We start from the raw sequence: 132,994 nt of genomic DNA, 5'->3' as shown, positions 1-132,994 counted from the left end.
GGGTTATTGAATGTTATAGTTTGAAATACTTGCTTTGACAGAAACTGACATAAATAAGTGGCATTTGCAATGTCTTTTTCTTTAGCTGTCCTCATAGTAATTTACGAAAAAAGTAGTTTAATCAGGAGAGCATGAAAGATTGATTTGATATGCGAGTCACGTAATGTTAATTTATTCAGATTGAGAACACTTGCTCGTCACATCTCTTTAACGTGTTAGTAAATGGTTGCAATATTTTTTTGTTTGTTTACAGTGGCCTCAATTAGCACAGCAGTGCTAAATACATTGACACTATTTAATGGGGAACGACGTTGCACACTTTTGTGTTGTCTGCAAATGAACAACGAAAAAGTGATGACCAATTTCTGCGTGGTATGGATAACTTTAGCACGGCACAACGACAATTCTTTTATGTTTCTAGATTGGGTTAGTTCGATAGATTGAATAAATTTATCCAGTTGCATATTTTAATTGACGTTAGCGTCGTCGTTGTCGTTACGTAAGATACCTTTTATAATAATCTTTCGGCGTGAACAAAAATTCTACTGAAGGAAGCTCTTAGCCACCTTAAATTTTCGAAGCTTTTGGAAATTATTTTGTTTAAATCGCAAACCTCTTTCCGAGGATCTCTTTTCTTGCTGTTGTTTCGCGTCAGATAAATCTAATATTCAGTTTTTATGTGAGAACCTTGCGTGTTTTCTTTGACTAGTTTCACAAGAATACAAATAATTTCGTCAAAAGTACTAAGTAATTTTTTTCTTAAGAATTGAAACGGATTAACTGGATTAGCGGCAAAGAGTCTTTCGAAACTGAGAGGGTTTTGTTTAAGAAACCCTTCAAGCGGAGACACCACTTATTTTTAAAACCCAAGGCTTCACCGCAACACGAGTTTCTGAGTTGAAGAGCCTACCGAAACCATCTGATAAGAACAGATTTATTTAATTTAACTGATTTGACGAATCCTTCACTGAAAAGCGCATGCAGATAACACACACACAGGTGATTCCGTGACTTTTATAATTTGCAATGATTTATCACGTCAAAAGTTAGTCACCTCAGGCAATTAACTTCAGCAACGTGTCCACAAAATTGGTCTTTCCTGATACAATGTAATCAATTTCCTTTTTTCGCTGTCATTCAGACGCGCTTCTGGTATAACCAGAAGCCGGAGTGACCGATACCGACTCACTATTAACAGGGTCCGCCATTTTGTTTGTTGATGTGAAAAAATTATTGACGTGCCTGTCTACGTGATGCTCACGTGATTTATTTCGGGCTTTCCGTGGTGCATTCTGGTACGATGTTGCGTTAAAATACAAAGGCGAGGATGTTACACAAACCAAATCCAACAAAATTCGTGCAACAATGTTGCCAGTTTTTCAATAGCTTTTAAATTCCTGCAGCATGTTGCCGCAACAAAATGCTGCGTTAAGAATCGTCCGGCGCGCCATGTTACACGACGACGATTTTTAACGCAACAATGTTAAACATCGTCCCGTGTAAAATCACCCTTAGTCTATTCATGTTCAAATTTGCATGTTCGCTGGTTCTGCGATATTTTCCGAGTTCGTTTCTGTACTGAGGGAGGGATCTTTTTCCTGTCGGGTTACAAGCTTCAGCAACACCTCCTCTGCAATTTGAATATTTTTTTTTGTCTTCTGAAGCCTGGTATTTTTCTTCAGATGCGACGTTGCCTCCGTTAATGGGAACGACATGGGTTTCAGTTGTATAAAGACCTATCAAGCTATTGGGTATGACCGCACTGATCGGTTTCGTTGAGTCACGTCAGTGGTCGTGTTGTGGTGAGTGTGGTCGTGTTGTGGTGAGAGTGCGTGTAAAGGCAGGAAAAACGTTTTATTTCCTTAAATAATTACGTTAACGGTCACGTTGGGAGGTATATTTTATCAACAGAGTGGGTGGAGGAGTAGGAAAGTGGATAACAAAAGGATTGAAAGATGTTAGTTTAGTTATGCCATGAAAGTGGACACGCAAGGGTAACCGGCCGGATCTTATCCGCCCCTCTTTCAAGGTTGTAAGTAAAGCTCGATCACGATATTTCTGGTGTTATTGAATAATATAGTTTGAAATACTTGCTTTGACAGAAACTGACATAAATAAGTGGCATTTGCAATTTATTTTTCTTTAGCTGTCCTCATAGTAATTTACGAAAATTGTAGTTTAATCAGCAGAGTATGAAAGATTGATTTGATATGCGAGTCACGTAATGTTAGTTTATCTCAGGTTGAGAAAAAAATTGCTCATCGCATCTTTTTAACGTGTTAGTAAATGGCTGAAATATTTGTTTGTTTATTTACAGTTTCTTCAATTAGCACAGCAGTGCTAAATATATTGACACTTCACTACAGTGATTTTTTTTTAACTACGGTATGTTGGTATGCTTTTATGCTGTACTGGCTTCCTTTTCCTACATTTCTCTCGCGTCTCTTGTCATAACGGGGACCCCACGCAAGCGTAACGGCAACGTGAACGGAAAGATTGCTAAACAAATAATATAATGAGCAATAAAACAACGATGCACACTTTTGTGTTGTCCATCTTGGTACATTTCTTAACCGTCCTCTGCAAATCAACAACGTGAAATGACCAATTTCTGCGTAGTCTGGAGAACATGAACACGACACAACGGCAATTCTTTTATGTTTCTAGATTGGGTTTGTTCAGATTCACGATATATGAAATTAATTTAGCCAGTTGTATATTTTAATCGACGTTGTCGCAAGTGTCGCCGTGGTCAATACGTAAGATACCTTTATAATGATCTTTCGGCGTACTGAGATACAACTTTTTGCAAAGTTGAAAAAACTCTACGGAAGGAAGTTCCAGGCCACCTTAAATTTTCGAAAGTTTTGGAGAGTATTTTGTTTAAGTCGTAACTTGTATCTTATGATCTCTTTTCTTGCAGTTGTTTCTCGTCAGATAAATCTAATATTCAGTTTTATATGTGAGAACCGTGCGCCTTTTCTTTGCCTAGTTTCACAAGAATACAAATAATTTCGTCAAAAGTACTAAGTAATTTTTTTCTTAAGAATTGAAACGGATTAACTGGATTAGCGGCAAAGAGTCTTTCGAAACTGAGAGGGTTTTGTTTAAGAAACCCTTCAAGCGGAGACACCACTTATTTTTAAAACCCAAGGCTTCACCGCAACACGAGTTTCTGAGTTGAAGAGCCTACCGAAACCATCTGATAAGAACAGATTTATTTAATTTAACTGATTTGACGAATCCTTCACTGAAAAGCGCATGCAGATAACACACACACAGGTGATTCCGTGACTTTTATAATTTGCAATGATTTATCACGTCAAAAGTTAGTCACCTCAGGCAATTAACTTCAGCAACGTGTCCACAAAATTGGTCTTTCCTGATACAATGTAATCAATTTCCTTTTTTCGCTGTCATTCAGACGCGCTTCTGGTATAACCAGAAGCCGGAGTGACCGATACCGACTCACTATTAACAGGGTCCGCCATTTTGTTTGTTGATGTGAAAAAATTATTGACGTGCCTGTCTACGTGATGCTCACGTGATTTATTTCGGGCTTTCCGTGGTGCATTCTGGTACGATGTTGCGTTAAAATACAAAGGCGAGGATGTTACACAAACCAAATCCAACAAAATTCGTGCAACAATGTTGCCAGTTTTTCAATAGCTTTTAAATTCCTGCAGCATGTTGCCGCAACAAAATGCTGCGTTAAGAATCGTCCGGCGCGCCATGTTACACGACGACGATTTTTAACGCAACAATGTTAAACATCGTCCCGTGTAAAATCACCCTTAGTCTATTCATGTTCAAATTTGCATGTTCGCTGGTTCTGCGATATTTTCCGAGTTCGTTTCTGTACTGAGGGAGGGATCTTTTTCCTGTCGGGTTACAAGCTTCAGCAACACCTCCTCTGCAATTTGAATATTTTTTTTTGTCTTCTGAAGCCTGGTATTTTTCTTCAGATGCGACGTTGCCTCCGTTAATGGGAACGACATGGGTTTCAGTTGTATAAAGACCTATCAAGCTATTGGGTATGACCGCACTGATCGGTTTCGTTGAGTCACGTCAGTGGTCGTGTTGTGGTGAGTGTGGTCGTGTTGTGGTGAGAGTGCGTGTAAAGGCAGGAAAAACGTTTTATTTCCTTAAAATAATAATAATAATAATAATAATAATAATAATAATAATAATAATAATAAATATATAATAATAAACTGTTTCTGTCATGTAGAGAAACTTAACTGATTACTTTGCTGCTGTGGAGCCATCAAATATGATTTTTATTTTTGCCAGGTAAGATTATTCACATAATGTAAGTTGACACTTGGTCTTTAATGCCCCTGGGCCTAATTGCTTGAAAGCCACTTTTAGTGGTTCACACAGGATTAAAAGTTAACTGTAAGGTTTAGAACTGTGTTTCCTGCTAATTTTAAGTTGTAGTTTAATGAAAATTGAAGTTGAGGTTTATGCTTCTTAATGGACTAGCTAGCCTAAAATATCAGGCCATTCTAAACAAAACAGGCAGTTCTCATGACAGACATTTGAGAAGCAATTACATGACTGTTAATTATCAGCAAACCTGCATTTTAAATAAGCTTGTTTATTTAAACAAAACCAGCTGCATATGTGGAGGCATTAAGTGACTAGTCAGGGTCATAACAAGGTATATTTTTTCCTAACTGATCCCATTTTTGATCCCAAAATTGATGGGAATTTTGATCATAGCATTTTGTAAAAATTTGTCAATCACATGAGATTCCCTAAAACATAAAACTAAGAATTCTCAGTATACAAATTTAATATTTTTTGAATCTTCTAAAATGCAAAATCTTACTTTTTGTACTAGTGTAACATGATAACTTAAAAAATGCTTTGTTTCATTGTCTTTTACAGTATGTTCTTTGAGAGGAGAATAATAGTGACGTCAAAGAAGTTAAACTTGGTAAGTTCACTTTTAGCTATAAATAAGATATTAAACAGTTAATTTAATGACAGTGATTCTACACTGTGCAGCATTTGATTTACGAGCTGCTAGTCATCTTATTTTCGTAATGAATCTTGAACAGTATAGAAATAATGTTGCCTGTAGGTGTTTATTTTTATGGAAAATCCTTTTTATGTTACAGCTCACTGCATGTACTTATGGAGCAGCATCCCTATTGTACCCAATGCATTGGTAAGTTTAATTGTTGTTGTTGTTGTTCCTAACTGAATTCTTCGAACCCTCCAATTAAGATCATTTTAGTCGCCATGGCGACTAAATTTTGGAGCTGGTGACTAATTGGAACTGAAGTCGCCAGCCTATAGCAACTAAAATTGAGAAGAAAGATTGAAAGTGTGAGCTAATTTACGACTTAAATTTTTCACTGGCGACCAAACTTGAGCAGCCGGTGGCCAAATGGCTACAACTTAAAGGGAAAAAATTAACTTGGAGAGTTGTTGTGGTGGCTGAAAAAAATGCAGAACTCATGAAAGTGTTGTAATGAAAAAAAGAAAGATTTAAAAAAAATTACATGTATTTTGACTTAAAGGTTGTAAATTTAATGTTGCTTTGCCAAAGCTTTGGGGGAAAAACATTTGTACTAAGGTTGGATAGTACTATCCACCAGATAAATCACTATCCGGTGTATAGTTTTTTTTTTGTTAACACTCATCCACTGGATAGTGATTTATACAGTGGATAGCCTTATTCACCCTTTGAACAAATGGGTCATGTTGGCTTGTCAATAGTTTTTGTGAGAAATTTCTAGCTATTAGGCTCTGTTGTCAAAATCTTCAAGAATGCAACAAAACATGCATGTATATCTATGGAATAAGAGAAAGCCTTATGTCATAGAGGGAAACTCTTCATTTAATTTGGTTTACAATATTTACAGCTGTGTTAAAAGTGAGTTGTTTTTGTTTGTTATCTCCAGGCAACACATGTTTGTTCCCATTGTGCCGCCACATCTCTTAGACTACTGCTGGTAAGTGCAACTCTACTCCAGCTGCTATTTTTGCCATAATTTGTCAATTTGCATTGCATTGCACTGCATCATAAAGTAAAGCAACTACTTTGTGGTAACTAGAAAATCTAAAAATAATAATTTTTAAAATGAAGGGGGTGCTCATTAAGAGTCTCATTTTGTGGGCGTGGCCAAGTCCATTTTCACCCCTAAGAGGTACTAATTCTAAAGTAAGAAATTAACTGGCACTGGCAATTTGATGACTGGATGGCTTTTTTCAAGTAAATAATTTAAAAATAGATGTTACTTCAGAAACAAATGCATTACCATTCACATCATTTTTCCACTCAATAGCCTTAAAGGCCCCTAGAAGGTACCGGAAGAACTCTAGCGGCGGTCATCATGCTTATAGGAGAGTCTCCCCCCCCCCTCGGGTATGAAACAGTGAAAATGAAGGTTTTTCTTGGTTTATTGTAAGAAGGATTTTTGCCTTAAGGAGCTGTTGGTCTTATTCTTCAGGGGTGCTCTTCTTTTTCGGGGAGGTGGTACAATGTAGGAGTTATTACAAAATTAACTGCTCAAATACAATTTTCTGTTTCCTTTATATAGTGCACCAATGCCTTTTTTAGTTGGAGTACATGCATCATTAATGCCGGTACGTACAGAAATGGTTCTAAAATCATCATTACTTGCATTTATTTATTTTAATTTCCCAGACTGTTTTAATTTTACATCAGTAACACAACCTTCCGGCTTCTGTGAATATCATACAGATTTGTCCACAAATATACATATTGTGTATTTATTTTCTTTAATAACACACATGGCATTTAGAGGTTGTAAGACCCGAGTTCAAAATCTTAATTCTCCTTTCTAGTTGCTATTACAATTATTTTAATGTTGGTTCTCAGAATTTGGCATTCTCGTTCCCATAGCCCTTTCGTTTCTCTAAGCCGACTTGGCACGAGAAAAGGGAGGGCTCTGGGGACATAGGATTTTTGAATAAATTCAAATTGTTTTGATTGGCTGTTTGGAACAAAGAATTCCTAAAGGGAAGTCGAAAACGTAACGACTCTCTCATACATTCTTTTGAAACGTCGTGACTGCATACATGAAGACCGGAAGTCCTAGAATCTGGGACTGGAATCCTGTGTCCCCAGAGCCCTTTGTTTCCTTGTGCCAAGGCCCAGCCGGCTAAGAGAAACGAAAGGGCTATGGGGACGAGAATGAGAATTTGGTTGTATATCAAGACAATATTCAAATTTCCATTTTTGTCACTTGTTTGAATGGTAAAAAAAAGTCTGTGTGCAAGCCAAGTGGCCCATACAGCCGGAGGAGTTTCCCAGTTTCCATAGCATCAAGTGACTAGGAGTATTGCTACTCCCCCCCCCCCCTGGATGGGATGCTGGTCCATCGCACTCGGCAGGGTTTCCCCCCAGCATTAAATTCGCTGGTACCCATTTATACACCTGGGTGGAGAGAGGCACCGTGAGAGTAAAGTGTCTTGGCCAGGAATACAACACAGCGCCCTGGCCAAGGCTCCAACCTGGGCTGTTCGACTCAGAGTCGAGCACGCTAACTATTAGGACACCATGCTTCCCTATGGCATTACATGCCTTTATTGAAAACCGTAAATTGTTGATTGATTCTGGGAATTAAAATAAGCTTAATTTTTATTTGTTAATTTTTATTTTTTTCTGTTTGTGTTTAGAAAGTACGTCAAATGCCACTTGATGAAGTTGTAATTTTTGATGCTGATACAAACATAGTGGAGAGTCCATTTGATGATGTGTCACAGCTTCCCCCCGAAGCCGTAAGTTGTTGAAGTTGTACCTTAATAAGGCATCAGCTCAAAGTGCAAAAAGTAAAAGGGCTGTTTACATGATTATAATACCAGAATGACTTCAGTCTCATTTCGGAAGGAATTTCATTCTGGAGTGAAGTTCGTTCTGCATCCACATGACCGTCAAAATAGACCAGCTCACCCCGTGCGGTTTTTGGGTGAGAGCAGTGATTTCAAAAACAAAGATGACGCAAGTTTCGTGCAAAATGTTATTGCATGTGCCTACTTATGGCCATACTTGCAATTTTAATGAGCAATTTGACCATAATTATAGTACTGCTCTTTGGGCTCAACAGGAAGGACAATTATGTTTTTGCTCTGAGTTCAAACTTTGGCCTCCGTATGCGGTTTCATCTCGGAACAAAGTTTGTCTTCAGTTTACATGATTCCAGAATGAGATGTAATTCCAGAACAAAAATTTTATTCTACAATGAAAACCAGAATTAAGTCATGTTAGCAGATCCAGAGAAATATATGGGGATGGAATGAACTCATTTTGGAATAAAAGTCATCCTGGTATCATGTAAACAGTTCTTAACATAAATCTATTTAACCTCAATAAGCATGTTGGCTTACTATAAAAGTCAAGCTTATGTTTTTAAGCTCATTTATGACAATTTATACAAAAAACCTGTTGTTTTGGCATTTTAGGTGTATACCCTCAAAAACACTCTCAAGAAACCTGTTTATCCAATTGACGACAATGTTTCCAGAGCATTTTTATGTGCTATGGTGTCACTTATAGGAGGCTACAGAGATGCCTTGCGACTCAAACCTGTAAGTGTATGCTATAACAACTGTTCTTCTCCTGGTGAGCTTTGCTCATTCAGGCCTTTAGGCAGGTATACACTAGCCTGCTTTCCAGCTGGGCGTGTCACAGACCATGTAAGACTGTCTGCAGCGCAGGCTAGGTTTACACGGACAATTTTTATGTGTCAATTTTTATGTGATAAAAATTATTTGATCATGTTGATGACACAAAAATTTGTCAGCAGTCCAAAGTTAGATGCGCCAGTAATGACCTTAGACAGCAGAGATGCGCACAGAGATATATGGGTGCACAGTGCTCAGTGGGAGTTTGGGAGATTGAGGACTCGTTTGACAGACAGGTCATCACGATCCGTGTCGTATTGTTACGATGTTGGCGACCCGATACAGTTCGGGTGTAATGGACAACCCTTCATTTTATGTGACGAGTCTACACGAGCAATTTTCCTATGTGAAACCTTTTTTTTTTCATAGAAGATAACTTGCCAGCTTGTTAACAAATATATTGTCGCATAAAAATTTACCAGTTTTTCTCATCAACAAGAAAAATGAAAATTGTCACAAAAATTGTCTGTGTAAACCCGGCTTAAGAGATACATGCTTTAGACCTTTTTGTTACATTTTTCAACATATTTTAATCTTTTCAAAGTTTTGCCTGACATGCAGTTGACCTGCTGCACACGCATGCACAACACCGGAAAACCACACTAAACCTATCAAAATGTAATCAAAATTACATTTCTGAAAATTTCAGTTGCCAGTGTTGATGAAATATCATTCATCTTCTGCGTGCTATATACTGATTTACTTGTACTAATGTCGGTTTTTATACTTATTTTTTAACTTTAGGGCGAGAAGATCTTCTTTGACAGAGAAGTGTAAGTGTTACTAGTAGTCTGTATTTTACAAGAATGACCTCTGTAGTGCAGTTCACTTTCTTGTTAAATACATGCGAATTGCTCCAACAAAAGGCTAACGCTCGAAGCGTCAATATTTTAAGTTCTGGGTACGGCGGTTTATTTACATCAATAACTATAGGTTTAAAACTGTGTGACTTCAATTGCCCGACATTATGTCTGACATTAAAAAAAACCTTTATTGTCAAGAACATATAGAAATACTGTAAATAAATTTCAAATTTACTAGACAATAGGGCTTAAATAATCGTGGTCAAAATACAGGCTCATAACCAGAATGCTTTCTGTAGTGAAATACTGGTATACGAAGTCCAGTCCCTGAACTCTTTCTTCAGCTCGCCCTTTATAGGGAATTACGTACCATTGTTTTAGTCTTCTTAATGTTATTTCTGTTTGTTGTTGTAGATTTGTTCAGTCGAAATCAAACAGTACAAGGCAATTGTTGGAGTTCATTCTTCAGTTACAGCTCTTTGAGCAGGTAATGATTCAACCATTCATATCATCAGTAGTTTTCAACTTGCATCATTCCCTTGAATATTTCTGAAGCTCAACGGAATGCGACTTTTCCAACGGAAAGGTTTCACTAAAAAATGCACGAAGGCACTCCATAAAGCAGCAAGTACCCAAAACGCCATGTACGTAATACAGTGGAACCTCGATTTAACGAACCTCTATATAACGAAGTCCTCGGTATAACGAACGATATTCTTCAGCCCGTCCAAAGTTACAGTAAAATGTATGGAACAGGACCTCGATATAACGAACCTCGATGTAACGAAATCCTCGTTATAACGAACACAATCCAGAAGCCCAAACGTAAAATGTACCTCGATATAACGAAAAAAAATGTCATCACGCGAAAAAATATGAATGCAAAAAGACCAACAAGGCGATGATGAAAATCCTTTAATCCTGTAACAAGGGAACAAGTTCAAATACATATGTCCAAATCTATGTGCACGTATTATGCATTATAAGCCCCGGCTAAACGATCAAACATTTTCGTCCAACATCATGTTGGAAGAGCATGTTTGACCGTTTAGCCGCCTCTCTCAACATTGCATTTAAATGGTTTCCCATGTTTGATCTAGATCAAACATTTTCATCCAACATTTTGCTTCACTCGCAAATGTTCGATCGTTTAGTCGTTTAGCCACCTCTGCAAACAAAGCAAACCAAAGCGGGGAAAAGCAACCAATCTGAAACCGAATCTATGTGACGTCCCTGCATAATCGCGGTAATACGCACAAAGCGTTATGTGGGTTCACTTTGGTAGATGTTTGATCAAACATTGTTTGCTCGTTTAGCCACTCCATGTTGTGTGTGACAAACACGATGTTGGACGAAAATGTTTGATCGTTTAGCCGAGGCTTAAATGTTATTTTCAGAAATCGATAACATCCGGCAATGCTGGGTACGTAGTGCAACGTAACAGCGTTAAAAACTGATTGACTACACCTCGATATAACGAACATTTTGGTTGTTTTTCCGCAAATTCGTTATATCGAGATTTTCGATATAACGAACCCTCGATATAACGAACAAATTTCATCAGTCCGTTGGTACTTCGCTAAATCGAGGTTCCACTGTACTTGATTTCACTACACTCTGTGTTACGACCCGTCTGCTTCTGGGAACAAGTTGAAATCCTTGTGCATCTTCAAAAACTGACGAGCCTTAAAGTAGGATTAAGCTGTATAAATACATCTTGAAGTGCAATGTAGGAAAAACGAATCGTTGTTATTTGCAGTTCATAGCAGAAAGGCTGGACATGTTAAATGATGGAAGAGGATTTAATGATGCTTTTGAAGAACAAATCGGTCTACAGGCTGAAAGTAAGTTGTTTTTTATTGAACTATTTCTTTTCTGACCGATATATTAACTCCCGCTCTCTTTTTTAGTTGATAGCAGAGTGCATAGTATGAATTCCCTTGTCTGCTGAACTAATACAGCCATTGGGGAAATTATTTTTTAACGTATACAGAGAAACAATGTGTAATTTCTTTTCGTTTTTTTTTTCTGTTCAGATAAAGGCAGCTGGAAGACACAGTATCAACTTTGGATGAAAGGGACGATGGTAAGAAATTTATTTCACACTATAGTGAGAATGTTTTGCATTTTGTCCGCCTGCCATTAGGGATGACTTAATAACTGGCGAAAAAGACAGTAGTTGGCTTCACACTAGAAGCTAGTTAGTTTCAAGTAAGCACTTGACTCAAGTGCACTTGAAAATCTCAAGTCGCATTTTACAAAATCTGGCTTGTATATTACTTGAGGTACAAGCTGTCAATCATCTTCAGAATTGCGACAATGACAATGCTGCACGCCACCTTCATTTGGCTTCCATTTCCTATTAGTCAGCCGAGGCGTTCTCTAGTGTGGTGTAGACCATACTTGGTGGCTTACTTCGGCTTCTTTGAACTACGACTACGAAGTTTCCATGGTCACAAGTAAAGTTCAAGTAAGTACGTTTTACCCCTTTACACTCAAAGTAGGTTCCAAGTGCACTAAGATTATACTTACGAGCTCTAGTGTGAAGCCAAGTAGTATTCGCGATTATGCGTACAGGAATCCAAAAGAGCGGTTTTCAATTTAGAGGAATTCGGATTGCTTTGATTTTGCTAAATACGCTCTTTGATTGGTTTAAATCACTTGATTTCAGTGTCGGTGTATTTAGCACAGCTGTGCTAATTAGTTGAGGACACTGTAAATCAGTAATCAACTCTCGCCTTGCGGACACCCCGCTATTACGGACGCTCGATATTACGGACAAAATTCAGATCCCCGGCGAAAGTTATAGAGGTTTGACTGGAAATGACTCCCGCTATAACGGACTCTCGCTATTACGGAATTACGGACACTTTCGTGGTACAAAAGAAAATTTTATTGTTTTGACTCTCGATAAAGCGGACACCATGAACTTCTCACATAACATTATTGCAGAAAATTGCAGTGTGTTAAATACTATTTGTCGAAACACACTTCAGAAGTCTTCTGCAATAATTATTTTTGCATCAATTGCGTCAGTAGCTGTACAAACTTTGCTTTTTCGCTTCAGCTTGCGCCTTTTTCTTTCAGACGACTCCTTTTGAGAGATCAAACCTCAAACCCTCGACCATTGTCATTCTCCATACCTAACGACTACTGAGTCTTTTCACGACTGTTGATAGCTCGTCTGCCCATACTATTTAACCTATGTTAACGCCATTTTTTTTTTTCTCACACCCCGCTTTACGGACTCTCGCTATTACGGACACTAAACGAGTCCCGAGCGTGTCCGCTATAACGAGAGTTGACTGTAAATGGATAAACAAATATTATCAATCAAACAGAAACTTGTTAAAAACCCAACTGGCAGGAGGCTGACCAGTTGACTTTTTACAAAGCGTGGATGAGTTAAATTCGGGATGACTAAAGACAAATCCATCTAGTGGCGGGGAAGAGGATTTGAACCCGGGGCCTCCGAATTCTTGCAAAAGCGAAATCAATCGTTTTCGCGGACGTGTTGTTGGTCACGTGTATTTGCTTCGAGTGTTGATTGGTTCACTAATTGCTTACGTTCGCTGTGATTGGCACTTTCTGATTGCTTAAGTTTTACAACACCGCTCTATTTCATTTCAAACATATTCACAGTCTGTTAGAAAATTGAAACACCCGACAGCAGTAAGTGTCGTTAATTAAAGTAAATTGATCGTTCTTTTTTATTTATATTGAAACTCTTTTTGTGTTTTATTTGCAGAAATCCGGCGGCGCATTCCTTGACAAGGTAAAATAATAGTTGTCCAGTCTTTCACAAGAAATGTTTAATATGATTCTACCGGCGCTGTAAGGTTCTGTTTTCTTTCCAAGTACCGAAATCTTCCCGGATAATTATGCGTGGGAATTTTTTAGCCCCTTCCGTAACGTGCGTGGGTGTTGCGCATGCTTAATCCATTCTTGCATCTACGCGTGTATTTTTGAAATAGAGAGAACCTGGACATTCGGTACAAGCTGTTTTTGCTAAGCTAACTGGTCAAAAATAAAATAATCGTAAAATAATGATTTTTTGATGTTTCTTTTTTGCAGACGGAAGAAATGGTCAAGAAACAGTGCAAGAGCGGTTGGAAAAATGTGAAAAGTGGAATTAAGTCAGTAAAGCTGATTTGAAGGACAAGCTGAAAGGAAAGGTATACACACTAGTTACGCTACGAGTGTTCGAAAGAAATAAACTGCGACTATTTTTGGGTCGAAGAATATTTTGTGGAAAGAGGCCTTGCTTGTCTTCATATACAACATATGGATGTTAAGCCTTTCCCAATCGAGTGGTCAACTTGAAGTTCACCAAATTATTATTTATATTCTGATATTTTTCATGTAATATATCAAACACGAGAGGCAGTGTTTCATCGGGATAACCAAACTCCGAGAAGAGTTGGAAATACGATGGCAGCGTAGTATTTTTGACGAAATTCGAGGTGTTTGGATAGCCGATGAAACACTGTCTCGAGTGTTTGATATATCTTCTCAATCGAAAAAAAACTAAAATAAACGGAGAAATGAAAAAAGGAATAAAAATTAAGACCGGGTATCTAAACCTCCTTCACGGTTATGAATTTCTTTGCTTTAACTTGATGATATTATGAGTTTAGAAAATATTTATAATTCAACTTTTACAAGAAATATAACCCTCGTCTAGCCAAGAGTTGTCGCGATATTTTTTAAAATATCAGAAAAACAACTTAAAATCATTTTTCTGATGTACATTTGAAATTGTACAAATTGAAGAAAACCTCGAAATAGGAGCTTCCTCTAAGATAATAAACATCAACAATGTTACTATAAACCGAAATAAAAAAGAAGGTTACAGAATAGAACGAAAACTTGAAAATTTTAAAGTGTGCCGGCCTTGAATTTATCAAACAAACTAATTAATTAATTTTGTAGGAAGACGAGGAATTTGGAGGAGAGCAGAAGAGAGCGAACACCAACCCGGATGTAAAGCCGTTCTCAATGCACAAACTTTCACCTTTCAACAAGAGAAGAACTATTTCACCCTCTGAGGTAGGGAATCGATGGTTGATTTCCGATTGTAGAGTGCTTTATTGTTTTCGAACTAAATTTGCAACTAGATAGGGTAACCATTGTTAAAATAAATATATACGTTGTTTACGTTTGTCAAGGAAGTGTAATTTGAAAAGTTGTCCCATCATTAATATTCAGTCATTTTTGTCAAACATACGGTCGGTTCTGAATTTACTTTGAATTGAGGAAAGAACGGAGAAATCATACTTTGTTGATTGGTTGATTGAATGATTGATTTAATTAATTGATTCTTTTGCGACTCGAGGTTTTTTTTTTCCTTCGTGGACATGTCTCTCAATCAACACGAAAAAGCTTAAGAAGGGTTGAACGTTTGTTCGTAAATAGCCATTACACCTGGTATCTATCTTGTTCGATAGAATATAACATGTGTAAGTACTTTTGAAACAATTAGATAAGCTTTGTGAATCGTAGAGAACTCACACCAAAACCTGTTCGTTGCAATCAATCAATCAATCAATCAACGTCATGATGCGGGATGAGGTTACCCCCCACATCCGAGCCAGAGGCTCATGTATTAAACGCATGACACAAGGGGAACTGATGTAATAAATAATTAATAAAAATATTAATATATAAATCTTTTGTATATTCAGTTTGCCAAACTCAAACTCGAAAGTGGTGCAAAGATCGTCCGCCCAGGCCACCTCCACCAAAGCTTTACAGCTCTGACAGGCGTCCTCGTGCTTCCGCCATGTCAACAGCTGAAGGCAAATCGTCCCCTAAGCTAGTGAGTCGACGCAGTGCCCCGCATCTAGCGGTGGAGCCTCTTGTGGGCGAACTAATCTCATTGGACGAGAAACCAAATACGTTACATGAGACTGAGAATGTTCAACGTTCAACAGATTCCAAGGTAAGCACAGAAACACCAAGCACATAACCATGACATGTCACCAACCTAAAGAAATCTTTTGCGAGGTCTGTGTTTGGGAGTCTGTGGTTGATACCGCTGGCACTTGTTCAGGTTTTCTTGAATGGTATTTGTTCTTATTATACCCCAGTGAGGGAGGTAGTTCTCGATGCCTTGCTACTAACGGATTTGAACCCGTGCGTTTTTAATTAATCACTCTGAAACGATGCCTGCACCAATGTAAAATGGTTTTTCTGTAGTTTCCATCTTCATTTTCGGTATATTATTTCCAAAACTCCCTTCCTTGCGCATTTTTTCTGCTAAAAACTTGGATATGGGACGTAAACGATGTTCGACTATATGACTGTATTGATTGTCTTTTTGCCCTGCATGAAATTCAGGGGAAATTGTTAAAAGATTTAAGGACTTGATACGTGCCATTGTTACTTTGTTTGAACAACAAACAAACAAACAAACAAACTTCAGCTGTACTTGTCTTGCACTTTTTAACATGATGTGTTTCTTGTTGCAGGAACTAGGCCCGTTAAATGTATCTAATGATGATTCAAATACAACGCAACAACTGAAACACCTCAAGACTCCATAGGTGACGTCACGCCGTCAGGAACTTTTAACGTTGAGGAGATGGACATTAACTTACGGCGCACAAACTCGGCGAGGCGATCATGGGAAGGAGGCGAAGTCTCAATAGAAAGGAGTAAGTCATCACCTTCACGGGCGAAACCTCCAGTTCCAAAGAGACCAGCATCTATTAAGAAAAAGCCTCAAACGTCAGTCGACGCAATATTAGAAAGCGCGCAGACTGGGGACAATATTTCTCCATTGAGACCTGTGTCGTTGTCATTATTACGGGACACGATGGCGTCACTTCCTGTTGACGCGCAAGAGTTTTTGTTTTCCGAGGCGGAGATTAACTCGCTTTCACTCAGTTCTGGTGGACAGACTGAAATAAGAACAAACTTGAATTCAGACTCTAATGAAAAGGAGCCTAAACTTCAAGAAAGTTTAGCCGCGCAAAATCATATAGGAGCTGTGGATTTATCTCGGCTGGAAATAAGAAGAGACAGCGGACCTTATGATAATGTACCAAGAAACAATCAAGTGTTGGCTACACGCAACTTAGATTTTAATCGCGACGAAAAAAATGTGAAAATCAAATATTCCAGAAAGTTGGGTTAGCTTTGACTAGTGTAAATAATATATTAAGGAGTAGAATTTGCCGTGGTGGATTTTGATCGGTAAATTTGATTTTAAAATCAACGTGGAGCGCGTGTAGTGATCTTCTAATATTTATGTGACAGAAATGAAGAATATTCTTATTTTAGAACGGAATTTCTACTAAAAAGTTTGATATTCCATGATGGTCAACTAGGATACGTCATTGACAAACTCAATTTAACATATTGTAGTTACTTTATAAGCGAATTTTATTGGGAATATATATCTTAAAGGTAGGTAATTTACCTTCGGTTCTATTTTCATTAAAATAGCGCAGGTTCTTCAAAAGTTTCCTTTATCATTTTAATGTAAAATTCAGTTGTCGGAGCAGGTGATTTATAGAATAAAAAAATAATTTTTTAAGATGGCCACTGTAGTTTTTAAGTAATTTATAATGCGATCTGGTATTGATTCATGGCGTTAGTTGTATTAGGGTCGTCGTGTTTGACGTACAAATACTGTTATAGAAGCATGTATAACTTTCTAGAAATTTTTTAAAATAATAAATAAAAGTCCGCGAAGTCTGCTTCTCAAACTCATTAATAATTCATAAGGCTAACAAATAAAAATCATAACCGTGACGGTGGTTTGGATACCCGATCTTAATTAGCATAGATTTTTACGATTTTATTTCTCCGTTTACTCCGTAGTTTTTGTTTTGATTGAGAGATATATGCACTCGAGACAGTGTTTCATCGGCTATCAACCTAAACTCTCTTCTCTGTGTTTATCCTATGAACGCCTCTCGTGTTTGAAATATGAACGGTGTATTATATGCGAAATCTTTATACCCAAATCGAGCAACATGTTATTTCTTCTAACTATTTAAATATAAGGAAACTATTAGATTTAAAATATCGAAGACCAATATGACGCCTTTTAAGGTTCTTTTCTATTTGGATGTTAGTTTATCGTTGGTTTGCACAAAAAATTTTTCACCTGCAGAGAAAAATAGCTTTGGGCTCTGTGGATCTCTAATAGCATTGAAGGATCGATATATTATCATATGACCCGTACGGACCCGCGCGCATTTCCTTGAAAAATATGAAAAAGTCCCGTATGAAGGCCGTACGCCTCGCTCTAGCAGGGCGTCTGAATCGACGAAAGGAAAACAAAAAAAAAAAAAGAGTGGTCATATGATAAAATGCTTATTGACTGAGTAGTCGGGCCGGACGGGAAAATATTTGTTCTCGGTCAGGACGCACGGACCTCGCTGCGCTCCTGTACGTCCTGACCTCGAGCCAATATTTTCCCGTCCGGCCCTCCCACTCAGTCAATAAGTACATAGTATTTGCATTCCAAATGAAGTAATCTTTTGCCATTTCCCTTGTGTTTTCCTTTTTTTTAATCCCAAGCGAAAAGAACAGCAATTTTATGTTAAAGACTATCTTGTCCCCAGGCGCCTTTGCGTTTCGTTGTTGAATGGCGGGAAACAGGGAGCGCAGGGCGTGATGGTAAGGCAGCGAAACGCAGACTTTCCGTGTGCAAGAGGCCCAGAACACCACGCACACCGCGTGACAACCAAGGAGAGACTCCTTGGGATGGGGCACGTAGAGCTAAAGACGCTGTTCCCAAAGCTGAGATATGCGTTTGGTCAGCCTTAATCTTCTAAAAGAGAACCTGACAGGGTTTATTAGTTATTAACATAATTCGGATAGACACACGGGGGAAAGATGATGAATAAGCGACCAAAGACTACTTAATTGCCCTTTGACTCCTAATTTATTTTGTATAAAATTAAAAAATAATAATAATAACCGGAAAATCTGAAGTACCAATCAATAACTCAGTCTTATACACCAGAACCTCATCCACAGACGTGAAAATTAGATAGTGATTTACTGACTCGAGATTGACTCTGGGAGTGAAAGGGTTAAGTAAACATTAAATTTATTGAACAGTCAGGTGTTACTGAGATCCACGTCTCCCATAACCCAAAGAACACACCAGTAAATAAACAGGTAGAAAATCTTTCCTAAATTTATAACAACAGTATTTACTGCCGTAGAAATTATTAGAAAATAATAATTGTTTCATCGGGGATAATTGAATTGCCATAATTTTAACGCCCCACAAATGACCTCGTCCTAATATTAGAATGTTAATAAAAGGTCGGTGGGAAAAAGATATTTTTAAAAAGTACGTTATCTATACAGCCGTATTATCAATTAGGAATGATGCGAAATAAAGACGATTTCCTTGGCTGTTGGGTTTATTTACTTCAATATTTACATTTGACAGAACAACCAAAACAGTTTTCGCCATAAAAATTAAGTCCAACACATTTACTACCTACAGACGAGCGATGTTCAAGACATGAAAGAACATTGGACCACCTCACAAACAACAAAAGATAATGATGTGTAAGGGAGTGGACAGTGGACAGCTTCGCGAGGATGAATTTTCCATATTTTCATTTGTAGCGGCGCAAGAAACGGCGAGCGAAAAAATGGGGAGGGGACTAAGGCGAGGGGGCCCGCCCCCCTCCCCTTATTTTTTTTTTCGCTCGCCGTTTTTCGCTTCCTAACTAACCGAACGCCTGGAACAGGCTAGAGAAAACTGGGTTAATAAAATGTTTTTTGTCTTTACTATGGCTCTCGCTCTGAATACAAAAGGAAACATTTCAAGTTTTAACTGGCGCGGGAAGCAGACCGTACGGTATGATACGGCCCGTAAATTGCCCAATCAGAACGCGAGTAATCAAATCTGAATAAAAAATAAAACGAAATAAGTTGCATTACTGCGTCACGTTCTACATCCAAAATACGAAGATTTGTTTTGCACGAAATATGTGGTGACTGACCGCCTGCCTGTGCCATAAATGCAAAATTATTTAATAGACAGTGATTAGAGACTTTTCTTCGATGAGAAATCCTATTTTTGAACGATGTGAGAAGTGTTAACTTGTTTGCTCCTCCATTATAAAAATTTCCATATGAGAAAACGACTCTTATACCTATTTCGCAAGGGAAATAGATCACCCCCTGGTGGCTGTGTGTCGCTAGTTTCTAACAGTACATTCAAGGACAGGGTGGGGGCGTTACTCATGGAAAGCGGGGGAATACTTTCGGAAAATCTCGTAATTTTATGGCGAACTGATCAAAGGTATAAAAGACAGCAGACTTTCTGCGGTTCCTTTGAGGAATTATTCACAAGCCAGGATAACACACACGACGATTGATAGCAAGAGACCTGGGATCGACCCAAAATTACAGACAAAGTCGTGACTACATCCAATTATGCGATTATGGAGAAAATTTATGAGTTTCTAGGCCCGACAGATCGACTGGCAGAAAAGAAAAATCAAAGATGGCAATCAACGTTGGAACAAAGAAAAATAAACTGTCAACTAAAAACGATGTGTTATTAGTTCTGATTGCGCGGCTTGTAAAAGTAGCAGTAGTGATTGGAACTGATCTGAAAAAACAACAGAGAAACAGACTGCTTCAGAGAGTTCGGGAATGGATGAGGACAAGGACCGCTGGCTGACGGTGAGGTTTTTATCCTGTTAGTCCTTGATAGGCTTATCCTGAAATCTGGCAAAGGAAAGTCTGTAATCGCTAAGATAAATAAAATAGCGATTTGACATTTAAAAAAATCTGGAATGTGAATATAACGACAGTTTTGCGTTCTGGGACAGGCTGTCGTACTACTTTTCAATTTCCTTGAGTAGTCTCAGTTTATGGAAATTCGACAAGTTATAATCAAATGTGTAAATGGTACATGATTGTACAAGTTTCTAGGCAGAGAATACAAAGAAAACACCACTTTAACATTTGCAGTCGTTTTCCGTCCGACAGCGGGGGAGGCGTATGAAAGCTTGAGGCGCGAGATTTCCGTTTTTTTCTAGCCTCCCCTCTTTAGCTACGTACCCCGGGCAGTTCAGCTGTATCGCTTGCGCAGGATTCAAAAACTAACGATTAGTAGGATATTGACCAAGATTTCTATTAATAAAAGAGTGTATTCTCAGTCAGAAAGCACATACTAAGTTGTTTTTACTTATGTATTAAGGGCAGCTTAAGTTGTATCATGCAAAATGAAAGAATCAGGATTACACAGAACACTGATCGTTATCACACAAAGAAAAACACAGACGGATAGAAGATAAATCTAAAAAAATGCAAATCTTCTACAAAGGTTTAAATTACACGGAAAAATGGATGAAATGAGATTGAGAGAGTCCACGAGTGTCGTGGGACGAGATTTTCTAAGGAGGGAGCGTTGTCGAGTGGTTACATAAGGATCCGGGTTCAATCCCCGCTCTGACCACTCGGTGGAGTTGTTTCTAGGCAGACCAGAGTTCAACTTCTCGGTATGTTTGCTATCTGTCTCCCGCCAATTGGGTCTTTTAAGCTTATTATGTTTATTTGTGTTTAGTTTCACTTTAAGTGGCAGATCTAAGAGGTGTAGCTTGGAAAATAGTGACAACTATAATCAACATTTACCTTTTTACATTTTTTTTTTATCAATTTTCATCGACTATATTTCATCTCGCCTCAATGCTTAGTCTCATCATCTTCTGCAGGTCATATTTCTCCTGTTGACTCCCATGTGATCTTATACTTCTCCCTCTACATCTTCGGTCTTCCCACCCTTATCCTCCCTTTCATGTTGGATAGCACATGTCCCCAAACTCCTTGTGCACTGCGTTTCATTGTGAGCAAATAGGCAGCAATTGAGGCATATTTTTTGCATCTACGCAACTGGCAAAGGGGGAGAGGGGAAATTACTTATTTTTTTCATGTTTCAAGGAAGAAGCATACGCATCTATGCTTGTTTGAACGCGCGGGAACTTCTCTTTCTGCTATTCAACAATGCCGTCGACTGGAACTTGTTATCTTTTTATCCATTTATTTGGTTTCCTCCTTTACGTACTCTTCATGGCGCTTTCTGGCCGAAAATCCTACACGTCGATTAGTCAGTGAATACACCCATACTTTCAACTGCAAAGACAAACAAAAATTAGATATTTTTGCTTCTTTTACATTTGCATAATTACGTTAACGGTCACGTTGGGAGGTATATTTTATCAACAGAGTGGGTGGAGGAGTAGGAAAGTGGGTAACAAAAGGATTGGAAGATGTTAGGTTTAGTTATGCCATGAAAGTGGACACGCAAGGGTAACCGGCCGGATCTTATCCGCCCCTCTTTCAAGGTTGTAAGTAAAGCTCGATCACGATATTTCTGGTGTTATTGAATAATATAGTTTGAAATACTTGCTTTGACAGAAACTGACATAAATAAGTGGCATTTGCAATTTCTTTTTCTTTAGCTGTCCTCATAGTAATTTACGAAAAATGTAGTTTAATCAGCAGAGCATGAAAGATTGATTTGATATGCGAGTCACGTAATGTTAGTTTATCTCAGGTTGAGAACAAATTGCTCATCGCATCTCTTTAACGTGTTAGTAAATGGCTGCAATATTTTTTTGTTTATTTACAGTTTCTTCAATTAGCACAGCAGTGCTAAATATATTGACACTTCACTACAGTGATTTTTTTTTCTACGGTATGTTGGTATGCTTTTATCTGTCTGGCTTCCTTTTCCTCATTTCTCTCGCGTCTCTTGTCTCGGGGACCCCACGCAAGCGTAACGGCACGTGAACGGAAAGATGCTAAACAAATAATATAATGGGGAATAAAACAACGATGCACACTTTTGTGTTGTCCATCTTGGTACATTTCTTAACCGTCCTCTGCAAATCAACAACGTGAAAAAGTGATGACCAATTTCTGCGTGGTCTGGAGAACATTAGCACGGCACAACGGCAATTCTTTTATGTTTCTAGATTGGGTTAGTTCAGATAGATTGAATATTAATTTATCCAGTTGCATATTTTAATTAACAATTAGACTACGGCGTTTCTTCAATAGAACGGTCGTCGCGGGGCGAGTTCTATTTGTAGTTGTGGTCCACAATTTCACTTGAGAAAATCGCTTGAGCTCTGCGGCACACTTTTCTTCGACGTAGATCGTGGGAGAACCAATCAGATCCGTGGATTTCCAATAGAACGTAAGATAGCTTCTATAATGATCTTCGTCGTCGTTGTCGTTACGTAAGATACAACTTTTTGCAAAGTCTTTCGGCGTGAACAAAAATCTACGGAAGGAAGTTCTTAGGCCACCTTAAATTTTCGAAAGCTTTTGGAAAGTATTTTGTTTAAGTCGTAAACCTCTATCTGATGATCTCTTTTCTTGCAGTTGTTTCTCGTCAGATAAATCTAATATTCAGTTTTATATGTGAGAACCTTGCGCCTTTTCTTTGCCTAGTTTCACAAGAAGACAAATAATTTCGTCAAAAGTACTAAGTAATTTTTTTCTTAAGAATTGAAACGGATTAACTGGATTAGCGGCAAAGAGTCTTTCGAAACTGAGAGGGTTTTGTTTAAGAAACCCTTCAAGCGGAGACACCACTTATTTTTAAAACCCAAGGCTTCACCGCAACACGAGTTTCTGAGTTGAAGAGCCTACCGAAACCATCTGATAAGAACAGATTTATTTAATTTAACTGATTTGACGAATCCTTCACTGAAAAGCGCATGCAGATAACACACACACAGGTGATTCCGTGACTTTTATAATTTGCAATGATTTATCACGTCAAAAGTTAGTCACCTCAGGCAATTAACTTCAGCAACGTGTCCACAAAATTGGTCTTTCCTGATACAATGTAATCAATTTCCTTTTTTCGCTGTCATTCAGACGCGCTTCTGGTATAACCAGAAGCCGGAGTGACCGATACCGACTCACTATTAACAGGGTCCGCCATTTTGTTTGTTGATGTGAAAAAATTATTGACGTGCCTGTCTACGTGATGCTCACGTGATTTATTTCGGGCTTTCCGTGGTGCATTCTGGTACGATGTTGCGTTAAAATACAAAGGCGAGGATGTTACACAAACCAAATCCAACAAAATTCGTGCAACAATGTTGCCAGTTTTTCAATAGCTTTTAAATTCCTGCAGCATGTTGCCGCAACAAAATGCTGCGTTAAGAATCGTCCGGCGCGCCATGTTACACGACGACGATTTTTAACGCAACAATGTTAAACATCGTCCCGTGTAAAATCACCCTTAGTCTATTCATGTTCAAATTTGCATGTTCGCTGGTTCTGCGATATTTTCCGAGTTCGTTTCTGTACTGAGGGAGGGATCTTTTTCCTGTCGGGTTACAAGCTTCAGCAACACCTCCTCTGCAATTTGAATATTTTTTTTTGTCTTCTGAAGCCTGGTATTTTTCTTCAGATGCGACGTTGCCTCCGTTAATGGGAACGACATGGGTTTCAGTTGTATAAAGACCTATCAAGCTATTGGGTATGACCGCACTGATCGGTTTCGTTGAGTCACGTCAGTGGTCGTGTTGTGGTGAGTGTGGTCGTGTTGTGGTGAGAGTGCGTGTAAAGGCAGGAAAAACGTTTTATTTCCTTAAATAATTACGTTAACGGTCACGTTGGGAGGTATATTTTATCAACAGAGTGGGTGGAGGAGTAGGAAAGTGGATAACAAAAGGATTGAAAGATGTTAGTTTAGTTATGCCATGAAAGTGGACACGCAAGGGTAACCGGCCGGATCTTATCCGCCCCTCTTTCAAGGTTGTAAGTAAAGCTCGATCACGATATTTCTGGTGTTATTGAATAATATAGTTTGAAATACTTGCTTTGACAGAAACTGACATAAATAAGTGGCATTTGCAATTTATTTTTCTTTAGCTGTCCTCATAGTAATTTACGAAAATTGTAGTTTAATCAGCAGAGTATGAAAGATTGATTTGATATGCGAGTCACGTAATGTTAGTTTATCTCAGGTTGAGAAAAAAATTGCTCATCGCATCTTTTTAACGTGTTAGTAAATGGCTGAAATATTTGTTTGTTTATTTACAGTTTCTTCAATTAGCACAGCAGTGCTAAATATATTGGCACTTTACTACAGTGATTTTTTTTTAACTACGGTATGTTGGTATGCTTTTATGCTGTACTGGCTTCCTTTTCCTACATTTCTCTCGCGTCTCTTGTCATAACGGGGACCCCACGCAAGCGTAACGGCAACGTGAACGGAAAGATTGCTAAACAAATAATATAATGAGCAATAAAACAACGATGCACACTTTTGTGTTGTCCATCTTGGTACATTTCTTAACCGTCCTCTGCAAATCAACAACGTGAAATGACCAATTTCTGCGTAGTCTGGAGAACATGAACACGACACAACGGCAATTCTTTTATGTTTCTAGATTGGGTTTGTTCAGATTCACGATATATGAAATTAATTTAGCCAGTTGTATATTTTAATCGACGTTGTCGCAAGTGTCGCCGTGGTCAATACGTAAGATACCTTTATAATGATCTTTCGGCGTACTGAGATACAACTTTTTGCAAAGTTGAAAAAACTCTACGGAAGGAAGTTCCAGGCCACCTTAAATTTTCGAAAGTTTTGGAGAGTATTTTGTTTAAGTCGTAACTTGTATCTTATGATCTCTTTTCTTGCAGTTGTTTCTCGTCAGATAAATCTAATATTCAGTTTTATATGTGAGAACCGTGCGCCTTTTCTTTGCCTAGTTTCACAAGAAGACAAATAATTTCGTCAAAAGTACTAAGTAATGTTGTTGTTTTTTTCTTTAAGATTGAAACGGATTAACTGGATTAGCGGCGAAGAGTCTTTCGAAACTGAGGAGGTTCTGTTTAAGAAACCCTTCAAGCGGAGATACCACTTATTTATTAACCAAATGCCACACTGCAACACGAGTTTTTCAGTTGAAGAGCTTACCCAAACCCACTGATAAGAATAGATTTGTTTGCTGAATTAAACTGATTTGACGGATCCATCACTGATAAGCACAGGCAGATAACTCACACAGAGAGATGATTCCGTGACATTTTTAATTAATAATAATAATAATAATTACGAATTTGTTTTGCGCAAATTCCATACGTAAATGTTCAAATGCGCATTACAAAAAAAAAAATGAACGTTACACGCTAAAAGTAGAATTACAGCTTTAAAACTAAAATTCTTAAAAACTAAGTTATAGGTTAAAGCGTTAAAGTACAATTTATACCTAACTAAAATCTTAAATCTAATATTCTAATTGGCAATGATTTATCACGTCGAGTAAGTCACCTTAGGCAATTTACTAAGGAAATTATTCGCGTAAATAGCGGTGTCGGCATTTTGACTGTGACGTCACTTTTTTTTAGCCCTTGGTCATTTTCCGGTACTTATAAAATATATTGTGCATATTACAAACACAAAACTCACTTCATCAACAACGACGTATTTGCGAGGCTGATCTTGTGTAGAAACGATGCTTTAGTCGTTGATATAGCGTCTTTTCTCAGAACCCCCGGTCAGAAAAATGAAATCAAGCAATGAAGAACAATTCGTACTATCAAAGAACAATGCAAGACATTTTCTTGTACCGAATGCAATTGATGCTGCGAAGCTGGAAAAGGAGGTACGCCTACTGCAGACAGAGATGAAGTCAGAGGAAAGTCATTTTACAACGGCAGTCGAGAATTTTCGAAAGTCAAAAGTCTTTGTTGTCCTCTTCCGCTTCGTTGCCTGATACACAATCAAACTTTTCTCCAAGCAAGGGAAAGATTTCGTCTTTGAGGCGCAGTCAGTCCATGATCGTTCTCCGTGATATACATGCCACTCAAAGAAAAATGGAAAGGATTTCAAGAAACCACAGTGACACGGACCTCTGGCGATGGCAAGTCAACAAGGACAAGACTTGTGCCATCGAAGACTGGACAGAGTTGCGAAAGTGTAGATATTTGCGGACTTGTTCAACGAAGAAAGAATTGCTAGATATAGAGTATACACACTTCTCTGACCGTTTATGCCTTTAATGATAATGTCATGTCGATAAACTAAGAATCCTAGTCGTAGAAATGAGGATAAGAGTTTAGAATAGAGTTTACAAACAGGCAACAAAAAATTACCTGTAAACTGGCTGAAAGGGTCTCTTATTAAACTTGCGGCTATATAACCGTGTTCCTTCTTGTTCTTTATTCCACCTCACCCAATTGCGATTTGCAAACCCAAAAATGTTTTTATCTGCGTGGTTCCCATAACCTGCCTCATACCCATGTACCGGTTTTTAAGGGACGTTTCCCACAAAAATTGGTCTTTCCTGATACAATGTAATCAATTACCTTTTTCGCTGTCTTCCAGACGCGCTTCTGGTAGAACCAGAAGCTGGAGTGACCGATGCAGACTAACTATCAACAGGGTCCGCCATTTTGTTTGTTGATGTGAAAAAAATTGACGTGCCTGTCTACGTGATGTTCACGTGATTTATTTCGGGTTTTCCGTTGTGCATTCTGGTACGATGTTGTGTTAAAATACAAAGGCGAGGATGTTACACGAACCAACTCCAACAAAATTCGGGCAACAATGCTGCCAGTTTATGATTCGCTTTCAAATTCCTGCAGCATGTTGCTGCAACAAAATGCTGCGTTAAAAATCGTTCTGCGCGCCATGTTACACGACGACGATTTTTAACGCAACAGCAAGTTCGCTGGTTGTGCGGTATTTTCTGGGTTTGTTTCCTGTACTTAGATAGGGATCTACTTCCTGTCGGGTTACAAGCTTCAGCAACACCTCCGCTGCAATTTGAAATATTTTTTTGTCTTGTGAAGCCTGGTATTTTTCTTCAGATGCGACGTTGCCTCCGTTAATGGAAAGGACAGTGGGTTTCATTTGTATAAAGACCTATAAAGCTATCGGGTATGACTGCATTGATCGGTTTTCATTGAGTCACGTCAGTGGTCGTGTGGTGTTATTTTATTTTATTGAGTGCGTGTAAAGGCAGGAAAAACGTTCCATTTCCTTAAATGATTACGTTAACGGTCACGTTGGGAGGTATATTTTATCAACAGAGTGGGTGGAGGAGTAGGAAAGTGGATAACAAAAGGATTGAAAGATGTTAGTTTAGTTATGCCGTACAATGAACACGCAAGGGTAACCGGCCGGATCTTAACCACCCCTCTTTTAAGGTTGTACATAAATTTCGATCACGATATTTCTAGTGTGATTGAATATGGTTTGAAATACTTAATTTGACAGGAAAATTGAGTCATTTGTAATTTATTGCTCTTAAGGCGTCTTCATAGTATTTAACCAAAATTGAAATTTTGTAATCAGGAGAGTATGAAAAGTTGATTTGATATGCGTGTCACGTAATGTTAATTTATTCAGATTAAGAACACTTGCTCTTAACATCACAGTTAAATTGGAACCGTAAAGAAATATATGTTATTTAATTGACGTGTCAATATATAGTTTGAGATGCAGTGTGGTGTTATACTTTCTTGCTGTTCTGGCTTTCTTTTACAACAATTTCTCTCGCATCTCTTGGCATGACAGGGACCTTACGTTCCAACGGGAACGAAAACGTCTCTAAACAAATGATTACAACAACTTTGCACCCTTGTGTGTTGTCTTTCTTGGTACATTTCTTAACCATCCTCTGCAATCAACAACGTGATATGACCAGTTTCTGCGTTGTCTGGAGAACATCAACCACGACAGCAAATATTTTATCAGCATTTTATCGTTCCAGTTTGGATTAACAATGCGTTTACATGATCAGCTAGAGGTTAGTTTGGATTCGCGACAGACATTGGAAATTTGCATATATTAATTGACGTCGTCGCCAGCCAAGTCCCTGATAATGATTTTTCAGCGTGCTAAGATAAATTTTTTTGCAAAGTTGAAAAAGCTCAAGAAAGGGGGTTAAGAGCCACCTTAAATTTTCGAAAAAAAAATTGGAAAGTAAACTTCTAAACATTGATCCTTTTTCTTACAGCTGCGTCTCGTCAGACATCTAATATTCAGTTTTTATCAGAGAATCTTCGGCCTTTTTTCAAAGGAAAACAACCTCTGTCAAAATTACTAAGTAGTGTTGTTTTCTGTCTTAAGAATTGAAACAGATTAACTGCATGTGACGTATGAGAAACGGAATGGCTGAAGGACATGACGAAAATTGCGGCGGTAAAGAGCTCCTGCAAACTGAACAAGTTTTGTTAAGGAACCCTTCAACGGAGACACCACTTATTTATTAACCAAAGGCCACATTGCCACACGAGTTTCTCAGTTGAAAAGCCTACCCAAACCCACTGATAAGAAAAGATTTATTTAATTTAACTGATTTGAAGAATTCTTCGCCTAAAAGCACAGGCAGATAACTCACAAACAGAGACGATTCCGTGGTACAGCGTGGCTTTTATAATTTGTAATGATTTATTACGACTTAAAAGTTAGTCACCTGAGGCAATTCACTTAGGAAATTATTCACGTAAATAGCGGAGTGTCGGCATTTGAACTGTGACGTCACATTGCGAAATTTGTTTATAGCCCTTAGCTATTTTCCGTCTTATAAAATATATTGTGCATGTTACGAACCACAAAACGCACTAGGCGATATACAATATGAAACGTATTTGCGAGGCTGATCTTGTGTAGAAACGCTGCTTTACTCGTTGATTTAGCGTCTTTTCAAAGAACCCCCGGTCAGAAAAATGAAATCAAGCAACGAAGAACAGTTGGTACTATCAAAGAACAATGCAAGAAATTTTCTTGTACGGAATGCAATTGATGCGGCGACGTTAGAGAAAGAGGCACGACTGCTGCAGTCAGAGAGGAAATCAGAAGAAAGGATATTTCGCAAGAAAAGGGAACTCATTTTACAACGGCAGTCGAGAATTTTCGAAAGTCAAAGGTCTTTGTTGTCCTCCCCGTCTTCATTGCCTGATACACAATCAAACTCTTCTCCAAGCAAGGGAAAGATTTCGTCTTTGAGGCGCAGTCAGTCCATGATTGTACTCCCTGATATACATGCTACTCAAAGAAAAACAGAAAGGAATTCAAAGAAACACAGTGACTCGGGCATGAGGCGATTGCAAGTCAACAAGTGCAAGACTGAAGAAGGGTTTTCGACGGAGACTTGTTCCATCGAAGACTGGACGGAGTTGCGAAAGTGTAGATATTTGCGCACTTGTTCCACGAAGAAAGAATTGTTAGATGTGGAGAATACACGATTTTCCGGCGACCGTTTATCCTTTCCATGACAACATCACGTGGATCAACTGAAAATCCTATTCGTAGAATCGAGGAAAGCAGGGCAAAATGATAATAACTGGGAAGATTGAATAACATGATTTAAAATTGGTAACTGATGTATGTAGACAAGTCTTCTCTGGGGTAACTTTAACAACTTCTACTTGTTCCATACTGTACTCTTGGAGCTTTTCTTACTTCGAAAAAAATATATATTTATTTTCAGTTGTTTAGAGTTATCTTACCAGAGTTATAAACTAGACAAATAGTTTTAGTGGACAGCAATGTCATCGCATTTTTAGTTTCTTGATTCTGTCTCGTAATTGATTGTTTCACTTTGTGACTACTCAACTAATTTTCTTACTATTATTCATTTTTACTGTCGTTAAATAAAGTTGCTACTTAAATTTTATTTTATGAATAATACTTGTAATGCGATGCCATTTTGCAGAGATGAATTAAAATTTTATTTATGCATACCGGTATGTACTGACTCTGTTTAACAGAAACACAAAGGGGTTTTTGTTGAAAAGTTGCCGTGGGCAAAGCAGTTTTTACGGCAATCATTAATCTTGCGATTCGTATTTTCAATTGTTACATCGTTTTTATGTAACCACAACGATATTAGCTGACCAGTATGCCGGGCCAGTATGGCATCAGCGGACCTCCAGCGTTGATTTTCTGTTGATTTTCTGTCAGTTTGTGATACTTATTTTTCAGTTGTTTCGGTTTTTGTTTGTTCTTTTCTGGTGAATGTATTCAATAATCGCTGTTAATTACTAACTGTCTGGAAAACTGGGGGGCAGCTTTGATTGTAGAATGGAAGGGCGGAGCTGAAAACAATGGCTGATAACAATGAAAAAAATTATGGACTATATTTCCCTCGTCGTATTCCCCTCTTGACATTCACCTTGGCCTGTCCCGATTGTGCTCGTTAAATGCTGGAAAGGTGCTAAAAAATTGCCAAAAAAAAAAAAACTGCTACCTAAATTTTCTTGATATTTTTATATAGATGTTAATTAAAAGCTTAGATAGTCAGCTTTATTTTTCGTTCTTCACAATACAGTAGAACCCAGGTAACTCGAACTCGGATAATTCGAACAACCCCGCTAACTCGAACTAAATTTTGTTTCCCTTGATCCAAATTTGGGTCAAGTTTACCCCGATAACTCGAATTCCGGGTCTTGCAACTCGCCACGGATGCCCATTGATTAGAGCAACGAACAGATCACGTATTTGACAGCCTTTTTCCACTCTTATCATACGAATTTATGATCGTGTTAGTGTTTCTGACGAGATAAGTTTAATTTGCACTGTACTGTATACTGAATTGCTGAAAAATCAGTAAGCTATCAATTATTAACTTGGCTTATTAAATATTCAATCGACCCTGATAACTCGAAACCACGTTAACTCGAACTGTTTTTCGTTTTCCTTCAGAGTTCGAGTTACCGGGGTTCTACTGTAATTACATCGGTCAAGAAAAATAGCTTGAAACGTAGCTTTAAAGAGTTGCTCGCAAATATAGGCAAAATTTAAGGATATATATTCTTAAGTCTAACGAAACGAAAGAGCGCGTCAATTGACAGGTTATGTGTTCAAAAGGTTGATAAACATTCAAGAAATTCGCATAAATTGACGTTTTCTATGAAATAGTTGACTTTTTTGTGCTTGATATGTGCTCTAAACCTATATTTTGCTTAAGTCAAAACTCGCTCCAGGCTGCTAGAACCGCAAAAAGTTGCTCCGAATGCCAAAAGTTGCTCAAAACGGCAAGTTTTGAGCAACTTTTGACGAGGTGAATGTAGGCCTGTCCCGATTGTGCTCTGCAAGAGCACAATCGGGACAGGCCTACATTCACCTCGTCATATCCCCCGGCCCCCTAGCCCCAGTCTCGTCCCCATAGCCCTTTCGTTTCTCTTAGCCGGCTGGGCCTTGACACGAGAAAACGAAGGACTCTGGGGACACCGGATTTCCAGTCCTAGATCCTAGGACTTCCGGTCTTTGCTTGTTCCAAACAGCTAATCAAAAAAATCGAATTAATTCAAAAATCCTACGTTCCCAGAGCCCTTTGTTTTCTCGTGCCAAGCCGGTTAATAGAAACGAAAGGGCTATGGGGACGAGAATGCCCCTAGCCTTATTGTCCATTCTCCACCCAAGAGCTCTTTCGATTCACGCATCTCACGTGCGAAAGACAAGAGCTCTGGAGTCAAGAATGCCTCATTGTCGTGGTAATAAAATAGCACGAACGGAAAGACAACATCAAAGGCTCGACATGGAAAACATTAACATTAACCATTATAATAATAATAATAATAATAATAATAATAATAATAATAATAATAATAATAATTACGAATTTGTTGTGCGCAAATTCCATACGTAAATGTTCAAATGCGCATTACAAAAAAACAAAAATGAAATGAACGTTACACGCTAAACGTTAAAATTACAGCTTAAAAACTAAAATTCTAAAAAACTAAGTTATAGGTTAAAAATTACAGGCGTTAAAGTACAATTTATACCTAACTAAAATCTAAAATTCTAAGAAATTACAATTCTATTCGGATTTTAATAAAAACGCTAGTTTTGAGGCAGCATATGTAAAGGAGCGATCACCCAGTGTTGCCTTGGATAACGGCTTTGGATAACTAAGGAGGAGGCTGTCATTAGAGCTTCTAAGGTCATACCGTGAAGTTGATTTGATACTAATTAATGAATCTATATAGGTAGGTGCCAAACCCTTAAGAGCCTTAAATGTAATTAAAAGAATTTTGAACTCAATACGAAACTTCACTGGGAGCCAATGTAAATCAAAAAGGAGCGGTGTAATATGGCAAAATCTGCTTTGCTGGCAGATCAGTCTAGCGGCAGCATTCTGTATTCTTTGTAGCTTGTTTATACGGTAGTCGGGAAGTCCATACAAAAGGCTGTTACAATAATCAATACTAGCAGTAATAAACGCATGCACAAGAGTCTCGGTACACCACCTTGAGAGATATTTCCGTATACGCCGAATATTGTAGAAATAATAAAAGGAAGAACTGGACAACTTTGTGATATGAGTAGACATCGAAAGCTTGGAGTCAAACCAAGAGCCGAGGTTTCTAGCAGAGTTTACTGTAGAGACGTTGCAATCACCAACTCGTATGCTGCCAAAAGTGATTCAGTGAAATAACGCTTTTAAAGGTCTCCGCACACGTGGTATCAAGATGCAGGGACATGTCGCAGCGACATGAAGCAGCGAAAAAATTATGTGTTGTTCTCCCTGAGAGGACATGTAGCAGGAACGTGTAGCGGCGACATGTGGCAGCGACAAAATCACAATGTGTACACACGCAAAAAAATGTAGCGGGGACATGTCCCCTCGTGTGTGCTGATAATTTTTGGCGCGTGTAAAACGAATTCTTGCAACATTTTGTCCCTGCAACATATTGCACGCAGTCCAACGAGTTGAAATCCGTGCAACATGTCGCAGGGACAAAACTGCCGCAAAATCGTCCCTGCTACAGGTCCCCTCAGTGTGAACAACACGTGATTTTGTCGCAGCTACATGTTGCTGTAACATGTCCCTGCGACATGTCCCCTCGTGTGCGGAGACCTTAAAAGCGCACAAACACGGATTAAACGTCACACACGAGTCAACTAACATTTCATCTAACTTAGGGCCTGTTTATATGCAGGAGAGTTGTCCCTGGTAGGAGGGCTACCCTCTCCCCCGAGCTATCTTTTGCCGAGCGTTTATATGAAAAAGTTGTCCCTGTTGACCGAGCCAAAACTTGGCCTTCTCGGTTCAAAAGACTGGCGAGGGTTGTTTTGAAACATCTATTATGTCTGCCTTTTTAAAATCAGGAACACTGAAACATCGACCACGACCATTTTTTGGACAAATTTACCGCTGACTTCGATTTCAATGTATCGTGTAAAATGTAAAACAATGTTTTGTTTTGGTCGACTGCAGCGTTTGCGCATGCTCTGTATGTGTCAACTTGTCCCTGTTAAGCGAGGCGAAAATAACCAAACTGTTTATATGAAAAAAAGTTGGCTCGCTCCCCAGGGTCACCCTACCTTCAAAGCGAGTGACCCTCCACCCAGGGTCACCCTGCCCCCTGAGCCAACTTTGCAATTTCTCATATAAACAGTTCACAGCTATTTATAAAGGAACGTATGAAAAGCTCTCTCGCCCGGGGTGGCTCGGTATGGAGGGTAACCTTCCTACCAGGGACAACTCTCCTCCATATAAACAGGCCCTAAACTGAAGTATTCGGATCGAAATGAGCCTAAATATGCATTGTTGAGTGCTTTATTTATAACTGCCATAGATTTGTTTAAATTTCTGAAGTTCATTGATCTCGTATGTCAACAGAGATTTAACTGATTTAAATTGGTCTGCCTGTGCTTGCATGATAGAGAAAGAATGAACATCTAAAATGTCTTACGAAAACGCTTGCACGCAGAAGCGATTCAAGCTGTTGAAACCACAATTTGTTACCATTGAACAATGACTAAACAAGTAATTCAACTTGTGATGTAAAAAATGTTCCTTTGAGCGATGTTAAGATTTTCGTGACTCTTCATATCTATTGTGTAAATCGTTCATTCGGCCGCATTGTCGTTTATCCAATGTTTGTTTAAGTCAAATTACGTACAACGCGACATGATACGTGCGCCCATGATCCAATAGTGGCAACCCTTTTCCAAAAGCTGATAACAGAAGAGAAAATTTAGCCCCGAGTTCTGCTTTTCAATTTCCCTGGCAGCAAAAAAAGGATGATTTTTCATGATTTGAGTGCCGGTGAGCCTGAAAGGATTTCGGGTTCGTCGGCTATTCACAAAAGTACTGGAGACAAGAGCAATTAAACCATCTCGGGCTGTTATAGCTAATCTACAATAAGTAAAATCGATTGAATCTTGAAGTCTGGTACAGCAGATTACTTCACAGCCATGGTGACATTCCAAAAGGGGCAAAACTTTTCCCTAAGGTCATAACGGAAATGAAATTCAATTCCGTGTTTTGCTTTAAATTTTCCCAGAAAAGCGAAGAGGACGAGTTTTAATTACCGTTTTAAGATAAATGTGTTTTCAAAAATTTAAGGAAGCGTGCGGGAGAGAGGCACTCAGGGAAGCCGGGATATTTTAATACAAAGGTACTAGAAACGACTTGAGCAATAATAACATTCCGGGCTGTTACAGATAAACTACAAAGATTTAGTTGAAACTGAAAGTGTGATACAACAGATAACTTCACAAGGAAGATTCCAAAAATGGCAACCTTTTTCCTTAAGGTGTGAGCGGATAATGAAATTCAACTCCGAGTTTCGCTTTTATAAATTTTCCCTGAGAAGCGAAAAGGACAAGTTCCAAGTCTTGTTTTAAGATGGATGTGTTTTCAAAAATTTAACGTAGCGCACGGGAGAGAGATGAACTCGAGGCCGCCGGCTATTTACAAAGGTACTAGAAACGACTTGAGCAATAAAAACATTCCGGGCTGTTACAGATAAACTACAATAAAAAAATTGGTTGAAACTGAAAGTAAGATACAACAGATTACTTCACAGGGAAGATTCCAAAAGTGGCAACCTTTTTCCAAAAGGTGAGAGCGGATAATGAAATTCAACTCCGAGTTTCGGTTTAAAATTTTCCCTGAGTAGCGAAATGAACGGGGGGGGGGGGGGGGGGGGGTAGTTCCAATTTTCGGTTTTGAGATATGAGATAAATGTGTTTTGAAAAATTTGAGGAAGCGAAAGGGAGAGAGAAACTCGGGCCTGCCGGCTATTTACAAAGTTACTGGAAACAAGAGCAATTAAAACATCCCGGGCTGTTATAGATAAACTACAGTAAACAAAATCGAATCTAAAAGTCTGGTACAACAGATTTCTTCGTAGAGAAGACATGTCTAACTACATTGTCACTGGCACATGGCCCGAGTAAACACACGTTTTTTTTCTACGTGCCTCGAGTGACGTCACCCAGCTAAATCAGGTAAATATGCGGTCTCGTGGATGGATCAAGGACTTTCCATTACAAGTAATTAATCACAACTTGTCTTTTTCGCTTTATTTCTTATCCAAGGGTAACTTACTAAAGCAACCCAAAGTTCTTAAAACAAACCACAAAGTTATGATAAAACTATTTAAAAATGGAAAACAAATGAAACAACAGAGTTCAGGTTTTCTCTTGCTACTAGCTATTACTCCCTCCTGTTTTATATAGCAGTATTACACGCTAAGAAATTTAATTAACGTACTAAAACGTTTAAATCTTGTTAGGAATTTTTATTTATACACATTCCTTCCCGATAAATAGGTGATTAAATCTGCTTTTGTTTCCTAGAATAGAAAACTATTTATAATACGTGGGAAGACATTGACGTCATAGCAGAGGCCGAGGGCACGTTCCCCTAACGTGACCTTTCAAATCCGGCGGATGCTGTTTTGACAGAAGCCTTTAGGATATAAACACTTTCATTTCGAATTTTTCTCAGTGCGACAAAACAGTTTCTGCATCTATTGTCTAATTATTCTTTCAAGATGTCCGCTTTCAATGCTTTACCCGAACTTATTTTGTCCAAGAACTGTGCAAAATATCTCATGACAAGAAACGCCGGTGAGAAAGCTTTATTTAAGAAGCAGTGCTGGTTGATGGACAAAGCCAAAACGAAGGAAGAGAAAGCATTTGTCAGAGAAAGGGAGCGGCTTTTACAACGCCGTCAGACAATAATGAAAGAGGTTACTCAAACTCCACAGCCTTGTGATAGAGTGAGCGTGGTCAAAAAGATTTCACAAACTGAAGCCGCGGAGAGTGATAAATGGGAGATACAGAGTGACACACCATGCTACACGAAACAACGAAGAAAACAAGGAGTTTCCTTAGGAAGCAAGCCATTGTGGTCCTCTCATGAGTCCTTGCTTTCTGTGGCTTCGTCTAATCAAAGCGATACAGTCCGAGAAACAGCCGTGTCACAGCAGAGCAGTCCAAGAAGCCTGCGATCCTGGAGTTGTGTTCTTCCACCCATCTCAATTCAACGTACAAACTCTGCAAGAAAGTACACCACATAGGACAGAACTGTACGGACAAGAAAATAGGTGTAAATAATTTGACGAACCTTGAATTACATTGCAAGTGAAATAAAAAAATGTAAGATATATACATGTAAATAGGCTCGAATCAGGAATCAAAACGGGTGATTGTATGGAGTTAAGATGTTTAGATGTTAAGATGTGTTAAATCTCGTCTACGTGATGTAAAACATCGAAAACAAGCGATTATCAGATAGAATGTAATTTACAACGGACGTGTATTTATTAGTGGCAAACAATGACTTTTGTTGACCCAAGTAAGCGCTTGTAGGATATGAATCATTGACGTCAAGCTCACCGATTTTAAAGAGCGCGTGAGTTTGTAAACATTAACTTGAATTTAAGCTGGATATAGCTTAAAATTGTTAATTATATACTCGAATGGCATTATAAAATGTTTAAAAATTTCTTAAAGAAAACATTAAAATACTTGATCACGCAGAATTTTGTCTGAGGGTCAATCGTATTTTATTATTCATAGTCGAGTAAAGATTATGCAATCTGTGCAATGGGAGTCTTCATTCCTTAAATTCATAAATTGCTGAGCAATGGATGTATAAGTTTGAACAAAGCACTTGACATGACCCTTTTAATCATCACCGGACCAAGAAAAACCACAGAACCGCCTACTAACTCACTCCTCAGGCTGTTTACTGATGTTATTGACTGAGTAGGAGTACCGGACGATATTTTACGCCGGAACGTTCTACGACATTCCGAGTGTTTCTCGTGTGTAGGAATGACGTCATCTCCGTCATGTCCAGTCCGACCCAGTCTAACTCTGTCAATAAATAATTCCGTAACTATCCTGGGTACATGGGGGCGCAAATAAACGTTTTCCTCCGTCGACTTTTATTCTCTGTAAGAAAAAAAAACGATGAAAATTAATCAAAAGAAACTACGGAATGCCATTTATGGGCAAAAAGCTTAACCCTGAAATTGTGCCAAGAGCTTTTCGTCCCTCTTTCGCTTTCAGGTCTTTTATCCCCGCGACGGCTTTTTCTTGTCATTAGAAAAAAAGAAAAATATACCTTCTGGGACAAGGGAGGGCGGTCGCTACTTTCAGAGTGCGAAAGCAACGACCGCCTGAAAGTGAGGAAGAAATTTTGGCAGGGTCGTAACCAGGTATATTTTTTCATCGCTGATCCCAAATTTTAGCTCTAAATTTTGATTCCTGATCCCTAAAACGTGGCAACATTTGATCCCTGATTCCATTCTGATCCGATCTGATTGGCCGATCCGGATCCCATGACTTGTGACCCGGGATCCCGGGTCCATGATCCCGATCCCGAGGCTGTGATCCCGATCCCAAGGCTGTGATCCCTGATCCCAAGGCTGTGATCCCTGATCCCATATACCTGGTTACGACCCTGTTTTGGGGTTGCTAGTAAATCCCGAAAATAAATGTTAATCGCGTCACGTTAATAAAAGGCGAGCACAACATAGCGAGTTTACCGACTGAGAAAAATCACATTTCAATTCACACCGCGTGCTCGATTACACTTCCCAAAACGATAAAAACATGCATTCCTTGCGTGACGCGTTACTCGGAATAATTGTCTTTTGTCCATTTTATCATTTGTTTATCGACACTTCCATTTAAAATGACGCACTCTCGTACCAGTACCTTTTCTAAGTGCGTCAAGGCCCGCACTTTCTAACCTGTGGTTACCACTAGTTTAAAAAAATAAAATAGTTCTTGCTTATCGCAGAAGAGGTTTGCAAATTTACAAACAGAAAATATAGACGGCAAACCGATCCTGACGGCTAAAGCGGTCAAAAATAAACAAAGTGGATAAAAAGAAAAAAACTAGAATATATAGAAAAAACTTTGCCCTATATTTCGGTTTGCAAAACAAACCTTCCTCAGCAGTCCAGATTTATTCCAATTTTGGAAATGTGGAAAACAATAGCGTGACGTAACAACATGGCGGTTGTCTTCTTCCCGGTGGACTCCACTAGATTTTATTTCCTTTTTCAAGTTCCGTGGGCGTTTCCTCCAGATTGTAACACAACACAAAGAAAGCATTGAAGAAGCGCCATTGTGTATCGCGTCCGAGGTTAGACTACTTCGATGCGTTTTGTTTTGGTTCCGTCGTTTCTTCACTTCCATTTCTCTTCCTCTCTCTCTCTCCCGGGGGGCCGCGATTCTGAGCCATCGTCTCGCTGCTCACCTTCTGTGGCTTCTGTCCTTCTCGTACTTGTGGTTTGTCACATCTTATTTCAGGTCGCCACATCTCTGACGTGTTTAAGACAAAAGGTCAACAAGGACAACAGGATGCTGGCTTTTTTTCTTTCTGGTTTCTTTGACCGAAGGTCGACGCGCGGCTGAAAAGCGCAAGTCATATGTATTGAAGGGTTCTGGCAAGAAACAAGCACGGACTCGCCTGAGCGGATTATTTTCTCGATTAGATCATTCTTTCTTGATACCTGGAGTTGACATGGAAGGAATGGAACCCTAGCGAGCTGCGTGTTTGCGCCGTGCCGGGGGCGGCTCGAGGGACAGTCGTTGTCGCTCTCGTGGTCCTTCGCTGAGTTCCGGTCTGTTATGTTTGCGGCTCCATCTGTGTTCTGGGCTGCCTTCGGGGGTGGTCCCGCCGCTTTTGCGGCGGTTGAACCTCGCCTATTTTGTGGTTTGTTGGGCTCATTTTCGGTGCTTTTTTCTTCGCGGGCGCGGGATTTCTTTTTTTTTTTTGTGTCCGGCTGTTTGGGCATGTTCACTGTTGTTCGCTTCTGTCTCGTCGCACTTCCGGCTCTTTGTTTCGTGCGGTCGGCTTCCCTTCGACTTCTTTTTGCGTGTCTGCCGTCAACTATTGTTTTCATGTCAGTGGTCGCTTTTCGGGCCGCCTTCCGAGTGGTGGAGTATCTCTGTTGGAGTTCTCTCCTGTATCACAGTCAGTGTGTCACTGATTGTACATAGCGCGGACGGAAAACGTTCGTTTCCCTACTCTCGGCAGAGAGATAACAGCATATTTTTTTCTTTCTGCAAGCCGTGAATAAGTTAGGCCCAGGATGCTTATCCTTGCATGATGTGGCGTCTGCGAGAGTATCTATTTTAAAGCGGAGTTCATGCTCAGTTATTTTATTTACCACTGAAACCAAGTGCATAGTGTGGGCATAGCGCGCAAAACAAGGCATTAAAATGCAAGCGCTCGTCTCTGCTTTATTTATTCCTGTCCAAGAGAGGTCATGGCATATTTTCTTCTTTCTCTGCTGTGATTTTCGCTTAGTTAATAGACGAAGCTTGTTTCATCGATTCGAGTTCCGTACACTTCGCTGTTCTAGATTTCGATCGCCACGGACAGAGCAGGAATATTTTATGTCCCCTCGCGTCATGTGACTCCAAATTCGAGCATGATTGGATAACTGTTTGTTTTGATCTGCGGATCAAAACATTTCAATTGGACATATTGAACTGCTCAGGGGCTGGGCGGAGAAAAAAAATGATGAGAAAAATAAAAGGATCGTTACAAATTTTCTCATCATTTTTTTTCTCCGCCCAGCCCCTGAGGAAGGTTTGTTTTGCAAACCGAAATATAGGGCAAAGTTTTTTCTATATATTCTAGTTTTTTTCTTTTTATCCACTTTGTTTATTTTTGACCGCTTTAGCCGTCAGGATCAGTTTGCCGTCTATATTTTCCGTTTTAACTAAGTTACTGATCCAGGTCTTCAATAGATCCGGCACCACTCATCGGTTTGTCGCTGTGATATTGCAGTATCTTTTTATATTAATTTACAAACAGGTCAGACAGGCCACGCATCCATACGAGACGAGACAGTTCAATTAGCTTTAAATGACGTAGCTATGACAATCATGTAACCGCTGACCGCGGCGTCTCTCCGTGTGCCCGCGTGCCAAGCAACAAGCAAGAAGCAAGAGAGCAAGCGGCCTAAAAACGTCGATTATTCCCTAATTTTTTAACAAGCTTTAAAGATTATGGTTCGAAATGTGGTTGACAAAACACCTAAAGATAAAAGAAAGTCTAAAGGTCCACAGAAGCGCAGAACGCCTTCGTCTGAGGTGATATACAGTAACTCAAACAGACCAGGATCGGCAGCCGACAAGAGCTCTGCAAAAAGTAAGCTAAGCTTAACCAAAAGTTTTTTAATTCTGTTAGATGCGCGTTTCATCTGTTAAATCGAAAGTATTCGTAGCCTGCTTCTTGATGTAGGTCTTGGTAATCGTTGAAGATAACCGGGACTCAGTATACAAGCTTATACAAACGTCAGGAAAATTTATGCTTACCGGACGTAAACAAGTTGAGTTAGCTTGCGCTGGCAAAATTTAAATTTAGCCATTATCATTATTATCGATTTGTCCTCGCTGTTTAAATGTAGGCTTTAATAAAAGCCTTGATTTATTTATGACAAAAATAGTTGTTTTAGGTTACAACATTCACTAATTTGATTACATGCAATAACAATGGCTTTGTTTTGGCGCGAAATTGTGCATATAGTATTAAGTTGTGATCTTGTAGTATGTTGTTGTGGTTATTTTGGGTTAATAAGAGCTTGTATTTTTGTGAAGTATTTGTGAACATTGCATGCGATCATTCAAGATTGACTTACAAAATCATGTGTGTAAGATGTGCAAGGAATTATGGATCCTACAATTTTTCAGATTGAGTTTGTATCTTTGTCGTTTTTTTACAAAAAAGAATGTGGTTTTTCATTTTTTTATTTAAGAATTAGATTAGGAGCTCTAGATTTGCATGGGGTGTTTGTTGATGAGGCCAAAGGGCAAATCAGCTACAGCAGAACCCTGGTAACTCGATAAAACTTCTATTTCCCTTGGATTTGACCCCACTTTTCAGTCATTTTTACTCTGGCTTATATGTGGTGGAATTTGCATCATGAAAAGCTGTAAGAATCTGTTAGTAGAAAGCATTCCTAGTGAAAACAAGAATATTACCCGATAAAAAATTATTGTGATACTTTGTCATACTTCTAATCATATAAAATTAATGTCGTCTCAAAATATCAGTTGACAGCTTCTAATTTTTTTCTTAGAAAAGAGAAGATTTCGACCAGGAACCAGAGCTCTAATGGAGATTAGACATTACCAAAAGACAACTCATCTGTTGCTTAGAAAGGCTCCTTTCATGCGAGTGGTAAGTTTGATTTTTTTCCTGAAAACTATGTTATAATTAATGATTATTGTTATTCATGCAATAGTTAACAACTATTCACCAAAGTGGAGGTGGCTAGTGGTGGATATTTACCGAGCTGCAAAGCGGTGAGGTGAATATTCACCACAAGCCACTGACACTGAGGTGAATGTTTTAATATATACTAAAACAGTGAGATAATTAAGCCTGAAAAAATTATTTTTGACTAGTTTTTCCCTACAAAGATAACAATTTTCTCGTGCGCGTTGCTTGGAGGTGAATAGCAAAGGATATTCCGAATTTGAGTAGCCAACCAGCATGCGCCAAAAACACTATCCACTGTTTTAGTACAGTTGTGTATATACTAATACCAAATAACAGAGCTCTCCCACATTCCCATTAACTGACTGTAAAAATATTGCTATTTTATCATGTGTGTTTACTTTCAATTCTTTGCTTGCCACTGATAATCCAACTTCCAAGTTAGTGAATTTAGTTTTATAATATAGATAGGAGTCTACGCGCGCTCTGATTGGCTAAAAACCTATGTTTTATCAGAGTATAAAACATAGAAAAATCATGTTTTATTGTTTTTTGTCAGCTTTCCTTGAGTGCTTCGCGCGTCGTTGACTGTTCGTTGGCTATAACCACTCGTATCCAACAAGGGCGAATGGAAAAATATATTGTTTTATTTTGATGTAAACGAAGTGAAATTATGAGGAGGCGGGAAAAATTGTGGTGCAGTGTTCACTTCTTGAGTTGAATGAAACTCGCAAGGAAAGCGAGCGAGAGAGTTTTCTTTCGAAGTTTTTTTTCGACAATCTCCTTTTAAATCATCTATTCATGCTGGAAAATTGTGACAACAATTAAGGTTTACGGGAGGATCCGAAGCAATAGCTTTTCTGGAAATTATACGCCTTGTTCAAGTCGAACAAGCAAGGGACGGCTGTCATCGAGACTACTATATTATGCTGAGACGAAATTGCACTCAGAGTCGGTGAAGTTTATTGAAATTCAAAAAGACAAGATCAAAATTGAAAGTTAACAAACTTACCTGACATGCTTAGCTTTATTTTACATCGAACACTGAATAAAATTGTGTTAGTTTTCTGGTTTTCCCGTAAACTAATTGCTGATTTTCATCTTTGATCGGTCGCTCTTGTTGTACATTTACAAGACCTTATTTTTAATTAAAATTTTTACTCACGGCATCTAAAATCTATATCATAAAGCAAAGAAAGAAGCCTAAGCCATGTTTTATTCTGTCATAAAACACTCTGGGCATTTGAGAACACTCGATAAAATTTGAAAACTACATTTTCTACATTTCAGATTCTCGAGTGTTCTCAAATGCCCGTCGTGTTTTATGACAGTATAAAACATGGCTTAGGCTTCTTTATTTGTTAAATACAAGTAGCAATGGATGATAAACTCATTAGTGATGTTAATTTAAGCTGTCAGTCCCCATTGCAAACCATCTTCAACATCCAGATAATACAGTATGAGGGAGCTGATCCCACTTCAAATCCCTCCATACAGCCACTTGTACGTCTTACTAGTGGTGCTCCATTGCATTAAACCAATGGCACTAACCTGCTCAATAATTATTTTCTCCTTAAGCACACACAAGGAAAAAAGACCAACAAGTTGTGTGTTGACTGTTCTGACCTCAATTTTGAGAGACAAAAACGTGCATTAATTCAAACCAGTTTGAAATAATGGGAAGTCCTATTTGCAGGGACAAAATTTTGGTGCCAGTGACTTCCAGGAACTTGTCTGCTCATGTCTGCCAACCTTTACACTTGATCCAAAGTAGTTATTGCACATGACTTTTAGGTATATCACAGATCTTGTCGTGTCTTGTAGGTGAGAGAAATAGCTGACAGGTTTTACCATCGGGAAGAATTAAGGTGGCAAGTCCCAGCATTATTAGCTCTCCAAGAGGTTAGGTGTTTTTGAAGAAGTTACTTTATAATATAGCATGGTTATTATAGTGTTCTGTGCAGACGTTGAGTGTAATGTATCAGTCAATTCCAACCGAAATCATGGCTTCCCCGGCAAACCCCTGGGCATTTGAATTTTTTCAAAATTATGTCTGATTAAATTCCCCACTATGTGGGCCAGTTGCACGGTCAAATGCCCCACTGATCAGGGCTGAAATGTCATTGTGATTTGGTTTTCTTATTAACACTTGGTTTAAACGGACACTCATACTCTATTAATCAGCTAATTTTAATAGGAAAAGATACACTAACCTAACCAAAAACTATCTTCACACGCTTGATTCGCTAGCGTTTAATAGTTTATGACATATTTTGTCGACGGGCAAATGCGGTTCATCCAGGATTCTGTTTGATCAAATTCCCCACTATCTGGGTCTCAGTAGTGGTCAAATGCCCAGGGGTTGCCTGGAGGAAATGATCTCGCTTGGAATTGACTGATTCAACTGTACATAAAAAGCATACAAGGCTACCAGGGCTCGAGACTAACTTTTTTGCTAGCTAGCCTATTGGTTAGCGACAGCTTTGATTTCACTAGCCAAAACCAATTTTTTTATCAGCCAGAGTTCTCAAGCTAACTTAGGTTTGGGCAGAGGCACTTTGCTGTCTTCACTCGATCTTTTATCATTATGTATAGTGTTATTAATAGGTCACTCTTTGGTAATTTCAGCTTGTTCACAGTCTTTGATAATTTTATATGTGACGACAGTGTTCTTGTGAGTACTGTTCTTTTGGAGTCGATTTCGATGCATGGTTTTCTTCCAATTTAAGTCCTGAAATTTTAACTAGCCATTTTGGGTATTTAAAGCCCAGAACCTACTAGCCAAAACTGCATTTCCACTAGCCTGTGGCTAGTTGGCTACCGTTAGTCTCGAGTGAATGGTAGATGACATGTAAATTAAAGTGGTTATTATTGAAACTGTTTAATTCAGGGATTTAGAAGATTCCTTTTACAGTGAACATTGCATGCAGTGACACCATTCCAGGTCTCAAAATAGGGGTCATTCAATGGACAATGTTGGGTCAAAATAACAATTTGACAGGACAATAACCTTGGTTTGCCGGTCATTTCAACAGTCGTGTAAAAATGAACAGGGCTTTCAAATGAATGACCAGTAAATTAAATATCATTTTCATACCAGATTATGGGAGAGTTTATACATAAAAGATAGTCTGGCGATTTTTCATATGACAAGTTCCACCAAGTCTTCATTTTTCTTGTATAAACTAAAATAATGCTACTAATTGGTCAAATGGGGAGAAAATAACTGCAATAAATTAGCAAAAGATTAAATTCACATTGCCAAACTGAAAGTGCACTGCAATACTGCAAACTGCAGAAGAGTATCTGGTTTCACTGTGAAAAAAGTCTTGTTTGTTTGTTTGTTTTTTCATTACCAAACCTCTGTGGCTGTAATTAATCTATGTCCCTCCATAATGAGAGAAAAATGGTCTTCCGGGATCTCTGTAATTCTAATATCGATGTTCATTTTCTTCCTACTGGTCTCCATACATTTCATGTTGTACTGACTGGAGAAGTTGTTTAAACGTTTATAAGACAATTTATCTCTAGTGACTATTTTCTTGAATTTTTATACAGAATGCTTGATTTAATTTCGTCCACGTCATTTATTACTGATCAACAACAATTAACAACTATTTCCCTTTTTTCATTTTTTTCAGGCAGCAGAGGCATTCCTTGTTAGACTTTTTGAGGATGCGTACCATTCTAATTATCAATCTCTTTTTCAAACACAACTTTTTTGTTTGTTGCTTACACATCGTAAATTATGTGTCCAGTATTATGTGCTAATTAATTAATTATTTAATTTTTTTTATTTCTTTATTTATATAAGGAAAACTGATAGTCACAATCATTTTTGAGATTTTCGCTGTGAGTAATAACTTTTTAAAACATTTTTTCACTGTTATTGACTCTCCAAGATCATCAAACTAGTTAGAAAATATCATGATTGCCACACTCATGAAGGATGGAGAAAAGACCAGTACTACTTTTTCTGGAAGTGCCAAACATGTAAGACCCTCGCTCTGAGTGCCACATAAATTGAAGACAATAGGCTACCCTAAATACCAAACTCAACACAAGGACCCGTTTATTGACCATGTAAACATCAGATTTGAAAGGTTGTCTTTAAAAATGCACGATACTGATCCTGCACCATATATCAAATAAATGAACTCCTTTATTAGTGGGACTGCAAGGGCGTCCTCCTCGTTGTTAAAATGGGACTTTTGCCCAGCACAATTAAGATAAAGATAATACAAGGGAGAATTTTGCTCGCAATCAAGTTAAGGCAAATAAACAATTAAATTTTAATTCCTTAGCATGCTTTCTTCCCGCACTAGGTGCAAACAAGGCGCTTTGTGCACACACTTAATTAAAATAAAGGTAAGCAAGTTTTGGGAAAATAAATAAGCGAGCGAGAACTTTTACTTGCAATAAATATTTTAGGCAAGTAACAATTAGATGTTAAAAAAAAATGAGCGAGGCTAACCATGTCCATCCAGTTCAGAATACTGATTTTAAAAGTCTAGAAAAAAAAAAGAAAAGAAAAAAAATATTGCTTGCGTTTGGATTTGAACCAATGACGGGGGCATACAGCACGACTTCTGTAGAACTGCCTTCTACCAAATGAGCTATCGTAACTTTGTACGGAACAGCACTAATTGTTTTGATTTTTAGTTGGATGCGCTTTACAGCATTACTGGGCTATGAGTAAACAAACAAAAAAAGAACAAATTATTCATGTTTGTGTATAATTATTTCTACAATATGTATTTATGTACAAGTAATTTAATTATCTAAGTTTATTTATTTTGTATCTCAATGTATATTTTTATTTATTTGTATTTTGCAAGTCAGCAATTTGTAATAGATTGAATGACTGTTGCCTTGTTGTTGTTTCCTCTGTGTTTGTTTTTGTTGTTACAGTAATCTATGTGCCATCCATGCCAAACGAGTGACTGTCATGCCGAAAGACATGCAGCTAGCCAGACGAATCCGTGGTAGACAGGATGGTCTTGGATGATTGGAAAACAAACGTTTTGCGCACTTTTACTTAGCTGTGAAAAAGAAGATTTTAGTTAACCACAAGATGTATTTTTATGACCCTTTTTATGAACTTTTAGAGTCTTTCAATTTTATATGCACTTTTTTAAAGCTAAAGTTTTATTTTTTTAACATTCATATGAACACTTTACAAGTTGCATTATGTATTTAAAGTATTAGGCAAATGTTTTGGAATGTACATCTGTAAAGGGAAGGGAACATATATTTTTATCGTACATTGCTTCATGTCAAAATGTCGTACATTAATTAATATAATGCTTCATGTTAAGAGATTCGAAAAAGGGTGCATTTTTGACAGAAACCTGAATATTTATATTTACTGTAACATACAGACTATATTTTAAATTTCTTTGATTTTTATTTCGTTAACCCTTTCTTCGGATTACATTGCTTTCGATTTTTAGACCTTCTACAAGAGAGTTGTGATGCATTTTATTAAAGCACAAACCTTCTTTCTTGTAAACATGACTTGTATTTAGCTTTCATTTGTACAAATAAAAATAACGTTTATAGCCTACTATTTTTTTTTTTTTTGACGTTAGAACAATGTTCGATTTCAGTGCAATCGCTGGGAACTTACGCGTTTATCTCAGTCACTGAAATATTCTAATAACATGCCCCGGCAAAAGTCCATATTATTTATGCACTTCTGATCGTAGGCGTTTGTTGTTTTTGTTTTTTGTTCACAAAACCTTTTTATGGGATTGTTCTCGGAAAATGGTTACATTTCTTAAGAAGATTTCGTCAGTGCTGGGTTCACATATAAAAATACTATATGTTAAAAGTTTTTAAACAACGGCGTGAAACACAAAAGTTTTCACATCCGACCATGGAACGTTAAAGAGTTTGACCATGCCGCAAGGTTAAAACGAAAACAAAGCAAAGTGCGTGCGGTTTGAGGCTTGTTCTCTTGGTGATTGTCGGAATTTTACGGTACTTGTGATCTAACCGGCGATAAGAAACACTCCTGTTTGTTCTTACCGGAATGGTTTCCTACCGTGGGATAGAAATGGCATCTCGCAAAGGAAATAACAGTGGACCTCCGTTAATCCGGCCACAGACAGACTATCGTTAACTCAGTAGCGAGTTAGACAGAAGTGTATTTACTCAGATGACTGTCAGTTAGTACTTAGTGCAAATTAAATAACAATAAGGTGGCAGTAAGAACCAAGAAAAACTGGGTCCCACTATAATGAAATTACTGTAAGGAGAAAGAGGGCAATGAACGTCATATCTTTAAATGCACCTGACAAATAAACCCTTCGGATTCAACTGACGTCATGCAACCAGAGCCAGCGTAGGAACCAGAGAAATGACGTCACACACTCGGAACTCAAGTATTAAACGGCGCATCTTTCTACCAGCGACAATGAGGTTCGGCCATGGAAGGCGTTGATGGGTGCTTGTCCTCCCGACGCTCTATCCGTTTAATAGCATTCTATTGCAGAAATAGTACTCTTGATATCAGTAAAATCTGGTGACCTTTGGGTTTAAATACGAGAACCTCCAAAAATGGGCATGCTGAAAGAATAGACAATCCCCTGACAATCATAGAGCTTCGTGATCTTTTTGCGTTGATTATAAAATCTCGTATGTGTGATAAAGAACTTATGATTAGGCCGTTTTCTTTCAGTATTATTTGCTTCCCCTCAGTTTTTGTTGTTTGTTCCGTCGCCTGCTTATTTGTGGCTCCGGTCAATCACTGTCGTTTCCTTCTCGTCTCGCGTGCTCCTCGGCCAGTCATGGGCGCCTCCTCTCCGCCTCGTCCGCCAGCAGAAGTCTTCGGCGAGGTGCAGATCGACTGGGGTTCGGTCTCCTCGCCGAAAGTGTCCGGACCAAGGGCTGTCCGGATTTATGGCCACATACTGTATATGTATTTTTAGATTTGTGGTTAGAAAACATGCACTCAACCACAATTAAAGAATTTGAGACGGAAATCTGAAAAAGTGAGAGTAGGGCTTCTTTTCTCACAGCGCATTTCTGAAGCTCGTTACAGCTGAGACAAAGATCGTGAAAGGAGGGTCATGAAAATTGAATATTGACCAAGATGGCCATAAAATAACTAAATTCGGTACTTAACAATATCTCTAGATAGCAGACTGGCACTTAAAAACAGAGAAACAGAAACATGCATGTAAACTCACATACGAAATGTCGAGACTCAGTGAGTACACACGTGAAAGGCGCTTACGGAAACCACATGGTTGAACATGGCACGGCAACAAAGACTGAATGACAATATAAACAAATAATTATTAGCTGAAGGAGCTACGGTTTCCGTCAAGTGACTAAAATTAGCTAGCACTTTCCGTTTAAACGGTAAATAGTTTAGAGCACTTCATCTGGCATCAGGATTCAAACCCTTTGAAGCCTTTTTGTCAGGCGAGAAAAAAAGTTAAAAAAGAAGTTGAAAAAATGACTGTTGCTAGTATCAACAAGATAAATTTTTATCAGATTTATACTTTTTCAAGCAAGAGCTGCCGACAAGTAAGCTTCAGACGAGAGCTCTAAAGTAATAAATAAATGAGCTTATCAAGTTAAACACGGGCCAGCCGGGTCTGACATCGAAGTGCGATTTGACGGCCTTCGGTCTCATTCTCACTATTTTGTTTGGGGTTTTTGCCTGTTGGACGTAGTTGCGTGTCTTTTCAGTTACACTATACATTATCTTGTTTTTCTTATGATTATTAATGAGTATTTTAATAACTTATAATGTGACATTCCACTTACAACGTCGAAGAGGATGGGGTGGGGGAATCGGAGAGCAGTCGAAGAAGTAGACTGATTAAAGTGATTAACTTATCACTACATACTTCAAAACTGGCTTTCATTCATGGGTTTAGTTCCGCGGTTAATCTGACCAGCAACCCAAAAAAACCCCGGTACTATCAAATTTTGCGGTATTTTGTTTCAGGGGTCGTTTCCCTGAACAACATAAAATTCTTATCCGTGGATGCCAGTTTATCTAATTCACACCTAAAAAGGCCTCAAGTTAAACATCAAAAATGAAATGAACAAAAAGCATGTTACCTATTCACTTCTATGTTCCAATAAATGTCAACATCACGGGACAATGTCGTTCTCTGGGCTCCGTCCCAGCTACATTGACGTGTGATTTTATTTTTTTTAGAAGATAATAAATTATGCGAACATGTGTACGCCAACACAACACAAGCCACTTACCTTTGTTCGCCTACAAATTTTTCAATTGTGGCCGTAAATGGAAACATAAATTCAAGGGTAAGATCCAATATTTGGACTTTAAACCAAAAACTCTTGTGAGAGATAACCATCAATTACCCAGCCTCAAATCGTCACCAATCACCCAGATTTCACTAAGCCAGTAGTGCTGATATGATTATAGATTATGAAATGTCTTGTTTGTGTAAGCTAAGTAAATCTGCCATTGAATTCCCAATCTATAGTTTTTCACCTTCCTCAATTTACTTTTCAAGGCGTAAAATTTAATAAAATACTATACGCTTTGTTCTGAATAATTGTTCTACAAACAAAAGAAACCAACAGCTCTTTGACCCCTTTCACGTGCCCCTTCCGGTTGCCTCCCTACTTCCTCCCCCGGCCAAAATGACGCAAGCGCAATCCAATCGGAAGTGGTAGATATACAATCATGGCGGCCGGTTGAACAATCTGCAGTTTACTTTTTGACTTCGAATTTCCTACACGAAATGGGCTCTAGATTAAGGTATGAGCTTGCTTAATGGCGTTTTAGCAAAAATACTCGATAATGATCGATAATTTGTTTTTCAAAGGCCAAATCCAGAGAGGATTTTTGAGTGTTTTTTGGAAGTCGCTGCCCCGTCAGATAGTGAAGGTACGTACTGTCACTGTACATGTTTCACTTGGAACACGCAGGAGTTCGATTCTGTGCGGAAAATCGAATTGAACGAACTCCATGCGTTCAGTGCACTTTAATTTGATAATATATTTTGCTTAAGCTTGTCGAGCAAGTCGTAGAACGCGCCATAACGCGGCTCATTCAGAAGGAAATTAATTTTCTTTGGTACATTGTAAAGTTGGCGTGATTTTATATTACGAAACTGGATTTGCGTTTTTATATTTTGACCTTTGCTGTCCTTTATGACCTTCATCGAGCTTACCTCATGCGACAGTTCTCAACTTAGTCCATCTAAAGTATCTAAGTAACTGTAGCTAAACGATTCAATGAGATACGGACATAAATTTAGCTATTGTTGACAAGTAATAAAACAAGCAGAAACAAGAAACCAGTGTCACATCATATGTGTCTCGTATATTTGCATTTAAGTTTCTCTTTACATAAATTTGATCATCAAATGTACAATGATGTACAGAGTAAGTTGTGCTAAATTGCTGTACGTAGATGATGTTTTGTCTAATCGTGATCGTTTGTTTATGTTTGCTGGGTTTCTCACTGGTTCCACATGATCAAACGTTCCAAACACTTGTTCCATTTCCTTATGTCGTATTTTATTCTTTTCACTTGTTCAAAGGCTAGTTTTACATTGGTTTACTGTTTTGTTTGGTAATCTGGTTATGCCTGTAACTGTTAATGGTAAAATATATGTAATTGCCTTCTTTAAAAATTAAATTTGATATTGTTTGTTTTATTATAATTATTATTTTTAATTTCCTTGTTGCCTTTGCCTTATCTTGAGCTAACAAAGGTTTGCTACTTTATAACTAGTTGTTTCATTTTTCAAAATCTCCTTTCATGTTTCTCATTGTGTGAGTTAAAGAAATTTAAAGTAATAAATTAATTATCAACAAAATTAATATTTATTTATTGAACTTCTGGTCACTGCAAAAATGACTAATTTGGATAATTCTAAAGTTTTCCTTCCAAAATGCTACAGTTTTAGTGGTGTAACTTGTATTCAAAATAAGATGGGTTCAGGGCCAGTCATATGGAGTATACTAGCTATACTAAATACAAACCTGTAAATTCCAATTGTACATTAACATTACTATAACAGTAGTTTTAGAATACCTGTTCTTTGCTGTTAAAGGATGTTGTTACAATTTGTAATAATGGAATATATATATTTTTTGAAAAGTATAATAACTTAACTGTATGTCAGTTCTAGAATGGGTCAATGGGTAATTTACTTGAGTCAGCCGAGATTGTGTAATTGAATATTTCTTTGCTTTCATGGCAGTAGAAACCCAGGACTTCACTTCTGACAAGCCAAGAACTTTTAAATTGTCAGGAATGGAGAAATATTGTTTTCATCTTACAGTCAAATGTACAGAAAAAATAAAGAATTAATCAACATCATTTGCATACGTCATAAACTACTGGTGGTGTTGTACAGAGATGTCTTCTGTGCTTTGTTGACCTACTGAATTTTTTTTTTAGGCCCAGAAACAAAGTTTATCCATCCTACAGACTTTGATGAAAAAGTAGGTATCCAATGATTGTTTTCATGAAGAATTATGTTAAAAAAAGTTATGATGGAAAAATAGATTTATATAAGAGCCAATCGTAGGAAAGGCTGTCGCCAATGGCTCTGTAAATCTCCATGCTTTGTTTAAGTTTATTGACCACATATTATGGGACTGTACACTTGGTAAGAATTGTTGACATGAAAAGCTATGTACTCTAATAAATTATGGTTATACATGTAAGACTGAGTGGAGTCCAATTTGGTCTGTAATCATACTAGTGATTAACAATAAGGAACCAAATTGGGCACTTCATTATTAAATACTTTAGCTGTACTTGCTCCAATTTGGTGAAAAATACTAGGGGGTGCTAAGACCCAATCAGATATTTTGAGAATTATGTTATAGTCTTGACTAATAAGTTAACAATATTGGTTTGCATAGAGCATTTTTATTGCAGCTATATAGTCTATAAACCCCCTGGGTTAATGGTGCAGTCCTATGTAAGCTTTAATACAAATTGCATGATGTCATGATACATGTATGTTAAGGAGAAAGATGTTAATCACTCTTGTGACTTCAGTCAAAACGAGAAGTGTTTTAGTCACAACTGTTGCATAAATTCAGTGAAGAGACGGTAAATTGAAGTTACCGGTAAGCCTGAAAGCAGACTCTTTGCTTTATTCCTGTTAGTGGAGAGGCTACTGCATGTAGCATGCTAGCTAGCTATAATAGCTACTAGCATATGTTACGTAGTGCCACTCTGGGTTTCTTTATACATACCTTTAACATTATTTTCCTCTTTTAGGAAGCATTGAAGGCAATTCCTCAGTTTTGTTATCCTTGTGTAACAAGCTCGTAAGTATAAACTTTGCATCTGACACCTAGGTTTCTTGTTTATCAGTAGTTGACCCCACATTACCTTTAAGTTTAATTTTGTCCTGTATATCGATTTGAAGTAAGTAATTTTACACAAATTTAATTGATTCTCTCACAGGGAAGCTGTCCAGCATTACACTTTTGTTCTTACTGATATTGAGGGGAAATACAGATTTGGTTTTTGTCGTTATTCTCCTGAAGTGAAGACTTGCCTCTGCATTCTAAGGTATTATTATTATGGTATTCATACAGGTATTTGTTTCAGTAATCACAGTGTTCTGTCCCACCTGTAGATAATTGTACCTCCGTCAATGTGCACTGTATACCTCACCCAAAGGTCTTTGCTCAGTCCCCGATATGGGGCATGGTACAAACGCACTAACCAATTATTATTGTTTAATCCAAAGTTTTGACTTGTACAACCCTCCAAGTTAAGACCATTTTAGGCGCAATGGGGGCTAAAATTTTGGAGCTGGCAACTAAATATGAAACCGAAGTTGCCAGCCTGGTGACTAAGGTTGAGAAGAAGGATTGAAAGCATGAGCTTAATTTAGTGACTAAACTTGAGCAGTCAGTGACCAAATGGCTACTCAGGAAAAAATCAACTTGGAGGGTTATTGTACGCTGTTTTTACAGTCTGTTGATTTCTGCCCTCTCTTTCAACCTATTCATTTAATACACACTTTTTATTTCAAGCTTTTTCCTTTTTCTGCAATTTATTTTTTTTATATCTTTGTCTCATGCCTTATTTTTTCTCAAACTTTTCATTAACTAAACCAGGATCAGCCAAGCATGTAAAAACCGCTGTGATATTTACATACTATTCTTGTTTTCAGCTATTTGCCATGGTTCAAAATTTTTTATGAGCTTTTGAACAGGATTTCAGACTTGAAGAGAGCGAGTGAGGTAAAAAAAAAAACTTGTTTTAGATTATTCAGTTAATTTTAGACCAGATTGTTGCAGAAACCCCTTTATGCCTCCCTTTAATAAAGAGAGCTTGCTCACAGGCCACTTTATAACAATGTTCCAGATACAACATATCCTTCAGCCTGGCCAATGTTGCCAATAGAATAATGTATTGGAAGGTTTTCTGATAATAATTTGCCGAGACTTTACAAGACGATGCGACTCAGATACCTTTTCTGTAAGCCCAAGACTTACTTAGCCTTGCAAAAGAAATTGAGGGTCCAAGAAGGCATCCCAGAAAAATTGAGACAATGAGACCCCTGAAATTTGGTGGCATTTCTAAAACAACCATTCACCACCCCTAACATTCAGAGTAATAAACAACATACATGAAGGGACATTGAAGCATATATATAATTAACTGAAGGTTACCGCTGTTAGGTCATTTTGTTGGAAACTACTGTAGGCAGGATTTCTTTCCTTGAATCTCAAATAAAACTCCCCTCCTCCTATAAAGTTCAGTCTGCGATTGGTGAGCATTTAAGTAATGTTCTTTGTGTTTTGAAGTAATTTTTCTTTTTATGGTTATAGGTTAATGCAGTTCTTCTTATATTGAATCAACTTTTAAGCCAGCCACCACCAGACACAGGCTCTTCTTTTAAAGTCACAGTAGATGAAGGCAAAAGAGTAAGTTAGCTGGGCATTATATAACAGGCGATTCTGACAGTATGAAAGGAGTGCAAATCCATTAAAATCAAGGCTAATTAAGTTAGAGGGCAGATGGGACAGTGTTAGTCTGTAAGTCATAAGCTACTGACCATGCAAGCATAAGGAAATCTGTTTGGAGTTGCTTTGAGCCAAGAATCTTCCAGTGTAGCTTGAGCTGACCTACATGTAAACACTCTAAACTGGCTAGAAACTTGCTTGTAAAAGGGATGCAGTACATGCCACTAGCCTGAATCAACCGTGCTAACAGGATGGCTGGCACTGTGTAGATCTGTTAGCCTACCTGTGCCTCACAGCACACTGTATACTGAATCAAAATTAATAGGGAAAGTCGTATCTCCTACTCTGAATCATATTAAAGTCACTGAGGCACTTTGTAAATCTACTGATCAAAATTGGCATGCCACTGATCAAAGCATATCTTGTAGGCTCAATCAATGTCTACTGTAACTTAATATACTCAAAGTATAGTAAATATGTTTTATAATTCTGTATGAGCCACTAAAATAAGGCCACCAAGCTCTGAGTATTTAGTATTTGTATCCTATCCTAGTAGAGATGTTGAATCATACTGTATGTTAGTATACCTGCCAACTCTCACGCCTATGAGTTGAAAACCTCGATCTCACGCCAACTCACGCTTACGAACCAATTTCTCACACCTTTTTTAAAAATGTGAGTTATTACAACCAAAAACGACACATTTTCCATGTAACCTCAAACCAGTGTGAGAAAATAAAACACCATGTAAAATGAGTAAACGGTGATACCTTCTCCGAAATGACAGAGTTTTGACGAAGAAAAGCATTGCATGGGAACAAGTCCTGTTTAGCAAACACGTGCACGTACTCAGGGATCGGGAGATATTCGGAACATCTTTGGAATACTTTGGACGTCTTCGGAAAACTTCGGACATTGTCATATCGTCTTCGGAAATCATGGAACTCTCAGGATAAAAATCTCACGCCTTTGACCCAGAAAAAGTTGACAGGTATATGTAGGTGCGCTGTGGTTTAAAATGATGTTGGTAACTTAAGATGTTTTTGTCCATAATGTTCGCTTTATAAAATATATACTTAATATACAAGGCTAAAAAGAGTTAAAATGGTAAAATTAATATGATAAAACCAAACGTTTTCGGCTCAGATGATGGCAAACAGCCGAAAACGTTTGGTTTTATCATATTAATTTTACCATTTTAACTCTTGTATATAGTATATAAGATGTTTTTGTTGTATTTTTAGGACTTTTACTTCGTTATACCGGACACTACCAAGCTCCCTACTATACCAGATGATGTGAGTAAATAATAGAAGGCTTCATGGACATTCTTATATATCAGTTTTATTTTACTGAACTATGGCATGTATGTAAGTGACAGCATCTTGGCCATAACCATGCAAAAAACCTTATACTGTAGTTATTCATATCCAGTCATCTTGACCTCATTTCTACATACATAGATACATCTTGATCATTTATAGTCCATAATAATAGTAATATTAATAATATATGTACAGGTGTTTGATCTACAAAAAGTGTGCTGGTATGTGCAAGTTTCTATTTGTAAAGTATGTACCAAGGTGATAATTAAAATAATTATAAAAACAATATATAATTATAATAAAAACCTTCCCAAACTCCTTTGCAACTGAAAAATTGTCAATGCCAAATAACTTGGTCAGTTTGAAGTCAGCAGGAGTAGTACGTCGTATAGAAATAACTCTTACCATAAACTACTTCTTGTATAAGTCGTAGGACGATGACGTCATTAGTCACGTGACATTGCCCTGAAGTTCGTTTTTGCTCACTGTGACAAAGATATTTTGTTACTGAAAAAGCAGTCATTGCAGTTTGAAGCACATTGATGTGAGGTATTTCAGACTGCCCGGGTACCGAAAAAAATATAAAAAATTAAGGGGGCTATGTACAATTTTCAAAAAGTGGGAGTCTGGGTACAAGTGCGTATCTGGCGTTGCATTAAATGTGAGGAAGCAAAAAATTACATGTTGGTAGATATTTATATGTTAAGTACATTTTTATCACTTTTATTGTTATGACGTCATTGGTCACGTGACCAGAACGGACCGCAGTTTTAAATTCGCTTGAAAACTTTACCTGTATCTCTCTCTTAAGATTTTTTTACGCCAAGTTGTAGCTTTTTAAATAGTGTTTTTAAAAATGGCCATTATTACTTTTTCATAAAAAAGGACGGCAGTAAAAAATACAACTGAAAAGTTCGTTGGCTTCCTTCTCAACAACAATTTGCGGTAGGAATAAAAGAAAATTTTGCCAAAGGGAGGAGTGTATGCTCTTTATAATAGCGTTGTCAGTTTTTTCTCATTTCAATTGCTTTTCGCGAGGTTGAATGTAATTTCTTCCAGACGAAGGGAGTGGGCCTGGGGAGAAGTTAAATAGCTGCCCCTCCCCCTCCCCCTGCTGGTGGTCACCCCATCGGATTCCCCGTGGTCCGTATTGTGGGCTCATGAAGAGCATTTTCAAAATGGCGACTATGCGACAAAACATGATTTTGAGTTATAGAGGACAGTTTTGTCGATGTTTTTCCTTCTTGACGCGATCAAAACGAGTCCCCAAACGCGGGGAAAACCTCCTTTATTTGTATTCCGGATAAAGAAGAATATGGAATGAGTATTGACGTGCGAAAACGTGGGCAAAAGAAACTAACAGGGACCTGAGGACTGAGGTGAGCGTTTCTCATTGAACAATGATTTTTTTAGACTGGTTAAAGCTTATGTCTTCGACGTTTATCATGATTATCAACTAAGCTTACTGGAATTAAAGCCTGGCTAGGCGTAAAAAAATAGATGGTGAGAACAAGGCGATAGTATTAAATGGCAGTCATTTCGTCGAGGCATACAACTGTTATTTATGTTCGTTATCTGAATTTTAAGCTACTGTTTTCCAAATTAATAATACTCGCATCTTCTCATTATTTATACATGAGGAAATGTTCCTCAAAATATTGACCAAATGGCCATTTTAGACCGCAAAGAAAAATTACGTCAGGAAGATTTTATGTGATACCTTTGAAATTGGAAGAAACATTTCAGCTCAGTGTGATCTCTTTTTTTAAGTTAGACTAGAGACTACTTGCAGTCAACCTGGTAGCTAATCTAGACTTTAATTAAACAGTGCTATTCACGTTTTGGAATGCCTTTTTGGGTATGTTTAATAAATGAGACCATTTCTTAACTCAAAATTTGTTCTTCCCATGATGTTTTATTGTATTGGTAAACATAGATTTACGTTTCCTTTGTATTTTGTGGTTTACAGGTCAGGGACTAATAGAATGCCTAATGTTTTGACAGCACATTCTGCATTACTGTTCAGTGAGTTAAACTATGGAGTTCAGGTAATTGTTGATCTCTTAGTTTTACACATAGTTATGTGACAGTCAATTCTGGCAATTCCCTTCCTTCTCTCTACACACATTCATTGCCTGAGGCATTTAAGATCTGCTTTTTGTCCAGACATTTGTCTACTTTGCACAAAATCTGTTTGTTTTTAAGGCCTGTATTTTTAGTTGTTGGATGTCCTACAGTAGCATTTTAAAGTAGCAATGTAAAAAATTCGCGAGGCCTTTAACTTAAGCAAGCCAGAAAACCCTAAACCCAATATAAAGCTAACTGCAAGCAACATGATGTACCCTTTGGCAACCAAAGTGCTTTTAAGGCTAACCAGAGTACTATATAGGCTAACCGGAATCTTATGTAGGCTAACTGGAATGGCTTTCATGGCTCGTATGTTTCATGACACATAAGTGCCATACAAGCCAAAATACCTAACTCCAATAAATAGCATAACCTGAAGCAACCTCAGCTAACTATACTCAGGCTAACTGGAGTACTGCTTAGGCTAACCAGGGAGCTTTTTAGGCCAACCAATGTGCTATTTGTATATAGTGGAATGGCTCTCATGACTTGTTGGCTCGCACTTTGTCAAGACCCAAGTTTTTTTAACTCATAAATTAAAATTAGCCAAGCAGTAGCTGTAAATTTGATTTAAATAAACTTCAGCTTAATTTCTGTTGGCAACTTGCTCTACAAGAATACCATACATAGATTTCAGTGATGTAATGCTTTGAAATGAACAGATTACAAAATTCAGTTTTAGGGTCCAAAACATTTTTAAAGATTATTAAAATAATATGACATTTTTCTGCAATAATTAATGAAAGGAAGGGTGCAAAGAAAATTGATTTCTTCCTTGCCTGACCTAGGAAGACTGGGTAAGGTGAAACCATTATAAGCTTACCCGAAGCCACATGTTTCTTTCGAAACAACTACAACAAAAAATAAAAATCCATAAATGTCATTTGGCTATCTACAGTAGCAAGTGGAAAAAAATATTGGATCCACTGGCCTAACATAAAAGCAGCCAGTTTTCACACACTGAAAAGGGCCATTTAATTTTAATATACAGTCTGCATGCTGGAAAATAGCAATTTCAGCAAAATAATAGTTTTTTGTTTGTTTTGTTTCTATTTACAGGTTACTTGGAAGACTTTGCAAGGGCATTCCTGTTAGTCAAAATGAACTCAAAAATACACACTGTGTCAATGTAATAAAATTATCACATGATTGATTCCCACATGTTGCCAGTTTAAACCTGAATATACTTAAGTAACATTGATGGCTTTTTATATAATATGAACATCGCAGAACCCAATAAGATGGGAGGCGCGGTGGCCTAATGGTTAGTGCACCGGACTCCGGATCGAGCAGTCCGAGTTCGAGCCCCGGCCGAGGTCACTTGTGTTATGTTCTTGGGCAAGACACTTTACTCTCATAGTGCCTCTCTCCACCCAGGTGTATCAATGGGTACCGGCGACATAATGCTGGGGGGGGGGGGGGACCCTGCAGTTGACTAGCATCCCATTCAGGGGAGAGTAGAAATATTCCTAGCCGCTTAATGCTGCGGATACCGGGATAAGCTCCGGCAGTGTGGGCTGCTTGGCTCGTGGCTTCTCCTAGAACCCAATAAGGCTTCATGTAAATACTGACACTTAATTACATGTAAGTTTTAAAACCATTCTGAGGTTCATGACAAAACATTTTTGTTTCAATAAAAACATGTAAAAATAATGAAATAACAGAGAATTTACATAATTTTTATCGCAGACCACAAATTTTACTCCAGGTTAAGTTAATGTGTCAAGTTTTTTTGCAGCACAGGCTTGGTTCCACAGGGTGTGGTTCCAAAAAATATCCATACCTCCCCCAAGGATGGTTCTTTGGTTTGGACCCTCCCACCCCCTGGGATTTCTAGTTTTGCTTCATACTTTCTTTAAAATGTTTGTACTATTGAGACCCTCATCCCCCTCAGAATTTCCAATGACCATCCTTGGGGTGGGTATGGATATTTTCTGGAACCGCACAATGTGGGCATTTGCTTATGAAAGTAAGCTGCAGATTGATCTGATTGATACACACTAATCTATTTTCACATTTACCTGTTTTCTATGGGATATATAATTATATATTGTTTTTACCGGTTTCACTTGTAATAATAATAATAATAATAATAATAATAATAATAATAAATATATAATAATAAACTGTTTCTGTCATGTAGAGAAACTTAACTGATTACTTTGCTGCTGTGGAGCCATCAAATATGATTTTTATTTTTGCCAGGTAAGATTATTCACATAATGTAAGTTGACACTTGGTCTTTAATGCCCCTGGGCCTAATTGCTTGAAAGCCACTTTTAGTGGTTCACACAGGATTAAAAGTTAACTGTAAGGTTTAGAACTGTGTTTCCTGCTAATTTTAAGTTGAAGTTTAATGAAAATTGAAGTTGAGGTTTATGCTTCTTAATGGACTTATAGCTAGCCTAAAATATCAGGCCACTCTAAACAAAACAGGCAGTTCTCGTGACAGACATTTGAGAAGCGATTACATGACTGTTAATTATCAGCAAACCTGCATTTAATAAGCTTGTTTATTTAAACAAAACCAGCTGCATATGTAGAGGCATTAAGTGACTAGTCAGGGTCATAACAAGGTATATTTTTTCCTAACTGATCCCATTTTTGATCCCAAAATTGATGGGAATTTTGATAAAGGCATCATGTAAAAATTTGTCAATCACATGAGATTCCCTAAAACATAAAACTAAGAATTCTCAGTATACAAATTTAATATTTTTTGAATCTTCTAAAATGCAAAATCTTACTCTTTGTACTAGTGTAACATGATAACTTAAAAAAAATGCTTTGTTTCATTGTCTTTTACAGTATGTTCTTTGAGAGGAGAATAATAGTGACGTCAAAGAAGTTAAACTTGGTAAGTTCACTTTTAACTATAAATAAGATATTAAACAGTTAATTTAATGACAGTGATTCTACACTGTGCAGCATTTGAGCTGCTAGTCATCTTATTTTCGTGAATGAATCTTGAACAGTATAGAAATAATGTTGCCTGTAGGTGTTGATTTTTATTGAGAATCCTTTTTATGTTACAGCTCACTGCATGTACTTATGGAGCAGCATCCTTGTTGTACCCAATGCATTGGTAAGTTTAATTAGAATCTTTGTTGTTCCTAACTGAATTCTTCGCAACCCTCCAAGTTAAGATCATTTTAGTCGCCATGGCGACTAAAATTTTGGAGCTGCAGGGCTCAAAATAACGGCCGGTCAACGGACAATGTCCGGCCAAGATGACAATTTGTCCGGACAAACGTTCGATTTCCCGGTCATTTTGACCGGCCATTCACCAGACCCAAAAAAATTGTTATGCCAATGTATAACATTAATTCTAACAACTTTTTAAACCTTTACTCGTGGAGCGATTTAATACGCAGTATCAGAGCAACCTCTACGTTAAAACCACAGGTAACTCCAAAGTCTTACCTTTAATTCCCAATCTGAAATATATGAAGTACTGAATGTATTCCAATTCGGAAAATATGATACATCTTTTTTTTTTTAACTGTGCAGTTCTGTTCAGGTCAGTATTAAAATTTAGTATAATGCGAAACTTCAGCGAAAAGAACGTGCACGGAAAAACGTCCAAAGCTTGGTAACAAGGTATTCCATTCGAGCGCGAAAGAGGGAAAACAACGTGAAAGAGGGAAAACAACGTGAAAGAGGGAAAACAACGTTTGCATTTTTCTCAGTTAATTGACCTGTCGCTGTTATATCTTACAAGGGTACTAAGAAACTAAATAGAAAAAAAAATTGCAGGCAAAACGGTGGAGATGGTGGGTCCTTTTCTATCCGACGCGAACAAAGACGATTCGACGAAATGTAAAACTGACTACTATTTTTAGTGCAGAATGCACTATTGTAATGGTTTGGTGGGGGCTGTCGTCCGCTAAACCCCTAAACCCCTCAAGCGCTAAAGCACTATGGTGTAAACTTTTAATCACCAATTAATTAATTAATTAATATAAATTAATTAATTATTTCTGTGAAGGGGGTAGGGGGTGGGGAGCACCTGACTGTACCCCCAGGTAAAACCTGGAGCATATCTACGTTACTTTCATATGAAGATCTCAAAGGTATATATTTGTTTCAGAAAACTCTTTGCTCTCCTTGTGGTACTATACTCTTTCTAGGGCAACTTACTTTGCGCCTGACGCATGCGCAGTTTACAATGTAGTCTACATTTTTTTCTGGAACTCTCATGAACACCACTTGTATTGCGTGTTTGCGGTTGGATTCCTGCAGACTCCGTGGCACCAAGTGAAAACCGCAAATTAATTAAATTAGATTTCGAGACTTTCGCACAGGGATTTTCGGCTTGAAACTCTTGATAAACAGGAAACAACTATCCTAGCTGTACTGCATTTTAAAAAACCTCTCTAAAGAGATGTTTTTTGATTAGATTTGTTCCTTACTTTTGAGAAACCTCTTTCGTGCAGTTTAAACCGTAAATTAATTAAATTAAAGTGAAATAATTGGCTTTGTTATTGAAAGGAAGTCAAATATCGATGTTCGCCGTGAAACAGAACAAAAACGAACAAAAGTATCATGCTACGGCATTTTTAAGGAAAACAAAAGTATCTTGTTACAAATGAACAAAGGTGTTGTGTTAAGTTTGCAAAGATTAGCTTAAGAAAAACCCGGGACGAAATACAAGTGGTGTTTCAACGTCTAATTGAAAGTAAACTATAAAAGCAAAAAGAAAAACACGAACATAAAACATAATACTTTCAATTGTTGACTCCATTGCATTCTGCACTGTCCTTTGAGTCTCTGAGTCAATATTTTGACCGGTCAAAAACGACACGTGTCCGAGCTAAACTGGGTTTGGACGGTCAACATGACCAGCAATTATCCAAAAATTATTTTGAGCCTTGAGCTGGTGACTACATTGGAACCGAAGTCGCCAGCCTAGCAACTAAAATTGAGAAAAAGGATTGAAAGTGTGAGCTAATTTAGCGACTAAAATTTTTCACTGGCGACCAAACTTGAGCAGTTGGTGGCCAAATGGCTACAACTTAAAGGGAAAAAATAAACTTGGAGAGTTGTTGTGGTGGCTGAAAAAAATGCAGAACTCATGAAAGTGTTGTAATGGAAAAAGAGAAAGATTTAAAAAAATATTATTTTGACTTAAAGGTTGTAAATTTAATGTTGCTTTGCCAAAGCTTTGGGGGAAAAACATTTGTACTAAGGTTGGATAGTGCTATCCACCAGATAAATCACTATCCGGTGTATAGTTTTTTTTGTTAACACTCATCCACTGGATAGTGATTTATACAGTGGATAGCCTTATTCACCCTTTGAACAAATGGGCCATGTTGGCTTGTCAATAGTTTTTGTGAGAAATTTCTAGCTGCTAGGCTCTGTTGTCAAAATCTTCAAGAATGCAACAAAACATGCATGTATATCTATGGAATAAGAGAAAGCCTTATGTCATATTATCAAAGAGGAGAACTCTTCATTTAATTTTGTTTACAATATTTACAGCTGTGATTAAAGTGAGCTGTTTTTCTTTGTTATCTCCAGGCAACATATGTTTGTTCCCATTGTGCCGCCACATCTTTTAGACTACTGCTGGTAAGTGCAACTACTGCTGCTGCTATTTTTGCCATAATTGTCATAACTGCATTGGACTGCATCCTAAAGTGAAGCAAATACTGTGTAGTAACTAGAAAATCTAAAATCTTGAAGCAAAATGATATGTAAAAAAATGATATGGGGGACTCCCCTTTAAACTGAAGGGGGTGCTCATCAAGAGTCTCATTTTGTGGGCGTGGCCAAGTCCATTTTCACCCCTAAGAGGTACTAATTCTAAAGTAAAGAAATTAACAGGCACTGGCAATTTGATGACTGTATGGCTTTTTCCAAGTAAATAAATCAAAAATAGATGTTACTTCAGAAACAAATGCATTACCATTCACATCATTTTCCCAATCAATAACCTTAAAGGCCCCTAGAAGGTACCGCAAGAACTCTAGCGGTGGTCATGTTAGGTTTTATCACCCTAAACGATATAATCCAAAAATCCCCCCCCCCATCATGCTTATAGGAGAGTCTCCCCCCCCCCTCTCGGGTATGAAACATGAAAATGAAGGTTTTTCTCGGTTTATTGTAAGAAGGATTTTTGCCTTAAAGAGCTGTTGGTCTTATTCTTCAGGGGTGCTCTTCTTTTTCGGGGTGTTGGTACAATGTAGGAAGTATTACAAAATTAACTGCTCAAATAATATATACAATTTTCTGTTTCCTTTATATAGTGCACCAATGCCTTTTTTAGTTGGAGTACATGCATCATTAATGCCGGTACGTACAGAAATGGTTCTAAAATCGTCATTACTTGCATTTATTTATTTTAATTTCCCAGACTGTTTTAATTTTACATCAGTAACACAACCTTCCGGCTTCTGTGAATATCATACAGATTTGTCCACAAATATACATATTGTGTATTTATTTTCTTTAATAACACACATGGCATATAGAGGTTGTAAGACCCGAGTTCAAAATCTTAATTCTCCTTTCTAGTTGCTATTACAATTATTTTAATGTTGGTTCTCAGAATTTAGCATTCTCGTCCCCATAGCCCTTTCGTTTCTCTAAGCCGACTTGGCACGAGAAAACGGAGGGCTCTGGGGACATAGGAGTTTTGAATTAATTCAAATTGTTTTGATTGGCTGTTTGGAACAAAGAATTCCTAAAGGGAAGTTGAAAACGTAACGACTCTTTCATACATTCTTTTGAAAAGTCGTGACTGCATACATGAAGACCGGAAGTCCTAGAATCTAGGACTGGAAATCCTGCGTCCCCAGAGCCCTTTGTTTCCTCGTGCCAAGGCCCAGCCGGCTAAGAGAAACGAAAGGGCTGTGGGGACGAGAATGAGAATTTGGTTGTACATCAAGACAATATTCAAATTTCCATTTTTGTCACTTGTTTGTATGGTAAAAAAAAGTCTGTGTGCGAGCCAAGTGGCCCATACAGCCGGAGGAGTTTCTCAGTTTCCATAGCATTAAGTGACTAGGAGTATTGCTACTCCCCCCCCCCCCCTGGATGGGATGCTGGTCCATCACACTCTCCACCACGGTCAAATGACAGAAATATGCAAAAAATAAGAAAAGTACTGCAAAGATAAGGTTTTAATTTTCACAGTTCAAAGTTCGATACATAACCGGTATCCTAAGGGTTTACTAAGTTTTTTGAAGCTTTACTAAAAAAGTTCTACGTGTTTGAAAATAGCGATATGCGGACTTGTCGGCGCCATTTGTCAAAGCACCTTTGGTTCGGATGCGAAACATAAAAAGTAAAAACACTGGTTTACCTGAGGGAATGGGATTATGCTTTCACTCAGCAATTATTTTTCTCTATCCTTGCTCTTAATAACACTTCAATTTGAACAAAAAACGGTGAAATGGAAAGAAAACCTGCCTGAGACGTTTGACCGCGGTGAAATCGCACTCGGCAGGGTTTCCCCCCAGCATAATGAAATTCGCTGGTACCCATTTATACATCTGGGAGAGAGGCACTGTGAGAGTAGAGTGTCTTGCCCAAGAATACAATGCAGCGCCCTGGCCAAGGCTCCAACCTGGGCTGTTCGACTCAGAGTCGAGCACGCTAACCATTGCGCCACCGTGCTTCCCTATGGCAGTACATGCCTTTATTGAAAACCGTAAATTGTTGATTGATTCTGGGAATTAAAATAAGATTAATTTTTATTTGTTAATTTTGATTTTTTTTCTGTTTGTGTTTAGAAAGTACGTCAAATGCCACTTGATGAAGTTGTAATTTTTGATGCTGATACAAACATAGTGGAGAGTCCATTTGACGATGTGTCACAGCTGCCCCCCGAAGCTGTAAGTCATCTAAGTTGTACATAACCCATCAGCTTATAGTGCTAAATAAATAGTATGAAATTTTGATGAATGTTGGCGTTTTGGCTACCTTGATAAGCATGTAGGCTTACTATTTAAATCAAGCTTATGTTTTCAAGTTCATTTATAACATTTTATACAAAAAACCTGTTGTTTTGGCATTTTAGGTGTATACCCTCAAAAACACTCTCAAGAAACCTGTTTATCCAATTGACGACAATGTTTCCAGAGCATTTTTATGTGCTATGGTGTCACTTATAGGAGGTTACAGAGATGCCTTGCGACTCAAGCCTGTAAGTGTATGATACAACAACTGTTCTCCTCTTAGCGAGTGCTGCTCATACGCGCTGAGAGATACATGCTTTACACTTTTTTGTAACGTTTCTAACAAGGAGCGATTTTTTAAAGCATAAACTAGAAAAATTCTGCGACAAAATGTTTCTTAAAAAATATAAAGAAAACTTTGTAAAAAAGACGACGGTTCGACGTCGAGCTAACGTCATTATCAAGTCAAAATAAAAGTTGATGTGTTAAAAAATGTATAAATACTAAGTAAAAACAATAGTTCAATCGCATAAGGAATAAAAGTGTCAGAATGTTCTTCCAAGCAAAGAGTTTCGCACGGATGGAGTCAGTCTGCGTGTTTTAACTCGGATTCCGCTCCTTTATGTGAAGCATCTCGTAAACGTGGTAATCAAATTTTCTTTGGCACTTTAGGAGTACTACTGTACGTGAAATTGGCTTTCTTTGTGGAGGCTTGTGTCCCCATGGACTTTCTCAACTTTTTTATCTTTCAAGTTCAAAATTTTGCTTGACATGCAGCTGACCTTAGACAACAATCCTTGAAGCCATACCAAAGCTATCAAAATGTTATCAACAATTGTTATCAACTTGCCAGCGTTGATAAAATATCATTCCATCTCCTGTGTGCTCTTGTACTAATATCGGTTTTTATACTTATTGTTTAACTTTAGGGCGAGAAGATCTTCTTTGACAGAGAAGTGTAAGTGTTGCTTATAGTCTATTTTAAAGGAATGACCTAATTTTAGTGCAGTGTTCTATCTTGTTAAATGCATGTACAGTTTAGGTTTAGGTGTTGCTCCAACGAAAGGCTAACGCTCGAAACGTTAAAGTTCGCTACGGTGGTTTATGTACCTTAACTATCGGTTTAAAACTGAGTTGCTTCTTTTGTATCAATAACATCTGGTTTTTTTTTTCATAGATTTGTTCAGTCGAAATCAAACAGTACAAGGCAATTGTTGGAGTTCATTCTTCAGTTACAGCTCTTTGAGCAGGTAATGATTCAACCATTCATATCATCAGTAGTTTTCAACTTGTATCATTCCGGAATTGAATATTTCTGAAGTTCAACGGAATGCGACTTTTCCAACGAAAAGGTTACACCAAAAAATGCACAAAGGCACTCCACAAAGCAGCGAGTACCCATGTAATACTTGATTTGACTACGTTCTGTGTTACAGAACCGTCAGTTTCTGGGAACAATTAAGTTGAAACCCTTGTGCATCTTCAAAATCTGACGGGCCTTCCTCAAAGTAGGATTATGCTAAATAATTACATCTACTGCAACGTAGGCAAGGAAAAACATTTTTTTGGTTATTGTTTACAGTTTATAGCAGAAAGGCTGGACATGTTAAATGATGGAAGAGGATTTAACGATGCTTTTGAAGAACAAATCGGTCTGCAGGCAGAAAGTAAGTAACTTACCCGAGTTACTCGTGTTATGGATATCTGGTTTTTATTTAACTTTTTTTTTTCTGGCCGATATATTAACTCCCGCTCTCTTTTTCGTTGATAGCAAAGTGCATAGTATGAATTCCCTTGTTTGCTGAAGTAATACAGGCCTGTGGGAAAATTATTTCCAGTGTATACATAGAAACAATGTGTAATTTCTTTTCGTTTTTTTTCTGTTCAGATAAAGGCAGCTGGAAGACACAGTATCAACTTTGGATGAAAGGGACGATGGTAAGAAAAAAAGATTTTAAATAACTAATCTGAAATCTTTACTCCGCCACAGTGAGAGCAGTTAGGGTTTCTTTTTTCCTGAACTTGGATGAGAAAAGACCGTGGCACGAATGACAGTACACTGTATTCATGAAATCGGTGCAAAGTATTTGCTTGTAGCGAGCGGTTTTCGATAGAGTGTCTTTGGTTTTGTTTTATTACGCCCTATGATTGGTTTAAAAAATTCGCGCCACCTATTTAACCAATCAGATGCAAAAGCAAAACCAATCGCAAACAGGTCGCTCCTGTTTTCTCGCGCTTGGCGCCGGTTACATATCGTTGCTTCGACTCCTCATTGGTTCTTTGGGTTGCTTACGTTCGCTGATTGGCTATTGTGATTGCTTTGGTTTTGGTTTACTATAGTCAAAGAAAAACACCTCTCCATTTAATTTCTAACCTTTTCAGAGTAAAAGGTAAAGTCTGTGTCCGAGCCATGAGGCTCATACAGCCGGAGCTTATCCCGGTTTCCGTAGCATTAAGCGACTAGGAGTATTGCTACTCCCCCCTGGATGGGATGCTAGTCCATCGCAGGGTTACCCTCCAGCAGTAAATTCGCCGGTACCCATTTATACACCTGGGTGGAGAGAGGCACAATGAGAGTAAAGTGTCTTGCCCAAGGACACAACGCAGCGCCCCGGCCAGGCCTCGAACCCGGGCCGTTCGACTCGGAGGCGAGCGCGCTAACCATTAGGCCACCGCTCCTCCCAACCTTTTCAGAGTGTCGTTTATTAAAAGTAAATGGATAGTACTTGTTTACTTATCTTGAAACTCTTGTGTTTTTGCAGAAATCCGGTGGCGCATTCCTTGACAAGGTAAAATAATAATTGTGCAGACTTTCACAAGAAATGTTTGATATATGGTTCTAGCGGCGCTGCGGTGACGTTGTTTGTTTGCTTACTTTAAAAATTTACCAGGATATTATGCTTGGGAATGTTTTAGCACGTATAGTAACGTGCGTTGGTGTCGCGCATGCTTAAATCCATTCATCGACTGTGTTTTGTGCACAGTACCCTTCTGCATCCGCGCGTGTATTCGCGAGAGAGAACCTGAACATTACGTACAAGCTGCTGTTGCTAAGCTCAAGGGTCGATAATAAAATAAGTGTAAAATAATATTAATTTTGAATGTCATTTCTATTGAGCAGACGGAGGAAAGGGTCAGGAAACAGTGCAAGAGCGGCTGGAAAAATGTGAAAAGTGGAATTAAGTCAGTTAAAGCTGATTTGAAGGACAAGCTGAAAGGAAAGGTAAGAAATGAACTTCGACTATGTTTTGGTTCGAGGAATATTTTTGTTTTCTGTCATTATACAGCATATGGATGTTATACTCGATTAAACCTTTTCTTATCTAGTGGTCAAGTTGAAGATTATCGTCAAATTCTTATGTATATTCTCCAGGGTCTGCCAGGTTTTTTAGGTATACGGTATACAGGGGGATTTTAAATTGGGTATACAGTATTTTAACGCAGAAATTGAGCCTTTATGGGTATAAAGTATACTGTGTTTTTCCAAATTTTGGTATTTTACATGGTTTTGTGGGGTATACTAGGTACATGTTTTCCGGTATATTGTTATACCACTTACCCCCTGGCCGACCCTAATTCTCCAAATTCATCTTTTATAATATTTTATCAATTCAATCTTTGCAAGAACACACTAACACTCACGTAGCCAAGAGCTGTCAGGATATTTTAAGTTATTTTTCTGATGTACATTTGAAATTGTACAAATTGAAGCAAAACCTTTTAATAGAAGCTATTATAAAGTAAGGGAACACCAAGAACGTTAGGATAAACCAAAAATAAACAAGGAAGGTTACACAAGCAATAACGAACGCCTTATTTGAAAAAAAAAATGAGCGATTTTTCAAGATGTGCCGGCCGTGAATTATCAAACAATTGAAAACAAACTTATTCAATTTAATTTTGTAGGAAGAGGAAGAATTTGGAGGAGAACAGAAGAGGGCAAACACTAACCCGGATGTTAAACCGTTTTCAATGCACAAGCTTTCACCTTTCAACAAGAGAAGAACTATTTCACCCTCTGAGGTAGGAAATTTATGGTTAAGTTGATTCTGATTACAGAGTGCTTTATTGTTTTGAACTTATTTTTATATTTTCAATCACTCAATCAATCAATTAACGTCATGATGCGGGATGAGGTTGCCCTCCATATCCGCATGACACAAGGGGCGCTAATGTAATTAATAATAAATAATTAATTAAATATTAATATATAAATCTTTTGTTTATTCAGTTTGCCAAACTCAAACTCGAAAGTGGTGCAAAAGATCGTCCGCCCAGGCCACCTCCGCCGAAGCTTTACGGCTCTGACAGGCGTCCTCGTGCTTCCGCCATGTCAACAGCTGAAGGCAAATCGTCCCCTAAGCTAGTGAGTCGACGCAGTGCCCCTCATCTGGCGGTGGAGCCCCTTGTGGGCGAACTTATCTCATTGGATGAGAAACCAAATACGTCAAACGAGACTGAGAATGTTCAAAGTTCAACAGTTTCCACGGTAAGCACAGGAACACCAAGCACATAAACATGACACGTGACCAACCAAAAGAAAGCTTTTGCGATGTCCGTGTTTGGGAGTCTGTGGTTGATACCGCTGGCACTTGTTCTTGAATGGTAATTAGTTCTTATTATACCCCAGTGAGGGAGGTAGTTCTCAATACCTTGCTACGAACGGATTTGAACCCGTGCGTGTTTAATTAATCACTCTGAAACGATGCCTGCACCAATGAAAAATGGTTTTGCTGTAGTTTCCATCTTCATTTTCGGTATATTATTTCCAAAACTCCCTTCCTTGCGCTTTTTTTCTGCTAAAAACTTGGATATGGGACGTAAACGAAGTTCGACTATATGATTGTCTTTTTGCTCTGCATGAAATTCAGGGGAAATTGTAAAAGATTGACAGGACTTGAAACGTGCCAGTGTTACTTTGTTTGAACAACAAACAAACAAACAAACTTCAGTTGTACTTGTCTTGTATATTCAAACATGATGTGTTTCTTGTTACAGGAACTAAGCTCGTTAAATGTGTCTAATGATGATTTAAATACAACCCAACGAACTGAAACACCTCAAGACTCCATAGGTGACGTCACGCCGTCAGGAACTTTCAACGTTGAGGAGTTGGACATAAACTTACGGCGCACAAACTCGGCGAGGCGATCATGGGAAGGAGGCGAAGTCTCAATAGAAAGGAGTAAGTCATCACCTTCACGGGCGAAACCTCCAGTTCCAAAGAGACCAGCATCTATTAAGAAAAAGCCTCAAACGTCAGTCGACGCAATATTAGAAAGCGCGCAGACTGGGGACAATATTTCTCCATTGAGACCGGTTTCGTTGTCATTATTACGGGACACGATGGCGTCACTTCCAGTTGACGCGCAAGAGTTTTTGTTTTCCGAGGCAGAAATCAACTCACTTTCACTCAGTGCTGGTGGATTGACTGAAATAAGAACAAACTTGAATTCAGACTCGAATGAAAAGGAGCCTAAACTTCAAGAAAGTTTAGCCGCGCAAAATCATATAGGAGCTGTGGATTTATCTCGGCTGGAAATAAGAAGAGACAGCGGACCTTATGATAATGTACCAAGAAACAATCAAGTGTTGGCTACACGCAACTTAGATTTTAATCGCGACGAAAACAAATGTGAAAATCCAAATAATTCCCAGCAAAGTTGGGTTAGCTTTGACTAGTGTAAATAATATATTAAGGAGTAGAAATTTGCCGTGGTGGATTTTGATCGGTAAATTTGATTTTAAAATCAACGATGGAGCGCGTGTAGTGATCTTCTAATATTTATGATGTACAGTAAAAATGAAGATAATATTCTTATTTTAGACCACGGCAAATTTCTACTAAAACAGTTTGAATATTCCATGATGGTCAACTAGCGATACGTCATTGACAAACTCAAGTTTGAACAAATATTGTAGTTACTTTATAAGCGAATTTTATTGGGAAATATATATATCTTAAAGCGAATTAGGTAAATTTACCTTCGGTTCTATATTTGAATGAAATTCACTATAGTATTTTAAAAGATTACGCGCAGAGTTCTTCAGGAAAAGGTTTCCTTTATCATTTTAATGTAAAAATTCAGTTGTCGGAGCAGGTGATTTATACGAACTCGACACAAGAAGATCAAATTCCTTTTTAAGACATGGCCACTGTAGTTTTTAAGTAAATTTATAATGCGATCTGGTATTGCATTCATGGCGCTAGTTGTATTAGGATCGTCGTGTTTGACGTACAAATACTGTTATAGAAGCATTGTATAACTTTCTAGAAGATTTTTTTAAAATAATAAATAAAAGTCCGCGAAGTCTGCTTCTCAAACTCATTAATAATTCATAAGGCTAACACAATAAAAATTATAACCGTGACGGTGGTTTGGATACCCGATCTTAATTAGCATAGATTTTTACGATTTTATTTCTCCGTTTACTCCGTAGTTTTTGTTTTGATTGAGAAGATATATCAAGCACTCGAGACAGTGTTTTATCGGCTATCCAAACACCTCAAATTTCGTCAAAAATACTCCGCTGCGCGTCGTATTTTCAACTCTCTTCTCTGTGTTTGGATATCCTGATGAAACACTGCCTCTCGTGTTTGATATATTACATGAACGGTGTATTATATGCGAAATCTTTATACCCAAGATCGAGCAACATGTTATTTCTTCTAACTAGTTTGAAACATATCCAAGCAGACAACTATTGAGAATTTAAAAAATCATCAAAAGGACAGACCAATCAGTGACGCCTTTTAAGGTTCTTTTCTATTTGAATGTTAGTTTATCGTTGGTTTGCACAAAACAAAATTTTTCACCTGCAGAGAAAAATAGCTTTGGGCTCTGTGGATCTCTAATAGCATTGAAGGATCGATAAATGTATTATCATATGACCCGTACGGACCCGCGCGCAATTTCCTTGAAAAACCATATGAAAAAAGTTCCGTATGAAGGCCGTACGCCTCGCTCTAGCAGGGCGTCTGAATCGACGAAAGGAAAACAAAAAAAAAAACTAGTGGTCATATGATAAAATGCTTATTGACTGAGTTAGGTCGGGCCGGACGGGAAAGTATTTCGTTCTCGGTCAGGACGCACGGACCTCACTGCGCTCCTGTACGTCCTGACCTCGAGCCAAATATTTTCCCGTCCGGCCCTCCCACTCAGTCAATAAGTACATAGTATTTGCATTCCAAATGAAGTAATCTTTTGCCATTTCCCTTGTGTTTTCCTTTTTTTAATCCCAAGCGAAAAGAACGGCAATTTTATGTTAAAGACTATCTTGTCCCCAGGCGCCTTTGCGTTTCGTTGTTGAATGGCGGGAAACAGGGAGCGCAGGGCGTGATGGTAAGGCAGCGAAACGCAGACTTTCCGTGTGCAAGAGGCCCAGAACACCACGCACACCGCGTGACAACCAAGGAGAGACTCCTTGGGATGGGGCACGTAGAGTTAAAGACGCTGTTCCCAAAGCTGAGATATGCGTTTGGTCAGCCTTAATCTTCTAAAAGAGAACCTGACAGGGTTTATTGCCCCCGCAGGGTTTTGGCCCAGAGGCCAAAACCCGAGGAGGCACCCTAGGACTCCCCGCGTGTACACATACAAGGACAAAGAATATTTGTTGAAAAAGTAAGAAATGTGTTTGTAATGGGCGAAGCGTTCTCGATTTGACAAAACTAGGCGCGCACGGTCGTGACGGGTAATATTTTTGCAAGCGCGCACGGTGGTGTCGGGTACTTGCAACCACGAGGTCGCGTTTGGTCACCTTCGCGTTTTGAGCTTCACCATCTGCTAGCAGCGTTTTGTTTTCCGGTTTTGGCCTACGCGTGTTCACAGATATGTTCGAGCGGTTTCTCTGCTTTGGTTGTGTTAAGTGATATTTGAAGCAAATGTTAGTAATACGTCGAAAGATTTCGAGCAATTGGTTTCGTGTTCTTGGCTACGTGCCGGCTACCTATGTTCCAAGCGTTACATTTGTAAGGTTTGCTTTCGGAGGTTTGTTGTATCGGTTTTCCGGTTTTGGCCTACGCTTGTTCACAGATTTGTTCGAGCGGTTTCTCTGCTTTGGTTGTCTTAAGTGATATTTGAAGCAAATGTTAGCAAGACGTCGAAAGATTTCAAGCAATTGGTTTCGTGTTCTTGGCTACGTGCCGGCTACCTATGTTCCAAGCGTTACATTTGTAAGGTTTGCTTTCGGAGGTTTGTTGTATCGTATACATCTTACAAGTTACAACGAGTAATAAACAAAAGCGTGAACTTTGTCATGTAGTACAAGGTACAACGTAATTCGTTTCGCTAACAAACTGTCAGATTATTTGATCCAAAGAGTGGGTTGTTTTCTCGAGTGCCATATTTTGTTACTCGTGGAACTTTTTAGGCTTTTTGGCTTGGAAATTATTGTAAGTTTATTTTGAATGTTATAAGCCCGGAAATAAGCTTGTGTGTTGTCATCACGAATAATGTGTTATGTGTTATTTCCGCTAGGTGTTATTTACGCGCGCTAGGTAATGTAATTAGACTTGAACTTGTGAATATTTTTAGGACGCAACGGTGTCACACAACAAGAAATTCCGCATGACACAGTAAAAAAAAAAGCCTAATTGTGCAGTCCATCGGCATTAATAATTAAAGGCGACAAAAAACAAATTATAAAAAGGCGGGGGCAGCTTTATAGTGAGAACTATTACTAGTTAGTTATTAACATAATTCGGATAGACACACGGGGGAAAGATGATGAATAAGCGACCAAAGACTACTTAATTGCCCTTTGACTCCTAATTTCATTTTGTATAAAATTAAAAAATAATAATAATAACCGGAAACATCTGGAAGTACCAATCAATAACTCAGTCTTATACACCAGAACCTCATCCACAGACGTGAAAATAAGAATAGTGATTTACTGACTCGAGAATTGACTCTGGGAGTGAAAGGGTTAAGTAAACATTAAATTTATTGAACAGTCAGGTGTTACTGAGATCCACGTCTCCCATAACCCAAAGAACACACCAGTAAATAAACAGGTAGAAAATCTTTCCTAAATTTATAACAACCAGTATTTACTGCCGTAGAAATTATTAGAAAATAATAATTGTTTCATCGGGGATAATTGAATTGCCATCGATTTTAACGCCCCACAAATGACCTCGTCCTAATATTAGAATGTTAATAAAAGGTCGGTGGGAAAAAGATATTTTTAAAAAGTACGTTATCTATACAGCCGTATTATCAATTAGGAATGATGCGAAATAAAGACGATTTCCTTGGCTGTTGGGTTTATTTAACTTCAATATTTACATTTGACAGAACAACCAAAACAGTTTTCGCCATAACAAATTAAGTCCAACACATTTGCGCTACCTACAAACGAGCGATGTTCAAGACATGAAAGAACATTGGACCACCTCACGAAACAACGCAAAAGATAATGATGTGTAAGGGAGTGGACAGTGGACAGCTTCGCGAGGATGAATTTTCCATATTTTCATTTGTAGCGGCGCAAGAAACGGCGAGCGAAAAAATGGGGAGGGGACTAAGGCGAGGGGGCCCGCCCCCCTCCCCTTTTTTTTTTTTTTTACGCTCGCCGTTTTTCGCGCTTCCTAACTAACCGAACGTCTGGAACAGGCTAGAGAAAACTGGGTTAATAAAATGTTTTTTGTCTTTACTATGGCTCTCGCTCTGAATACAAAAGGAAACATTTCAAGTTTTAACTGGCGCGGGAAGCAGACCGTACGGTATGATACGGCCCGTAAATTGCCCAATCAGAACGCGAGTAATCAAATCTGAATAAAAAATAAAACGAAATAAGTTGCATTACTGGGTCACGTTCTACATCCAAAATACGAAGATTTGTTTTGCACGAAATATGTGGTGACTGACCGCCTGCCTGTGCCATAAATGCAATAATTATCTTAATCAGACAGTGATTAGAAGACTTTTCTTCGACTGAGAAAAATCCTATTTTTGAACGATATGAGAAGTGTTAACTTGTTTGTTCCTCCATTATAAAAATTTCCATATGAGAAAACGACTCTTATACCTATTTCGCAAGGGAAATAGATCACCCCCTGGTGGCTGTGTGTCGCTAGTTTCTTAACAGTACATTCAAGGACAGGGTGGGGGCGTTACTCATGGAAAGCGGGGGAATACTTTCGGAAAATCTCGTAATTTTATGGCGAACTGATCAAAGGTATAAAAGACAGCAGACTTTCTGCGGTTCCTTTGAGGAATTATTCACAAGCCAGGATAACACACACGACGATTGATAGCAAGAGACCTGGGGTCGACCCCAAAATTACAGACAAAGTCGTGACTACATCCAATTATGCGATTATGGAGAAAATTTATGAGTTTCTAGGCCCGACAGATCGACTGGCAGAAAAGAAAACTCAAAGATGGCAATAAACGTTGGAACAAAGAAAAAAATAAACTGTTAACTAAAATCGATGTGTTATTAGTTCTGATTGTGCGGCTTGTAAAAGTAGCAGTAAGTGATTGGAACTGATCTGAAAACAACAACAGAGAAACAGACTGCTTCATAGAGCTCGGGAATGGATGAGGACAAGGAACGCTGGCTGACGGTGAGGTTTTTATCCTGTTAGTCCTTGATAGGCTTATCCTGAAATCTGGCAAAGGAAAGTCTGTAAATCGCTAAGATAAATAAAATAGCGATTTGACATTTAAAAAAATCTGGAATGTGAATATAACGACAGTTTTGCGTTCTGGGACAGGGTGTCGTACCCTGGGTTCCAGAGGGTTTTTTTTTTGGCGGTGACAAAGAGCGGCCAAGCCGCGATCGTCGAGCTCGGTGATAAACAGTGAAGAAATTATTCAACATGACACGAGCTTGATTCTACTTCTTATCGTGGAAATTTACCATCTTTATTATTTACTACACATTTGATGATTTCGACATTGCTGATCCTAGCAGTATGCAGGACGCGTGTCACATATCAACTTAGTAAATGGCCTAAGCTCACAACGAGTCTCTCCTAGCTCAGTTGGTTAGAGCGCCCAACCGGTATCTGGGAGGCCATGGGTTCGATTCCCGTAGGGGACTCAGATTTTTTCTTTGTCCCACGCTAGTGTCATGTTGAATAATTTCTTCACTATTTATCACCGAGCTTGAAATTTACCATCTTTATTATTTACTACTTATTTTCATGTTTCAAGGAAGAAAAACAGTAACTACGCCAAGGTTTTGTCAATGATTGCTAGTTTGAGAAACCGGCAGCGGTAATAGAACTTTCGTCTATGGCTGCTATTCAAAACAAAAGTTGATGTCGATCGATCAGTGGAACTTGATTCTATTTCTTATCATGATCTTTTTAAATCCCAATTGCATTCGAGTTTCCGCATCCTTTAACGTACATGCAGTTATCCAGTAATGGCGCTTTCTGGAAGCAACGAGCAGAAAATCCCTGCACCAACGATAGATTAGTCAGTGAATACACCGATACTTTCAACTGCAAAGACAAACAAAAATTAGATATTTTTGCTTCTTTTACATTTGTAGGAACTTAGAAAGTCCTCGAGCAGATGCTATGATTTATTGAATGAAAAAATGCTAAAACTCAGAATGACCTTAAAAAATTAGATATTTTTGCTTCTTTTACATTTGCAGGAACTTAGAAAGTCCTCGAGCAGATGTTATGATTTATTGAATGAAAAAATGCTAAAACTCAGAATGACTTTAAAATCCGGATTATTATAGCTTTATATAAGCTCAAGATTAGCCGTTTTTATAGCCTCGGGTAATGTTTTTTTTACAGGACTTGAACAACAAAAATTTCCGCTGAAATAATAGGGATTAGAACTTAAAAACCAAATCGCTCTTGTGCGAATAAGCTGAAGAATTTCTTTACCTCTTTACGTCAGGCTGCGATGAGTTCGCAATATGTTGGTTTTTGTTCGCCGAGAGAGATTGCAATGATTTAATACTGAATACTGTGCATTGTCTGTGAGACACTAAAAAAAGAAATGAAAATGAGTAATTAAAATAATGTATACTTATGAGAAATTGGCTAGGCAAAAAAAAGTCCTATAAAGTCTGCATCGTGCCAAGGTCACTGTTCCATCTTGCCGAAGATTATCTCGGTTTCCGTAGCATTAAGCCCGGGAATTAGCGACTTAGAGAATTTTTTACCCCCTGTAAGGGATGCAATAACCCGGGCATGGTTCGACCCGGATCACTAATACCATTGCGCCCATCAATTTGACAGTATCACCAAGATTTAGTGCAATTTAAAAATCTCATGAAGTTGTTTGTATGAATTGTAAAACCACTCATAGTGGCCTGGCCTTGCTAAAACGTACTTTACAAGTCCTGAAAATTGTTAAAACGTGGTTTGGGTACAGACTGGTAGTAACGAAGTGACCTAAAACTTGAAAACGTCGGGTGTTTGACAATTTTACTTGGAAGAAAATTTCCTCAAAACCTCTTGGAAAATGATTTTAGGCCCGTCTTTTGTTTTTCAAAGGTTATTTCGCTTAACACTGAGTGCATCTTCTTAATTCTAGAATATTTTACACGAAAAACTTAGAAGATTTCTCGCGACACCATCCCCTTGATACATTAATGATGCAAAAAGCTAACTAAAGTGAATTAACCCAGGAATGGATTGATGGATGGACGGGCGAACGGATGGATAGATGAAAGAATAAAAGGCAAAATGACAAGGAAAGAAACCGTAGTGGTTAGTAAATTGCACTGTTACTGATGATATATAAGTGAAGGAAACTTACTTGAAATTGCTTTCAGCACCTCCTCGTGTCACTGGGTACTTTATAGCCGTCCAAGCGAAAGTTAACGTTGATTTTTCCTTGCTTTACCCCATGCGGTTTCCGCAGTCTTTTACGTGGTTATTTTGTGACCAGGTTTTGCGGAAGTAATGATAGTCAATACTATTAACACACCGGTAGTATTTAACATGTCGAGACAAACTCAAATATTATACATCTTTTCAGGCCTTTAACATTTTTACCGCACAAACAAAGAAAACATTGGAAATCTGTGGTAACGATCCCACTGAAGAAACTTTACAATACTTTGCAGTACTTTGTGTTGAGACCTTAATCACTAACAAAAATGTTTGTCTTTTTCTAAATCCAGCTTAAGATCGGTAGTGCGCGTTCAGAGAAGTTAAGCCAGTTATTTAGCTTAAGCTAGTGGTTCTACAGGAAATAAACACCAATGATTTGTCAGTTAAATAATTGGGATGAGATTGAGAAAATTGAGAAATTAATCATCCTTGAGTTAAAAACTGAGGAATTCGCTAACTGATAAGTAGTGATATTTATTCTATGAGAAACTGTTTGCAAGCAAACTCTACATCGTCAATGATTACAGGAGGCAAGCATGGCCGAGTGGTTTAGGGCGCTGGTATTGTAATTCGGAGGTCCCCGGTTCAAGACCTGCCCTTGCCACTAGCTGGATTTGTTTCTCGGTTGTCCCGAGTTCAAATCCTCGACCACGCTTTGTATATAGCCAACTGGTCTGCCTCCTGCCAGTTGGGATTTTTAACCTTGTTATGTTCATTTAAAAATATTTGTTTCCTCTGTTTCAGTGGCATGCCTGTAAACTAGCTATCTCGTAGAGATATGAAGCTAAGTGCATGACCACTATAAACACCATTTTTTTTTATTTTTTTTATTACATTTTATTCTGTAGTTACGTTAACACGAGTTCTAGTTCACGTCCTAACTATCTTCCAAACCAAATGGGCGCATGGGACACTATTGAATAGCTTCTCGCCCCCTCATAACAGACGTTACTCCACATCAGGCACAAGCCTGCAGTCAATACATCAGCTCCCTTTTAGATTCAATCCACAGCAGACACGTAAAGCTTAAAAATCACTCGTCAGTTTTTATGGGAAACAATTTAGTTTTATTTTTCCCACGGTGCGGTCCACTACACTCCCTGACCACCTTGACTAATTGACTTGTGTGGAAGCCAACTCGATGAAAGATGCAAACTACGTCTTCAGTTACTCTAAAGGACCGAAGAATGTCCACGAACACCGAGCTAAATTTGTGCATATTTCAACTTTTTAATTTCAAGAGATTCTCCTTATTTTGTCTTGTTCTGTGGTGGGGTCAATTTAAAGCACTTGGCTTCTTCTAAAAGTCATGAGCTATGTTAAATATAGATGGTTGGAATTTTCCCACCCAAAAATGTTTTTATTAAAAAGAAAGCCTGCGTTGTGTGAAGAGATGATCTGGGAAGTTGTAGATGGATTGTCAAATGGTCTGAATTTTTCGTGCAGATATTTACAACATGAGACACGCAATATTATTTTAGCGTTGAGATATTTTTCACCTCACTCAATTCAAATTACCACTTACAACAAAAGAAAAGTACAGTGTACATTTCTATTTCAACCAATATGTTGTCAATTAGGTGATATCGACAAGACAGGAAAAATTCCCAAACAATTAAACTGGCATTAATACCTTTTAGACAAGTTTGTAAACATATTTGCAGCCACCAGACTGATAGGTGAAACAGATAATGGACTTCCGAAGTATTGCTTTGCAAATATTTTCTATCAAAACCTTTATCTTTATGCGCGTATGTTGTTGATCGTAATTCACGATTAAGAGTAGACGTCATAAAGCATTTATTTAAACGACTTTTTGAGTGGTATTTAGCAAAACCACATACAACAACGAAACACGAGAGGTGTATTTATGTTATTATACACGACCTCTCAATAACTCGCGCTATTCCCTGTGGAATGAAATAAGCGCCAATTATGATCCAAGTAATTTCGTGATAACTAGATTTGGAGGTTGTGCGTTCCATTGAAAAAGTGCAGGCATGGCGCACTTGCCCCTCGGCCTCATTCCCCCAATAGGTGGATCATATAACGACCAGATGATAAAGCGATGAGATAGTTCACGCTAAGACATTTGAAAGTACACTCAGTGAAAGATTAAGACGGCTTTGTTTACTGCCCAGTTGGTGGGAGAATAGCTGTTAACAAGAATCGACGCACAACCAAGAAATGAGTTGGGTAAGTGTACGAATTTGGAAGGTCAACCTCCGTTTTATGACTTGCCATCGTCAGAAATCATGCCCCGTTCTGTGGCGAGGAATAAAACGTTCTAGTCATCATCGCCACAAAGTGTCCCTCGCTCTAAGTCCCGAAAATGCTCCTTTAGCTTTCTTTATTCCAATTCATTCTCGAGATGAAACGTTTATAATCCCTTGTTCACTTCATTCACATATATTGAGGCGAGTGTCTGCACTAACATTGTCTTTTTATGTCGCGGTATGTTGCATTCTTCTTGTTAAGACTTATATAACGTTTCCTGCCGGAAAATCCGAAAATCACGTCGTTGGCAGTCACAGGCGATACTTAAAAAATCTCCCCATCTGGTCGTCCGCTAAAGAGCTTTATGACTGTTTTCAAAACACTACAACCAACTCGTACTTCAATGGGAAGTTTACCTGTAGAAGTATATAATCTATATGATAAACAAGTCATTTAAACATGCCTGACCTTACTAGCTATGTGGCCAATGGCTGATTGATATCTTTAACGCAAACTCGCCCCCTTGTTATATGATGTTTTAGCTAATATCAAAAGCAGAACTGGCGGGGTATGAGAATGTGATGAACACATGCTAAAGAAAATGAGCTATGATATATATTTAGTTATGGATTTTTGTAATTTCCTTCTACCACAAAATATTGACTGCGTAGTTTAATGCGACGGTCTTTAGTCGAAATTTTCCTTGGAACGATGTCCTGTCTCACATGTTATGGCCGCCAGAAGATAGACAATTGTTATTTTTCTCAAAACATCGCGACATACTTTCTAGGATAAACAAATACAGATTTTTATAAACTGATCAATTAAAATGAATGACATTGTCTGTCTAGAATTATATTACAAAAGAAACATGTTAAAAGAATTATTTCTTAGGACGCCTGTCCAGAGATGCTTTAGCAAGTTTGCAGTCAGTTTTATTTAAGGGTGCGAGCAATTGGGAAATAATAATTTAAGTTGTCGCGACGTTTGTGGCCAAACAGTCAAGGATGTTGATTGATGTGGACTAATTAAGATGGAAGTATTCTTATCGACATTTTTTCAACCGATAAACTGCCCACCATTGCATGCATTTTACAAATGCATCGAAATATAGAAATACAGTATCTCTTTCCATGAATCTGCAATTCTCAATTTAGTTAAGTATTGATACTTGTTGGTATATGTGTAAATAACAGATAACTCGTGATGTATAATTTGGACAATCGATTAACTCCAGGCTCAGCCAAAACATCCTCACTTAAAGTAATCAATCACTTCAAATCTTGAGATGTATAAAACACGTTTTCGACTCAGCGAAGTTGATTGTAGGCCTAAAAGGAAATGTTCAGTGTTTAACAGGGCGTTTAGGAAAGGAAATTAGCATCGAAATTAGCAATAGTATGCCCACAAAACATTGTTGTTGAATAAACAAGTAAAACAGGTTTTCTTAACGTCTAGTTCTCTAATTATTACAAATACATACCTAAACTGTGGGTTGGTATAGGACTAAAAAAGCTCTTTAAACATTGCCAAGTTTCCTGATTTTGTAAGATTTGCAATTTTACTGTGTTTGCAGTATTCTTTGTTAATTTGTGCGCAGGGAGAACTTAAGCTTTGAACTGATCGATAAAAAGACGTTACGCTTTTTTTATGATCGGGGAGAACCGAATGCTGACAATACAGTTGAGACAGTAGTCAAAGCGTGCAGTTTGTAGTTCGTCGTTTTAGGCAGTTTGACAAAGTTTAATTCCAAACATATGCTTCCAATATTTTTAAAACAGCTTACACGTGTTTATTGCCAACAGTTGTAAAGATTATTCACAAAGTTCGTTTCCGTGTGAGAGATAAAATACATAAGAAGGAAATACCAATTTAGCTTTACAATTTCCTGTCTTAAAATTGTGCGGAGGACTAAAGGAAACTGTATCGAAGATTTGTTTGTTACATGTTGGATTCCGAAAGGTAATTAATTTATTTATAAAACAAGGTCTATTTCTATAAAATAACACTTGCATCAAGTGGCTATTAAAGTAATGACTTATGTGCTCTGGTAAATAAAAGCGTTATCTAAACAAATTACGAATGTTTTGTCCATAACTGACTTGCATGAGTAAATTAGTTGTTCTAGAGTCAAAGATACGTTGTAGTAAAAATTCCTTACAGACCTAAGAGGATAAAGTAGATTGAATTTGCTGCCAGTAGGTCAAACAAGATAAACTTTTCAAACGCGGTGAACATTCTTAACCCTTTCAGGGTCGATTTGCAAAAAAGATTAAGATGCTATTTCTCCTTGCCATATGATAACATTGTTGAGTAGGCACGCGTCAAAAAGGGGACATTTGTTTGTATCTATCATTAATGTACCACTCCTAGAAACTCCTAGAATTAAGCTAAAAGAAATCGAGACAACTCAATAAAGAAAATTATTATTTCAATTTTGGTTTAAAGTAGCTAGAATACGTCACAGACAACCCATCTTGAAAACCCTGGCATTTTTTTTTTCAAGTTTGTCGTTGGTATCTGTCTTAATCTTCGTCAGTCAAAATCATCCTTGGTTATTTTCGCGTTTTTATTACTCCTTTGGTGTTTTTTTACATTAGCAAGTATTATTTTAAGGTTTTCCTTAATTTGGAAGTAATCAGAAAAATGACTTAAATATCGTGACATTACTACTTTAAAACCAGCTGTCACTTTAATATTTAAGAGATGGGTTTGCTTTAGAGTTATGAAACAACCATTTTTTTGTTTTGCTTGCATTAAAAACGAGATTTTTCCTTTCGTATATATTTTCTGGTCTATTTATTTTTCTCTTTTTTATTGGAATGCTTTAATACACTGCAATTACAAAGAATTGTTCGTATTTACAAAAAATCTAGGTTTAGGATTCTAGATCCTAGATCTACTTGATTTTTTTTGTATTTATTTTCTCGGCTACTGTGATCTGACCGCATGGGTTGAGGTTAATAATTTTTTATTTGACTGTTATCTGTTGTCAATACACTTCAAATAAAAACCTATTACAAATATTGGATTTTTTTGCACTTGTTCAGCTTTTTTGCAATTTTTTTCTCTCGTTGATAGCCGGTCTTCTTTTGAAATGCAGAGTAATTGAATTAAACGTAGAAAGTTTTCATCTAAGCTCGCCTGAGCCACTTAACAATTTCTTTGTTTCCCGAGGTTTTATCATTGTGTTTGCATCTTTAATTTATCGTTCACGTAATATCTTTATCCAATCTTGGACGATTCCTGGGGCATAAGTATTTAATCTTTAAACAACCTTATCTAACCATAATCCCCGCTTCCTTACAGTGCGATAAGGCTTTCGTGAAGGTCGTATAGCAATACACGCCACTAGCCGCCTTTTGATTGGGTAAGCTGCACTTTCTCAAACTTGATCAAAGATTCTAGAACAATGTTTTTTTTTTCGCTTGTGTCAAGTCTGTTAGCCCCCAAAAAGCAGATATCCAAAATTGTTAACCTCTGCCTCACGCTAATACGAGACTTATCCAGAAAATGAAAACCAATAACTGAGTAATAATTGATTGCTTTCGTCAGTTTGTATCAACATTTTGGAATGTTTTCAAGAATTCGTTCTTGACTTTTTTCAATGTCCACAGTGCTATACAAGTCGCATAAAAACATTTTGAAATCATGCTCAATTAAACATCACTAGATATTACGAATAAATTTGACGATCCTTCTTTTCGAAAAAGAGGGAAAAAATCAACCAACAAGAACTTTCTTCCACTGTTTCTTCCATTCTTTTCATGAACGTGATATCTTGCTTTTCTAGTACGTGGAGTGAGCAGGCACGTGCACACGCACACATCTTTCAATGCGTGCTACTGGAGCACTGAGCCCATTGGCAGTTTTATATATAGCGGAAAATAACAACAACAACAAAAACAACCCATTTTTTTTTCGTTTACTAAAGGGATTCATTTCTTCATAGGTGCTGTTTTTGTTCGGGATCACTGTTTCATTCGTGAAAGGATTCAATGAAGGTGAGAAGTTTACGATGTGACTTATCCTTAATTTTCTGCTAATTTAGGGAGTTAATGTTTTCGGCAATTAGTGCTGAGTTTGATTGCTATAAAATTGGTTCTATATATTACCTATGACCCGTGGCACGCTATTTTAAGGTACTTCAAAATGACAATTAGAAAATAATAGCAATGTTAGGAATCAGCCGTACAAAAGTACGAATGGGCAAAAGTGGAGGACATCAGGTTAAGGTCAGTTTGCAGAGTATTTTGTTTTGCAAGTGGTCCCTCGTCTAGTGTTTTTCTACCTTGTGGTAAACTATAATTTGTGACATTGCTGAAGACGATGAATGGACATTGAAATGAAAATCATAATATTTTCACGGTTAAGGGTTATTCGACGTAAGCCTCCGTTTTTTCTCGGTTTAAAATTTTTATTTTCGTGTTCCATCTACTATTAAGTTTTCGTGCATCCTAATTGGTTTAAATGGACACGTGATATAAACTCGGGGGACGAATTATAGGTGATAGATTTCATCCTTGCTCGAAATCACAACACAAAAACAAAAGGACACGAAAAAAAAATTATAGCCGTTTTTTTTTAAAAAAAGAAAGAAAAAATGATGAGTTGGTTTGATTCATATTTTTTTTAAAGTAGCTTGATCTCTTTCCGGCCGGCTCGGATTATCGGATAAGTATACACAGTTAATGAAAGTGATGAAGTGGGATTTTTCACCGAAATATTAGTTTTTCTTAAAGCTTTGGCCAACTCGTTTTACAGACAATCTGCATGCGGTTTATTATCATACTTTGGTTTTGTTTACCGTGGTCAATTCAAAGCTGACACATAAATGGTTCATTTCCACCTAGCAACCGTCCCTAGCAACAGGACCTGCGAATCGGTCGTAAAGGAACTGGTTCAATATCGTCCCCTTCATATTGCCATCAAGCACTGCTGTAACTACTCCAGGGTAACTTATGGCTGTATCAATGGCTACAAACTTGTGGAGGGAGACAGAGTCAGACGCTGTTTAGATGGCAAACTACTTGGCAAAGAGCCTAGATGTAGATTTCCAAAAGGTAGGAAATAGTGAAAGCGAATCGGCTTGTTCCTGTTGTGCCGTTTCCGATCCTCTCGAGGCATTTTCAAATTTGGACTTCGCCATGCAGAATCATTCCTGGAATGATTTTCATAAGGTTCTTTTACGCTGGTTGGCCAAGAATAGACAAAACAGCTCAAAATTCAACTTCATCTATGTTTTCAGTCTCAATGACCGCTGTTAATTGGTGTCTACTTGCTGAGGTTTCCTCTAATTCAGTATCATATAAAACATGAAGGACATTCCACACCCAACTACTTAAATCTTCTTTAATCTTCGTAGCTACAAGCTGTGGTAACCCGGGGACGATCCGCCACGGATATTTCATTGGATCTGACTTCAGTGCTGGTAGTACCGTTGAATACAAGTGTGCCCGCGGTTACAAGCTGCATGGTCCAGCGGTCAGTGTATGTAAGAAGCATGGAACTTGGACTGTTCGACCGAAATGCGTAGGTAAGTTGGCGAGCTCGAACGCTAATGTTGCACTTTTACCAGTAGTAAGCGCTGAGATTACTTCTTGCAGGTTACAGCCCATGCTACGTATAGGCTTCACCACGGTCAAACGTCTCAGGCAGCTTTTCTTTCTATTTCGGCCTTTTTTGTTCATATTGAAGTGTTAGTATGAGCAAGGATAGGAAAAAATAGTTGCCGAGCGTAAGCATAATCCCATTTCCTCAGGTAAACGATTGTTTTTACTTTTTAAATGTTTCGCATGAACTTTGAACTGTGAAAACTAGAACCTTATCTTTGCAGTACTTTTCTTATTTTTTGCATATTTCTGTCGTTTGACCGCGGTCGACGTATACTGAACACTGAACAGAGAGCACTGGTACTGAAGTTTTCGCCAGTCTGACAAACGAAGTTTCAGTTTGTGTTGTGTGAAAAAGGAATTATTTTTGTAAATGAACTTTTGATTTCTTCTTCAGACAAAAATGTCATGGATGTAAATGAAGCCACCGCGTATATTCGCTACAGCCTCTTTGACAAACATCCATGCCACAGCAATGGTTCCTGTCCCAAGGTCGATTCCAGAACACGCCGTTCGATTGATCTGGATTATAACGGAGGTCTAGATGTGATTTTCCTGATAGATGGATCTAATGGAGTATCAAAGGAAGACTACAAGATTGGGCTCAAGTTTGCACAAGAGCTTATCCGAGTTTTAGCGGCCACTGTTCTGTAAGTATCTGGATTATACGATCATGTTATGAATAGAAATGAGTTAACACAAACAAGCAAACAAACAAACAAAGAAACAAACAAAAACATGTATATGCCGTGGAGAGCCCGATTCGTAGGGCTTCCATCTTGAATGCCGTCAAAAACGAGTCCCGTCCCTCGTAGATTGAGTGATTTGGTCAACTCATTTGAGACGGCGGTGTTTTGAGTGTAAAGATGAAATGTTTTTTCGTAAGAAAGTCAGATTTCCTGCTGAAACTTTGACTTTTATTGAACGAATAAACGCTCCATCTGCTGCCCAGAATACATCAGGAAGCTGAGCCACACCACGGAAGATCATTGCTTCGGCTTTAAAATAGCTTCTTGTGGAATAAGTTAAATAACATAGGGTATCCTTCCATAAAAATAATCTTTATATCAAGTGATCTTGAAATGAAAGGCACCCTCAAAATAATGGTTAAAAAAGTACAAAAATAGATAAGAAAAATTTGGAATCTGTACAGAGTAATGCGGATGACCACAACTGGAGAACATTCAATCAGATTTTAGAGACATCAACTTTTTATTTCATTCGGGTCGTCAGTAATAAAGCTTAGGTTACTGCGATTGGCACCTCAAAGAATCACCACAAAATATCACTGTCTAGCATCAAAATAATTCACGTTTTTGCGATTTCTTATCCACAGGAGAGGGGACATTCGTGTAGCGGTGGTCTCGTACAACAACAAACCGTACACTGCCATGAATTTTGCATCTCCTTCTGACAGAGTGATAAAAAAGATCGGCGGGATCAAGAAACCAGGGGGGTGTGGCACTTCGCTAGGGCGGGCCATGTACATGACAAGACGCCGGATAGTGCCGAACACTCGAACTAACAGCAATAAAGCCATGTTTATAATAAGCACTGGACTCCTGAACATGGGAACAAGTCATCCTAAGGCGTCACGTTTATTGGAGAGCGAAAAGTCGTTTCAGATATTTTCCATCGCTATTGGGAAGAACCCCAACACGCGGATTTTGTCATCTGTTGTGTCACAGCCAATCAAGAGCCACCTTATATTTCTGAGGTATTATGGTGACGTATTTGATGCTGTGCGGCGAGCCGTGACGATGAAGAAAAAAGGTGAGATACCTGGTCTAGTCGGACAAACGTTCAAAGAAATGTTCATTAATTTAAACAGTGGTGTCTATGCTCTCTCGATTGTTTCTTCGAAGATGGTGGAAAGTTCTCAGGTGTTGCAGTTTACTTAGTTCTGCCGTCCAAAAGAATATATACAGTAAGGTGTTTTTTCGTATTAATAAAATAGTAAAAACTTTAAAATTAAACAAATTCATTTTAACACGGCATGAAACATTGCAGTCTTGTATTGAGTGACGGTTGTAGTTCGCTTATTGCTTATAGCTAATCAGTTTGGTTCTGTTTAACGCCAACCAGAGCATGGGTTTGGTTAGAAGTAACAGCTGTTAACAAAACTCGGTAACAGTTTCAGTCGTTTTATCAACAAATATAAACCTGCACTTGAAGTTCAAGATCTAAGTCGAAAAGTTACCTTTTCCAGATCCCAGCGAATGCGGCGTTAGTGTGACCAAACCAAGAGCGCGAAATGTACGCGGCAACAAGGCGACAAGCGGGGTATGGCCCTGGCAAATCAATATCTACTGGGACGGTAAGTACCATTATTTCTTGATATTCTTAGCGTATTCAACAGTTCTTTCGATACTGGTAAATTAACTGACTTCTCAATGTTTCTGCTACGTTCAGTGGCTCATTGATTGTTTTGTTTGTTTCTGTCAGGGGTCCAAGTCTGCAACGGAGCTCTTATCAACAAGGAATGGGTCATCACCGCAGCTCATTGCTTTTATTCTAAAACATGGAGACCCATCATTCGCCCAGCCTCCAGGTAATTTCTTAGAGCGTGAGAATATTTTTACTTATTTCACAGACAATAAACATAATTATCAAGTTGTCTTACCTAAGGAGAGCAAAAATCATGTCAGCCATTTTGGCGCGCAACAATAGCAGCAACAACAACAACAACATTCAACAACAACACACGCTTTATTAACATATAGAATTTACTTGCATCATACGCGTATAAACCTCGCATTTGCCCATTGGAATTTTTATTGTTTTCGAGCTAAAAAAAATGGAAAAATTAATTTCGACGGGCAAATGCGACAGCTATACGCGTATGTTGCAAATATATTCACCCTTAGATTATATAACCTGATTATATACCATCCAGACGGAGTAGCAATACTGCTAGTCGCTCCATGCTATTAACACTGGGTTACAGCGTTAGCTTCTTCTAAACCCGATCAAATCACCTTCACTTTATAGATACACTGTTAAAGCTGGGGGCCACCATCTAGGGGACAGGAAAACCAGTCCGGAGCAAGTCATTGAAGCAGCCAAGATTTTCATACACGATAACTACAAACGCCAAAGTCACGAAAACGACATCGCGCTTATAAAACTAAATCGTAAGGTCAAACTTGGAAAGTACGTGAGTCCCGTGTGCTTGCCAGATTTAGCATTGCGTGGAAATGATTTAGCAACGCCTGGAAAGCACGGCTTTGTCGCGGGGTGGGGCGAAAAGCAAACCCAAGTAAAACAACAAGACAGGAAATCCTCGAAACACCACCGCAAGAAAAGCCGAAAAGTGACTGTTCATATAGCGTTGGCAGTATCATCCAATAAAGTTTGCAGAAATAGCACAAGGCAGGAATTTAACAGCAGCGTTATGTTCTGCGCCGAACATGAAAAGGCTGGACAGCATTCATGTCGCGGGGACGGTGGAGGGCCATTTGTGCGCGAGCGCTACGATTCCAAGTCTAGGAGCTATCGATGGACTGTGGCCGGACTTGTGAGCTGGGGCGAGGGATGCGGGGTCGATGGTCGTTACAGCTTTTTCACTCGTGTGGCACCGTATTCTAATTGGATATCAGAAACGACTAATCCCTCGAAAAAAGGAAGAAGCCATTTACGAAGACGCCGTTTAAATGGAAAACAGAACGGATCTGAATGAAAAACTGCATCCCTATTCCTACATGTGGGGAGTCGACGAACGGTTATAACGTCGAGAGAACGACTTTAGAAAGAGAAAACTTAGTTTGATGTTTCGGCGGCTTCTAAAGTATGACATACTTGTCAGTGGAAGTGTAAAAAGTACTGCTAACCCTTATTCACAAGATTCAATTGACAAGCCGTTGAAAACCGAAAAGAATCAGATACGGACTGGTACATATATTAACTTCACAAGACTGATTTATCGAGGAATAAATCAAGTTATATGCTTTTAACTAAAGTATGCAGGGATATAAACGTTGAAAGAACATACATGAAATATAATATTCAGCTAACAGGCCTTATTCGCGATAGCCGCCATGTTTGTTTTTTCCCGTTATAATGCAAAGAGCACGTGATATTTGAGGGGGCAGAATGCTTTTTAACTTTAAACAACAAGTTTAGGCTGGTCTCTTATTTATATGTCTGATACTTTTTTTCATACCATGCTGTGGTTTCAGTATTGTGGGGAAAAGTTTTACGCAATTACGGCGCTTTCATAGAAAATAAAACGGCTTCCGTAGTTAAGAAGTCAAGTTATCGAGTATCTTTTGCAAACTACCTTAACAGTAATGAAATCATGATTCCATAACCTTGCTCTCAAATGTGATTTTGACGCGGAAACATCACTATTCCGACAATCCGATTTTCCGAGGAAGGGCATAAATTCAATGTTAAGCCCCCCCCCCCCCCCCCCTCAAACCCTGAAAGACAACATGGCTAATTTACATTATAATATGAAAACCACCATGGCAGGTATCGTGAAAATGGTCTGTTATCAACCTGTCAATTAAGTTGAAAAAGGTAATTGAAAGGTAGATTAGCTACCATAGCACAAGATTTTCTTTAGAGACTACTCACTTTTTCGTGGAAGATTATAACACAGGGCTGTTTTTGTAGAGTGTCAATCCACCAATATACTCTTCTCTTGAAATGATTTTGTAACATAAAGACGCTATATTTCTTTGACGAAAATAAAAAAGAGAATTAGCTCTTGCTATGTAAATTTTGGTATGTAAACAATGATCTTTATTATATCCAAAAATTATAAGGAATATACACACTAATGGTAAACAAGAAGGGGGAAGGAGGGAGACTAGAACAAGGTTCCAAGGTTTTCTGATAACCCGGCTTATCCGACGAGAGGGTTTCAGTTATCCCCGGAGAAAACGGGAACATAAGTCTGCCCGGTTTATTACTTCGTTTCGCCCCCACTTACTGCCCCTGGGTCTCTGGGATGAGTTATAACCTGAATTAAAGAAAATGAAATGAAATGAAATGCGTTGCTACAAAACGCTTTCAACACTAGTCTTTCTAGTCAATCTCCACATGGAATCTGCTGGTATTGGAGGAGCGCGCAGATCTGATTCGAATATCTTATAAGCTGAGGGGTTTTTGTGTAAGGCAGACTTAGAAACGCTGGGTTGGGAGCCGAAAGTGAGAGAGGGTCTTCAGCTTACAAGGGGTTTATATTGTAAGCCCCGGTATTGAAAAGAATGACAACTTTTAGACCCAACAAGAGATTCATATCCCACGATTGACAAAAATGGTCTAGTGTTCTTTCTTGTAAGACCAAATTTATAGGTGGTCATGTTTTGCTTGTCCACCGATCTCTTACATTTACTCCAAAACATTAAAAAACTGCAGTTACTCTTCAATGTAATCGTACGCTGAATTCTATTAATCCCATCCGAAATTTCACTTAATCGACTTTAGAAATAATCCACTTTTGGCGTGTTGGAGATCGGCTATATTCTTTACTGTCCCAAATCCAATGTTTGAAGTTTGTTTTCCCTAGTTTGTAGCCTAAACCTGGTTTTACTTTTAATACTTTTAATACTTTAATACTTCTTTATTTCACGAATTTCAAACACAGCACTTTTAATTCTACCCTCTGTTTTAAAAAATTGTCAACTAGGTACCATGGCACTTTTCTGAGTTTTTTGTAAATTACTGTCTACTGCTATGGAACCAAACTCTTCTGAATTAGATTGGAGTTTGTTTTCTTCTGAATGTTTTTTTCATGACTTTCCTGAAGTGATCTCGAGGATTTTCAGTGACATCTGACATTAGATATTTTATCATATTTCAGTAGTCTGTGTGCTTGCGTTTATGGTCATGCTCACGGACCACCCTGGTGTTATACAGTAAGCCATTTCCCGAACTGTGATAAATTTTTAGCTTCATAAAACACCTACGTAAGAATTGCTTACTTTACTGGGCTTAATTGTCTTCTCTATGGAGAATTAAACTCTCAAATTTTTGGAGTCTGCTCATTTTCAGATGATCTTCTTGGCTGCGTTGGTGGTAGCCCTTTCCAAAATAGAACCAATATTCCGAGGTGGTCTTTTTTATTTAATTCCAATTGATGGCACTCGGCTTATGGGTGATTACCAATACTTTGCAAAAAAGGTGAACAGTTCACTCCTACGCAGATGTCTTCTTTTCGTTCGTCGCGTATTTTTTACCATACCACGACCCAAAAGTCTTCTTCATGAGATTTTAAGGTAAAAAGTTGAAACTCACTCAGAGACAGTCTCTTTTGAGCTCGTGCCTGAAGAAACGATAATTTATCAATTGAGCGACCATATATCGAGTTTTTCTTATTCCTTTTTGCCAAAGTACTGAACTTCTTGTAAGCGAACGGCAACAAATGGTAGGCGCCTTCGATCATTTTGTGCTTGTGTACAATAAATCACCAAATTCAAGTCATTACTATCATTGCACAGCTGTATTAAAATACAATAGATTGCTAAAGGGTGCTGACCGCAAGATCACTTTCGTAGTTTAGCTTCGTTAACTTTGTTCTCTGTCTACTTCCCTGTGACGCGCAAAGAAGTGTAAGCACAATTATTTCCTAGATGACACTGAATCGAATGGAAGCATTAAGCAAACGCCGCAACAGAAGAAGATCCATAAAAAGGGGCCATATTTTCTTTTTTTGCTACTACTTAAACTTGAACGTCCCTTACCCTAACCCCATTCATTTCAATGCATAGGTGGGCTTGGGAGCAGTATTATTCCCTTCTGTTGGGGACAACCATCATTTTGATAGTCGGCAGTGTCAGGAGCTCCTGCTTGTGTGCAGTTTCTTTTTTATTTTGAGCCAAATAAGTCCCACTTGGCCTCAGATGCTACGTTTTCTGCAATTTTCTTTTCTTTTCTGCAGTCTTTATTGTTGTTGTTTTTTTTGTTGATGGCTGCTTTTCGTTTGTCTATTTATACATCTCGCATAACTCGAATGGTGTTCTCGTTCGGTGGTCTGTACCTGTCGTAGGCGACCACCTCCCAGAAGCGACCACCTTGGTTTGACACAATGGGTGGCAACTTACAGGAGGTTCAACTGTATCATGTAAAAAGCAAGATCGCTTAAAATGTGAGCCGCTTTTCTTGATACAAAAAGTAGTATTGATCCCAAACAACAGATATTCATGTTTGACAAGGTCAGGTCATCCCAGACATTCGAAGGCCTGTTGATGACAAGGGCGGAGAAACACGATCGAGCTGGTTCTCTCCTGATTTGCCCAAAACAGAATTGAACAAAATATTTGTTCAATGCTAGGCTGGACATGTTTTCACATGCTTCATGAAGCAAAACAAAGTAGTCGCTCGCTTTCTTTCTTAAATAATTCAAAACCGCCTGACTGTTTCGGAGAGCAAATCTATCACGTAATTGTTACACTGTCCCAATACTATATATGTAGATAAACTGCCCTGAAGTTGATCTATCGAATATAGCTGTTGTTCGATGGATTACTTCCGTTTCATCATGGTACGACATGAATTGCACGGCAAGTCATCGGAATTGATTTTGAGACGTCAATGCATGGGAAAGGTTTCTAAAGTATCTGTGACTGAACTCACTGAAACAGTTGCGATCGGTTACATTAATTATTCAAGTGGTTAATCAGTCTAAACATTTTAATTCTATTTTCATGTTTAGTTTGTGTGAACGGGCCAACAAGTCCCGGCAACAAGTAAGAGAGTAGACAGACTGATTAGTAGATATATTTATTTATGCAGCCTTAAAGAACTTCAAAACAAGAATGTGTTGCTTGGTTACTCAAAAGTTAGGCGATCTAATTTTGGTTCAAAACCGCTGATGTTTTTTCATCAAGACAAAATGTACATTTTTCGTTACACTCAAGTATTAAACAGTGCGGACACTCGAACCATGAACGCTATGACTTTATTTTCACTTATTTTGTAGGATTTTTTTTTACATTTTTCTAGAACTAGCCAATTACAGCCGCGAGTCGAAGAAACGACCGAGACATTTTTTCAATGTTATTTTTAAAGTTGCGCCGTGATTTCACACAACGACGGATACACATTCCAATTTTTGTCCGAATTCTTTATCAATCGCGATCGGTCTGCTTCCTACTGTAGCAGGATATTTCACCAGTGAAACTATAATGGCGGTTTCTGAGGGAACGAAATATTACTTCCTAATTCATTGAAAGACAAGAAACAAATACAACGCAGCATATTTCAGCGGCAGCTGTCAAACAGCATTTGGAAAAACGTAAGATTACACAATTTAAATTAGAAAAACAACGTTTACTTTATAATGGAAATCATCAGGGAGATGAGTTACTAGTCACTCACTACAGTTTAGGGCTTGTAGTAGGAGTCTGGCAAATCATATGCCGGCTTCTAACTCACGCCTTTTGGCTAACAGTCTGAAGACGGGAATAAGGCATCGATGTGTTCGTGTTAGCTTTTTCGTCTGTTTCAAAACGAGTCTTGGTGTACAACCTTCCATATGGATTTAATTTTTTGCAAAGCAAAACGCATTTTATTTAAATGGTTGTGCGCCAGGACTAGTTTTGAAACAGAGGTAAAGTGCAACTCGGAAATGACTTATTATACCTAAAGATTGTAAACTGTTTTACCCTGCCTGTCAAAACAGGTTGCCATGGTAACGAAAAGACCCATCGACTAACAGTTGCCACACCAAAATGTCTCCGAGGAATGAAAATAACAGCTACTGAAAGCTTTAGCAACATAGAGTTATACCCTTAGGGGAGAGGGGTGGCATCCCACCTCTCTTTAACCTCCGCCCGAGGGATATATATAACGTTAAATGTCATGAGCTCTTTCCTCAAATGCCTCAAACGAATTTTGAAGACGATCAGTAATCCTCCTCCGTTTGTTTAAAAAGTTGTCACCATCTTGAACATTTTTGATGTCGTCTTCCAGGGAACGCTTTACTCCACGAATTCTAACTTCAGCTGTCGTCTTTACATTGCTAATTCCATCAACTGCCACCTCTTCGCATTTCTCCTGTAATATAAAATAAAGCAGCGGTTAATTAAGTTATGCATTCTCAAAGATAAAATTTTCATGTCAAAAAGTATTTCTAAGACAAACTTAACCAGTGCAATTCAACACGAAATAATGAAAAAACATAATGAAATCGGCCACTTCCCCGGCAGAGTGAAGTGGTGAAAAATGAGAATTGGATATAAGGGGCAAAACTAATGGTATCAAACCATAATCTTTATGTTAGTGTTTAGCCGTTGAACACTTGGGTTGTCTGTTAATTTTTTTATAGCAGCACCAGAACTGTTAGGAGTCAAACCTAACGAACGACCAAAAGATTCAAGCCATATATGTTCATGCCACCTCGTAAAAATTATCGATGTCAGTCAGCGAAGTTAAAAAAAGTAGTTTGCAAATGAAACATTCGGAGATAACATCACAGTTATGCAAGGAAATCCAAGCTTGAACCGTTACGGGATTCAAACCAATGACTTCTGCTGTATCGGCGCATCTCTCAAAACTAAAGCATTACGTTAAATTTGTTTGATTTTGCCAAACCAACCCAACAGAACTTGCCTCGTGTAAGCCCGTGACTTTGGCGACAAAGAAATCCTGAACCGCTCTAACTTCAGCGTCACTTGTGGGCCAAAAGTATCTCAGCCATTCGCGGAAATCAGTGGACGGAAGTATGCTGTTCAACACGGGGCCGCCTATCGCTGAGAATAAACCTAAGGAAAACGTAACGTTTGAGTATTTAAATCGAAAATGTCGCCACAGTTGCCCTCGTTAAAAATTAGGGCAACGAAGAGAGACTGTGGTGTTGGAGTTATATAACATTACCTGTAGAAAACCAGATGATTTATCTGTAATTGATGTAATGTAAAAAAAGTATTTGCCCCCGCAGGGCTTTGGCCCGGAGGCCAAAGCCCGAGGAGGCATTATAGTGTCCCCCGCGTATAAGTAGTTACATAAAGAAAATACAGAGGAAATACAGGGGAAAATACAGTGCATATGTAGTCAGAAGCCAGAAAAAATCTCGACTTGGTTGAAGTGAGCGCGCAAGCTAGTATCGGGTAATGATGACGTCACAATAGGTTTTGCCTGCAAATAGTATCGGGTAATGATGACGTATAAAGCTAGGTGTTATAAAAGCTAATTAGAATGTGCCAACCGGAAGAGCCTACGTGACATCGACATCGGCATATAATTTTCAACCTTTTGTCGGTCGGGAATAAACATCTAAAGCGATGCTTGCTGAGAACGTTTGATCTTTTAGTCAGGGCTTTGTATTCGGTCGCTGCACTTCTAGTAAAAATTCGTAGCCTACGAATACAGCCCCCTCTCATTCGCGTCCAGCAACGAAGAGCGCTCCACGTGAACATTTTCCCCAGGAGGTGACCGGACAAAAACAAACCAAGCAGATAGATTATTAGCTGCGAATACAGCCGTCTCTCATTCTTCGTTGAGGGACGTGAATGAGAAGCGGCTGTATTCGCAGGCTAATAGATTTTTCTAAACGCTATTTTCTCGAGTTATATTTGTTCACGTGAAAGCTTAAACTCCAAGGGATTTTGTTCAATTGACTTCAATTTTTAAGAGGAATTACTTCAACATGTCGGTCAGCAAAAATGTGTAAAAACAAAAACGTGTCGGCGATTGTTTTATTTATAAAACATTTTGCGTCGCGAGGCTTTTCTGTACGATCAATGCATGTTTTTTAGACCTTCTTCAAAAATGCTCTGTAATGTTTTACTGTAATCGAATACGACAAAACGCCGACACCTTTTTAGCACTTTCGGGAGCGGAAACCATCGAACAAATCAAATTAGCGAATTTTAGAATTCGTTGTATTAAAGTTAATTCCGACTTTCGTATTTAGACTTTTACGTAAGTTTTTGAGATTTTGCAATCTTTCAATCCAGCAATCATAACCAACTTGCTCTACAGTAGCAAGCTTTGTAATGTATTTCGATGGCAACAAAATCCAATCAAAAAGCCTTACCTTGCAAAAGCTCAAAAACTCGACTGTCACATTACAAAATTGTTACAGTTTAGTATTTTAAAATGGAAAGAGAAATAAATATTTAATAATCAAAATAAGCTATATCTTCAACTTCTCACTGCCCATCAATGCCTCGCCCAGTACCCAGATGCGATATCCACTCAACCCTGTAACACTATGAACATAGTTACTAACTATGCACTAAACCGCATTAAGCTACAGTTTCCCACATACAGCCCTCAACAATAAACACAAACAAGTTTCCATTCTATTCATTTCAGATAAGATCAAAAAGAGCGGGGGCACTTTTCGTGTCAGCTACCCCTAGTTATATAAAGACTGTAGCAGAACATTACTCAGGCACGATTAGCGCTTTGGTGGGAGTTCAGTCTTAACTGGCTGCCTCAAACGTTTTCTAAAAGGAATTGCCCGTAAGTGGTAGTATTTTTTTTTGTTATTTGTTTGCAACTTTATTTGCCCATCATTGGTAACAACGTCTTATTATTACAATCAGTCGCTGGAGATCTTAGCAAGCTCAATAGAGCTTTTCGAAGAAGACCCCCACTTTCAAATTACTACTGAATAATAAATATAGTTACAATCAATGGCGCATTTACAAGTTTTCTTTTGTCCTAGAATATAACAGTATGATAGTATGATATAATTGTATGATTTGACAATAACGTATCGCTTTGTAATAAATTGTAGTAACTAAAGTAGCACGTACCTGCGTTTGGGCCAAGTACTGAGGCTCCTAATAAGCCATAGCACAGCATTCTGGCGGGCAAACTTGGATTCACCAAGCGGGCGCGTAAATCATTGCCTTGGTAATCGAAGCTCTCGTCGAGCTGAAAATCTTCACTTCTCCATGTAGGCTGCGACACTTGAAGAAACAGTCTAGCAGGCCCGTCCGCTACTTGAGACAAGCAGTTCCAAATGGCATCTAACTGGTTCTTGAGAGCTCGGTCCTTTTCCACCATTACTTGAAGTCTCTGGTTAAGACTGTCCCGACATCGGTTTAGAGCGTTCTCCGGAGAAACACCATTTCTCATGTCCTGCTCTATTTGCATCTTTAATGTTGACAGCTGCTGGTCTCGCTGAAGGCGCCTCATTACGTCGAGAAGAGCGTTTGAAATTTCAGAAAGGTGCGAGTTTATGCTGTTTTCAGTGTCCATAACTTTGTTCATTCGTTTAGATAGCCTCTGTATTCTCTGCTGCTTTCGGTTTTCCATGATTCTGCTCAAATTTCCTGACAAGGCCTTTGCTTCTGTTATGAACTTTTCCAGATCGTACTTCAGCGTGTCAAATTTCAATGCTCCTTTAGCAGCTTCAACCAAGTCGCGTTCGAATTCTTTAAAGCCTTGAAAACCTTCCGTTTCTGTCTCTTCAGAAGTAGTGGATGAGGCTTCATTCTATGACAATGAAAGATGAAGTGGTAGCCTATATTAACTTGTAAAAAGTATATGAGGTAGAAACAAAAAAGGGGAATGGAACTGGGATTTAGGCAAAACATAGGCTGGGAAATTGAATTTTGAGAAAATTTCGGCTGAGAAATGGGATTTATACTCGTCCCTTTCAGCACTCTTTTGTAACAAATATAACGCACACCGTCCGTAAAACTCGGCTTACAAGCCAGGCTTATGCAACTTTGTAATGGGTTTTGGGTGGGCTTTACTTGGGGAAGGGGAGAAGGGCTATATCCAGAATTGCTCATAACAGAAATATAGTTTTCGTTAGCGGGTCTATAACTAGGGGGTTGTAAGATAACGATAAGATAAGAAACTTTATTTAAGTGTCAAAACCTTATAGCCTGGAAAATAATACCATACTAATTAGGGGACACTGCTAAAAACTAAAAGCTACACTAATACTAAATATAAATACAATAAAAATATATATAAGTCATATAAAAATGTTATTATAATCTATGATATGGAAAAATGTTTAAATCTTAATTGTTAAAAAAAAGAAAAAAGAAAAAAAAAAGCCGCGGGGGGTCTAACGGGCATTTTATGGCATGGGATATGGGAGGGAGATAGGGAAATGCACTATGCACTGTCCTAACAGTGGTAAAAGCATTGAGTTACCGAGGGCAAAGAAATCACCAACCTACTTCAACATGTACCTTTGGTGGTTTCCAATCTCACTAAATTCTTACCTGGTTAGAAGGGTGATTTCTTGCTTCCTTTTGAGACTGCGAGTCAATAAAGTAAACTTTTCCTCTGTCCGAGACGGCGCTCATGAATTCTACTCCGCAGCGATCCTTGACGTCGTCTACCGTGGTATCGCCATACTCTTCGGAAAAATTGTTTCCTTGGAACATGTCCCACTTGGTGAACGCTCCCAGTGTGTATCTGCAGTTAACGGACTTCACGAAATCCACAACCTAGTTTGATGATACATGGAAATCACTGAAAAGTGCAGTATCAAATAAAGCATACAACTATTTGGTTTACTATCTGCACAAAACAGATGAAGTAAATAAGCTGCCGTGAAAACTGATTATAAAAACTAACGTTTCGAGCTTATTGACCTTCGTTTTTGTGATCATGATTGCTCCTACGAAGGACACAATACTCTAGAAGCCAACGTATTGAACTTAGTGTCTTACATGCTTACAGAAGTCGTAAGATTGTTACATGAGGACAACATATAACTAACCTGTTCAGGGTATTCAGATAGTGGAGAAAAAAGGAAAGGTAGTGAGTTGAGCAACAAAACTAGAAACAGCGAGATGGCTTGAAAAACTTACGCTCCCGTTCTACCACAGAGAAACAAGGAACACGGTTGAAGCAGTTTACTAGGTAAGATGCAAGTGTGGCATGCACTACATAAAACGTCTTGACATGATTGTTCAAAGGGACTTCAAAGCATGATTAAGCTAACCAGAATAAGCACGTGTTTTGATTTCAGTTTTAGAACTTTTCTTCAAGGCCTTTCTGCTAACAATTGTATTCTTTTGGTTGTGACTGGGACTTACGAAGAGTTAACATTAATATAAGTTTTCGTTAACAGTTTGTTTCTACTTGTACATACCGATTAAACTGTTAAGATAAGTGAGATAGTTTGACGGAGATTTCGATTCCTTGCCAGAGCAGGATACAATATTAGACGTTCAGTGCCGATTCGCACTTGTGGACAAGTTTTGAAATGCCTCGACATTTCTGAGAAAAATTGTCGCGACAAGTTGTCAGAGGAAATAACATTTCGGTGCTGTAAAACTCGGTTCTTGACGCCGCGCTAAATTCTCAGTGAAAAACAAAATGGCCAATCAACAACGAAATTTATTTCATAAGCACTCAGATTTTACTGCGTATAAACGATACCCGTCGTAAAATCCATAAGCACTCAGATTTTACTGCGTATAAACGATATCCGTCGTAAAATCCATTAGCCTATAGAAACCGTAAACCACGAAAATTCACTTGTGAAAAATCGTCGTTCGTCCAATCAAAAACGCGAACGACGAAACTTCAAAAAATCGCACGGTGATTTCCATTCTCGCCGAAAACATGGCGAAAACAAATTTACAGTTTGTGTCAGTCGACGAACTGTGTTGTTTATTGAGGAACAAGAAAACACTGCAAGGAAAACAAAACGACACGTCGCTTTATTGATGGGGTATTTTTTTCATTTTCAAACAAAATATAAGTTATACGAAACACGGAGCTAGATAGCAGTCAAGTTTGCGTCATAACATTTATAAATATAACTGACGTACTAATTGTGATCTATTGGTCAATTGAAGATGTGATTTTAAAATTCAAAGAAAAACTGATGTTATCGTAATTTATATTTCGTAGAAACTGAATGTTTTGCTTTTCAGAAGTCTCAATACCCATCAAATAAACACATAACAGCATGGAATGCTTTGTGCGATTTTTATTCACTTGTCGACACGTATCAGTAAGCTCACTCGTTCATTTTCTGTACAACTGTCCTACAAATGCTGTTTCTTTCTTGTTTTCTTATTGTGAGACACATTGTTTGCCTCAAAAAACGTATTCCACACTTGTGTTTTACTCCAATTGACACACTTATGATGAAACAAATCTAGCAAATGTTACCAAACTTGTCTCCCTGTGCGAATCAGCCCTTAGAGAATGTTTTTGTCTAGAAGACAAAATTATCATGGCGGAAGTGAAATTCAATCACATTCAAATGCAAGAAAAGAAGATGGCGTCACAAACTAAAACAACAACAAGCTACCGAGTAAAAGTTGGTACCTCGCTTATTATTGGAACTATTACCGAGCGAAACGATATGTCTCGCTTTGCCTCACAAATGCCAACCGTTTACAGCATGCATGAATGTGTAATTAACATGATTATTTTCACTTCGAAAAGCACAAACTATTGGAATAAATTATCTCACGTCACCACCACTTCTCTTTACTATATGATTACTTACGGTTCTTAGAGTCGGACTGTGAATATCCATGACGGCCACAATCACGTCTACAAACTTGCAGAGTTCAATAACTGCATCATCTGTCGCTTTCCGTTCGCCTATTCCCGGAGTATCATACAAGACAACGCTTTCCACAAGAGCCTTGCATCGCGCCGAAGGCCATTTCACATCAATAATACTAGAAGGAATAATACCGAGTCTTTCCCTCTGTTCTCTGGCTTTAAGAACGTGTAGAAGTTGTCTGAACTCGGTAATCTCTAGGGCTCTTCCAGTGCTTCTTTCAACTGCTGTCCACTGACTTCCAGAGGACCCAGTCACCGCCACACTACAAAATGTGGTTTCCGCTCGAGTGACTGGCATAATGTCTTCTCCGAGCAAAGCGTTTATCAACGTCGATTTTCCAGCACCAACTGAGCCAATAAAAGCGATTTGTAATTTGCTGTTTGCTCGCTCGGTTAGCTGAAGTGCGGAGACGTTCAACTGGTCGACTCGCTCGGAGACCGTCTCGAAGTCTTGCCATTCTCTTGCGGTAGCACATTCATCGTCGAGAAAACGGCGAAGATCATTTCTAGTCTCAATAAGACTATTCACTGATGCTTCTAGCTGCTCTCTTGTGAGTTTGATTTGTTGAATTCGTGGTGTAAAATTGGCGAACATTTTCGGTAGCGTGATTGCTTTGTAAAGCGGCAGAAACTTCTTACAAAAGCCAAACCTAAAACGACGCCATGACAATGAAAACTCGCTTTTGAATAATTAGACCTGCTGACCCCAGACGGATTTTGACATGTAACCCATATACAATTCAAACTTCTATTCTTTCAAATCAAAATCTGACTTTGAGAAATGTCAATAAAACCCATTCTATTCCGCGCGTTGAGATAATTACTTTTCTAAACACAGTTACAGATCGACTGTATATATCAATAATTCTTTTTATTAATTCATAGTTATTCTTTGGTTTGCTATAGATTGATGTTATTTGGTATACTACATAAAACATATAACATTAATTTCTAGTGAAAATTTCGCCAACTAGTATGGAGTAACCATGGTATCCTGCAAATAAAATAGTCATTAAAAAAAATCAAAAACTTTGCACTTTCGTAGTATAAAACTGTGGATCAATGTTTGCAAGCGAATCCTTTTAAAACCGTTCCTTGCGTTCGGTTTTGGTCCTTAGGCTGTCTGTTCGTGTTTTCCGTTTCTCTCACATAAAAAACATCTTGGCCCGTCATTTGAAATGCGGTAGTTTTCTTCTATCGTGCTTCTGTAAGACGCCAAAATGTCTGGCCCGTACTCGGAGCTGTCTATCCTAGGGGAAAGTCGAATGGTCAAGGGCTCACCGTTGCCAAATTTGTGTTTTACAGTACGGCGAGTTGGCAAATAAACGATACAAACTTCGTCATGTCGTATCAACTTGAGTTTTTTTTGTCCTATAAATGTCCTGTTGAGACTAATAAACTCTGTATTTCCTCTTGAAAAAGTGGGATCATTTTGAAGCCACTTCCAGTCAAGGAACAGGAACATGTTTACAGCACAGGAAAGTAGGAGCCGCGTCACGACAGTATACGTCTAACAATTCCAAGAATCTGATTGGCCGAAGAAGAAAGCGCGCGAAATTTTGTGCTTTTCTTTTCGCGGAATTTACTTACAGAATACAGTTTTGTTTACAGTAAGACTGACGGGCCCAATGGCGCGAGGAGATGGAATGATGGGATGTCTACCCGGATTCAGTATTGAGCAACTTTATTTTCACCAAGTTTACATTGCGTCGTGTGCAACATACACATTATCTAACCATCAGCTCTACCTAATCCCGTTAAGGTGGCTCCATAGGGTTTCTTGATCGCGCGAAGAATGGGTACGAAAGAGCGAGCTTGAAATGCTGGCAAATCAAAACAAATATGGCGGCTTCACGCGAGCGTGAAATTTTCGGCGAGAAAACACGAGACTTGCTTCCTGCCAATGAAACAACACCCGTGCTTTCCTGTGTTGAGCAGATAAAAGCGTTAACAACACCCTAAAAAGGTGTTTACAACGTCCGCAGTGCTTCTGGCCGCTCTTGTGTACGATCGAAAGCAAAAGAGAAAATAAAGAATAGTATCCGCGATTGTGAGATACTTCGAGCAGAATTTCAGAGATTCTGCTACATAAAGGATTAAGGAATGTCTCTAACTAACCTTGGGGTTAACAGATATTCGCACAAAAACCGACAACAACGGGGAACGCTCGTCTTTACACATCAACTCGTTTAAACAACTCGTATGGTTCGAAAGTTCGCGCATGCTCAAATAGCGATCTTGGACAATTTCTATTCTGATGACGTAATTGTTATTCGGGCGAAAATAGAAATTTTCCCCTTGTATTTACTAGAGTTTCCTTCGGTGAAATTCCTTAAAATTTGGCATAGATGTGATACCTTTTTAACTGCCCTTTTTGCCGTATTTTTAAAAAAATCTGTAAGCCAGTTTTTTTGCTTAGTCAAAAAAACACAAAATAACCAAAAACGCAAAAACAACCTGGACAACCCCTAATTGTTTTGTTTTTGAAAGTTATTTCTCATCAGATTCAATCCGTTGGGAGAATTTCAAAAATTTTCACCGAAGAAAATTAAAGAAATTTAAGATCAAAGCCATAAAAACACCAAAAAATAGCACTCTTTGAGTAGATATAGCTCAGAAACAAAGGCCGTTATTTTAAAGAAAGAATAATGCACAATATATTTTAGTCCTTGTTTTTAATATTTCGGCAGCTTTTATTTAACTAGTTTAAAAAATAACGCGAAAATGATCTCTTGATGGGTATCACTTGTGCGCGCGCCGTAATATCTCAAAACCCTATGGAGCCACCTTAAGCGTCGTCATCGCGCTCGTTGACTCGAAATATTCACACGACTTAACTCTCAGAAGTTGCTGTAAATATCTGTTACCAATCAAAGACTCTAAAGGGATATCTGTAGAGCTACGTCATAAGAATGGAATTGTTCCAGTCGAATTTAACACGTCTCTGGTTTCATCTTTCGTGCAAAGTAGAATGAAAGTGGCAGACGAATGACAAAAACCGTTTTACCATTTGATAATTTATTAGTTTGATTACACCCTCATATCTGGGTAACAACAAACATTTCATGGCGGCTACAACTACATGCATGTTTTCAATTGTCATTTAATCTCGAATATATTCAAACAGTCGGCGACTAAAGCAAATAAAGATATCCTCATCTAAGAAACCAGCAAATTCTGAAACCTTAAGCTAAACTTTCATCAATCAGAAATAAGATAAGAGGCCCATGATCGCCAGTTGTTTTCGTCCTTAGTTCGCAGATCAAGAATACAGCAAATTTTACTTCTTCTCAGTTTTTTGGCTTTAAGGATATGGAAAGTAAGCATGTTCTGATCTTGGCTTATGATGGGCTCTTCATATTTGGCTCTTCTAACAGACCTGACCTGATTATCAATTGAAGTTTCTGTAATCCGCAAAACTAACACTCGAAAAATCGGTCTTTATTTGTACGGCTGTCTACTGTTTTAACTTCAACTAACATTGCTCCGCGACACAGTTCAAAATCATCTCAAACAACTAGTTTTCAATCTATTTCAGCAAATTTAAATGAACTTTACCACAAATTAAGATGTTTGGTCAAAATGTTCGATCAAGAGTCAAAGGTAAAATCAAAGTCCAAATCATCTGGTGCTCCATTTTTGGCTTGTTGCAGAAGCTCCTCAATAGTCGCCTCTTGTATGCCAAAGGGAAGGTCTTTCCACTTTTTAAACATCCTCCTGTTAGGGTTCTTGCCTGGGAATTCCAGAACAAAGCTGCAAATCTTGATGCACATCCACTCCACCCCGGTGATGAGAGCTGTCACCCCCAAGTCCTCATGGCACTTTTTGCAATAGATTTTCTTGTTCATAACAATGTCATCGATTGTCTTAGGATTGGGATGCTTTTTGATGTCAACCTAAGTAAAATAAGGAATATAAAATTTTTTGAATAAACCGTCTAAAAGTTCGTGCAGAACTGGCAAGAACGGTACACGTGGTTTTAAACAACTAATTCATTTTAAGAAATGAAGAATATTGATTCAAGAAAAAAACGAATGAATGAAATGATCTTCGCAGTTACGAAATTGCGTTGTTTAGCCTAAAAGAGACTAACACGTTGTAGCCATGGAAGTTAGTTTACTTTTTCACACCATTCCAATTCCAGTGGAATCAGTGTCTTAACGTATCCCCAAACAGTCAAACTAATTCTGAGACAAATTGTTATGAGATTTGTTATGAGAATTACAAAGAACGATAAATAAAAAAACAATACTTGTGTTGAGGCACCTTTGGGGCTAAAGTTATATTAAGACAAGAGCCTGCGAATCTTTTTGCACTTGTACGAATAGTGGGTACTTAGAACAAAGTAACGGTCGGGTAGGTGTTAAGGTTTTTATTGGGTAGAGCTCGGCCAATTTTGATGTTTTTGAGATCGTAAATTTGCGTCGATATTTTTTGGGTGAGTCCTGTTGGTGCAAAGTTTAGCCAACGTCTTTTATGAGCTTGATACGCTATATCCTTAGGGACTTTTAAAATATTCAAAGCCTTTTGTAAGTTTAATATTATATACTCGTGCGTTATTTTAAGAAAGCCTTTATTTAAATAGGGTTACTCCATCAGCTTTTACAATAAGAAAACTGTTATCAATAGAGGCCCTAGTAAAAAGGAAAAAATGGCATTAACTCGTGGCTTAATTTACACCACCTTGTAAATTTCAGTTTTTAATTGAGTGCTGCTCGTCAGGATAGAAAAGTATAAGTTTTATCAAACGAAAATACTGTAACGTAGGAAATTTGCTTTACCTTGGAATCCCTGAAGTCACTGTTGATAACCACGTGGTGACTTCCTTTGATCGTTCGGATGTCATGTGCTTGACAAGCCTCTTCGTTGCACTTGCGGCAACGGAAGGTAACGTCACCAGGCAGATGCACTGACTTTCGGGTAGCCATCACTTGTTTCTTGAAGTATCGATCTTGCAAGTTCTTACTTTGTATATCCTGAACCTACATTCAATAGAATAGTAAAGAACAAATTTCATTATTGTCGGAGAAGCAATTCCCTAACACGAGGTCCGTAACGCTCTAAGAGACTATTCCAAACCACAAACATTGCACACAAATACAAGTACTTAGGTTACTCCAATCTCCAATCGTATACGTTACTCTCGCTGGGATAGAAATTGGCCCAGTTACCTTTTGCGTAAAGGTTCGTGGATCCATCTTCTGCACAATACTTAGAGCTTCAATCATGAGGGTTTCTCGGAACCAGCTGGTGTATTCCCTTCTTAAAGCTCCTGAGTCTTGAGCCACTAACACGCTGTACTTTCCCTCGTCTGCCCTAGTGGATTAAGTGAGATTTCAAAAGGATTAGGACTTACAAAATAATCTTTCCTTACTGCAAAAGAAACTCATAAGCATAAATGTTGAACTACTCGTATATGGAGACTCAATGTGCGAGACTTGGTTGCGGGCTTTTTTCTCTATTATCTAATGGTGACTGTGACGCTCGATTTCGCTCAGGTTTGATAAACCGTCAGTCACCAACAGCAATCCTTTTCATGACTAACCGGGTGATCACACTAAACAAACTGGAATTATGGCAGGCGGGAAAAGATGTGCTTCTTGTGCTGCTCGAAAACATTTTCTTGTTGGGAAAAAGGGAGGAGGAGGGTTAACTTTTGATATCGGTAACACAAGAACTGACTTAGATATAATCCCTTCATTTCCACCTGAAGGTGTGAATAGAAATGAGTTCTTCAGCCATGTCTATTGTACCAGCTAGACATTTTGCAAGGGACCTTGGTGGAACATTGAAGTTTAGATGGTTTCTTCTGGAATGTTTTCGGGTTGTATCTTTAGCTACCATGGATATACGGTTAAGGTTTTGTTGGGAGAAGTACACTAGCGGTAAAAGAAATTATATGTATTTGAGGGTAAGCTTGGGTTTGTCGTTCGCTCTTAGACGAAATACGCCAAGAACACCAAGACAAGGTAATGAATTGTTGAAGAGAGAGCAAATTGTAATGTGTTTTCAGCGAGTCACAAGGGCAGAATTTAAAAAAAAGTGTGTCCGCTTATTTGACATAAAAACCTTGTGGATAATAGTACCCCTTGAACATCTTTCGTTCTCTAGTATAGTAGTTTTTAACCAAAGTAAAACATTATTCGTGAAGGTTTTCATTGACGTAAATATGCCTTTTGGCTTATGAATGCACATTTAAAAAAAAGGTTATCTGCAGCAGAGATTAGGGGAAATCCATATCGACACTGGTGAACCAGACTCCTGTCAATGAAACTGCAGTTTACCTGACACGGCCACGTGACTGCACTGTGGAAATCTCGTTGCCCATCATATTGTAACGGATGACATAGTTACAGTCCTTGATGTCTAAACCTTCTTCGGCGACACTTGTTGCGAGTAGAAGATTCTTTTCTCCAGTGTGGAATCTCTTGATGACTCGTTCCTGTTCACGCTGGGTCATGCCAACTGGATTTAAAGAAGAAGAAGAAAGCAATTAGTTTTCAACCAGTCTTACTTCAACGACTTTTATTTAACATTTTCGCTTCCATAGACAAAACATAAAAATAGCTAAATTTCGATATATTAAAATTCTAACTTGGCTCCGGGGCTTACGGGAATAAAGAAAAAGAAATTATTTATTTATCTTTTGATCTCGATGCAAAAAGATTGTCTGGCAGGTAAATTGCAACAATTGCCTTTCAAACGGCAACCACATCTCGCCGAGCCAGGGTAGAATTTTAATAAATATATAGAAATGGGCCTATTTATCGTCATTTCCAGGCTAAACGAAGCCCATACACCTAACCATTTACTCTGGAGATGACTGAGCAGTGAAAAAGGTTAGATGTTTAATTTTATTGTTGTAATTCAATGCAATGTAATGCAGTGCAGTGCAATAATTTTAATATAAAAAATCCCACTAGCCCATCTTCCTCTTTCCCTGACAAAAGGCCTTTCTTCGATATACACGATAAGGTTAAGCGATGCCACTTATGGGCATCATACTTCCGTTGCAGTGAAATTGCATAAAAATGCTTAAAAATACCTTCAAAGGGAAAATAGCATATATTTGGAGAAATTTTCTTAATGCAAAGCAACGTTTTAGGATTTTTTTAGAACAACTGTCGAGCAACTTTTTGGATTTGTGAGCAACTTTCGAGCAGCGTTTTAAAAAATGTCGAGCAACGTTTTGGGAAATTTCGAACGTCTTTGTGACAGCCTTACTTCAGAGCTCATACTATTACAACTGGTCCTCAACTAGAACGAATTCTATCTTAGATTTCAGTTGACAATTCTTTCCTGAAGAGAACATTATAGTTTACTTTCATTGCTCAACATGCATTGAACATGAAGCTTACTCTTACTATTGCCATCTCCACTGCCAACAAGTTTCTCAGGCCTAAGAACAGCGTTCAGCTCCTTGGTTTCCTTGATCCAGTCCAGCAACGCGTCTGTAGATTCTCGAGTTCTTGTGAATAAGATACCCTTAGGACCTTTCCACTCTTTTTGGACGTGGTTCTTTTCATTCTCTTGCATCGTGTCTGCTGAATTTCTGGCGTTGCTTTGGCTCATCTCGGTCAGTTTCTTTCTTGTCTTTTTCCTTGGCTTCAGCTTTACCTTCTTCCGCTTCGTCTGTACCGCCAACCGCTTTATTAGCACCATCACTGCAGGTAATGTCTCCTTCCACCAGGTCGTAGTCACTGCTGGTACCTTCCACTTGCCCATCTGCCTTCTTCCCTGACAAAAGGCCCTCCGACGAAGTTTTCACTGCCATTTTCGTTGCCTCCATTTTCTTGTTCGTTTACGGACATCGCGTCTTCTTCGTTTTCCAGATTCTTTTCTTCTTTTTCATTTCCTTCTCGACTAACTTCATTTGTTTGGCCATGCTCGACTATCGCTGTCGTGCTTGGCATCTTTGTTGCCATCTTGTTTTCCTGAGCTCGTCACCACTCGAATCTCTATTCCCGTCCTCTTCATCATGACATCCATTTTTTCCATCTTCTCTTGCCTTTCTGGACTGGTCTTTGCTCTCTTTATCTTGCTCAGCTTTTTCCACGCCTTCACTCATAAGCAGTTCTTTGAGCTGCATCAGTAAAGGATTCTTTGGTTCGCCATGTTCTTCTACGTATTTATCCAACGTCTCCATTGCACGCCCAAAAAGTTTCGTTAACTTCCTGTCGATCTCTAGGAACTTTGCTTGATCCAAGGAGTCGAAATAATCTTGTAGACGTTTCTTGGCATTTTTCATTGTGGTGCTTGCGTTGATAGTTAGTGCCACGTGGTATTCACGAAGATGTTCGGTATACGTCACAAGGAACCGATCTGCATCCGCAATAGAGTCTTTGTAGAGCTCTTCTACCCACTGGCGATACTGCTGACCAGCTTTGTCCGGAGGCCCGGCCTTGAAGGATTTTCCTTTAACTCCTTTAATTAAGGCTTCTAGTTTATTCATAACCTAAAAAAAAAATACAGATATATCTCATTGCCATAGCGTAAAAGCAAATAAAGTCTGCCTATGGGCCAAGTGGTCTCATACCGCTCGGAGCGTATTTCGGTTTCTGTTACATTAAGTGACTAGGAGTATTTCTACTTCCCCTTGGATGGGGTGCTAGTCTATTGCAAGGTCTTTCCCCGGCACTGAATACGGCTGGTACCCATTTATACACCTGGGTGAAGAGAGGCACCGTGATAGTAAAGTTTCTCGCCCCAAAACACAACGCAATGACTCCGGCCAGGGCTCGCCGATCGAATCCGGACGCTTGATCCGGAGTCCAGCGCGCTTACCATTACACCACCGCGCCTCCGGCTTGCGTTGTCATAGCGTTTTGGTTATTTTCTTAGTTTAGTCAATCACGACAATGACAGATTTGTATTTGTTTTTGATTTGCAGATCAAAAATTCTACGTTTTTTATCGAGATGTGGTTGCCTTTCGAAAGAGAAATGTTGCGATTTACCTGCGAAATAATCTTCTCAAATGGATCTTTGTCACTCTTGGGAACGTTGACTACTTTTCTGTCAGGAACGTTTGCGTACTTTTTGAGCTCGGACTCATTTTTCTTTACTGTTGAAATAACTTCTGCATCCAAGTTAGCAGAAACAAGAAGTATGTGCTCTTGTGCTTTCTCCACACTCTTGGCTTTTCCTGTGCCGAGAGACGCAGTAAAGCCAACAATCTAAACACAAAAAAAACGATAAATGTTATCATAGCAAACAAGGTTAGGATATTAATTAAAGTCATTGTAGTACGAACGGGACTGTGGAAACCACCACTAGAAGCATTGTTTAAATTGTATTATCAAAACGTCAAGTGCACGAGACAGGCTACGAGGAAAACGTTTTGGCGTGTCCTGAACGATGTTGGTATGGGTTTAAATCTGGTGTCGACCATGACTTTCATAAACCCTGGCTAGACTTCATTTGATTAATTGGCCAGCAGAGTTTAACCTTAGTTGAGGTGTTTCACGAGATAAAGAAATAATATCCCATCGTGTTACACATTATTCAGATTAACAGTTTGGCTTTTTTGGGGGGTTGGGTGGGGGTGACGACAAGAATAAATCTGGTTTCATATTTGCATATGGTTTGCGAGCCATTTTATGAAATAAAAATACCTATCTAAAAATAATGTTAAATTATACCTGTGGTAAGCTGTGCTGCTTTCCAGCCTGCTTTTTCAAAGCAAGATATCGATCCATGATTCGGTTGTAAGAATGTTCCTTGTCTGCGTGGTGACATTCATCAAACAGCAGGAGACTGATGTCGCTCAGTTGTACTCTTTCCTCTTTATTTTTACTGTTCAGAGCGTTGACAAGTATCTGCGCAGTCATAACAACGACCTTGTGGCTTTGCAGGAGATACTTCAGAGGGATTTCCGTCGCGTTTGCACCAGAAATTTCACCCACAGAGTATTTGTCTCCCAGGAAAGCTTCGAATCGCTCCTTCTGCTGAAGAACGAGATTTACCGTGCTCACGATGAAGACCACTCTTCGTTCTTTTGTATTGTCATCGTCTGCTGCTGTATAATTAAGATGGATACAATCTGTTAAAAATCGATGACTGGTACTGGAAATAATTGATATGAAGTTAACATGACATGACTTATAATGGGAGCTTGTTACGACGTGACGTGACGTGACATGACATAACATGACTTGACATGACATAACATGGTGTGACATGATATGAAAACTCCGCCCGTCAATTAACGTGCAGTTTAGTATAAACCGCATGTGCCATATGCGTATTCCATTGTTTGGTTGTCCTTGGGACAGTACAAGAAGCAAAGCATTTGGAAATACAGCGTGTAAAAGCGATTTGCAAACGTTGGCTACCATTAAAAAAGTAACTTACCACCATTTCCAGCGTCAAGGTGTTGTTTGGCAATATCTATCGCCACGTAAGTCTTTCCACTGTTGGTGGGCGCGCAAATGATGGTATTTTTACCTTCGTTCGCTGGAGCTGCCAATTCCTTTTGATACTCTCTGAGCTCCAACTCACATCTGCCAAAAGAATTGGCATTGCTTCCCAGGAACACTGCAAGAAAAAAATGAAGAGACATCTTGAAATATTTTAACAAATTATGATTTACGATGAAGGAATATTTACCTAAGATAAGCATGATTTTATGTCCTAAATGCCTTAAAAAAGTGACGTAAACAAGTTTAACAGATTAACTTTCAATCCTAACTTTTTGTATGTTAGTAAATAAATGGAATAAATGACTTCTTACCTGGAGGGATGTCTATTTCCAATTCAGGTACCGATCCATCGTCATCAATACTGCCTTCTGAAAATCGACAGAAGGCAGGTATCATTAATTAAATAGAAGAAATAAAACAGAGTGACACTTTCTTTCCTATGATTGCTCTTGGAGATTTTGTTAAAGCCTTATTACTCTTTTAAGCTAGAGGTTCCTTGAGGTTTCTTGCAACCGTGGTGTGAAGTTCTTTCTTCACATATTCTAGGTTCATTTTCTTTTCGTACATTATTATGTATTTAAAAATAAAGTGTTATAGAGTTAAAGAACTACCTTGGTCACTTGATAAAGTGCTGCGAAAACTATCAGCCATTTCTTGCTCAGACTCAATATCTGTTGGTGCATGAAAATACAAAAATGATTAAATGGTTGAGTCCAAAAAGAAGAAGAAGAAGACGAAGACGAAGACGAAGATGTCAAAAAAAGGTAAAAGTTCTAAAAACTGAACGTTTCTGATCCAGTGTTTTCATGAGGATTTACCAAAAACTTAGTCATTACAGCTTATTTTGGCAGTTAACAAATTTTCTATTGTTTACTTAACTCCTGTCAGTTGAAAAAAAGATACCAACTCTTCCCGTAGATGTATTTATGTTACAAGTTGAGAAACCCTATTATTTACTAGATTGGCAATAAACTTATTAAAGACGTTTTACCACATTTCATTGCCACATGTACCTGCAAGTTTCTTTTGGATTTGGTTAAAACGGTCTTCAACAAGACTGAGTTTAAGCTCCAAGGGTTTATCCGGGACCTTTTCATCTTCTTTCAGCGTGTTCTCTACCAAGACCGTTTGAAGCGTGTCTTGGAATTTTCCTTCGCTGTACATCTCCCACAGTTTCTTGGCTGCTTGTTCACTTGACAAACGAAACGTTGCGATGATGGAGCCTTTAGCAGTGCTGACAAACACAGCACCCTGAGGAAGATGCTATAAAAAAAGAAAACAATATTCGGTATGGTCGAGACCACCTGGTCAACCCTTCATTCAACAAGTCCAACAAGACAACACAAATACCAACAAGAGTGTTTATAACTCTGTGTTTGATAGCAATCGACTATTCGAAATACTAATTGAAAACTTGAAACTTGGAATCCCCAATCAAAAGCACTCCTAATGTGCTTAACACTATGACCATGCTCAAAATTGACGCATTGTTACCTTTTGCAGCTCCTTTCGCATTTTCTTGCTCTCAGGAGATGAATGATCTTTGAATTTTTTAGCCAAATACGTCTCCAACTCTGAGCAGTCTTCTGGTTGCTCTTGGCTATTCTGTGGCAGCAGGTTGCCTTTAATCTTAACATCTGATAACAATAACAGACAATAAAGACATTGATTTAAAAAAGTTACCAATGACAGCTAGTTGCAGTCTTCTTTTTGTACTATAGATATTCCCCACCCGGGGACAAGGAACTAAGCACTATGGATATTCATATTAGTTTTCTTTTTGTACTTAGGATATTCATGCATGACTTTCTTTAAATCCGGATCTGATAACAAAGGTACACACAAAGACTTTAAATAATCAAAACTTTACAGTGACAGCTAATTGCAGTTTTCTTTTATACTTAAAAAAATCCATGAATAAATTCCTATAAATCCAAATCACCTACCAATTGCTGTACCAATCTTTTTGAAACCAACCCCAGACCCATCCGTGTCAGCGGTTTCATCATCCTCTGTATCAACTGCATTTAAAATAAATTAATATATTTTATTTTTTTTAAAAATGCCCGCTTTGCAAAAAAATATTTTCGGTTAAAAACCCATACTTAATGTTTGATACGTTGTATAAACCAATCGTCTTCAATAAGACGATTTGTATTAGTATTGTTTTCATCACGGGTGACCGTTCAGTTTCATGACTTACGACGACCGAAAATGAAATCTGCCCCTAATGCGTGGAAATGAAAATTTATCATGGTTCGATGCATTTTATCGTACGTGTTATGTCAAACCCTTTGAAAAGTGTGGACAAGAATGAATATTTTTGCTGGTTTTCGGCTCGTACGAAAAGATCATTTAAAGAACGTATCGATGTAAAATATATAACGTGTAAGAGGCCTACGACTTAATGGAAGGGACAAAAGAAAAACACGAATATGGATCATCTTTTAAATTAACATAAATTAAGAAGAATTTGATTATAAACAAAACCGAAACTTCTTAATTCCACTTTGTTTATTAAAGCGGCAACGTGTATTTTAAAAAACCTTGTCTGTTGGCAGTGCTAAGTTGCAGCTCTTCGACTTCCTATTTGGAAAGCACTTTCACTTTCACTTTCACCTTCTTTTTGTAGGGTACAAAACAACACCGTAAATAATAAAATATATATTACAAACGGTTACCTGGATAATTGTAGTAAGGATCCAATAACAAGGCAGTGTGTTCGAATCCGCACTTTCTCAAGGTTTGCACGAAGTCCTGAAAACCTTTTTGTCTCCTTTTTAACCGATCAACAAGAACATAATTTGCCCTCGTTGGGCCTTCGTTTTTCTGCGAAGCTTCAACAACTTCTTTGTCTGTCTTTTGTAAGGAAGACAAGTAGGGAAGCAATTCAACGGGAATAACCTCCTCCATGAAATCTGGCAGTCGTTTATCCAGGATTTGTTTCTCGTAGTTCTTCATGATGCTTGCTTAACTGTAAATCTCGACTTGAAGCTTTACCCGAAGCGAATGAAACTTTACTAGGCCGGGCATTTATTTATACTAGTGAAAGTAAGACCCGTAAACGACAGGGAAATTCCCGGAAGCGTCGCACGATTTTCTCGGAAAACACTGCCACAAATTTCACTTTCGTTCGTCTGAGAGACATTAAAAAGTCGAATTTCGAGAAAATATGATTTAACCAATCGGTTTCTTATTTGAAAGTTAGCTGGATTCTTTAAACAAAACCAGAAAATAATTCATTTCTGTCTTTTTCACCGGAACCAGGCATGCGACTGAAAACGATTCATAAGCACTTCCGGTATTGGAACTTTCCCGAAATGCATGTCATTAATATAAAATTACGGCAAGAAAACCGCTATTTAAGAGGTTTCGCTTTCGATTTGGAATTATCTTCACATTTTGATTCGAAATTTAACAAAAATCTTTCTTTTAAGTCATTAAAAGCGTCTTGGTTCAAGAAAAATTCGGCAAAAAAGTTTGAAATGTAAATGATTAAAGTGTTTTGTTTTATTTTGAATATGGTAATGCGGGTCAGTTTGAAAATTTTTCACACAAGGGTTTTTTCCCGTGGCGATATGCGAAATATTGATTGCATCTCAGAAAAAATTCCCGCGACACCAAGCAACCTGTGACAGTTGGGAATTTATACCGGCTGAATTAACCGAGGAAGAGAAACTCTTAGTTTTATTTCCACTTTTGATCGACACTCAACTTCCTACATGCTTTGAAACCAATAATGCCTGCCAAGGATAAAATGATGAGGGGTACAGCCAGGGTTTTGTTTTTGTTAGACAGACTTTGCTTCAGATAATGTACAATAATACCAACGTTGTTTTTGTTGAATGATTCGCTGTCAACATACATTTATATCTAGGCCAACTAGTGTCTTCTTTAAAACGTCTGATTATTACATGGATTTTACATGGATTTGCTACTCTCTAACTTTTGAAAATAACAGTGCGATTGTGAATGTTCCGTAAAGCTCTGATACATTAAAGTGAAGTGAAGAAGTGATACATTAAACGGTTGTTACGAAAGTAGCGAGTTTTGATGCAAATTCTTCGGAGTCAATATCCTTTTCAGTCTCTAAATAGCCGAAAAAGCTCAATAAACAAAACTTTAATAAACCTGTTTTCTTTGCATTATTTTTAGGCGCACACCTCAAAAAGAGAAAGCTCAGACAGGGACGGCGGAGCAATTTTCCAAGTGGTGGGAGGCTGACTAGTGACTTGAAGTGGGGGCGGGCTTAAAAGACTTTTCTCTTAGTAAGTCTTTATTTTTAAGGAAATTCTGGGAGGCTAAACCCTCCCAGCCCCCCCGGCTCCGCCGTGCCTGTCAGAAAAGACAGTAAGTTACCTAAACCACGATAGCCGGAAATATGTTTGAAAAAAGATCATTTATTTGTCGGTTGTGTGCATGTTTTGACATTTTATACGACGGATCGGCCCATATATGGCTCCTGTTTTAACAGCAGTAATGACCCGAAAGTAACTAGCCCCGGAAATAAGGGACAGAAAAATTGTGCTGAATCCGAAACTACATAATGGGGGGTCGTTATTTTCGGAACGTTTAATTCCTGGAATAACATGACTTAAGTGGGGTTGTCTAAATACTGTTGGTCGCAAGTATTCAGTTGTGAGTTTTGCATTTGCATTTGTTTTCTTTCTGTGTTGTTTTTATGCTCAGCTCGGAAAGAGAAAGCTTGTAAAAGGTACCTAAACCGCGAAAGCCGGAAATATGTTTGAAAAAAGTTCACATATTTGTCGGCTGTGTGCATGTTTTGGCATTTTTTACTATTACAGTAAAATAGATTGGCACATATATGGCTCATGTTTTAAACAGCAGTAAAACACGAAAGTAACTAGCCCCCGAAATTTAGGGACAGAAAAATTGTGCTAATTCCGAAACTACATAATGAGGGTTGTTACTTTGGGAACGTTTCCGAGAATAACATTACTTAGGTGGGGTTGTTTAAATACTGTCGACAGTAATCATTTGTGTGCTTTTGCACTTGAAGAGTGCAACGCGATCTAAGAGACCAATTACATGGCGAATTTCAGCCTGGCAAGGAGAGAGGGGGGTAGGATTTTGTTGCGGTTACAGTAAAATGGATCGACCCATATATGGCTCATGTTTTAAACAGCAGTAATAACCCGAAAGTAACTAACCCCCAAAATAAGGGACAGAAAAATTGTGCTCATTCCGAAACTACTTAATGAGGGTTGTTACTTTGAGAACGTTTCCTAGAATAACATTACTTAGGTGGGTTGTTTAAATACTGTCGACAGTAATCATTTGTGTGCTTTTGCACTTGCAGAGTGCGACGCGATCTAAAAGAAACCGATTACATGGCGAATTTAAGCCTGGCAAGGGGAGACGGGGTAGAATTTTGTTGCGATTACATGATAAATTTTAGCCCGAGTGTGAAATATTCACCACGTACGTAATGTGTCGGCAAGTTCACATTTTGGGCTAATTCACCCTTTTTCAGCCCGATTGACCGGGAAAATCTCCGCCTGGTTTGAGAAAACAAGCTGGGCTGAAGCTTTTTCCTTGAAATCGCAAACTTCATTTTTTGGAAAATATAAACACATCAGTTGTCTCTCGCCAGTATGCTCTCTACGCAAAAAATGGTCAGTGGATCGGGGCAGACAGCCTTCTCGAACTAACTTAACACTTTTCCAGTACCTATTGATTTTGATCGATCTGACCCTTATGCGAAAATTGCAAGACGTGAAGGAGGATGAAAAGGAGGAAAGGCCATGATTCCCTCCTAGACTCACGACGGACTCAAAAGACGACTGGGAACGAATCAGGATCTGACCCGGCGGCTCATGTAATCACGTGTTAAGTGGCGAGACCAATATGAAGAAAAACAAAAAAACAAACCAAGTAATCAACCAATGCAGAGGGACCGAGTAATTCCCGTCGTGAGGGTCATAAGAGATGTCGAATTGGAATTTAGAAATGTTGGTTTTTCAGGAGGGAGGAAAACCGGAGAACCCGGAGAAAAACCCTCGAAGCAGGGCGAGAACCAACAGCAAACTCAACCCTGCTCCCAATAGTCTGATGACATAAAAAGAAATTAATTGATTTCTGGTTTGACTCAGAAGGCTCTAGTCTGCACTCCTGTCAGTTCAACAGTCAGAATGAGTTACACTGGTCTGAGATGCATTAGATTGGTCCGTGATTATTACATAGATTGGTATGAGACAGTCTGAGAAGCACATGATATGGTAAAAGAAATATTTTATTGATGCCTATTGTACAATTCCATCCACTATAAATTAGCAGACCACTTCAAAACTGTTTAACCTAAATGCTGACTACACTTAGAAACAAAACAAACGACATTTACGAATACAGTTTATCAGAAATTACAAGATGACTACTTAAAATTTTTATTTCACCACACACTAATGGCCAGGGAATGAGAGGCGGCTGTATTTGCAGGCTATCTATGAGAATTTTTTTCTTTTTTCTTTTTTTCTTGATTGTTATTGCATGATTACTTATTTAGATTAGCTACATGGTGATCTGTCTCGCATGGAGTGTTCCACTCTTTTACAGATTATCCTTATGTCTTTGCTTGTTTGTCTATACAGTTAGACTTAGATTTAATTGCCATTAAAATTGTAATAAAAAAATGTCTGATGGGAATCATGGTAGTTGTATTCAGCGTTGCCAAGTCTGAATACAATTACCATGATTCTCTGCACGCCCGCGTCTTCTTGAGGGAATTGGCCATTATAGTACGTACAAGATATGACATGCAGACGAGGCAGGTAGCTCATTCGAATAATGTGCATGTCACTCTTTTTTACACAAAGAAAAACTTAATACTAAGGTACAAAAAGTCACGTAAGTCGGTCACAGTGACATGAGAGCCAGGTGAGAAGACAGTAACAATATCAATCCACAGCCACAGGTAAATTGTAATAAAAGCCGCCATCGTTTCTATGGAGGATGAAGCTTGCAAATCATTACACCTCAGCTGTTCAAATTGGTAAAAATAAATTTGCTTGAATCTTGAACAAATCATTTCAGATAATAGTTACATAATGTAATGATAAGCATAAATTATCAAGTGCAGCATTCCCAGCATCATCTCTGTGATCGGGTCAAATCTGATCTTAGCCTATGATGGGCTCTTCATATTTCGCGCTTCTAACAGTGGCAATAACACAATAAGCTAAATACTACTGAGAGGTCTTTGTTAACCTGATTGTCAAACGAAGTAAGTAAAGTTTTGTAATCTGCAAAACTAGCACTGGAAAAATCAGTCTTTATTTATACGGCTGTCTATTGTATTAATTTCAACTAATTTGGCTCCGTGACACAGTTCAAAAGCATCTCAAGCAACTAATTTTCAATCTATTTCAGCAATAATTATATAAAATAAACCACAATTCAATACGTTTGGTCAAAACCTTTTTTCAAACGTCAAGGTTTAAATCAAAGTCGAAATCATCTTGTGCTCCATCTGTGGCTTGTTGCAGAAGCTCATCACTAGACGCCTCTTTTATGCCAAAGGGAAGGTCTTTCCACTTCTTAAATGTCCTCCTTTGAGGATTCGGGCCTGGGAACTCCAGAACAAAGCTGCGAATCTTGATGCACATCCACTCCACACCATTGATGAGAGCTGTCACCCCCCAGTCCTCATGGCACTGCTTGCAAAAGATCTTCTTATTGAAAACGATGTCATCAATTGTCCTTGGATTGGAAAGCTTTTTTGTATGAACCTAAGCAGGAATTATAAAAACAATCGACAGTATAAAAGTCGGTAAGAACTTGCTGTTTAACGCTTAAAATCAAGACTACATAGTTGTAGCTATGAAAGTTTCTTTTTTCTTTTCGGGCTAAGAATAGCAATTGCTTTAATTGTTTGTGGACTGCAAAGACCATTTTGTTCATTTCTTGTTGCTACCACATGTACCTTTGTGTCTTTCACATATTCACTGCGCTGATATTGACTCAACGATTGATACGATATTACGTAGCTTTATTTTGATTCTATCGTTATCTATGTAATATATTATTGCACACTTATACCGATTTATCTAGGGGAATAAGTGTCTTTACCGAACCCCCTCCCCCCTCAAACAGTCAACGTAATTTTGAGATAAATGAACCGAAATTACTGCATCGAAAATTAAAAAAAATAAACAATACTTGTGATGACGTGCCTTTCTTGTTTGGAGCTAACTTTACATTTGGACTAGAGGGAATCCTAATTCCTTTGGTGCGAAAAGTGACGACCGGGTAGGTGCCAAGAGTTTTATTGGGTTTAAAATCGGCCATTAATGTTTTAAGGGGTAAATTTAAGTCAATATTTTTGGTCAAGTTGTGTTAGTGCAAGGTTTAGCCAACAACGTTTATGGTTTTTCAGACGCGCTGTATTCTTAGGGATGCAAAAAAATCGAAGCCTTTTGGTGGGTGTAGTAATTGTGTATTGTCTTTGTACGGTGTTAAATGCATGGCTTTAATTGCACCATCTTGTAATTTCCTGTTTTTACTTGAATTCTGGCCCCAGTTGTTCAAAAGGTGGAAAACGCTATCCAACAGATAAATCACTATCTGGTGGATAATGCAGTATGTTTTGTTAGATCTGATCCACTGGATGGCAATTTATCCGGTGGATAGCGTTTTCCACCCTTTGAACAACTGGGCACTGCTCGTCAGGATAGAAAAGTACAAGTTGTATGTCATCAGTCTGGAGAGATATAGAACAAAAATACTGTATCATAAGAAACTGTTTTACCTTGAAATCCCTGAAGTCACTGTTAATGACCACGAAGTGACTTTCTTTAATCGTTCGGATGTCATGCGCTTGACAAGCCTCTACGTTGCACTTGCGGCAATGGAAAGTGACGTCACCAGGCAGATGCACTGATTTTCGGGTGGCAGTCAAGTGCTTCTTGTAGTAGCGTTCCTGAAAGTTCTTTTGTTGTATAGCCTTTACCTACACACACGTTAGAATGAATTAAACATCAGTAGGAAACAAATTGAAGTTCAGTTCCTATGTAATGTAGTTTATTCCTATCTTACCCATCTCTCTTGACAACAACAACAACAACAAGCTTTATTTGCATGACTGTAAATTTGTTACAATATTGCAAAAGCGTAAACTTATTTAGTAATAATAATAATAATAAAAATAATAAAATAATAATATTTAGTAAAAAACAAAAAATAATTCATATAAAATAAATTACAATGATAGTATTTTGTTACGTAAATCAAAACAAGATGATATAAATTTAATCAATTGCATGGTCACAAAATGATCGGAAGAATTCATTAATTCTAAAATCAAGTCAGGCACTGGTAGTCGGCTGACATTTAAGATGATAGGCTGTATTGTCTTGTAAAAGTTATCTCTTATTGTTGTATATTTGGAACAATAAAAGAAAAAATGAATTTCATCTTCGGTTTTATTACAATCACAGACCGGGCAGAGCCTATTATGTCTGGGCGTATTGTTATATCTGCCTAGTTCGATCATTAACTTATGATTACTAATACGTAATTTAGCTAATGTTCTCCTAAAAGAAACTCTCCTAGTTAACTCTAGATAATTGGAGGTAGCATATTCGTTCTTAAAAGATCTATAAAATTCTAGTTTTTGAGAATGCTGTAGAGTATGCTGCCAGTACGAAATATATTTCTGTTTCATTGACTGCAGAAACATTGTCACTTTTGCGGTGTCTACTAAATCAGGATTAAAATTACCAAAATTAAAATATTCGGATATCTTCATAAGATTAGAGTAAAAACTATTTTTACCAGCGGTGTGAAGTTCTAATGAAATTAAAAAAGACTGTCTGACAAAAGAATCCGGTTGCTTTTCTTGGAGATATATCAAATAGTTGAGGATTCTTTGATTAATGGTGATAAGGAGAGGAAATCGACCAAGCTCAGTTCTACATGCAACATTAGAAGCCTTATTACTTACTTCAAGATAGCGTTTACAAAACTGTAGATGTGTTCTTTCAATTTGTGAACCATCCCAGGCCTTAAAATCAGATTTTACATAACCACCCCAAATTTCACTATTATAGAGCAGAATTGGAGATATCATTGCATCAAAGATTTTACAGGCAAGAGAAGGTTTCAATCTACTAAAATTTGTGTGTCGTCTCAAACTAAAAAGTGCATGAAGTCCTTTCTCTTTTAGGTGATCAAATGAGATTTTAAAATTTCCTGTAGAAGATATTTTGGTTCCTAAATAAGTATAATATTGTACAACATCAATTGTTTGTCTTGATGTAAACAAGGTTGCGACCTGCTCATCATGCGAATTTTATAACAGGTGATATAATCGCGTTAATAATAATTGTGTTAAACTGGGTACCTAATTGCTGTGCTAACCTGTTGAGTAAATGATCGCGGATCCATGCTTTGCACATTACTTAGAGCTTCGATCATGAGGCTTTCTCGAAACCAACTGGTATGTTCCCTCTTCAACGCTCCTGAAGCTTGACCAACTAACACGCTGTACTTTCCCTCGTCTGCCCTGATGGATTACGCAAGTAGTCTAAAAAGTCAGGCCTCGCATAGTTTTTTGTATGGTATCGAAGTTGAGCTAATCGTAATTAAACTACAAGCAAGTTATATTTGTTATAAACGTGGCTGCTGACTTCTTATCGTTGTTAAGACTCAGTTGACTTTGACCCCAAAAATGACTCTGAAGGTGACTTTCACTCAAGTTGTCAAAACTGTAAGTAATAAATAAATGTCCTGCGCAGCGTTTTGAATAATGGAAAATGCAAATTATAATAATGAAACGCTTTGTTGGATTAAAATCATTACATTTTGGCAAAGCTGCTTTCATCAGTAGTTAATGATCACATTTTTATATGATTAAAGCGTTACCAATTTTCATTTTTCGTTGTCAAAACGTTAGTCACGTTAGTCAGGCCTATCTGACTAGACGAACTGATATGAAACCATTGGGTACAAGGTCAATTGCAAATTATGTTAATTCATATGAGACATGATATGTGAATCCTTTACTTTTTTGTAGCAACTAACTTCTGTAAAACGCCATTTTCGACGATGGGATCAAAGGTTTATCTTCTACTTAACAACTATCTACACGGTATGGGGGCGGTCCACACGCCAAGTTCTTAAAAAAGACTAATGACAATGAAATTGCAGTTTACCTGACACGGCCACGTGACTGCACAGTGGAAATCTCGTTGCCCATCATATCGTAACGGATGACATAGTTACAGTCCCTGATGTCTAAACCTTCTTCGGCGACACTTGTTGCGAGTAAAAGGTTCTTCTCTCCAGTGTGGAATCTATTGATGACTCGCTCCTGATCATTCTGGGTCATACCAACTAAAGTTAACGAAGAAAACGGTGATTAGATTACCACAATCTTTCTCTGCTATTTTTGGTTATCAAACCAGTTGGAAGATTGTGATGGAGTGAGTTAAAATGCTTCTAGAAATATTTTACAACCTTATTTATGTTACTAAGCTTTTTCTCCCTTAGCCAGAACATGCATGGCTTCTGGCCTGTGTTAATTCAACGTGTTCAAATTCTTGGGCTAAGATACTTTTTTGGTGGCATAATCAATGTCCCAGTTACTTACTTCCAATGTTACTTATTACGATCTAACATTGGTAAATAAGCTTCCTTTCTCACTAATACAAAGCTTACTTACTGTTGCCATCTCCACTGCCAACAAGTTTCTCAGGCCTGAGAACAGCATTGAGCTCCTTGGTTTCCTTGATCCAGTCCAGTAACGCTTCCGTGGATTCTCGAGTTCTTGTGAACAGGATGCCTTTAGGACCCTTCCATTCTTTTTTGCCTTCATTCCGATTATCTGAAGGTTTGTCTTCTTGTGCGTTGTCTGCTGTAAGACTGGCATTCTCTTCACCTCGATCTGGTTCTTTCTTGTGTTCTCCATTAACTTCAGCTTTGCCTTTTTCCACTTCATCTGTATCACCAGCCGTTTCATTGGCATCACCATCGCATGTAACGTCTTCTTCTACCATAACCTGGCCGTTGGTGGCATCGTCTGTTGACTCACCGTTGCTCTTATTTCCACTTTCGTTTCCACTGCTTTTTTCTCTGTTCACAGTCATGGCGTCTTCCTTATTTTCCAGATTCTTTTCCTCTGTTCCATTCTCCTTTTGACTAGCTTCATTTGCACCGTCATTCTTGCTGGTTTCGCTATTGCTGTCCTCTTCTTGCTGAGGTTTCACGTCTTTGTAGTTTTTCAAGAGTAATTCTTTGAGATGCATAAGCAAAGGATTTACGGGCTCTCCCTGTTCCTCAACGATTTTTTCCAAAATCTCCATTGCATGCTCAAATATATTTTTCAACTTTTTGTCGATGGGTAGGAACTTCTTTTCGTTCAAGGAAACAAAATATCTTTGCAGACGTTTCTTGGCATTTTTCATTGTTGTGCTTGCGTTGATAGTAAGTGCCACGTGATATTCACGGAGCTGTTCTGCATACGTCACAAGGAACCGATCTCCTTCCTCAATAGAGCCTTTGTAGAGCTGTTCTACCCACTGGCGATACTGCTGACCAGCTTTGTCTGTAGGCCCGACCTTGTATGATTCTCCTCTAACCCTCTTAATTAGGGCTTCTATTTTGTCCATAACCTTAAAAAGACAGGTAACATCACTGTCACTTATAAAGGGCTTGCTTATTAGTTCTTTCTATATAACATAAGCTGACTAAACCTTTTTTTGAGGCCTGTGCCGAACAAAATATTGTTTTTTGGTTTTCGGAGCGTTGGTTGCTGAGATCAGCACATTTTTACACGGGAAGCATTCTTGTACAAATTTCGCAAACTTGAGCAAGAAAGTTTACATCCAGTTCTTTGTTGAAAATAGCTCAAGCAACAGGGTACAAGTAGAGATATTAATACGTGAAGATATGAATGCCTTTAAAAAGAGAACTGTAGTGATTTACCTGTGAAACAATCTTCACAAATGGATCTTGGCTGGTATTGGGAGCGTGGAATATTTCCCTTTTCGGAACGTTTGCGTACTTTTTGAGCTCTTCCTCATTCTTCTTAACAGTTGAAATAACTGCAGCATCCAAGTTAGCAGAAACAAGAAGGATATGTTTTTCTGCTTTCTCCACGCTCTGGGCTTTGCCTGTGCCAAGAGAGGCAGTGAAGCCAACAACCTAAATATTGAAAAAAAACGTAAAAAGCAATTATGGCACTACAAAGAAAAAATACTATGCAGACTGCAATTTTGGCTGATACACTTTAGCTACCCTATGAAAGGATCGAAAACCTAAAGTCCATACCATATCCCATGCCACATACCTATGTAGCCTATATAATATCATGGAAGTAGCTTCACATGTGTGGATGAGACATGTCTTGGTAGACAACGTTTAGCCAGTGGCTTGGATGGTGCAGCCATTTGTCTAAATCTGGTAACACCAAACGCTGTGTAATCTAGGTTAAAATAATTGGCCAGAAAAATGTTTTTTTCCATTGGATTGCGGGCTCATTACCAATTTTTTATGCCTATGGGCAGTGAATTCCATTATTAAAATAAAGGGCAAAGTAAATTACCGGAAAACTCAGCTTTTAGGCTTGGCTAAATCTATTTAAAAGCCTACTCGGCACTATGCGCCTCGTTGGTTATCTACCATCTCACATCTAACGCGCGCTCGTGGAATAATTGTTAAATATCCCATCGCGTTATACACACATAAAAAACTCAAATTGATGTGTTTAATGGTACGACAAGAACTAATATGGTTTTACATTTGTATGCTTTTTGGCGCACTGTACCATGTCATAAAAACCGCTATTTAAAGAGTAATCTTGTGTAATACCTGTGGCAACCTGTGCTGTTTTCCAGCCTGCTTTTTCAAAGCGAGGTATCTTTCCATGATCCGGTTGTAAGAATGTTCCTTGTCTGCGTGGTGACACTCGTCAAACAACAGGAGACTGATGTCGCTCAGTTGTACTCTTTCTTTCTCGCTTTTACTGTTCAGCGCGTTGACAAGTATCTGAGCAGTCATAACAACGACCTTGTGATTTTTCAGAAGATACTTGAGAGGAATTTCTGTCGAGTTAGCGCCAGAAATTGTTCCTACAGGGTACTTGTCTCCAAGAAAGTTTTTAAATCGCTCCTTTTGCTGAAGAACAAGATTCACCGTGCTCACGATGAAGACGACTCTTGGTTCTTTTTTAGTGTCGCCCCCTGCTTCTGTATAATTAAGATATATACAATTTGCTAAAAATCCGTATCTGGCACTAAGAAATATCAATTTGTAATGGGTGTGAGGTTGACATGACATGACATGTCATATGACATGTCGTGACATGGGTACTATAACACCGTAGACAAAGAAAAGGAATCAAAGGGAAAGGAGGCATAGAAAAAACAAGCAAAAGAAGGCGAAGCTGCCATAGCACATCATGTATTGTGTATAATTTGGCAATTATTCTTCCTTTTGCAGAAAAGAATAGTTACACTTGGTATAGACGGCATGTGCTACATGAATGCTCCATTATTTGTTCACTTTTTTTTCTTTTGAAGAAGACAGTGTAAGCAGCCAGCCATTTGAAAATATAGCGTGTTAAAGCGATTATAAAATGATAAGGATAACTTACCACCAATTCCAGCGTCAAGGTGTTTTTTGGCGATGTCTATCGCCACGTAAGTCTTTCCACTGTTGGTGGGCGCGCAAATGATGGTATTTTTACCTTCAATCGCTGGAGCTGCCAATTCCTTTTGATATTCTCTAAGCTCCAATATGAAAGAATTGGCATTGCTTCCCAAATACACTACAAGAATACAAAAAAAAGAGACATCTCAAAATGTTATAACATGCATAACAAGATTTATGATGAAAGAAATTACCCGAGATAAGCATGATATTTTTGTCGTATAGAAGTGCTGTAAGCCAGCTCCACAAATACAAAGTTTTCTTTAGTCGGTTTTTTGATTTCTTACAGATTAACATGCATCATTCGAGTTGGAAGATTTAGTTATTGCTGGGTGTATTTTGTTGTTGTTTCAGATTTATTGAACAGCCGAAATTCCTCGTCTCTGAAATAAACACTACACTTACCTGGAGGGATGTCGATTTCCATTTCATGTACAGATCCATCGTCACCAGTACTGTCTTCTGAAAATCAACAAAAGGCAAGAATTACTAATTTATAGGAGAAATAAAAGCGAGTGATCCTTTCTTTCCTATAATTCGTTTAAGCCCGAATTTCTTTTTCAAGGATTTCTTTTCAAGTGGCGATCTTGTATTGAAATATATAAAAAAGGTGTAATAGTGTTAAAGCATTACCTTGTTTGCTTGTTAAAGTACTAAGTAAACTGTCTTCGACTTCCTGCTTTGACTCAATCTCTGTTGGTGCATGAAAAAGACAAAAATGATTCAATGACTTACTCAAAATTCGCTAAAAAACAGATTAAAAAACCCCAGGATAAACAGAATTAATTAAAGTGACTCGAGTTAAAGTTCTAAAAATTGAACCTTTTTGCTGGCCCAATGTTATTATCAGGAATTATCATATTATTGTCTTATATTGTTTTTTAACACCCGTCAGTCGCAGAAAGATGTTACAAACTGAGAAAGCCGTTCTGTTTCATTATTTTCATAGATCCTGCCAAAAATCAGTTAGCAAGAAATGTCTTAAAGAAATATCACCACATTTCATTGCTACCTGCAAGTTTCCTTTGGATTTGGTTGAAGTGGTCTTCAACAAGACTAAGATTTAGCTCTAGTGGTTTATCCGGGATTTTCTCATCTTCTTTCAACGTATTCTCTACCAAGACCGTTTGAAGCATGGTTTGGAATTTTCCTTCGCTGTACATCTCCCACAGTTTCTTGGCTGCTTGTTCACTTGACAAACGAAACGTTGCGACGATGGAGCCTTTAGCAGTGTTGACAAACACGGCACCCTGAGGAAGATGCTATGACGAAAAGTAAACAAGTCAGTATACTTGAGACTTCAAGGTACACCTTCAATTCACGGCCCTTTTCATATGTAAACGGGTTGTCTTGGTTACCGGGACGAATCGTGTCGTCTGTTGATATAGGAAATCTCAGCCCGAATGACCTGGATGAAATTCAAGAGACGAAACCATAATGGTGACATATAAAGGTGTTAATTGTTTTCGACTATCGTACTTTTATCGACACTTGCAACTTAACCTGTTAACTATAATAAAGAAAATTCGTATACTTCTAAAGTGGAAATACACACAAGGCAAAATTATGCCATTTTAACCCCCCAAGTTGCGAAATTGAAGCCATTTTTTTAAAAATAATTTTCATCGCGGTAACCGGGCTGGAGTTTCATATGGGAAAGCTTTTTTCCGGTTGCCGAAATTTTTTTACAAAGGTAATAGGAATAAGGCAAGATCTCGGCAACTGGACAAACCCGGTCAACCGGGTTCATATGAAGAGGCCCTACGGCACAGTTTTCGTCAAAGTCTGACAAACTTATCGTCATTTTTAGCGAAATTGCCATAGCCGAGTCTGCAGTTAGATATAACATCGCCACAAATTCGGTAAAAATTAAAAAAAAAATTATAGTCTAGCATGATAAATCTCGCTATCATGCTCAAACTCCTCCATAATTGTTTATTATAACCCTGCGTTCAATTGCAACTGATCGACTCAGGACCCCCCACTTGGGACCACGCTCAACAACCTTTTTAAGCCATTATTTACAAAATTGCCGCATTATAACCTTTTGCAGCTCCTTTCGCATTTTCTTGCTCTCAGCAGATGAATGATCTTTGAATTTTTTAGCCAAATACGTCTCCAACTCTGAACAGTCTTCTGGTTGCTCTTCGCTATTCTGTGGCACCAAGTTGCCTTTTATCGTAACATCTGATAACAAACACAGACAAAGACATTGATTAAAAAAAGTTTTACTTACTTATGCTAGTATTCATAGACTTCATGCATAACTTTCTTTAAATCCGGATCACTTACCGATTGCTGTACCGATCATCTTGAAACCAATCACAGACCCAGCCGTGTCAGCGGTTTCATCATCCTCTGTATCAACTGCATTCAAAATAAATTGAATAAATTAATGCCTCGTCTACATTTAAATTTTTCGTATACTTCATTTTTGATACTTTGTAACTATCGTCTTCAGCTAGACGAGATAAATTCCATTTTCCATTTCGAGATGCTATGAATTCCATTTTCCATTTTCGAGATGCTAAAAAATTCCATTTCCCAGCCAAAATTTTGATATATTTTGATTCTCAGTCCTAGTGACACATATCCCATTTTCCCAGCAAAAATCGAAATCTCAGTTCTCATTCTACCTCTTCAGGCCATTCTGTACAACGTTGACGAGTGGAAATGGACAAATATTTATTCACCGTGGTTCGATGTATTTATCAATTGTGTTTAATATGTCAAACCCTTTGAAGTGAACGAATTTTTTGGGGACAAGAAAAAAGATTTTTGCTGGTTTTCGGCTCGAACGCAAAAGATGATTTTAAAAATGTAAAAATGTGAAATATAACGTGGGCGAAAGGGCTTACGTCTTAATGGCAAGGCCAAAATGTATACGCCGATATGGATCCTCGTTTTGAACAAAGAAAATATTGACCATGAACTGTACTGAAACCTTCTTATAAAAATTTCACTGTTTATTACGGTGGCAATGTGCATTTTAAATATAAATCTTAGCTGTTGGCGATGCTAGGTTGAGCGTTTCAAAATTAAAGAGACCTCCTTTGGAAAGCACTTTTGCTTTCACTTTCTCCTTCGTTTTATGGGGTGCAAATCAACACCGTATATAAAATTATAAAATATATATAACCAACTGTTACCTGGATAATTGTAGTAAGGATCCAATATCAAGGCAGTATGTTCGAATCCGCACTTTCTTAAGGCTTGTACGAAGTCCTGAAAGCCTTTCTGCCTTCGTTTTAACCGATCGACAAGAACTGAATTTGCCCTTGTTGGACCATGGTTTCCTTGCGAAGCTTCAATAGCTTCCTTGTCTATCTGTTCTAGGCAAGACAAGAATGGAAACAATTCAACGGGGATGACCTCCTTCATGAAATATTTCAATCGTTTTTCCAGGATTTTTTTCTCGTAAATCTTCATGGTGGGAGCTTATCTGTAAATCTCTACTTAAAGCTGTTCCCGAAGCGAATGAAACTTTGCAAGATCTGGGCTTTTATATATACCAGTCAAATGAGTGAAAGTAAAACCTGCAACGACAGGGAAATTCCCGAAAACGTCACACGATTTTTTCGGAAAGCGATGCCAAAAATTTCACTTTCGTTCGTCTGAGAGAAGTTTAAGAAACAAATTTCGAGAAAATGTAAGTCAGCAAATCGGTTCTTATTTGAAAGCTAGCTGGATTCTTTAAACAAGAACAGAAAATATTTTTTTCTGTCTTTTTTCACGGAAACCAGCCATCCGACTGAAAATTAAAAAGGATTCATAAGCACTTCCGGTATTGGAACTTTCCCGAAATGCATTTCATTAATATAAAATTACGGGGAGAAAACCGCTATTTAAGAGGTTTCGCTTTCGATTGGGAACTATCTTTACATTTTTGATTCGAAATTTGTAAAAATCTATTTTTTAAATCATTAAAAGCGTCTTCGTTCAAGAAAAATTCGGCAAAAAAGTTTGAGCCGTAAATAATTTTGTGTCTTGTTTTTTTTTAATATGATAATTTGGGTCTGTTTCGAAAATTTTTACACAAGGGGTTTTTCCCATAGCAAATGTATATGCAAAATATTGATTGCATCCCAGAAAAAATTCCCGCGATTCTAAGCAACCTGTTACAGAATTTATACCGGCTGAATTTACCGAGGAAGCGAAGCTCTATGTTTCAGTTCCACTTTTGATCGACACTCAACTTCCTACATTATGCTTCAAAACCAATAATGCCAAGGGTAAAGTGATGGGGGTACACCCAACGTCTTATTTTTGTTGGACAGACTTTGCTTCAGCTTATGTACGATAATATTAAAGTTGTCGACATATATTAATATCTAGGCCAGCTAGTATCTTCATTTACTTTTTAGTATAGGCGCGTTTACACGACTGAGAAAATTTCCAAATTTCTAAGTTTTTCTGCCGTGTAAACGCACCTTATTTCTCCGTTTTGATTTGACTGTTTCTCTCTACAAAAATTATTAGTTCTAACGGGTCTGTATTCAAATTGTTCTGTCGTGTAACGGTAGTCACAAGGTAGCGATCATCCAAGTTAAATGGATCTTTCAAAAATAGCAAATTTATTTGTCAGGTGTGTGCATGTTTTGACCTTTTATATTATGCGAGAAAAATGGATCGGCCCATATTTGGCGCATGTTTTAAACAGCAGTATGAGGCTGTATCCTGCATCTTCAGAGTTATGGTCAGAAGGGGACGTAAAAGAACCCACAGACTTATCGTAAAGAGTAGGGCATGGAGTTCCCGGAGTTGTGGTCTGGTCTTTGCCCGTTGTACTGTACTTACTGTGAAATGCTCGGAGATATTAGCTGTACAAGCCACTCTACAAATCCCAGGGTAAATAAAAGTGATGTATGTTTGTATGATGTTAAAATGACACTAAAATAACTAGCCCCCGAAATTAGGGATAGAAAAATTGTGCTTAATCCTAAACTGCATAATTGCGTGGTCGTACTTTCGAAACGTTTCCGCGTATAGCATGACTTGAGTGGGGCTGTCTAAATACTGTCGAAAGTAATCATTTGTGTGCTTTGAATTTGCAGAGTGCAACACAATCTAAGACGCCGATTACATAGTTTTTTTTATCCTGGCAAGGGGGCTAGAATTTAAATGCCAGAACGTGACCGATTTCAGCCCGGGTTGAAATATTCACCGCATTATCGGCCCATACAACGCCCAAGCTTTCTTTCAAGCCCGGGCTGAAATTCCGTTAAAATAGCTTGCAATAATTTTCACCCCTTATCTAGCCTGCTAGCTGGCGTTTTTGTTGGGTTTAATGCGCCCCTCGCGGCTTTGCCGCTCGTTGTCGTGGCTCTCTGCTTGCTCGCGGGCGCGTTAACCCAACAAAACCGCCAGCTACGCAGGCTATTCCTTTTCAGCTCGTTTGATAACTTTATTTTTCCTGAGCTGACTAATGTAGTCACGTGTTAGGTAGTGAGACCGATTTATATAAAACAAAGAAACAACCAAACAAACTACCAAATCCTGAAAGACCAAATTCTGAATAATTCCCGTTGCATGGTTTATAAATGATAAATATAAATCGGCTGAAATATACCGTAGAAATCCGGTTATAA

At 38.2% G+C, this 132,994-nt stretch overlaps 6 protein-coding genes, 1 long non-coding RNA gene and 2 pseudogenes across 12 annotated transcripts in view; 5 read left to right on the top strand and 4 right to left on the bottom strand.

The window, feature by feature from the left end:
* Nucleotides 1-4,036: 4,036 nt before the first annotated feature.
* LOC144647293 (DENN domain-containing protein 1A-like) lies at nucleotides 4,037-16,602 on the top strand (annotated as a pseudogene). Its single transcript, XR_013569558.1, has 17 exons — nucleotides 4,037-4,105; nucleotides 4,232-4,293; nucleotides 4,894-4,942; nucleotides 5,127-5,176; nucleotides 5,916-5,966; nucleotides 6,555-6,600; nucleotides 7,657-7,758; nucleotides 8,440-8,565; nucleotides 9,406-9,434; nucleotides 9,879-9,951; nucleotides 11,224-11,308; nucleotides 11,501-11,550; nucleotides 13,213-13,239; nucleotides 13,539-13,639; nucleotides 14,397-14,513; nucleotides 15,149-15,405; nucleotides 15,935-16,602. The product of XR_013569558.1 is annotated as a DENN domain-containing protein 1A-like (transcript).
* Nucleotides 16,603-40,612: 24,010 nt separating this feature from the next.
* LOC144634304 (histone H3-like centromeric protein A) lies at nucleotides 40,613-47,493 on the top strand. Its single transcript, XM_078493224.1, has 5 exons — nucleotides 40,613-40,855; nucleotides 41,787-41,887; nucleotides 43,751-43,828; nucleotides 45,568-45,605; nucleotides 46,838-47,493. The coding sequence occupies exons 1-5, from the start codon at nucleotides 40,714-40,716 to the stop codon at nucleotides 46,932-46,934; spliced, it is 456 nt and encodes a 151-aa protein (XP_078349350.1). The 5' UTR covers nucleotides 40,613-40,713; the 3' UTR covers nucleotides 46,935-47,493.
* Nucleotides 47,494-50,587: 3,094 nt separating this feature from the next.
* On the top strand, nucleotides 50,588-72,535 carry LOC144633770 (DENN domain-containing protein 1B-like). The gene is made up of 24 exons (XM_078492640.1): nucleotides 50,588-50,678; nucleotides 50,746-50,807; nucleotides 52,332-52,375; nucleotides 53,166-53,215; nucleotides 53,355-53,462; nucleotides 54,073-54,142; nucleotides 54,734-54,829; nucleotides 56,113-56,166; nucleotides 60,464-60,525; nucleotides 61,129-61,177; nucleotides 61,356-61,405; nucleotides 63,844-63,894; nucleotides 64,572-64,617; nucleotides 66,060-66,161; nucleotides 66,347-66,472; nucleotides 67,154-67,182; nucleotides 67,402-67,474; nucleotides 67,807-67,891; nucleotides 68,113-68,162; nucleotides 68,987-69,013; nucleotides 69,346-69,447; nucleotides 70,131-70,247; nucleotides 70,456-70,713; nucleotides 71,223-72,535. The coding sequence occupies exons 1-24, from the start codon at nucleotides 50,662-50,664 to the stop codon at nucleotides 71,904-71,906; spliced, it is 2,412 nt and encodes an 803-aa protein (XP_078348766.1). The 5' UTR covers nucleotides 50,588-50,661; the 3' UTR covers nucleotides 71,907-72,535.
* On the top strand, nucleotides 56,446-59,477 carry LOC144634438 (uncharacterized). The gene is made up of 3 exons (XR_013567200.1): nucleotides 56,446-57,572; nucleotides 58,163-58,241; nucleotides 59,380-59,477. It is a non-coding gene; the product is annotated as an uncharacterized LOC144634438 (long non-coding RNA).
* A 6,243-nt stretch (nucleotides 72,536-78,778) lies between the features above and the next one.
* Nucleotides 78,779-91,606, top strand: LOC144633803 (uncharacterized). Of its 3 annotated transcripts, none has more exons than XM_078492678.1 (9): nucleotides 78,779-78,912; nucleotides 85,208-85,259; nucleotides 86,109-86,318; nucleotides 86,621-86,791; nucleotides 87,265-87,517; nucleotides 88,204-88,640; nucleotides 89,077-89,184; nucleotides 89,313-89,418; nucleotides 89,859-91,606. In XM_078492678.1, exons 1-9 carry the CDS (start codon nucleotides 78,841-78,843, stop codon nucleotides 90,544-90,546), a joined length of 2,097 nt encoding a protein of 698 aa, XP_078348804.1. In that variant the 5' UTR covers nucleotides 78,779-78,840; the 3' UTR covers nucleotides 90,547-91,606. The 3 variants fall into 3 exon arrangements, with proteins under 3 accessions (XP_078348804.1, XP_078348810.1, XP_078348819.1); XM_078492684.1 differs by lacking the exon at nucleotides 78,779-78,912 and adding an exon at nucleotides 81,009-81,255 and having other exon boundaries at nucleotides 89,859-91,605; XM_078492693.1 differs by lacking the exon at nucleotides 78,779-78,912 and adding an exon at nucleotides 81,009-81,234 and having other exon boundaries at nucleotides 89,859-91,604.
* Nucleotides 91,607-94,509: 2,903 nt separating this feature from the next.
* Nucleotides 94,510-103,136, bottom strand: LOC144633538 (transmembrane GTPase Marf-like). Of its 2 annotated transcripts, XM_078492389.1 has the most exons (5): nucleotides 102,262-103,126; nucleotides 100,010-100,237; nucleotides 98,579-99,263; nucleotides 96,426-96,577; nucleotides 94,510-95,870 (listed from the first exon to the last, which is right to left on the bottom strand). In XM_078492389.1, the coding sequence occupies exons 1-5, from the start codon at nucleotides 102,916-102,918 to the stop codon at nucleotides 95,667-95,669; spliced, it is 1,926 nt and encodes a 641-aa protein (XP_078348515.1). In that variant the 5' UTR covers nucleotides 102,919-103,126; the 3' UTR covers nucleotides 94,510-95,666. The 2 variants fall into 2 exon arrangements, with proteins under 2 accessions (XP_078348515.1, XP_078348519.1); XM_078492393.1 differs by lacking the exon at nucleotides 96,426-96,577 and having other exon boundaries at nucleotides 95,706-95,870; nucleotides 102,262-103,136.
* A 2,188-nt stretch (nucleotides 103,137-105,324) lies between these two features.
* On the bottom strand, nucleotides 105,325-116,000 carry LOC144633565 (ATP-dependent RNA helicase DHX58-like; annotated as a pseudogene). The gene is made up of 16 exons (XR_013567070.1): nucleotides 115,424-116,000; nucleotides 114,689-114,763; nucleotides 114,237-114,379; nucleotides 113,756-114,005; nucleotides 113,354-113,413; nucleotides 113,054-113,110; nucleotides 112,675-112,857; nucleotides 111,963-112,339; nucleotides 111,279-111,497; nucleotides 110,274-110,778; nucleotides 110,092-110,190; nucleotides 109,688-110,048; nucleotides 108,608-108,788; nucleotides 107,495-107,639; nucleotides 107,105-107,305; nucleotides 105,325-106,219 (listed from the first exon to the last, which is right to left on the bottom strand). The product of XR_013567070.1 is annotated as an ATP-dependent RNA helicase DHX58-like (transcript).
* Nucleotides 116,001-118,983: 2,983 nt separating this feature from the next.
* LOC144633552 (mitochondrial antiviral-signaling protein-like) overlaps nucleotides 118,984-132,994 on the bottom strand; it is an 85,880-nt gene continuing 71,869 nt past the window's right edge. The window contains exon 5 of the transcript XR_013567069.1: nucleotides 118,984-119,852. The gene's annotated coding sequence lies outside the window, so the exon portion shown is untranslated. The remainder of the gene's footprint in view (nucleotides 119,853-132,994) is intronic.
* LOC144633531 (ATP-dependent RNA helicase DHX58-like) lies at nucleotides 119,845-130,890 on the bottom strand. Its single transcript, XM_078492381.1, has 14 exons — nucleotides 130,556-130,890; nucleotides 129,699-129,773; nucleotides 129,451-129,593; nucleotides 128,419-128,668; nucleotides 128,040-128,099; nucleotides 127,812-127,868; nucleotides 127,351-127,524; nucleotides 126,567-126,943; nucleotides 125,682-125,900; nucleotides 124,420-125,368; nucleotides 123,911-124,091; nucleotides 123,117-123,261; nucleotides 121,507-121,707; nucleotides 119,845-120,487 (listed from the first exon to the last, which is right to left on the bottom strand). Exons 1-14 carry the CDS (start codon nucleotides 130,833-130,835, stop codon nucleotides 120,182-120,184), a joined length of 3,417 nt encoding a protein of 1,138 aa, XP_078348507.1. The 5' UTR covers nucleotides 130,836-130,890; the 3' UTR covers nucleotides 119,845-120,181.

Source organism: Oculina patagonica, chromosome 1 (assembly GCF_052425735.1).
Source record: "Oculina patagonica isolate OP01 chromosome 1, crgOcupat, whole genome shotgun sequence".
Classification (NCBI taxonomy): domain Eukaryota; kingdom Metazoa; phylum Cnidaria; class Anthozoa; order Scleractinia; family Oculinidae; genus Oculina; species Oculina patagonica.
The sequence above is the reverse complement of the archived record's forward strand: the minus strand, read 5'-3'. Positions and strand labels throughout refer to the sequence as shown.

What these genes read in the sequence shown, in the direction of transcription:
- LOC144634304 (XM_078493224.1), top strand. Translation starts at nt 40,714, where the DNA reads ATGGTTCGAAATGTGGTTGACAAAACACCTAAAGATAAAAGAAAGTCT. An exon ending in AGGCTCCTTTCATGCGAGTG is followed by an intron (nt 41,888 to 43,750) that starts GTAAGTTTGATT and finishes CGTGTCTTGTAG; the next exon opens with GTGAGAGAAATAGCTGACAG. An exon ending in GTTAGACTTTTTGAGGATGC is followed by an intron (nt 45,606 to 46,837) that starts GTACCATTCTAA and finishes TTGTTGTTACAG; the next exon opens with TAATCTATGTGCCATCCATG.
- LOC144633803 (XM_078492678.1), top strand. Translation starts at nt 78,841, where the DNA reads ATGGATGGACGGGCGAACGGATGGATAGATGAAAGAATAAAAGGCAAA. An exon ending in CAAGGAAAGAAACCGTAGTG is followed by an intron (nt 78,913 to 85,207) that starts GTTAGTAAATTG and finishes ATTTCTTCATAG; the next exon opens with GTGCTGTTTTTGTTCGGGAT. An exon ending in AATCAATATCTACTGGGACG is followed by an intron (nt 89,185 to 89,312) that starts GTAAGTACCATT and finishes TGTTTCTGTCAG; the next exon opens with GGGTCCAAGTCTGCAACGGA.
- LOC144633538 (XM_078492389.1), bottom strand. Translation starts at nt 102,918, where the DNA reads ATGTTCGCCAATTTTACACCACGAATTCAACAAATCAAACTCACAAGA. An exon ending in GAAATCACCCTTCTAACCAG is followed by an intron (nt 99,264 to 100,009) that starts GTAAGAATTTAG and finishes TCATTGTCATAG; the next exon opens with AATGAAGCCTCATCCACTAC. An exon ending in AAGTCACGGGCTTACACGAG is followed by an intron (nt 95,871 to 96,425) that starts GCAAGTTCTGTT and finishes TTTATATTACAG; the next exon opens with GAGAAATGCGAAGAGGTGGC.
- LOC144633531 (XM_078492381.1), bottom strand. Translation starts at nt 130,835, where the DNA reads ATGAAGATTTACGAGAAAAAAATCCTGGAAAAACGATTGAAATATTTC. An exon ending in TACTTTAACAAGCAAACAAG is followed by an intron (nt 127,869 to 128,039) that starts GTAATGCTTTAA and finishes GTTGATTTTCAG; the next exon opens with AAGACAGTACTGGTGACGAT. An exon ending in GGAAATCGACATCCCTCCAG is followed by an intron (nt 127,525 to 127,811) that starts GTAAGTGTAGTG and finishes GTATTCTTGTAG; the next exon opens with TGTATTTGGGAAGCAATGCC.
- LOC144633770 (XM_078492640.1), top strand. An exon ending in TGCCCCGTCAGATAGTGAAG is followed by an intron (nt 50,808 to 52,331) that starts GTACGTACTGTC and finishes TTTTTTTTTTAG; the next exon opens with GCCCAGAAACAAAGTTTATC. An exon ending in AGGACAAGCTGAAAGGAAAG is followed by an intron (nt 69,448 to 70,130) that starts GTAAGAAATGAA and finishes TTAATTTTGTAG; the next exon opens with GAAGAGGAAGAATTTGGAGG.